Raw genomic sequence first — 144,179 nt, 5'->3', positions numbered from 1 at the left:
TCTTTTTTTAAAATTTGTCCAGTACTTTGGTTTATTACCAAATACCTGCAAAACTAATGACATTCCCATCAGCCTCGGCTGTACTTTGGGTTTACTGCTAATTAGTCAATGTTAGCATGCTAACGTGCTAAACTAATAAGACAGTTGTCATGGTAAACATTATACCTGCTAAATATCAGGATGTTAGCATAGTCATTGTGAGCATGATGCATGCTGACATTACCATTTAGCTCCAAGCCCCGCTGTGCAGCCCCACAGAGCCCACCCGCTTCGAATGTTAGCATTGGATTCTCTTGGTCTTGTTATGTTTATTGAAACAGCTTTCTTTTGCACGGTCTGCTCATTTCTCTATTAGTTTTAGAGTTCGATCAACAGAAAACTATTCAGCAATTATTCTGATAATACTATTATGTAAGTTTAAGTTTAAGTCCATTCCAACTTGTTTTACATCATAAATTGAATATTTTTGGCTTTCGGACTGTTGGATTTAATAAATTGTGATGGGTTTTCTAATCTTTTAGAGATCAACGATTTATCGTTTAATCAAAACAATTGTCAGAATAATCAACAATGAAAATAATGATCAGTTGCAGCACTAGTTAGTTTAGTGACCTCCCTTTGCTTTTTATTTCTCTCTTTGAGGTATCCTTGCTACCATTTGCCTCTTGTGTCCTTAACTCTCATTGTCTCCTTCATATCTCCTCTTTCTTCTCCTCTATCCTTTCTTCTTTTCTTTTTTCCACCATGTCCTCTCTCCCTCTGCTCTGTTGTTATCATACCTCCACCCAGGCACCTGACTGCAGATAATCACCCGTAGAAAGAAGGAAAAAAAATCTCAGTTTTTTATCTGCAGCCACAGCTGCAATTCATTGTAGAGTGGTGAATAGTTTAATAGCACCCCCCTCACTCTCTCCTTCTCTTCTTTTTTCCTTTCCCCCACTTTCTTTCAATGCTGTCTCCTACAGCTGGTGCTTTCTAAACAGTGAAAAGACACATCTCAATTTGAATGCCCCATTTTGATTTTGCAGAACAGCAGCTGTAAATTATAGGATGTTTTATGAGAAGATGATCATGTTAGAGATTAAGTTGCACACTGGATTTATAATATAATATATTTTTTTTACACAATTATGTGGTCTTAGGGAGTAAGAATTCTACTATTTCTAAAACATTAACATTAACGTGTAAAACTAGACTGTTTACAGACAAAATAAAACCGCTGCGTGTTTAAAGCCAGTTGAAGGGATGGTGAGAGAAGCGAGGTGCTATTAAAAACAACCGTTTGCTCTTGCAATTACAAAAAGGACAATTTTGACCCCAAGGCAGTGCAGCGCACAGCGTGATTTAAATGGCGCAGGGGAGCAGTAGTTTGCAGGGCTCTGTGTAAAATGGCACACTGACAGAATGAACTAAAACACTTTGCTTTGGCCCAGACAAGAAAGGGGGACAAAACTGATCCAGGCTATTATAACCTTTACTGACTCCCTGTCCTTTCCTGCAACCATCAAACAGGAAGAGTTCTATATCTGTTTGATGTTTAAAGTCATGTGTGTAAAATGCTTTGAAATAACACATGATTTGTCTGCTCTTCCATTAGCCTCATCTTGCTGGGCAGAATTATAACTTCTTTAGCTCAAGCGTTTTGTCAAATTTAGCCTTCAGCTACAGTATGTTGCATATCATTGTTGTCCTGTGAAAAAGCCATGTATGTCACAGGTCTGTGACCTCTGGATTCCCCTGTGTTTCCTGTTTGTTTCCCTGTCTGTCTTTCCCTGTGTCTCCTCCCCTGTGTGTGTGTGTGTGTGTGTGTGTGTTTTGTGTGTGTGTGTGTTGTTGTTGTGTGTGTGTGTTTTTGTGTGTGTGTGTGTGTGTGTGTTGTGTGCGCTCATCAGCAGGGGCGTGGCTCTACAGTGTCGTTACCAGGCACACCTGACTTCCATTCACCATCAAGCTCAATATAACAAACCCGGCTCTCCACTCACTCGTTGCCAGATTGTTTTCCTGCTCTCTCCGTGTGGTAACTCTTCAGGCTTAAAGCTCCAGTGAAGAATCTGATTTTGACCCGTTGTTGTGACTCTGCTGAAAATAACCTCACCTGTGTCTCTTCCGTCTCCAGCACCTGCCTAAGCTGAGCCTACCTTCCTGCTGATCCTCTACCATTACCTGCCACAAATTCCCCACCACCAGATACCATCTGCTTTCACCAGGATTGCCATCTCACCACCTTGTTTACTCTCTTCACTTGCAAGTACTGAGACAAAATAAAACTACTAACTCCAACCCATTGTGCCTGAGTCTGAATCTGCTTTTGGGGTCCAAACTAGGAGCAAATAGGTTATTTAATCCTTGAGTTTCACCAAATTTAGAGATGTATGGTTTTCACTGGACAATATGATGATAGAGTTTATTCAGATGTCCCTGCTTGAAGAATGTTTTTCATAATTTAATACCTACTTTACTGGTGTTTCAAAAATTGTAACTTATGTAGAGCAGATACCTTTCACAGAATCAGTTACAATTTTGGGTAGGTTTGGTTACTCGCCGTCCAACCAACAGCACAGCAGCTTTCAATGTGCTTAGATTACAATGTGGCTGCTCATGTCTGCGACAACAAATCACTTACTGATGTGAACTGAGTACATAAGTGTTTTCTTCTGCTCCTGACTGACTGTGTCTGATGGCTAAATTGCTAACTCATCTAGTTTATCTCTCTCCCCCCCCCCCCTTTGTTCACCTGCATCATTCAACAAAAGAACAAAAAAGTGAATGAGGTCTGTTTGTATGTGTACATACATCATATTTTTGTTTCTTTGTGTACATGCATGATATTTTATAAAATATTTTTGATAATTTGGTATTTTCAAAAAATACAAAATAGGTTCCTCCTTGACACATGCAAATGATTAAATGGACAAATAAATACACTTATTTTTTTTAAACTTGAAACATTTGCTTATTTAGTGATGTTTGCTAACTAAGTGAAAGACAACTACACAGTTATAGAGATTAAAAAATGTGTAACAATTCAAAAAACTCATTGATAAAGTTAAAAAAGAAGGAAAAAAAGTATTTCAGGTAATAAAAACACACCCAACGGATAACATGGTATCTGAGATTATCTCAGTATCTCCGCTCACAGTGTTAGTCAGTAGATCATCTGAGATCCGCTCTGTTCTCAAATTCTCTGACATTATTTCCGCCTCATGGAGTGGCATGGCTCTCCACTCCACTGTGTGAAGGGGTGTCTGGGGACGTGGACATGGGTCGCAGGCAGCGCCGCATCACGGCATCGAGCTCCAGCTGAGTGGGGATTCATGTTGATTTTCATGCTTGGCTAAGCCTGTTTTGCCAGCTGCCATTTATGCTCAGACATTCATTCTGTGTGAGTGACTGTGTGTCCTATTTTGGCCAGCATAATGTGGCATCCAGCTTAAAATAGAAACAGTGTCTTCGTAGCAAAGCATGATCACCAGATCCTCTTCGAAACAGAATAAAAGTCATTTTTTTGCTGTAAATGTAAACACAAACTGCAGCATGTTCTTATTTCTGGCACTTCAAAAGAAGAGCTGAGAGCTTTTTCTTCCCTGCCCAACATACTGTAATTCAGCTTGGCGTCTAATTCATATCATTACTGAAATTGCCTCAAATTTGTTGCCATGGTTATTTTTTTCCTCTCTTTTTAAAGCTTTGTGCCTCCTTGGTGGCCGATGATTAGAGTCGACAGTGGCTAGAAAGAGTCTGGATGTGGGGAGACTGTGTGTGTGTGTGTGTGTGTGTGTGTGTGTGTGTGTGTGTGTGTGTGTGTGTGTGTGTGTGTGTGTGTGTGTGTGTGTGTGTGTGTGTGTCAAGAGGGGGGTATGCTGCAAGGCAGTGACCTGGTAATAGTGAATTCATCCACAGGCCATATTCAAAGGTAGCTGTTAGGGTCACAATAATTGGGAGGCAGAGCTGTGAAAGAGGAGTGTGTGTGTTGTGCGTGTGTGCGTGCGTGTGAGATTGTCTCGGGTATACAGACAGACAGACAAAGAAAGAAAGAGGCAATGATTGACTTTGGGAAAAGGAGGCTTGAGGCAACACTGCAGTCTAGCAGCAGGAAGCGGTACTACATTTCTCTGGCTAAATTCCTGTTTGCTCCTCGGACGCATAAATGGCATGGAATATATAAAACGTAAAATTGAAATAATGACTGAATACCAGCCTGAGAAGCAGGGTTTTACTTCCCTCTCTGATTGAAAGTTTGAAGCCTGTTTCATCTCAGAAATGTGCTCTGTTATATCTCAATGATATCATGGGGTGGTCCACCTTTACATTACTGCAGCCAGATGAGAAATCAAACTATGGGAGGTCAGCACAGACAAGTTTGTTAAGTTGCCTTTTAATGATACGGCTCTTATAGACATCATTTTATTGGACTGCATGGATCAAATTCTGATTACACAAAGGGTCATTTTGGGGTGTTTGTTGGGCTCAGAAAAAAATGTGTTCACTGTTGTAGCTACATTTGTTGGGGACTTTTTTCAGCCACAGATTGACAGACACAGACGATACTTGTCAGCAGGATCAAGTTTTTGGTCTTTTAGTGTGATTTGTTGCCAGACTTATCCTTTAAGTTGGATAAATATAATTCTCCCCATTCTGAAATGATTCATAAGTAATCTTATATATAAAAGATACTGTGGCTGAGTTGTGTTTTCTCCCTGCATCTCACAGCACTGTAACTCTCTGTGTCTGCTGTCGGCCCTGTCGCAGGCTGTCTGAGGCTGAATGAAGCGCTGTCTCGTCTCTTTGCCACAACACAGCAGCATCATCATCATCCTCTGACACACTGAGATCACAGGGGTGTCCCGTGCCCTGACACACACACACACACACACACACACACACACACACACACACACTCTGGCGTCCCACTGTCATCATTACCACTATCCACCCACATCTCTCTCTCTCTCCCTCCCTCTCTCTCTCCTTCCCCATGCTGTGGTCAGGAGAAGCCCCCCCTGGAAGGAGTGGTGCAGCGTGCGTGTTTCTCTACACTATGCATGCTGTTCACTAAAGCAGCCGGGACAATGCAGGGATGACGTGGTGTGTCGGAGGGTGTGTGCTGAGTTTGTGGCTCTGTATTGGACGTTGGAACAACTCTGACTCTGGTGCAAAGGAGCTGTTAGACATCTGAGGGCACATCTGAAGGACAGAGCAGCATGTACAGCTATTCTTCTCTTGTCTTTTCCTCTCCTTTCTTTACTTTCCTCCACTCTTCTCCCCACCCTATACATCATTTCCTCTACTCTGCTTTCCTCTCCTTTTCTCATCTCCTCTCTTCTCTTCTCCTCTCCTTTCTTTATTTCCTCTCCTTTTTGATTTCCTTTCCTCTCCTCTCTTTTCCTACTCTTTTTTCTTTATTTCCTTTCCTCTCCTCTCTTTTCCTACTTTCCTTTCTTTATTCTTTATTTCTCCCTTCCTTCTTGTTTCCCTTCCATCCTCTTCTCTCCTCTCTTTTCTTTCTCTAATGACTTCTTTCCTTTTGTCTCCTCCTCTCTCCTGACCTTTCTTCTCTTCCTCTCTTCTTGTTTCCTCTCCTCAGATGTTGAGGACACAAAGGGTGGATAGAGGAGACAGATGAAGACGCCATGGTAACAAGCAATTCAAAGAAAACAATTGTCACCTTATATGATGGCGTACAGTATTTGGGGCAAACGGGTGTGTTTTATATGTGTGTGTAAGGTGCTGGGGGGGGCCTTAATGGCAAGTGACGCATGTGGGAGGGGGGGGGGTCCTTGATCCATGAGTCACGTAGAAGAAGGGAAGCACAGCCCTCCTCCCTCCCTCAGTGGGACTTTTGACGCTCCAGGCAAAAAGCTCTCCATTGTCACTGTGTTGTAGCGATAAGGTTTGTGCGCCACTCAGTAGCTGCTGTCAGCATGTGTACGCAGGCATGCACGCACACACATACACACACAGCACAAGCATCAGTCTGTGTTACATACAGTCAGATTTGTTCACTGTGAGACAGGCTGTCAGTCTGAAGTGTCACTGTTTGTCTCTATATGTACATGTTGGTAGTGACCCAGGGGATGGAGCGTCTGTCTGGGTCAGTGAGAAAGTGATGCCAGCGGTGTGTGTGTGTGTGTGTGTGTGTGTGTGTGTGTGTGTGTGTGTGTTGTGTTTGTGTGTGTGTGTGTGTGTGTGTGTGTGTGTGTGTGTGTGTGTGTGTGTGTATGTCACAAATATCATCAGCTGCCACAAACACAAAAGCTGCTGCAGCTGCAAACACACCAACCATTTTCAGCCACAATACGGTGCTGCTATAGATCCCTGAAACTGACTATAGACAGTAAAAGGTAAAAAGACGAGTCACAAATGAAGCTGAACGCATCAATAAATAATACAGTTAGTTAAATAATTACAATTCATTGTGAGAAGAAATATAAATATATGTTTTCTTTAACATCCAATCTGTTATTTTGAAACACTAGTTTCCATTTAACTATTTTTATGCAAATTTTTTATAACAACAACATTGCTCGATGTTTGACTGGTGCTCTTTTAATTGTATCATCTTATTCCAGCTTCCTCCTCTGCAATGGTTTAATGGCACCCAACTGGAGAATTAAATTATTAAAATTAAACCAACTAACTTTCATCATAGCTGACATTGTAAGTGTTAGCTTGCCGGTTAAACTAACTATTATTTATTGATATATTCATGTTTCTCTCTGATAATCTTTTACTCTTTTTTTGTCACTTTCAGGGCTGGTTTCCCTCATTTCCTCAACACAATATCAATTTTGTAGTAAAAATCAAAAATAGTCTATACTAAATTGAGAAATACATTGTGAATTGCTGAAATGAGCTCAAATTCCCATCTGCCTGAGTAGATCAGTTTAGGGTTATCTGCACCGGAAGCAGCCTCCTTTAAGCATATTTGTACTGATGGATATTGAAAGATAAAGACGGCCTTTTCCATGCAATCATTTTATCTTTAATTATGTGCGTTATTGTAATGGCACTTTTTATATGGAAATGTGATTATATTAACACAACATACATATTGTAGGTTTATTTAAAGCAGCTCTGCTTTTAATTTGACACTTTTCTTTTGAAAATAAAAGAACGAAGTGGCTATTTAAATATCTTTGATGTTCCTTTCAGTGTGTCTTCCTGATGCAGATTCACAATCAGCTCTCCGCCTGTCTGTCGGCTTTCTGCAGGGGAGATAGTGCTCTCTTCATTACGCGCTTCATTAATTTAAATGCTAATTGATTCTGCGAGGGCCTTTCAGACCGAGGGCCAAGTCCTGTCTTCCCACATTGATTGTGTGTGTGTGTGTGTGTGTGTGTGTGTTAGCGTGTGTTTTGTGCACCTGCTGGATCCTGGAGTGACACATCCTGACAGAACAGCCTCTCCTGCCTGTCTGCCTGCCTCAAGTGTGGCACTGATATGGTTTGAGTGCTTCAAGCCAGAGAGACAAGAACTACACTCTACTCACACACACACACACACACACACACACACACACACACACACACACACACACACACACACACACACACACACACACACACACACACGCACACCAACAACCAGGCTCAGAGGGTCGTTTCAGGGCCATAAAAGCACAGAAAATGTGAATAAAGGCAGTTGGCATATTGTATGAAACTGGGTGGATAAAACAGAGGATGCAGGGGCAGTTAAATGATCCGTGCTGCGTTGCTAGGAGACACCGGGGCTGGATGGTAGAGATAAACGTTGGGATACACCCCTGGCGGAGAGCAGAGGGTGGGAAAGAGTGAGGGGGGGAGGAGGCAGAGGGTAAGAAAGGGAGAGTCTAGATAAGAGGGGAGGGGGGTGAGTTATGTGACAAAGACAGAGGCATCCTCGTTCATGGCAGATAAGCTCTCCCGCCATCCCCCATCTTCTTTCTTGTCTTCTCGTCTGTTATTCACAAAAGTTGTTTAGTTGTTTTCTTCAGAGACCTCCATCCTTCGTACATCAGCTTTTACACATTTTAGTCATTCAGTTATTTAAAGATCCCATCCAGACATGTTTTACGACATAACATACTACATGCTTTGAATAATAATCTGTACAGTTTTTCCACAAAAACAAAATACATCTATTCCTCCTTCCTTCCTTCCTTCCTTCAAAATCCAGAATATATACTGTAAATGTGCAAAGTTTGTTCATTTCAAAAGTTTTACCTGCAGACACATGATGTTTTCTTATGCTTTCAAGTTTCCACCTCACACTGGTGTATATTGCACATTGGACCATTTCGTCAGATGAATATGTAAAACAATGTTCTATTGTCAAACTCTGCACATATGGAATTCTGCACAGTGAAGCTCAAACATCTGAGTGAAGTGACAATGAGCAAAACACGATTTTTGAGTAGAAGGGGGGAATTGAAGGAATCTCTGGTGGTTTCAAAGCCTTCACCTGTCTGGTAGCCTGACAAGCCAGACCCACATCAAGATAAAGTTGCTGCCGCTAGGGTGCGTCTAGATTTCTAGGCTACCTGTCTGGCTCCAGGCCTCTCAATTGCTGTCCATCTCAGATTTTTTTTTCCAGGTATGAATAATAGAGTATAATTAAATTGCAATTCAGTCTGATGACCAGGTTAAGGCCTTCACCCCCCCCCACACACACACACACACACACACACACTCTTTATCAATAAAGAAATGGCTCTTTGGCATAAAACTGCCCAACTACAGCTCTCCTGTGTACGGTTAAAGGCCCTGGAAACATATTTTCTCAATACAGTGAGTATTGGAGTCTATTTTCTGCCAAAGCTAAAACAGATTTGGTTATTTCACGAGAGATTTGTGTATTCCTTTTTTTCTTTCTGCTCATTTGAAGTGGGCGTAGCTCAGTTGGAAAAAGGTGATGTATGTACTCCTGTGCACCAATTAGTCCTCCTCAGCTGATTAAAGCCCCCACATTACCAGAAACTAGTATTGGTTTGAACCTGGTAATCAAGCCTGTGAGCTTTTACTTCTGGCACAAACTCTCCAGTCACTCAGACACTTATTATTCCATCAGTGATTACCTCAGAACAGTCCTGTAAATCTGTTCAAATAACACCAGAACATGGTTTTTCATCCGTTTCCTGCCTCACCCGAACACATCATTAGCAGCAGATTAGAGTCTAAATTTGGAACTTTACTTTTGTGCAAACTGTCTCATCACTGGTGGAGCCTCTATAGCTAGTGCCAGGAGGGGAACCATGGCTGCCAACATGTGAGCACCGGAAAAGTCTTCAGCTCGCACCGTCATCCCCTATCAATCCGTTCGACTCTGGTCAGCCCGGCACAAAAAGACAAAAGCAGGAGAAGAGCATTTCCTCCATCAAATGTGAGGGAGGCGGTGAGCTCTGAGTGCACATCGTGATTAGTTGTGAATGGGACGCAGCGGTCTGATTGGTGGAGAGAGCTGGGGGTCAGGCGTTCTGCCAGCAGCTCATACAAGGCTGCTGATTGCTTTTCATCCACTGATTACAGTAATTTAGATCTGCAGCAGGCCAAAGGGGCCTGCGTCTGGCAGGCTGGCTGCTGCTGCTCTGTCTGGTGGGGCTGCAGTTTGGTTTGCGTAGTGATTTTTTTTGTTTTCACAAAAGAGTGAATGAGGCTGGATCAAACATACAGTATTTACTCAGAAAAACACAACAGCCGTGTTGAAAAAAGGTGTGATTTATGTCTCCTGTGCTGAGAGAAAGTCTTGGAGGTATGATAAAGGCATAAATATCTGTGCTTTAATTGAGGGAGAACATGATAAACTATTTGAAGGATTTTCTATTCAAATTATGAATATACATTTTGAAAAAACATCTGTCAATGTTTGAAATAATGCAGATCATTACATCCGTTTTTAATTCTGATTATATTAAATCCATCATGCATTCATTTTCTAATCATCTGTTTTTAATAATAATGAACGTCTCATTTTGGATTGAAATGCTTCGTTCACAAACATTACATGGTGCATGTTCTAAAAATACAAAACACATGGCTCTAAACTCAAATTTTGGGAAAGACAAAAAACAATGAATGCTATATCACACATTAGTTTTCTTCCCTTTGTCTTTTAGGCGGACATTTGGACACGCTGAGACCTTGAATAATCAAAGTTGATGAGGCAGTTAGTTGTGAATGTTTTTTTCCAGGAGCGGTGGCGATGATTAATCAAGAAACTGAGCAGCGCTGGCCTCTTCACCTGCACACATTACAAGGTTAATCTCTCTATTGATTACAGCAGCAGAATGAAACCAATACTTTACTATAGAGATTTTCTCTGATTTCACATATATATATATATATATATATATATATATATGTGTGTGTGTGTGTATGTCTGCTTCTTTGTGAGATGCAGTTGTAGATTCACAAGAATGATGAACGATGCTTTAGTTGATACCATCTTTCTACCACACCCATTACCCCATATTGGAAAAATAAATCACGTTTAGCACATTAGATTCACATTTATTGACAAAAACATTTTTCTAAAGTTTTTCTTTCTACAGCAAATACTATTTTCACAGAAGTATTAAAAACAATGACTTGTGTAAAGGGCATAAATATACATTCTGACGTCTGCTGACTGACGTCTAAAATCTTCACCACAATAAAAGCTGGACGTTGATGAAGACAATAAGAGGTCCACAACCACACTTTGATCACAACAAACGTTCCTGTAACCGTCTATCATTTAGTCTCCCTGGGTGATCATATAGATAACACTGTTTCAGAGCTATCCAGCCCAAAGGACGCGTCTTCTTTTTCTCTCACACACAAACTCATTCATAACGTACAAACACAAACAACAGAAAAATGATGTAGTGTGTGAACTTGTGCCCCCTGTTTTGGTGACTCCACATCGTGGTGTGTGTGTGTGTTTACACAATACTTGTCCATGTGCTGGGCTCCTAGGGGTGTTTGGACTCACACTGCTTGGCCTCTGGGGGGCTGCTTCAGAGGTGACCTAGTTCTCCTGATTGTCAGCAGAAGGCAGTTTCATCGGCTCGCTCTGTGCTGAGGCACTGAACTGGGACCCTGGGACAGGCCAATTGGACTTGTGTAATGAAGCTCATCACACACATGCACGCACACACGCACACGCACACACACACGCACACGCACACACACACACACACACACACACACACACAGCTGCTGTCATCAGGTTCAGGGCAGCAGAATTTATAACAGACATTTATTACCTTCTCCTTTATGAAAGAAATGTGATTCCTCAGCGTGTTTCTGATGCATGCACCACACCGCCATTATGGTCCATTATTGGGATGTGACAGAGATGGAGCGGAGGGTGTTGATAGATGTTGGTGCCGGGCCGACTGTCATTACTCCATCTATTGAGTGGAGTGTGGGAGACACTTCCCACAAAATGGCTGCGGCGTACCAACATGGCTCCGACTGCGAGGAGTAAATGATTCACATCTAACGATCGCCGCAAAATGTTAAACACATTCATTTGCTGCTTGCGTGTGTTTGGAATACCTCGAGTAGCAACACAATCAAAACAGTCCTACTGCAGTGATTTCAGTGCCTCTTCACAGCAGAGTGTATGCATGAATATTTACACATTTATGTTACTGTACTGTTTAGGGTGTAAAGAAAATATGAAGAAATATGTACAGGAACACTACAAATTCCCACATTGAGTATGGGTGACTTAACACAATATACTGTTACACTGAGTGCAGCAACTCCACATTATCCTAAAGTCTCTCTAGCCTACATTATACTCATCAAATACAGAAGCAACAATGGCATTACATTCAGATAAATAACAACAATAATCCCAGTATACCCCAAGAGTCACTTCAGTACTTTTGGCACTTTCATGTGTTTAAAAATGAGAACTGAAGACCAGCTTCACTGTGTGTCCTTAACAATTCCCTTTAGAGGTGCAATAACTGTCCTTGAGGTTGAATCCCTTGGTATCAAAAAAAGAAAAGTCTCTTTGAGCACTGTTCTGTACAAATCAGGGGTCCTTGGAAGTCCATGGATTTTTTTTATAAGGCCCAGGAGATCGCAAGGTTTCACAGATAAGAAGATATCGGTTCATCTGGGTCTCTTTCCCTCTTTGAATGGCACAGACGAACGGAGTCGATACAGAGAAAAACCCTCCGTCTTTGTTTACTTTGTGATCAAAATGTCTGAGCTGGAAAAACGGTTAGCAGAGAGACAGATTAGAGGGATCAGCCGGTTGATTAACTGATTGATCAGTTGGTAACTGTATGCTTACAAAGAGCTGAAGTCCCGCTCCATTTCCAGGTTAGCTTCTGTTCCACTAGCTTTCAGTTTTCAATATTTTTTCTCTCCCTGGTTTTTAATCATCAGTAATTAAAAAGGCAGGACATATGTTTTTCTGTAAATATCATAAGCTAAATGGTCACTTGAGTGTCTAAGTTACAGTCGACTTTTCCAGTAAACTGATTTCATGTCATGTAAACGAGAAACTTGATTTATGCTAGGGGGCTTCCAGAAACCTGCTTTCCTCAGGTAAATCTCTCCTAGAGAATGTATGTCCATTTAGTAGCAGAATGGACCTCGTGGTGACAATGCCGTTTCCAAGTTAATTGATGAATCTCAGAATAAATGTTTTTTTTTTTTATATAAAACCAGTGCATTATAAGACACCAATTTAGCCAAGAATATTGTCATAAAGCTCCTGAATCATGTTTCAGCTTTTTGCAAAAGACTGAATGAAACCCAGGATATGAAAACACATTGTCTGGCTGGCCTGAGCAGGAGGCGGGACCTCTGCTCTCTATAACCAGAGGTGCTCTGCATCCCCATCTGCTCACTCATGGTTGGAGATGATTGCTTGAGAGAAAAGATGGCAAACCAAACTGCCAAGCTGCTCTCTCTCTCTCTCTCTCTCTCTCCTCTCTTTTCTATGCAGCAGGTTTTCTGTCTGAAGTAATGAGTCACGTCAGCGGCTTTCTACTTGCAGCATTGCATCCCCGCGGCAACGCAGGAGAGGTATGATGGAGCAAAGGGAAAAAAAGAGAAGGAAGATATAGAGAGAGTGAGAGAGAGAGAGAGAGAGAGAGGGAAAGAGAAAGAGGGCAAAGTGTGTTCATCTGACTATAGCCAGTTTTTAGGCTCTGCTCCTGGCAGATTCTCTATCTATTGGTTTCTGTTCCCTCCATCTGTCTCCTTCTCCCTTGTTGATCCAAGGATGAAAAATACAAGAAGATAGGGCTGCATGGATTTGATCCTTTTTTTTATGCTATGCCTTTGTCCTTCTCCGGCGAGCTGTTTGCCAAACTGTTCGCCCACCCTTCACAGCCCTCTGCTGGCGTTGGGTTTCAGCTTGATGACCCACTCTCCTCCAGTGTTAGTGTTGTACAAATCCAGAAGGTGTGCGTCGGGATCCAGGCAGTGTTCACCTGCAGAAAACACACAGAACAATGAACTAGAAGCCCTAGTTGTTCATTTAATATATCAATTACGGCTGCAGCTAACGATTATTTTTACATTTCTTAATGTCTCGATTAATTGTTTGACGTATTGAGTGTAAGAAAATTGTGAAAATTTGTCAGTTTCCTGGAGTCCAAAATTGACGTCTTTAAATGTCTTATTTTGTTTGACACTGATACTGAGTAGCTAAGGATTTTGGGGGGAAATTTTACTTAAAAAATTACTTAAAAATAGTTCCCGATTATTTATCTGTCGATCAACTATTATATAATGATTCTTTTCATCTCTAGTAGCAATTCAAGACTTTTGTATCAAAACAGAGATTATAAATCAATAATCTCAGTTAAGAACGTGGATATTCAGAAGTTTTACATTACAAAGCTGAACTGACACAACAAGTTTTTTTCTTTACTGTTAACTGTGCCAGGTCTTCTGTGAGCGCACAGACGTGTGTAATAAGCATTTGTCTGCTCTGATAACTGCAGATGCACCGCTTGTGTTTCTTTGGCGCTTACACAGTTCATTATGTAAGACCGTGCTACCCTCATCAGCTCAATGAGCAGAAAGACATGCAAATGTCAGCGCCACTCTGACCAGAGAAAACGCTGGTCCAACTTACCAATATTCCCTCCCACTTCATACAGGGCGCAGTCCGGATACGCCACAGAGCCGTTTCTGTTGAGAGACATATAACACCCATGTTGCTTCTTTTTTTCATAAAGGTTGATAAAGCACATAATATGTCTTTCATTAGGTAGTCTCGCTTTGCCTGACCTAGGGTCTGGCTAGTCCACACAGCATTCCGGGATGGGAGCAGGCACGGTGCCGCTACAAAATAGCTTCGGGAAGGAACTTGTTTTGGTGGAACGTGTACGTTCAAAAGTTGTTTAGTCGTGCAACAAAAAAACTAAGATTGGACAGATAGTCTAGCTAGCTGTCTGGATTTACCCTGCAGAGATCTGAGGAGCTGTTAACCATAGTCATCATAAATCCACCGGAGTATAAAATTCCAACACAAAGATACACATATGGCTCTTAGTAGTTTTGCTTATTTAAAGCTAATGAACTTGCAGTTACTACTTGTTGTCTGGAGTTTGCACCTTCAGGATTGAAAGCACTCAGCTAAATGACATGTAACGTAATGTAAAAGAAAGTGGAAGGTAACGGACATCCGGCCGAAAAGAGTGACATCCAGCGGAATTTCCGGAAGTGGAACATCGTGGATATAGACTATTCATTAGGTGACAAAAGTGACACCATTACTACTACAATAGAAAAAATCTTAACTGCTGTGCACATTATGCAACAAAATCAAAGTTAAGAGTTGTCATCAGCATGTAGTCATTTAGAATCTGCAGCATCGTACCTTCGCATTTTGCCCTTTCCATTGTCGGGGCTGCGGAGGGACTGGTGTTGAAACTGGGCGAGCAGGTCTGAGGCTCGGGAGTTGACGTTGAGCGGGAACTCCATTGTGCCGCTCACCAGATCCCCGACCTGGATCTTCACAGTACGGCACGGCTGCAGGGCAAAAAAAAAAAAGAGTAAAAGAATATTTATCACCTTATTAACTTTGGATAGTAAAACAACAAAACATTGACGTTTCTGCAACAAACAGCTTTTTACATTTGAATCACAACATGCAGCTTATACAGGAACACATTTTTCCAAGGAAAATCTGTATGTGAGGAGCTTCTTTTTAGATTTGTTTCAGTAATTTATGGCTGTAATTTACTGTATATTGTATTAGACATTGCTGTAGCCCGGGTCTACTATAAGCAGAGTGTGTGATGCAGCGTGGGAATGTGAAGCAGCTCACATCTGAGGTGTTTTTATCAGGTTTTTCACGGCTGTCTGTGTGGATCTTCCTCAGCAAGTTCTTGATGCGGCGATCGTAGAACTGGTAGCGCCGGTTACTGTTCTCATTCAGCTTACGCACCTGGCTCATCAGGAAATTAGGGATCTGAAGAGAAAGGGAACGTGACACAACATTTAATTAGAGTAATTACAGTTTTGGCTGATATTTAATTTCCAACTTGCTAGATGACAACAAGACTATAAAATTCTATGTTGTTATAATGAGTGTTGCTCATGTACTCTTTATTACTAAGAAAACTGTGTAAAGATTTCATAGAAAAATTGATTATGAGCGCATGTAGAAAAGTAAAAATGGCCTATAAATAATTACACAATTATATCTGATGTTTCTGGTTGAATATGTGGACGGTCCTACCGTCCAGAGCAGGTCCTGGTAGCGGATGAGGAGCCTCATGACGTCAGCTGCCTTCTCCGCATGCCCTTTCTCTGCCCCCTCAGTCAGTCTGCTGGGGACGGCCTTATGGAGGAAGAGGTTGGGAGCCATGATGGTTGCTACGGCCCACAGGTTCATCCTGTTTCTCTTCTCCCTGGAAACCACCTTACTGAGGAACTCGAGGAGGGCCTGAAGGGGCACACAGATGGAGACATGCTTACAGATACGTGAAATCAAATCTCAAGTCAAGTCAAGTGGGTTTTATTGTCATTTCAACCATATACACTGTATATAGTGAAAGGAAACAACGTTTCACCATGGATCAAGTGGTGTTACACATTCAAAATATATGAAAACAACATTATATAAAAACGACATTCCAGACAGGCTACATTTAGTGCACACATTATAGACTTTACATAAAGTGCAATTACTACTTAAAGTAGAGCATTTAAGACAGACAGACAGATAGACAGACAGGGACAGGACAGACAACAAAAGACAGGGCATAAGTAGACTTGTAACAGAGCATTGATTGAGGTAGGATATATAGAGTTTTAGCAGCATAAAAAAAATATATATTTTTTTTAAATAAAATTAGATCTAATGTGGAGGTTGAACATTTCAGATTTCATTTTTTTCCAGAGTTGAAACACACTCACTCACTTTTAACTGAACAATGTGTAAATGTCAGTTACTTACACTGAAGCACAAAATGGAGTAAGGGGTAATTATCACAGTGACTGAATCATCTGCAACACCTCTACTGAGAAGTATGTTAATGCACAGTTTCAGCTGCCTCCACTGGAGTCATAGTAATTAGTTCAGCTGGATTTGGTGCTCCTAAACCGAGCTGACTGCACACTTGTGTCACTGAAAGTGAGTCATGGTTGATGCAAGCCGTTATATAACAGAGCAGAGAGTTTAAAATGTGGATTAAAAGCAGAACAATAAAGTGATGCATTATGAAACTTTACTGAAACGAAGCTTTGGAATGTTGTTTCAGGAATGTGTAAATTCAGATGAATTTCTGTCAACCTTAAGAAGAACATGTAGGGTGTGGCGAATGCTGAATACAGCTTTAAAGCCAGTGGAAATCTTAGTTTGTAATGAATGTAGTGGAGTAAATAGGAAATGGAGGAAATAAAATTATTTCCCTCTGAAATGACGTGGAGTAAAAGTATAAAGTGCCACATGAAATGGAAACATTTAAGTAAAGAACCTCAAAGTTGTACTGAGTGTAAGTACAGTACTTGAGTTCATGTGTTTTTTTTTTTTTTTTTTTTTTTTTTTTTTTTTTTTTTTTTTTATTAGTTTTTTTTTTTTTTTTTTTTTTTTTTTTTTTTTTTTTTTTTTTTTTTTTTTTAGTGGGTCCGCAGGTTTAAATGTGAAGATTTTGTGTTTTGATGCTAAGGAAGAGGAAGCAAAGGTAAGACAGGTTTAACAACACACACACACACACACAAACACAAACACAAACACACACATACACACACACACACACACACACACACACACACACACACACACACACACACACACACACACCTTCATTTCCTCTGCCTTTGGCTAAGAGTAATGGGATATCTAAAGATTAATGACATTGTGACTGGTGGTCATTAGATTTGTTAGCTTATGTCTCTGTGGTCACACGTCGTTTATCACTTATCACTGCACTGATTCTCCCCACAAACTAAACACCAGTGAGTCATCAATCAGGTCATATTAATATCAATCCACTTTTTTTATTAAGGTGAGACTAATGTGAATATAGCAGATATTTTACAGCTGCTTTGTCAAAATGCAGTGATGCCTCTTAAAAGGCTATCAACTTGTTCATCTTAATGCTGGTTTCTCAGCAGAAGCAGAAAAGGGTGAGCATCATGGTGAAGAGATCCGGGTAAGTATGCTGTGAACCCTGCTGAGCTGTCTGGAAAAGTGGGCAGCAGATTGTTGAAGTTGTGTAGAGGAAGACAAAAGGAATTGTTGTGTATCCCTGATTTATACAGTTACTACGCAACTTGCCAGATAAGAAAACACATAGACAATACGGTCAGTCACTTCAAAAACACACCCATCTGCATACTGTCTGATCTGTAACAATTCTGTTCATTATGTTATTATACATAGGCGTAATTGCCCTCAATAATCAATAATATCAATAATAATAATTTTTTACTTTTTTTTAACTTTAAATAAATAAAGACATTTGTACCATAAGTTGTTGCAGAAAAGGAACAAATTGTTGCAGAAAAATCCATCAGAATGCAGGAAATGAAGAGTTTGATATGCTCAAAATTTAGTTTGCCCAAAAGTGGAGATCTCAAAGCCCCCTATGTTGAACCCAAAGTTAAGCTTACTTAGTTACTATAGAGGAGCAGTGTACTTTGTGAAGTGTCCCGAAACTGAAAGGTCTTTCATCCAAACAACAGACATTTGTTCTTTTAAAATACAATGGGTGTGTAAATATGACACTAAACTCTTTTCACTTTCAATTCAATGCTTTTGAATTTGACAAAATATTCAAAATGTTGCCCACTGACCTCTGACGGCGCTGAAGGTGTTGAGGTACTCGGCGGTGAGCAGAGGAGCGGGCAGTTCCCGGATGAACTTCTTGAGCAGCGCGGCGGCATCATTCGGACTCACCTCGTCCCAGCTGACCTGCCCTGAGTAGAAGTTGCTCTCCAAGTTCTGCTGCAGATGCTGCAGGTAGAAAACAACGAGAAGCTTTCAGAACTGCATGGGCACCTAGTTTTATACAGTCTATGATGAGCACAGATGAACCGCCTGTGTTAAGTTCCACCTCCCAGACATAAAAAAATAGCGTAATAAAAGAAATAAATTTCCAGTGTTTGTAATGTTACATTTTCAGTGACAGTTATTTTGAGTTATGGAGATATGGAGAGTTGTATGTCACTCACAGAGCTGACATGGCTCTGGAGCAGCTATTTAAAGCTCATTAGTATCAAACTAACTCTTCATGGATGTTAGAAACACAGGCATGAGGTCGCAGCTAATTACCTGGCAGTGTTATCGATCTCTATTTCCTTAGGCGTTTATAAGAGTATATAAGTGCTATCATCTCTTGAGTTACGGATTCTTATTTTACAGTCAGAGGCGAACACAGCTTTCTCACGTGTTATAAAGATACTAAAATGGTTCAGGCAATATTTTGAGCATTGGATTAAGAGCATAGACTCCCGTTGATTCCTGCCTCTATTTGTGGATCTAAAATCAGAACAAAATGGCAGAATATGCTGAGGGTGGTAGATCCTTCATGAGCTTGGGCCAGAAAGAAAATATAGTGTCACAACTGTAGTACATTAATAGTTGAACTATTATCAAATATGTAACATATTTTGAGTTAATAAATAAAATATTGGGGAATAAGAAATACAGTTATAATGGTGTAATATCTTGGTTCACTAATATAAAGTAAAGATTTAAAAAGAATTTAGTTTATTTAATTCTCTCTCTAAATGATCATTGTTTCCAAATCTATTATCTCTATTAACAGGATCTAATGTGTACTGCTGTTAAATGGCGCCCTCTTCTGTCTGCTTTTCACCATCTCCTGTGCATGTGCTGCATTAAATACTGTATCAGGAGGTGACTCTGGCAGCAGCAGCTGAAAAAAACACAATTGATTCTCCATTGGAATGTTCTAAATGTCAACTATAGCTAAACTAGTAAAGCTGTTTGATTTTCTTCACTCTGTTCAGGCACTTCTGACATTTAACTGTGTCTATAATTTTGCTGCCCTTTAGATCATGAAACATTAAAAGGGGGCATGTTGTGTGATAAAATAATTTGGTGCAGTCAGTGTCAGCTTTGTGTCACAGAAATAATGAGTGGATCCATTAATTGTACCTTGATTCTGGACTGAGATCCTGGAACCCGCAGGATCCCCTCCGAATCGACACCTTTCTTCTCCAAAAATGACAACAGCTGCAGAGAGAGAGAGAGAGAGAGAGAGAGAGAGAGAGAGGGAGAGACAGAGAGAGAGAGAGAGAGAGGGAGTGGAAGTAGAGAGAGACATTAGCAGAGAGTCAGGCATCAGTAGATAAGAATCTCTCGCTCACCTCTGCTGGTTATTCTCAGTAACTGCCGCTACATACAGGGTGTGGTCAAAGCTTTTCACATTTAGAGGACACTGAGGTTTTTTATGTGCTTCTATCTGAAGACATGGTTTGTGGGTTCAACAAAGCAAAAATGTGCCGAACACATGCTGTGCAAAATATGGTGTAAGATGTAAACTGTCATCTTGTGTCAGAGCAGAGGAAAGAGCAGATCTGATATCTTATAGGCAACACAGGCTGTTTCGATTATTGGCTAAATGAACACCTCAAGCCCACATACAGTACAGATAGCATCGAAACAATCATATAAAAAGCGTTTGGGATAATCTTCTTCATACACTTATTTTAAGGTCATATAAACGTGTGTATTACGGGTTCTCACCGCCTGCATGAAGAGAGGAGTCGAGGTGTTGGGTTTTATTTTCTGATCGTTCTCCAGCAGCGTCGCCAGCGGCACCCCGTAGAGCGTGCTCTCTGTGAAAGACACAAGATGTCATTCAATTGTTCTCTGCATTGCATTACTTGCATAAAGGAGATATTTTCCTGTGTTATGTGTGTGTGCCTACATCCAGACTTCCACATCATTGCTTCTGTGGAATTCCTTGTAAATCAGCGTGCCGACATACAGAAACTGCAGTGTGTGAAACTATGGCTAACCAAAAAATGCTAGGATTTCTTATGGCTGAATAATGTATTGCTAAAGAATGTGTCACAATAGTTTAGTCTTATTTCCAGTGCTGTTATGTATACAGAAACAGGTACAGGAGTATATTTAGATTTAAATTCCAGACAGCAGGGGAACAGAAAGAAGTATCTGCAGACATTCGAAAGCTGACAGTTTGTGCAGAACTAGAGCTGCAGACAACCATTCAAGTGCCAGTTTGAGTTATTGTTTTTCTTGGATTTGATTGGCTCACATTCAGAGACAAAAAAAACAGATGCAAGATAAACACTGCACATAGTAAAAATATTATTGTCTAGGAAAACAACAGCTGCCAGCCTATTTCCTTGTGTGTGTGTGTGTGTGTGTGTGTTTTTAAAGTGCTCCCTTTGTGTGGTTGCTGCCATACCTGGGATTTTCCTCTTGCTGGTTTTGTGCCTTTTAACCTCCAGCTCTAAGAGGTCGCACAGCGCCGTCATGTCGATGAGAGCCAGCTGACGCACCTTCTTCATGTCGCTGTGGGAGAGATCCTGAATACGAGTCACTCCCAGACGGCACTTAGGGCAGACCACCCGCTGAGAGGGTGAGAGTGAAGGCAGAGAGAAGTGAGGAGAGGGGGATTGGAGTTAAGAGATGGGAAGTGGAGGTGAAGAGGTAAAGAAAGACAAAGAAGCATACGAAGCAAAAAAAAAAGCAGAGAAAGACAAAATGGGATGAAGAAAATGGCGACAGTGTCAAATCATTTACATAATACTTATTGTAATATAATGTGCATCAGTCATTCTCTTCATTAATACTCTAAGCAGTGTAAGTTTGGCAATGGTATCCATTTAGTTATATTTAACATGTTTAAAAAACATTTTCCCTGTTGCTGAGGAAACTTATTCAGCCTGAAATAGAAAAAATAAATCTACTGGACTCTGTTACACAATAACTCTTCTTTTGTTTTGAGCTAATTCCCTCATTCTTTTATTCTGTTTAACCCTGTTATCTAACCAACAGCGGGCTGATTAGAATTGGCTTACACTAACAAGCAATTATTATGTTCTGTTTTCTGTAAATACATTTCAAATGTACTTTCACACCCATAAACATTATTGTAGGAAATGCATGCAGTGAAACTTGTCAGTACTCCCATTTATGCCCTAATTGTCTTCCCGTTTCAAGAAATCACTGGGCTGTTTACAAATTTCCCTATTAGAAATACAGTTTTATAACTTTCCACAGATTTCCTGAAGGCTTCGGGACATACAGTCATGAGTAAGAGAGGGGGGGAAGTGTTTTTGTGCTTACAGGCAGGGTGCCATCCTCTTTTCTGCGTTGGCTTTTGTTCTGTGGCAGTTTGGCCTGTTTAAGGAAGATGACAGCCTGTTCGCAGTAAGCCACGTCGGTGATGAAGACTTCCTCTTTGGGAGTGCCTCGTCGATGCTCCGCTGTCATAGCTGAGTGGTAAACACACACACACACACTCCAATCTATTAGTTCACTCAAGGATGTCCACTGTAGATAAACCACAAAAAATAGAATGTGAATGCACGCTACATGAGGGAACAAGAGGGAAGAAGAAGGACCAAAAAAGTCCACAAATATGAGGAAATTTAACCACATGCTCTCTTTATCTTTTATCACCCTACACAAAGGAACAAAACATTTGGCAGCAATTAATTCAATAAATCTGAACCAATTAGAAGATACTGTAGATGACAGTGCTGTAGCCTGACTGAGCCCAACAGATAATCCCTCATTAGAACCTCACAAATCTGCTGCTCACCTGATTTCTTCCTTATGTATGTCTTTTTAAAGACATGTCAGGCAGTTAATTCGTAGTTAAATCTGTGAGGAGTTTGTAAGATGATACAATGATCGAAGTACACGAGTGGTTACTTTGTTCAAATCAAGTCTTGTTTTGACTTATTAGATTATTAAAACAATTGCAGCCACAGCTTTTTAGGTTTTGTGCTATGAGTGTACTTTCACTTCTTATACCCTTTAGGGTAAAACTAGGGTTAGCTAGTTTTACTGTAATAGTACTACTGTACTGTATGTAGCTCTTACCTGATAGTGGTGTTTTGGCAACTGATGCCATGCTGTTTTGGGCAGGCTCTTCACTATGCTGGGACTCAGGCAGAAGTGTCTGGTGAAACGTCACAAACACAAGTCAAGTCAGGTCAAATTTATATCACAAATCTGCCTCAAGGGGCTTTGTCCTTAGAGCCTTGATGTGGAAGAGGAAAACTCCCCAAAAACGCCCCTTTAAATGGAAAAAAGGAAGAGCTACTGAGGAGGGATCCCTCTCCCAGGATAGACAGACATACAATGGATGTCTGTGTACACATATACAACACTTTCTCTAAGGAACAACTTTACTTAAAAATATCAGTCCTGTAATATCTTCTCCACCACTGGGAATAGAGGTAGTGTTTTATATTGTCCACTGAACAGATGGAGATGGACACGAAGAGTGTTTCCTTTGATAAAGGACTGATAATGATCAGTTGAACGGTGTCTCTATTCCCCTCTCAGTGCTGCTCAGACAGACAGGGAGGACAAAGCGTGGCCTTTACATGGGATTTGCCTCTATTGTCACAGGTCAGCCCCTCTGCATGGAACAAGACAGCACAACACATTGGAAGAATAGAAGATCCTTCAGTGAGACCTGAAATTCACCAGGGAGATGAGTAATTTTATATTTTACTGCATGCAGCTTTGACTCAGACTACCTCTGCTTGCTGTATTCTTGTATAACAGAATAACAGTAATCCTGAGACTGGTCTTTTTATTTTTGGATGTAAAGTCACTCTCAAATTTCCTCAATTTGTTTTGTAGATTATTTGAAGCCATGAAGAGTTAGCTTTTCCTCCTCTACCAGGGTGTCAGAGGCAGTGGTGAGTTACGGAACAACTTCCTTAGACTAACAGGAATAAAACATTTTTTAGAGGTATTTCAAAGTTCTCACCTGAGTGATGGGGGAGTGGAAGATGTCACGAACGTCACGCGGTGCGGGTTTGTTCCTCTTGCGGAGCGACAGCGTGTAGGAATCCAGTCGCCGCTGGACGGCCTCGGCCTGGGTCCGGGTCAGAGTTAACAGCAGCACCGTGTTGTCTACATCCTCGCTGTCCTCGCTGATGAGCGTCGATAAACCAGCATCGGCCAACCACTGCTCCTCCTGTTCGCCTTCTGAGACACAAACATATAACAGACAGTGAAATATCCCAACAGGCCACATTTAAATACACAGGGACGACAGCAACAACATGTAGATACAATGCATGGTAAAATGCAGGATTTTACTATATTAAATTATAATTTTGATGTAAAGTATAAAACTGTTGACTTAATGACTGGACTGGGTTTGTGCATAAAGTCCCTCCTCGGTCTGTAGGAACTACCAGCTAGTTTTAAACCAGTGATTTATTTAATTAAAACTTAAGAAATGTTAAGCTAGTTTAGACTTTAGTTAGTTAAATCAGTCTCTAGGAAACATCTGTAGCACAGTCTAATCAAAAGTGATGTAGCAGTGTAGCATCACTGGCTGTAACATAACTCCCAAATAGAACAGTTCCCAATATAACGGTTTCTTTAAGTAAAAGTGGGTATGATTTTGTTTTATTTACGATTGCACTGATGGAGAAACGTGTGTTTCAGAGTAAGTAGTATAACATTAGTGAGGTTATTAGGTAATTTAGCAAAAATCTGAATGAATGGACACAATAAAAGAGCATTCCCATCATGAATGGCAATTTGGCTTGTGCACATAAAACACTCCCTGCCACAAAGTGTTTGATCGTGTTGTCATGGTGATGAGCGCTTCTTTGCTGCATGAGCGAAACCTGATATGTTGCCATGGAGGAGGCTCTCAGTAGCAGCTGTGTTAAGCACTGATGGTTTGTAATTCTACCACATAAACTCACGATGACTTCTAGCTAAGCTCTTTCTATCCATTCTTAATCTATCAGCGCAGGATTCACAGTATTTACCTTCTGACTGTCTGGAGTCCCTCTTGGTGCTGTCAAGGTCTGTGTAGCCACTCCCCTGTCGGATGGTCTCCACCTCACTCCAGAACGAGTCCAGGCAGAGTTTGTCGGGGTGCTGCTCCTGATCCTGGGAGGATGGCGTGTGCGTGCTGTGTGCGTGCTCAGCGGCTGCCTGGTCCTGCGGGCTGGCCCAGGGCTCCACGCTCATCTCGGTGGGGCTGGGATTTCTGGTACAGACATACACACACGTAAAGAAATCGCACGCATGCATGCACACAAATGAGCAGAAACACAAAGACACGTACAAAGAAAGAAGAAATGAGGACTGAAGCGATGCAGGGAGGATGAATCAGCCGGGAGAGCCCAGAGAGATGGAGAGACAAAAGGAGCAGGATGGAGGGAGGGCCGGAGTGAGGAGAGAGATGGCGAGAGCGGACACAAAGGGGGGTCCTCTATTGTTCTTGCAAAATGTGGCCTTAAGGCATAGTACCCTGTAGATCCACTAGATGTCCCTGTAACAATGTGAGATCTGTTTCCCTATGGGTCACACCCCTTCATCTACTTAAACAGATACATACCCACTGACAATGACAGATAAAACATGCAATGAACAATTTTAAATAAATAAATCATAGACCATGTCCGATTCTTTTCCAAAAAAGAAGGAAAAATGCAGCCAGCGTTTCCTGTGTAGGACTCAAAAGAGGGTACTGTTCTCTAACAACAATGGGACACACTCAGCTGCAAACACACTTGCACCCTCAGGGCACTAAATGTGACTTGGTGGTCACAGACACAGGAAGTGGTCAGCTGAGTCACTCCATCGGTGTGCGGTCCAGTCACATTCCTCTAGTCAGCAGATCTCAAGACATAACAAACCACATTCGACAGTGTCTAAGGAATGCCATATGGCTCATCGTGGCAACATGAGCGAAGAGAGACAATGAAATGATAGTTGTCAGAGCCAAAAATAGCCATCGTAGTTTCAGCTGTTATACAATGAGCTTATTGAGAAGTTACTGATTAATGTCCAAACCAACTGCATGTCAGTTGAAGCCAGATCAAATATTTTCAAGATCAATGCTTTGGTATGTTAAACCAAATGCTTAGTTTTAGTTTAGTTTTTATTAATTTTAGTCTTAGTTTTAGTCTTTTTTGTAATACAGTTTTTGCATCTCAAGCTGCATGTCCACCTGGTATTAATTTCCGTTGTGAGTGATCCGATCACAAGTAGAAAGCTCTACAATAAGTGTGTTCCCACCTGGCAGTAGAATGTGTCTCCAAATGCATTTTGAGCTCTATATGCAAATAACCCTGTATATAATTTCCGTTTGCACTGTCTCATTTGTGTGTGTGTGTGTGTGTGTGTGTGTGTGTGTGTTTGTGTGTGTGTGTGTGTGCGTGTGTGTGTGTGTGTGTGTGCGTGTGCGTGTGTATAAATGTCAGTTGTTACTCTCACATAAATCATACATTAGAAATGTGTGATGACTGATGAAAAAGAGGCGCCAACAATCTGTCTGTGTGCCGAAATAAGGTACAGCAAAGAAATACTTTTTTTAAGATCTCTGTGTACTCTGTGTACATTTGTAGCTTCTAACTAAATCTCTGTGGTTTGAAGTTCATTTCCTATTTCTGGGTGGGCTGTGATGTCAGGAGGTGTGAGTTTAATTAGATACTAAATTCTTCAAAAGCCTCTGTGCAAAAAAACTGAAATAGAAAAAAGAGGAATAGTAATTGTCATTTCCTTGTAGGGTATTATACTATAAATTCCTAGCAAGAATACAAAGCAAGTAGCAATGCCATTGCATGAGACTGGAGAAAAATCTGGTAAGGTGAACACAACATTCCACTGTCCAGATGTCTTTCATTTCGGCTGGATGTCCGTTACCTTCCGCGTTCTTTGTGTTGGCATTTTAAAAACCAGTGGCTTTATGAGGACTATGGTTAACTGCTCCTCAGATCTCTGCAGGGTAAATCCAGACAGCTAGCTAGACTATCTGTCCAATCTGAGTTTTCAGTTGCACAACTAAAACACCTTTTGAACTTTCACGTTCCACCGAAACAAGTTCCTTCCCGAGGCTATTTTTCAGAGCCGAGATTGCTCTGTCCGGCGCGTAGCACCGCCCAAGACGATTGCGATTGATTTAAAGAAATGCTAATAAACCAGAGCACATTTATCTCCCATGCTGTGTGGACTAGCCAGACCCTCCTCCACAGCGCTGTGGAGGAAGGTCTGACAATGTGAGACTAGGTGAACAGTAGTGAAAGAAATCACTGTCTTTGAACCAATATGCAGGTGGGTCACTATCCCCAATATCCTAATTTTACATTGCATTAAAGCCTTTTCATTAATCATAAACTGTCAAATATTGTCAAGTAAAATAGATTATGCTTGTTTTACTGGTCTTTAACATTCCAACACACATCTTACTAGTAATGTGACAGTAATGTTGAGTCCAATCTTTAATTTCACTGGAAAGACTTCCAACATCCAAGAGGTCCTCTCTCAACATATCAAAACAATCAAATTACTTAACTAAACCAGACATTAAATGTTTATAGCATATTATAAAAAATGATGCGCAGATCAAACATACTGGATTGGTATCAGCAATGATACATATATTACTGAAGACAAGACACACCCGTCAGTTACTTTTCTAATTCATCAATCAAGTGTTTAGTCTATAAAAATCAGAAAAAAGTGGAAGAAAACCAATTACACCAGAGACGTTCAGTCTTCAAAATGCTGGATTGATCCGACCAGCAGACCAAAACTCAAAGATATTCTCTTTACAATGATATAAAACAGAGAAAAGCAGCTAATCCTCACAAGCGAGAAGCCGAAAACCAGCAAATGTTTGCCATGTATATGCTTGAAAAATGACATGAACAATTAATCAGTTATCCCAATTGTTGTTAACAAATTTTCTGTAAATATAACTAACTGACCAATTGTTTCAGCTCCAGGCGTATCCATTTTGAATACTGTTTTTAGTCACATTAAGATTGCAACAACACCATTTGTATAAATTGCCTATAAAATAAAATTTGGACAAACCTATATAGGATGTTGTTTTATTAATGTCTTCACTTGGAAGTGATGTGGAATTACAGACAGAGACACACAGATTTTAAGGAAACTAAATTATAAGATCTACTACCAGAGTTTAGATCTGGGAATCCGTATGGGGAGATAAAATGCAGTAACGAGCCATTCATGATGAGAAATATAAACATGTAAACATAAATGTTCTTTTCATACAGCATCTGGCTCACCACATCCCTCACACACCGCTGGCCAAAGCCATAACACGTGCTCACAACCTGCTACTCTTATGGATTAAACACATCAATAATAAGAGATCAGAGATCTGCAGACAGCTGACTCACAGCAGTGCACTCTGGATCCACTTCAACTTCAGGGAATGCAACAAGGACATGAGATTTAAAATCATGTCAAAATATCTGAGAATTATTTTGACATTACAATGAAAAAAGCTTTTTTCTATACCACAAACGAAGTCTATAAACTACTGTACAATTACCATGTGTTTTAACTGTTTGGACAGGGGTTAGCCCCCCTAACCCTAGCTGTCACAATAGAGTCACCATCTAAAAAAGTTTGGGAAACACAGACTCCAAAGTATAAACTACCCGTATTACAACTGCAGCCGTTTTGACTGACATGTTTATCACTTCACTGTCAGGTTATTTTTCAACTTTACCACACAGTGTGCCATCTAAACAACTCCCCTTAAAGCTCAGACAACACCCAAACTTTTACCAAAACATTTATGAACTCGATCCTGCTGATCCAGCCCCAGCTCATCACACATACCTGGCTTTTTTCTGTAGGGAGGATGGTTTTATGCGCCTTCTCCCCACTGGGCTTTGGGAAGGACGGAGCCTGAAACGGTTCAAACTGGTGCGTGGAAACTGCATGGTGGACCCGTTCCTGCTCACCAATACCTCCTCTCCTCCTCCCATATCCACAATGCTAAAGGAATCCAGGAATTACAATCCGCCACAAAGCTATATCCAGTCCTGTTGGTGGGACACCATGTGAGTGCGGTGTAAATCTGTTCACTGCTCTGGTTTCTCGGTTTCTCTGTGCGCTGACAGGAAGTGTTGTTGTAAAGACATCACTGAGTGGCTGTGTGGTGTGGAGCTGGAATGCAGGACGGAGTGACGACACACATCAACACATTATTCACACCTGTTCGCTCCCAAGCCACCCTGAGGTGACACGCCCTGCATGCATGCCTGATGGCCATCAAAGCTGGTTTAAACAAGAATGTTTGACATTTGTTTTAAACTAGTTCAAACACTTTGGGCTGTAACGTGACAATTAGCTTTACCTAGTCCAGGTAAAGGTCCGGGACGTAAACTTTATTGGCCTTTTAGTGAAAGCTACACAACTTCACTTGATCTTATTAATCAAGGTTTCTGTGTTGAAAAGATGAGGCATGTCATCAGCTATTTGCTTAAGTTAATCAAATGGATGAAGAGGTTTTCTTCCTTTTCAAACTCTGTGGTTGATCTTGCATTGCAAACAGGAAATCTCAAATTAAACGGCACATACAGTACTTGCGGTGTGACAGCTAATAAAGTGGAATGTTACATTAAACCATGCCTTAGCAGAAGATAGTGACTTATTGTAACATCATAGTTCAACCTCATACCTGAGCCCTCGTAACTTTTGACATAAATAGAGTGTAGATGTGATCTCATCTCTATGAGAACAAGGTAGAGCAAGAGAACGTGTCTTAAATTCCTCAAGTGCAACAGGTCTGTCAACATTGTCTGTGAGCAGCACCGTAACTCCTCACAAAATCACTGACTCGTCATCACTTTTTCATTCTTTCTTGTCATGCTGATGACAGCCAATGTATCAGCTGAATATGTAAACAGACAGAATCAGATGCCTGGTGAGATTAGGAGAAAAAGGTTCTAGTGGTTTTGACACTCGGGTCATTTTAGTGAAACCTTCTAATTTACTATTTTCACTATTTCATCTCAACAAAGATGTGTCGCCTACAAGGAAGAGCCTAACCAGCTACTTCAACCTCTACAGTTTGGCATACGAGTGTTGAGCCTGACCAATAACTAAAATGACCTAAAACAAAGTATGCCAGCAACATCTCCACAGAATACCCTCAGAGGACAAATTCTAAAGAGTAAAAGGAGAAGAAGAAATCTTCCTTGTTCGCCTTGAGAATCAAGAGGAAAAGCAGCATTGTCTTATTTTTAAACCTGGTAATAATACTCCTCACCATGCCAACAAGTTATAAAGCTTAGCCACAAAACAAAACACATTGTCCATGCTACTTCTCTAAATAGACAATTGAAAACGGGGACTACTGAAAATGTCAGGGTGTTGTGATTGTTTCTTGTTTAATGGGCCCCAAACGAATACAGAGAATCAACAGGAAACCATCCAGTCTGAGAGAAGAATGGCCAAAATGTCAAACTATTGTCTTACGTTCATACTCAGCACTGTGTAAAACAACACAAAGTAACCCCAACAAGAAACACGATAATCCACTTGAAAAAGCGGCTCGCATGAAGCAAAACTGTTAAATCCTCGTGGCTGAATTCCGTTGCAAGCCTCCTAGCTTGCAGAGAATACAACACAGTCTTGAGAAAGTGTTTCTTGTCAAACCATGTCACAGCATGTAGGGTCTGTCCTATGATACAGAAAATCCTAAACAAAAGTCCCTAAAAAAAACACAATAAAAGCATGGAAACTAAAAAAGTAAAACCAAAGTGTGGAGTGACAGAAGAAATCTGTTTTAACAACCTTGCTCAGCACCAATATCAAGATTAACCTAATAGTAGCAAAGTAGCTTAATCCATACATGAGCTTCAAGTCACAACAGCCCCCCCCGAGTCCACAGCGGCAGCAGAGTCCTGATCCTACCTGGCCTTGGCCCATGCGATGGCTCTGCCCGAGAGCAGCAGCAGGGCCGCCGAACCACTTCGCCCCCACGGCATCCTGCTGTTGTCCCCCCAAACTGCTGCAAGCTGTGGGAAACAGCAGCTGCCTGCCCCTGGCAAGCTGTTTCCTTCTAATGGCTTCAGAGCAAAACACATCAGAACAAGGACGGTCTCACTGCGCTGGTAGGCACGTCACTACATCGCATCCTGGGGCAGGAAAGGAAGTCTGCATGGGGGTGTGGGGGGCCGGGAAGGAGAGGAGCTGAGTGGTTAAATACTTAACTGGGGCTGGACAGAGGGCAGAGACTGTCTGAATGGCTGGTTGGATCGACAGTGCTGGAGCTGAATGTATTGGGCGCAGGACACAACAGCTGCATGCTTGACTCAGTGGCAGGCTGGCTGGCTGGCTGGCATGACTGTTTGGATAAAGTTATTCTGGGGCTTCATCATTTCCACCAGTGGGACAAAGAAAAGTGGAAAACATCCTTTGTTAGTGGCAACATGCTAACTTATTCATTTACTGATTTACTCAAATGCAGGAATCTGCTTGACCTGTCTTTATGGTTGTCATCCGTTACTGGAGGCCAGGATCCAATTTACTGTCACTTATTTACAGCAGGGTTGAATATCAGTAAATAGCAGGCAGGTCTCAGCTTGTCCACAGACACTTAAAAATGGGAATGAAATGACAGTGGCTCTTGAACTTTGGATCAGGCCTATTAAAGGAAAGAACACAAAGCAGAGTAGGGCCACAAAGAACTCACAATACAACCTGTGTCCTGATACATCTTTTGGACATAACATGGTCTGACATGGTTTAAGACCAAAATTGAAATCCAACTTGCTCTTATGTTAGGAACCCTCAACACAGGTCAGTTGGGACCAGTCTGCAAACGGTTTAAAAAGCTAAAACATGGTAAAGTCATTATACTGTGCATAGATTGGAACAAACTACCAAAAGATCTTTTTGCATGAAATGTGCTCTACAAAGAAATTAGTCTTGCCTTTTTTTTTTAGAGAGAGCTGTGAGAGCTCAGCACGTAGGATTGGACTTTGTACCACAACAGTGTTGGGTAATCTTAAGATTATAAGAAATGTATACAGTGTTTCTAGGAACATATGTGAGCTACTAGCTACAATGGTGTAGCTGACTTTGTTCACAGCAAAAAAATAACCCTGGGACATTGAGAAAATGTGCTACCCTTACACACTGCACTTAATACCCACTAAGGAAAAAACATTTTTTAATTTCTTTCATATCAAAGAAAATATCGTCACAGTCAATCTAATCAGCTCCTGGATGAGATTTTCTGCACAAATTTGTATGTGTATAAAAAAAAAAATGCTGCCACATCAAAACAATAATTACTCTGTAGATAAACTCAATACAAAATCAATTGGCATTTGGTGTGGCTAAAATCAATTCTGGCACTTCTCTGTTGTACAGTGAGAGATATCTGGTGGGATCAGTTTGGTCTGTTTCAGCTCTCTGGCAGTTTGCCCAGTCACACCTTACACACAGTTTTTGTCCCTTACCAGATCAACACAGATTAGGGAGACCACAGGGATCCCTCTTGGCATTTGGCCTTTCTCACCTGCTCTCGGTCTACTCACGGTAACTCCTCTCAGAGTCTTATCTCCATAGTCTAAACAATAAACAATGGAGAAGTCTCTGTGGTCCCCAGTGTTATGTCTCTTATCTCTCTAACCTTGATTTCAGTTCAGTAAAACCACCATATCTGCTCTCCTGTAACTTCCCTAATGCCATCCTTTGTTAAAATGTTTCTTTCCTTTCTCTTGAATCATCTCTGACTGTTGTACCCGGTAAGTCAAGCCCTTTCTCGCCTTCATTGACACTGTGACCTTAGCTCACCGATATGCCTTGAGAGAAAGGAGAGTGGAGAACATGATGGCATGTCACAGTGTGACCCTACGGATGGCATGTGACAGCCAGCTCAGCCTCATGGCCTGCTCATCCACCTCTTGGCAAGTAAAGCACAGAGAGTGAATGGGATGGGAGGGGATGGCGCAGGAAAGTGGAGCAGAGTAGAATACAGGAGAGAGAAAAATTACAAATAAGAGAAAAGAGGGCAAATTCTGATGGAGGAGAATAATACAGGAGAGGAGGAAGATGTAGAAAGAGTGTAGGAACAAGGACAAAAAAAACAACAACATGTTTCATTACATCAGTACTGTTGGCCTTTGCCAAATGTTTAAAATGTGAATATGAATCAAGGACAAAAGGAGAAAATGTGTCCCAGGCTGAGGCGGACTCACTGACACTTCCAGATGGCTTGACTAACAAGCAAATGGTGACACAGAGCCAGAGTAATGCTTCCTGTCACTCATACCAATAACTCAACACACACAGTTAAAAACGTGGTTGCATGACAGCATGCTGTATACGCTCACACATACAGAAACAGAAACAGAAGAGGCCAATGAACTGTGATGAACTGTGTCATCAAATGTTGAAGTTCATTCGATGCAGCTGATGAAGGATCATTTTCGATCCAATGACCACAACACTATCCTACACAAACCAACGAACAGCTTTGTCACCAAGACCACAGATTTTTATGGGATGAAAAAATAGGTCATGCTCGTGTGATTTTCCTCTTATACCTACACATAGGCAGAACTGCGCTGTAGCAATGGAATTCCTGCAATGCACCCACAGAGATGTAGGTGTTTCTGCTCATCATTATTTATGGCTGCAAAGTTTGGAATTTGTCTGGGCGATGTAGCTGAACTTGTTCTGAAAGCACAGATGGGAAACGGGTTGGAGAAAGCTTTAATTATCTGGTCATATATACATACTGAAGCATCATTCAAAATAAAATAACTTTACAGTGGCCATATCATAACTCTGTGCATCACTGAGGTTTTCTTTCTCTCAAAAATGTTCTTATGTCACGATTTCACCTGAAGCAGGGGTCCTGAAATAGTTTTCAGTGAGCTGAATTATTACCAAATGAGTTCATTAGTTTACTAGGGCTGGCCAGCTGGACATTGTTAAAAAATGTTCAATACAGATAGCTACCCGTGAATTCGATACAGGTACTACCATTTTTATTCAAAATAAAAATAGTACAACATAAACATTACGATACAAATCGTTTTTTTATTCTTCATCTCCTTGACACCAATGTGATGCACACTGTAATTAAAGCCTCTCAAAATACAACACACACACGTGAGCCCCGTCTCTGTGAGTAAAGTAGTGTTTTCCTGCATATGACCTGCATGGCTCTACGACGTATAACGTTACACAGCCAATCACATTAGCACAAGCATTATTAGATCTTGTAGCATATAAGATATATATATAGCTATATATATTGTTCTATATATTTGTTTTTGTTCTTCCTGCATGTGTTCAGCACAGCATTGTCTGCTGCACGATAACACAAATGTAGTATTACGTTTCTTTATTAATCGTTAATATATATATATATATACACACACACATATATATACATATATATGTGTATATATATATATACACACACACACATATATATATATATATATATATTAATGATTAATAAAGAAACGTAACGAATACTACATTTGTGTTATCGTGCAGCAGACAATGCTGTGCTGAACACATGCAGGAAGAACAAAAAACGCCCATAGCAACAGGTCCTGATACCCTAGCAACCAGAAACGCTTCCCGACTGGAGAACAGGAACACAAAGCCAAACAGCAGAACACATTTACAACCACATATAGTTAGGTCTAATGGTCTAATACACACGACCTCTTGTGCAAGATAACATCAGTGTTTTTCATCAGAGAATTTTTTTTTTTTTTTTACAAATTGTAAAAGGTTAGCCAGCTAGCTAACGGGGAACAAAGAGGTCCACTAACGTAGCTAATCTGAACCAGTTTACTGATAACGTTACCTGAGGAAACACCGGCGACACCACCGGCGATTTTTTTCATGTAGCACGTAGTGATGAGTCTGGCTGTGAAGGGTGACAACAAACAGATGGAGGGGGAGAAGCTCGCCCTGCCTTCACAGATGAGATAATAATACATTCATGGATGAGAGAGGCAGCTCTCCTCCACTAACCGTCCACGTCGTCCTTCACATGTTGCGGCTGACGTCACTACACCGCAAGATCAACAACAACAAAAGTGCCATATGATGTACCTGTATACCCGCTACGTACTATTTATGTTTACGAACTGAGGTGCCATTTGACCAACTCTGGTTTCCGCAGGAAATAATGCTTCAATGAAAATCCCCGGCTCCACCTGCATGCAAATCTTGTTATCTCTTGTCATTCCTAGAAATTTGAGAGAAAAAAAAAATATTGGATTAAGAGGATCCTCAGTTAAACTCAACCCATAATCTTTTTTTTTTTTTTAAGTCTGTCATCTGTCAATTTTAAAGACAGATGAAAGATTATTCTGGCCATAAAGATAAGAACCAGGAAATACAACTTTCTGTCAAGGATTTAATTTTTAAATTTGTAACATTTATAAGTCTACAAGTCACTCCCATCTTTTGCATTATTCATCACTGAATTTAGAAATGACATTCAGTCTCTTATCAATCAAAAGAAATGTCTTTTTAAATTTGAAATTTGTAATTTGTACCCTTTATTTATTTATTTATGGATTTTAATGGCATCATCCAAACTGACCTGACACCTTCAGCATGGACTAATCAAATAAAATGAGATTTTATATGGCTGTATTTTGAAGTTGGATGATTTATAAATTGCTTTTATGGCTAAGGGAAAAGACAACCTTTTTAATACCTCCACTCTGACTGCTAGGCTAAAGCATGTAACTGTAAAATAAAACGATTTGAATAACCCTTGCTCTTCAACAACTTTGCATAAAACTCTGGGATACAAAGTAAACCACAAATAAGGAATACAGGATGTATTAATGACATTATTTTACTGTAACACAGCAAGGATGTGTAAATATGAAAACTCTGATTTCCATTTAAATGGGTCAGTATACAAAAAATCTTCACTTATCCCTGTGTAAAGCCATGCAGAGCCTGTCGTTGTTAAAAAGAATAGTTCTCAGGAGACTCAGAATTTGTTGAACATCAAATTGTGACGTATTCCACTATATACCTGTGGTGTCGTGGACAGTGAGTGTAAATATGAAGACCTGTCCAAACATGAAGCAGGACAGGATAGATTACTCATCGGACCATCTGACCCTCTTGGCGCCTGTCAGTCGGGGTGAGGCCCCTGGACACAGGAGCAAATGTCACAAATTTGAAACATGAATAGCACTTGAATCTTGAGCGAGTCACAAAAAGTGACAAAATTCATGGCCCAAGGTCTACTTATTGAAGTAGGGCACAATGTGCATCTAAAAGTCAGATCATTTCCAGTAAGTAAGCTTTTTTGTCAGACTGTTTTTTCCAAGGTTGATAAAGAATCCTCAAGCTCACAATCAACAATGTATCAACTATGAAAAACCCCAGCTGACTCAAGTTTAGACCGCAGCATCCTTAAACACATTCACAGCTGTGTAAACATGCAACATTATTGGTTATGTTTAACCATACTAGCAGCACAGCTCCAGGGATGGCAATGTCAGCCGGTCAGTTGGTCCACCGATTTGGTCCGGACTAAAATATCTCAACACCTGCTGAACGAATTGAGATTACATTTTGTACAGACATTCATGGTCCCCAGAGGATGAATCCTAGTGCCGTTGGTGATCCTGCAAATACCTGCAGGATCTCAACAATTGGCAAATACCTGCAATACTAATGCCATTCCAATAAGCCTCAGCTGTACTTTGTGTTTAGTACTAATTAGCAAGTGTTCGCATGCTAACACTCTCACCAAAGATGTGTTAGCATTTAGCTCAGATCACCTCTGTACAGAGCTGCAAGCATGGTCTTAGTCTTATTTTATTATCGTTGGTGTGTGGGTGAAAAGTTCATATTGGTAATGGATTTGGCTTTGAATGGGATTAGTAAATTGAAAAAAATACACTTCAAACAACTAGTGGAGGGTGCCCAGATAGCTCAGTTGGTAGAGCTGGCGCCCATGTATAGAGAATTACTCCTCGGCGCAGTGGGCCCAGGTTTGACTCCAACCTGCGGCCCTTTGCTGCATGTCATTCCCCCTCTCTCTCCCCTTTCATGTCTTCAGCTGTCCTGTCAATTAAAGGCCTAACATGCCCAAAAAAATAATCTTAAAAAAAAAAAAAAACTGTAGAAGTGTGCCTATAATCGACATGTATTTATCAACCTATCGCGTTCTCACATCACTCGAGGAATAAATCACTCACACTGTCAATACAGTACTGCAGCTGGAGTTATTTATTTGTAGATATCCCATTTCTAACATACTGTAAACGCAGCCTGACTCATGCATTCCATCCCTGCAGAGTGTCTAGTTGCAGCTTTTAGGTGGAAAGATCATTCCTCCTGGACAGATAACTTCTCACTGGCATCCTGTTTTTGTTTTCATTGTCTTCTCTGCTTTCTTGCAGACAGTCCATTTCATTACTGGTGTATGTGTGTGTGTGTGTGTGTGTGTGTGTGTGTGTGTGTGTGTGCGTGTGTGTGTGTGCGAGAATGTGAGGAGGAAACACACACAGACAGAAAGAGACAGAAAAAAAGAGAGAGAAACACGGCGATAGAGAGCACAGAGGGCCTGTAAACAGCCCACTCTCTTCCTGCCATTGTTTCATCTCAGGGACCCACATGAGGCACGACTAGGCTACGCCTCCTGGACATCAGCTTTCTCCTCCTCCTCATTGGCCCACTCCTGCGGCTGCTCTGCGTTTCCATGGAGACAGATAATATGCCTGCAGATGATTGCATCCCCTGCTGAAAGGCATTCATGGAGGCAATAATACAGAACAACCTGGAATTCTGACTGTTGAAAGAGCAACATAGATATAAAAACAATTCATGTGTGTCATCACCTAAGAAACATTTGGTAAACTTTTCATGAAATAAGAAATTGAAACTTTTATCCTCTGACATTTCATTTAGTGCCATCATCAGGTCAGAATTTCAGTTTGTCAGCTTAATACTTTGGTTTATGACTAAATATCTAAAAAAACGGATAACATTCCCATCAGCCACAGCTGCACTTTGTGTTTAGTGCTAATTTCTAAATATTAGCATGCTAACTTCCTTCAGTTCATCTGAAAACCTTAAAATGACCAATTATGGAAATACATGGTTTTCAATAGACAGCAACTTAAAAAACCTGTTTGGTGTGTGAGCTCCTTTTATGTGAATGTGTGTTTGAATGTCTATGGCACTTGCATGCATATTTCCACAAGGGAGTATCTGTGCACATTTTTGCATAACCTCACAACAAGCTTGACAAATGATTGATTGAAACCCTATCTGTATTGTGGAACCTTATCTGTGCTAATGATCAAAGCTTCCTTTAACACGAGCCACTGAGCTCCACTGAGCCATTTCACACACATGAACTCTTTCTGTCAATACCTACTGTAGGATAGAGAGAAACTTATTTGCATTGATGCCCCATGTTTTTTAAACTTTTTTTTTTTACAGCGTTTACTTAAAATAGCAACGACTCATTGGCTTTTCCTGGCCTTGTGCTGTGTAGTGTGTTGTGTGTTTTTAAGGTCTGTTGCTGTTCTGTATGTTTCTTTACTTGTTTCTTTTTACTTTTATGTTCTCATGTTTTTTAATAATTTTTACTCTCGTGAAGCACTTTGTTGCCTTGCTTTTAGAAATGGTATTACATAAACTTTACTTACTAACTTACTTACTTACTGACACTGACATGAATTAAGTTTGATTGCTAAATTCTTCCCCTCAGCTGCTTTGGGAGGGGGCCAGGCATCTGCTGTCTTGTGAAACCTGCCCTGCTTATGTGGTCCAGTGGATTATGTCGTGAATAAAAGCTTGTGTTTGGTTCTGTGAAAAGACTGAGTCAACAGTGTGCTGCATTTCATCTCAAGTTTATCATTATATGAGCTTGCAGTGTTTCACACATTAATATTGCACATAATTAGGTATGAAGAAGGCAAATTGTGTCTTTTCTGAATAACATTTTTGGTTGCAAGAACAGGACAAGAAAATGTCACAAAGCAGCAAAAATGACTCTTGTTTAAAACACAAAGAAATCTCACGCAGTAAAAAAAGAAAATAACTTGTTAAATATTCTTATCACTGCCTCTTTGTATTGACGCCAAGGTTAATGATGATGTTCATGAAAGTTTGTCATTTAATTCATTCAGATGTATTCTGTCCTCACAGCCTACCACAGCTACTTAGAATTATGGATTTCTTTCTGATGTTGGTTTACAGAGAAGGGTTTTAACATGAGTGGGGCGATTACATACATTCACAGACAATGGACGTTATTCAAGCAGGGCTAAAATCGCTTGCTATATTTAACCACTTTCATTCATACAAATATCCTGCTTTGGGATTAAGCCTGATTTAAACTGAGCAACAAAGTATTTGTGGTGGGATGTGAGCTCAGCAGCACGAGTTGTGATGATGTTTGATTAGGGAATTAGATGGCGAGAAAGGGGGAAAGAAAGAGAAAGAAAAAGACAATGAGCTAATGTAATAATGTAAATAAAAATTACTCTAATTTTAAGACTGGGATCAGAATGATAACTCACTTCTCATAACTCAGAATGAACTCTCTGGACACAGGAGCAACTCACTTCCTGCCAAATATTCTGCTGTCATATCAAAATGATACAACTTATATTTATATAATATATAAAATGTGATAGTCCACCAGTGGTCGCTCTTTTTTTAATTAACTTTCTCTTTCATGTTCTTCTTTGTGATTCATATGCAGTAGATTTATTTAAGGGGGATTAGTGTACTGAATGATCAGAGAAAGTGCACCTGGCATTTTGCATGTTCAGTTTATCTTGCGCATTAATATGAATAAGTCAGCATGGTGCAGTGGAAGGCAGTGCTTATTCAGCAGCCTATAATAGCTGTTGCTCAGTTGCTTAGGTAAGTAAAAACTGAGAGAGCATTATTACCCTCACTGTCACTTTGTTGTTCATGAGTAGAGGGACTGTAGTATAACACCACACCAGCGACCCTCTGTGTCATAATGTGGGTACTACAGAAGAGTCATCATTTGTAGTCCTTAGGAAAAAATGAAAAATAAAAATAATCCAGAAGGACATGAAGGCACAAAGACAGTGATGGTAAGTGCAAGCCATGCCACGCAGCATGATATTGGCAACATGCCAGTGTTACTGTCTGCAGCAATATTTTTTGTCATTGTTTCAAATATTTTACATGTAATTTACCAATGAGGCCACTAGAGAGAGCTCTTATCTTTCTGTACGCAAAGCTAAGAGGGAGAATGAGGGTGAATGGCATCCTTTTGTTATTGCAATTAACTAATAGGGGGGACTATTTCCTGCAAAAACGTGTTTCTGCACGATCAATCACCATCCAATCTAAATAGATGTATGGATGATTTTCAGTGCATTTATTTCAAACCGGGTGGTTTCTCTTGATCTATTCTGGAGAGAGATAAGCGTTCTTAACTGCTTTTGATAAAATGTTTGCTCATTACTTGTTCCAAGTGCAGCTATTAACACTCTAGAGGCAGTGATTCAAAAAAGACCACACATCTCATTTGTATACTGGTTGATTATTATCTTGAAGGCACTTGGCTCCAAACACATGTTTAAGGTGCAGCTGACTGGCAGGAATAGCTGTGGAGGGAATGATGAGTGTTGCACCAGATGGAGTTTTTTGCCTTGCATGGGGGAACATACAGAGGTGGTTGGTATAGGTGGGGATTTTTTTGTTCTTCTCACTTATCCTTACTTAGCAATTGTATATGGTCTAGAATGATTCATTCCCCTTTCAGTGGTCTATCAGATTTAAAAGAAAGTTTTCAAAGCTTCACTAAAACTGCACTGTCAATGTCTGCACTCCATCTTAAACCTCGGTGGAGCTCCCGCAGAAGCTTTGCTGCAGAGACAGACCACAGCATGCCTCCAGCAGAGAGCGAATTACCCCTTTGCTGTTATTGTTGGTGGATGTTTTAAGATTTGGAAACCTGCTGTGTCATTTTTGCACACACTGAAATAGAAACAGCAACTTCCGTACACTAACTGCCAGAACAGTTTAGACTTCTTGGTCATGATCTATACATAGATTTACATTTTAGGCATTCACACTCACTGGCCCAAAATATGACAGAGATACAATGCCTAGAAGAGAAAGAGGCAAGATGAGAAATCATTTCTATATTGTTGCCAGTTTAGATGAAAGAGAACAGTATGTTGCCAAAGACGAGTCACAGTATAATCTGGTTTACTGTCAAATCCTCCAAAAGAACACACAGACCTGCAGGTCTTACATCAAAGCTGCATTATTGTTCCTCTCACCATGACGTGTGGTAATCATTGGCTGCTATGACAGGATGCATAAGAGCTCAATACTCTGTTTGAGTGGCAGAATCTTACTAACGCAGATTGAATATCCTGTCTGCAGTGATGGAAAGTTCTTCCAATTCCAAATTCTTACAATTTGTATGCCACTTTATACTTCTACTCGACTACATTTGAGAGGGAAATACCAACCTTTTTTAGGTCACTATTTGACAACTGTAGTTACTTTACAGATAAAGATTTTACATGAAAAGACATATATATGTGTGTGTGTGTGTGTGTGTGTGTGTGTGTGTGTGTGTGTGTGTGTGTGTGTGTGTGTGTGTGTGTGTGTGTGTGTGTGTGTGTGTGTGTAATAACTGTCAAAGCTTAGGGAAACGTGAATTTCCCCTTGCAGGATAAATAAAGGCATATCTTCTATATATGCTTATAAAATACAATGTATTGCTAATGATTAAACCAGTGGTTCCCAATATTTTTGGCTTGTGACCGCTTACAAAAAAGCAACATCACGTCGTTCTTGTCACATTTGAGATGTCTATTGGTTATCAGTTCCACCAAAGAGATGTTTCCCCTCTAAACTTCACACATGGTTTCATTCAAATATATGTTTGAACTCCAAAGAGGTAAAACTGTTTTTTGTTTTTTTCATACCTCATTAATCAATTTATGACCCCCCAGATTTATTTTGTGACCTTTTGGAGGGGCCCAGCCCCTATTGTGAGTTGGGAACCACTTAACTACAGAACTGTATAGTTTAAACTAGCTTAAACTCTTAACATTTAACAACTTAAACATTTCTGTGTTTTTATGGCTTTGATCCAGCTGCTAAATTCATTATTCCTCCCTTCAGCTGAGACATCAGCAATATGCAAATGCTCCCAGGAAACACACTTATTTGTGGATTATCTTTCCTTGGGCCATAATGATGACACCATCCTTTCAGTTCTCAGACGAATCGCTTGCACAGCAGAAGTTTTTACAAAAAAAAAAAAAAAATCTTCCACATTTGGATCTTTTGAGACTGCAAAAAATGTCATTTGTGGGTGTTCAGGTTTGTAGGTCAATGGCTGATGTCATTTTTTCTTTGGGAGTGTTAGTAGAAAAAATGTGTAAAATGAAATGTCTTTCCACTTTACTGCACTTTACAGAAGAGGTAGAGCAGTCTGGATGAAGTGAATGTGGTGATTTATTTTCATACACATAGAAATTCTCTACATCCTGCAAAGCCATTTTGACCATAAATAAAAACATATTTTCTATTACTGGGCATTGCAGATAGTATGTGAGAGTAACCAGAAACGAGAGATCAGTTGCAAACAATTATCTCCTCTTTCAATCATCTCCCTCCACCCTCCATACTGTTGCTGTCACAGTTAATTCAAATCTCTTGAGTCTGCTTGCTATTGAAAAATGCTGCTGTCCCCAGGAGATACAACCCCCCCAAGGAGCCCTTACAGGCAATTCAACAGCAGACACTATTTCAATTTTCCATGCCTGCAAAGTATTCTTATTTTCTAGTTGAATAAACAACTAGAAAATAATTTGCAACGGTTACATTTGCATCTCTATGACGCATACATGCTCATGTGCTCTCTGAGTGCATTGCTCTGAGGGTCAATGCACACATTAAAGTCCCTCTTTACTCAAAAAATGTTGCTTGTTGTTCACTTGGATGTTCAATTGGACCTTCACTGTGAGGAATGATGTATGTGCAAAGTTTAACACAGGATCTTTTCAGACAGACAGAAAGAGAGTCATGACAACTGTGATGAATGTCTGTAAGGATACAAAAGCCCAGAAGATTTCATTATTCTAAAGGACAATCAGCCCGAATGTCACATTTGGACCTAGATCTGTTTTCGGAAGCTTACTTTCTAACAGTTTTGGAATCAGATAATTTTCTTAAAGTTACTACATGTAACTTTTTAAATGTTTCTGAAACTTTGTAATGTTCCATTTGATGATCATAGATGACCTGTAACAGCAAACAAGACTATTTTTATATAGATTTTATTAAAGGTAAATTTTCACTTTATGAGGTTTTTTAAAGGGGTGATAGAATCATTATATAGGGTATTTTACCCTGTTCCTTAAGGTCTCCTAATGGGGTATGTAACATTGGTTGGGCTGAAAATTGCCCGAATGCTATTTTATTAGGCCCTTAACTACCCTGTGAATATGGCTCTATTTGGAACAAGAGCTTTTCTTCCAAATATGGTATGCTAATGAATATTCAGAATGAGCTACGCGCTGATTGGTTTGAGCAAACTACATAGAAACACATGGGAGACTCGCGCGGCCTCATATTTCAGACACTGCAAAGTTATACATTGTTTGTTGGGCTATTTCGTTATTAAATTCACTTCTGAGACTTTTTTAAGCGAGAAATCAACTATATAAAGCTCAAATATGGGCCGTTTTACAAAATTGATGGCTAATTGCAAATTTGGTAAGACTGTGTGTCGGAGTTCAGCCGCTGGTGCTGCCTTGCGGCCCGCCGGTGCTGCCTCGCCGCCCGGCCTGCCTTCCTTCACAGACCCCGGCCTGCTATGAGGTACTTGGAGCTCCGTCACGGCTGGCAGCCCACAGCAGGGACTACCAAACGCTGCTGCCCTGACAGAGCTCCAGGGCCTTCAACTCCCCTCTTCCTGCTAGCTAAATGGCCCGTTGTGTGAGAGTGAGAGCGCGGTCAGCAAGCTTGTTACACCAGCAATCTGTTACCACATGTTACACACATGTCACGCCACTTATACAAAATCTAACTAAAGGTCTTATAAAGCTAACAACGGTGTCCGATTTCAAGTTAATGAATATTTGTAAAGACAAAGTGTTTCGTTAGCTGCGACTGTCCCTTCAATCTTAGCTACAAATCACGGATAATTAGCTTCCTTTTCGCCTTAATTTGAGTATATTTACAGTTTGAATTTCGTCACGCCACTTACACAACATCTAACTAAATGTCTTATAAACCTAACAACGGTGACCGATTTCAAGTTAATGAATATTTATGAAGACTAGGTGTTTCGTTAGCTGTGACTGTCCCTTCAATCCTAGCTACAAATCACGGATAGTTAGCTTCCTTTTCGGTGTAATTCGAGTATATTTACAGTGTGAATTTCGTCACGCCACGTATACAACATCTAACTAAATGTCTTATAAAGCTAACAACGGTGTCCGATTTCAAGTAAATGAATATTTGTGAATTTCAGAGGAATTCTAAGAGGAGGCTAGCTAGCTCTCATTGATAGAGCTCCATCCACCCGCAGGCTCTATCAATGAGACTCGCGGACAAGCGGCGTTTATTTCCCCAATCGTTTGTTTAAATAACTCAACACATTATAATTACACCCATTAAAAGATTAACTGGAACCTGTGGTAACAGATTGCTGGCGTAACAAGCTCGCTGACCGCGCTCTCTCTCACATACACCGGGCATTTAGCTAGCAGGAAGAGGGTAACTGCAGGCCCTGAAGCTCTGTCAGAGCAGCGGCGTTTAGTAGTCCATTAGCGGTGTTACCGGTGACTCTGCGCGGGTATGAAGTGCTGTGGGCTGCCAGTCGTGACGGAGCTCCAACTACCTCACAGCAGGCCGGGGTCTGTGAAGGAAGGCAGGCCGGGCGGTGAGGCAACAACACAGGCAGCACCGGCCGCTTAATTCCGACCCACAGTCGGACAAAATTTGCAATTAGCCATCCATTTTCGTAAAACGGCCCATATTTGAGCTTTACATAGTTGATTTCTCGCATAAAAAAGTTTCAGAAGTGAATTTTGTAATGGAATAGCAGAGATCTGCGTGACCTAGATTCAGAAGACTACCTGATCTCAGGTCAGTTGTTTAGCCTATGTAAATGTTGGGGCGTGACCATTCTCTTAATACACCCATGGCCGTGACAAAGGTTCTGGATTTTGAGATGCTTACGCAAGCAACTAGCTTTGTTGAGATTCGCCCGTTTTCAGTGGCAATTTCAAAATATGAGATTTTCATAGTAAAGGGGTGTCAATGGGATTTTGAGCTTCTATGTATGTCCTATTTACCCACCGAACTGTCGTTATTCAACTATGACAGGGTAAAATCGGTTTTGCATTCTATCACCCCTTTAACATTAATATGCATTCCCCCAGCCTGCCTATGGTCCCCCAGTGGCTAGAAATGGTGATAGGTGTAAACCGAGCCCTGGGTATCCTGCTCTGCCTTTGAGAAAATGAAAGCTCAGATGAGCCGATCTGGAATCTTGCTCCTTATGAGGGCATAAGGAGCAAGGTTACCTCCCCTTTCTCTGCTTTGCCCGCCCAGAGAATTTGGCCCACCCATGAGAGAGAGACATCATGGCTTTCAAACGAGCAAAGTGGCAGCTGGTCAAGGCCCATAATGGCACATACTAAGGAAAGCTCATTGTGGGACTGGCTCTAGTGGCTGTAATTCAGCACCAAGGCTGAATTTCGGGAAAGAGACTACAGATCTATATATATCTTCAGGTCTATATAAAAGCATCCAAAGAGCACCATGTCATGGGACCTTTAATGCCTTCGCGAGTCCAATTTTTCCCGCAAAGTCACAAAATGATTTACGGCAGGTAGATGGCACTAAAGAACACACATTCTGATGAGTCGCAGATTTCGCCTGTTATTGTATCCAGCCAGATAAAAGGAAGCAGGAGATTTCTTTATATTGACCTAATTGAAGTTTAATGTTATTTTAGAAGTTATCTGATGTAGTTATAGCTGATACTGGGACAGGGCCATCACAGGAAAAGGAAATTAAACAAAGAACAACTAGAAGCTAAAAGGGAAAGTAAAAGACGACATGTGAAAACCCAAATCAAAGCTCGGTCTGGCTTTCAACAGATGGAGATAATTACGGGATAGTTAATGATTCAAAACCGACCCCAAATTGGCCTTCAGGTATGTAATATGTCTATTTCATCCATAAAATAACTTTAGATTGCACAATATGGTTGTGCGTCAGTAGCCTACAATAAATCACGTCCCCCTTCCATTTAGTGCCCGTTTTTTATTCCTTTTGCTCCGTGTTTGTGTTTGCCTACTATTTTCTTTTCCCTTGTCCCCCTGGACTTGTGTAAAGCGTCCTTGGGTTTCATGAAATGTGCTATATTAATCTAAGTTATTATTACGTGCTTTGCTACAACAAACTCTTAATGCTTTGGCTCGTGACACAGAGACAGTGATACCCAGTATAGCTCAGGATACATCCAGAGTAGGCTAAGTTACCATATGCAACACTTGAAATGTAACAATGCATCTGTAAAGTATTCTCTTAGTGTAAATGAATGATTTTCTGTCTGAGCAAAACATTCATCGCAACTACGTGACCTCCCGGTAACGCTAACTCAGTAATCTACTGTGGGTAATACAGCAGGTGAAGACAAAAAAGAAAAGATCTTTACGACAGCAGGTGTGGTAAAAACACTAACGCTTTTGTCCAAAGTGGCCGCTAGAATCAACACAAACTGAAAGTTACAAATAGTCACTTTAAGCAGTAACACTAATGTAAAAATACAATAAAGTTTTACTGTTACAATTAAAGCTACAAGTAAAAGTCATGCATTCAAAATCTTACTTACAGTAAAGGGACAGTTCACCCCAAAATATACTCCATGAGTACGCTACATTCTGTGCGTTGCTACGGTTGGCGGGTGTAGTTCGGTAGAAAAAGTTCCTTAATGAAACTGCTCACAAACAGGTCTGTGGATTATTTTGAGCAACTGGGTCATGATTTCCAGAAAGAGACATTGATGTTCAGTTTTTCAAATGCACTTTTTTGTGGCGCTATGAGAACCACAAGCCGAGGCCTTCTAGTTCCATTATATTTGAGAGCAGGCATACATCTCTATGGCCAATATCTCTGACACTCGGCAACTCACCAAAACAATCAAGATTAATAAATAGCACTACAGGTAAGAACTGACCTTTTAAAGGAACACGCCGACTTATTGGGAATTTAGCTTATTCACCGTAACCCAAGTCGATACATACCCTTCTCATCTCCGTGCGTGCTGTAACGCTGTCTGACGGCTCCAGCATTAGCTTAGCCCAGCACAGATCCTGCAGGTAACTGGTTCCAACTAGCCTACTGCTCCGAATTGTGACAAAAGTGACAAAATAACGTCAACATGTTCCTATTTACATGTTGTGATTTGTAGAGTCACAGTGTGTAGCCTACAAAAAACAACGTAACATGAGACACAGCCATCTTCTATCCGTGAACAAACCGGGAACTATATTCTCAGACAGGCTTGCTGCGAGCATATCACTCTGCCCAAGTACTATATTCTTCCGCCTGAGAATATAGTTCCCGGTTTGTTTACGGTTAGAAGATGGCTGTGTCTCATGTTACGTTGTTTTTTGTACACGCTGTGACTCTATAAAATCACATGTAAATAGGAACATGTTGGCGTTATTTTGTCACTTATTGGGAGCAGTAGGATTACTGGAACCATTCACCTGCATGTTCTGTGATGGGCTGATGCCACTGGAGCCGTCGGACAGCTTTACAGCACGCACTGAGATGAGAAGGGTATGTATCGACTTGTCTAACTCTGGGGGTTACGGTGAATAAGCTAAATTCCCAATAAGTCGGCGTGTTCCTTTAAGAAAAAAAAGAAAAGAAAGAATCAACAGCAAAATGTACCCGAGATATCAAAAGTGAACTCATTATGCAGCAGAAGGGTGTTATATTGTTGGAGTATTGCTACTGATGGATTACTATGTAAGGATTTTCATAGTGTAGCTGGTGGAGGTGAATCCACTATTAACTACTTTATATTCAATAAGGTATTTTTACGTAACCTGACTCTACAGCTGTCAAATGAATGTAGTAAAAAGTACAATATTTCCCTTTGAAATATAGTGGAGTATAGAGTAGCATCTATTCATGTATATCTGAGGTTATATACAGGACGCATGTCAATAATATAGGCTGCAGCGCACTTTATAAAAGGACAATGCATTAATACTTAAATTACATTGTGTTAAATGACAAAAGAGCAGTTGATAATAAGAGCATACTCCATCTGGGTTGATGTGTGAATATCTTAATGCAGGGACTTGACAACTTGGACTCATTGCTTGCAGGGCAGCTACTTGGCACTAATCCAGTCTTCACCACAGAGAGAAGAGAAAGATAAAGGAGAGGGGTGGATCAATGCAGGGCAGAAAGACATGCTGCGTATTGTTGGAGCAGATTTATAATAAAGTTTTTAATAGCATCACACAAAGAAAGATTATCTTTCCTGCAATTCTTCTTCATAAAGAGTGAAGAGCTGCAACAGAATTGGATATTGTCTGTGTTCTTGTTCTCATTAGTCACCAACATTGTGTCTTTTTGTCTGCCTACTAACCATAAAAACTGATGATGGAAAATGTTTGACTTGAAAACTCACTTTCAAATTCAGCACTTAGTGATCAGATTAATCAGAAGATTAATGCTCTCATATCTGTCCATGGGATATAAAGCTGAAGCCAGAAGATGGTCAGCACTGGAAACAGGGAGAAACAGCTAGCCTGGCTCTTACAAAACCCACCTACCAGCACCTCTAAAGTGTACTCATTAGCATGCTAAATCTTTACATGCGGGTTGTGGGGCAGACTATTTCCTGGCAGTGACTTCCTGGGCTTCCAAGCAAGCTGTTTCCCCTTGTTTTACCTATTTTTATGCTTAGCTAACTAACCACCTGCAGGCTGTATAGCTTCATATCAAGCATGCAAATATGGGTGGTATCAATCTTCTCATCTAATTCTTGGCAAGAATTTTTCCAAAAATGTTGGACTATTCTTTTTAATGGCTCCATAATAAACTTGAGGGACTTTAGGGACACTGCAAAGACCTAATCCTCATTACTGTTACTTTGTGGTCTTTGTTTAGTTGTGCCACTCCCAACTAAAAACAACCAGCCCTTTCTGCTCCTTGGGAGAAGTGGGGCAAGTGCAAATCTATAAAATATGTAAAGGGTGAAGTCTTAAGCCTGCCCACCATTTCCAGCTGCCATGGGACCAGGAAGATTAGGAGGTTAAGAGGAGAAAAGGGAGTGTATGAACAAATAGCCTACTTTACTCCCTCAACCATTCCTGCTGACCCAGATTCTCAGATCACAGTGTTTCCAATGCTAAAACTTTTATATCCCCATTTTATCTGTGTGTCTTTGTCGACATGTGCATAGATTGACAGTGCATACTGTAGGCTACATCTTAAGGCACACATGCAGTGATACAATTTTATGATCATTATCTTTACCATAAGTGTTGCAGATTGACTTCCTTACCTGTCATCTTTCAAAAGCTTGGTGACGTCTTCATATTGAGATCTTTGGCGTATGGTGCATTGAAAGTGAACACTGTGATGATCAATGTGGCGGGAAAATAAAATTCTTCCATCCCTGAGCCTACAGGGCAGACAGTGTTTTTCTTTACTGGACAATAATAGTTATTAAATCATTAAATGATTAATAATTGAAAAGAGAAAACTATACCACCTCAGACAGCTTAAGATATTCATAGTCTCTCTGGGGCTCCTAAGCACCTTCTACTGGAAAGCACCCTCGGGGGGCATCATGAACAGGTCTGGGAACTGCTCCTGTGGCATTATACTTCTTTCAAAACATATTTGCTGTTACTAATTAGTAGTATATGTCATTTTTAGGAGACAGGGTTAAGCACAGTGTCCTCTGAATCATTTGCAGAATGTATCAGGTTTTATTGTGTAGTTTGTCTTACATCCGTGACCCATCTATATATCTCTTTAAATTCCTATTTCATGTATTATTCTTTATTGCACACTAGCGTTTTTAGCACAGCCTGAAAAGTATGCCATCAAGCATTGCACTTTGCATATTGCATGAGCATGAGACAAATAAAACATTTAAATCTGAACTGTCAATATTCTTTCTTTCAAAACATGAAATAACAAAGAGTCATAAATGTTTCATTTGCAGCATGCATTTATATTTTTCAATAAAAATAAAAATGCACAGGCATGATAAATGATCTCACTTTGTGCATGTGCATTTTCATGCAATTGTCTAGAAAAGAGCACCACTCTCTTGTGCAAAGAGGAAGATCTCTGCACTAGAATCAAGATAATGATACTTCATGTGGTGGGTGGGTGATTGCTCGAGGTACGACCATAGAAAGAGACCTGGGATTAAAGGCAAAAAGAAGAAGAAAAAACTAGAAAGGAAAGGAGACACAAGCAGGCAAAGACAGAGAAAGGAAAAGAATGGGAGAGAAATCCCAAAGAGTGGGAGAGATATCCGAGAGACTCAGAGAGACGCTCTCTTTCAAGTCTCACCAGAGAGGCTGTGCAGACATAGCACTGATTTTAGTTTCAGCTTTAGTGTATTTGACACCTCATGAGCATTAAGACAAGTAAAAATACTGCTAAATAATACATTAAATAGAAAGTCTTTCGGACAATATTGTTTTATCAGGATGAATGTTCTGAATATTCAGTTAACTGTTGAGAGCTGCAAAACAAGACTTAGAGTTATTGAATGATTCACCACTGACTTCAGATATATGCATCATTCTTTTAGTGTCCTAAAACCTAAACTTTTAGAGGTAAATGATAAAAATAGATTCAACGTTATTGGCCAAGTATGTTGACATATACAAGTTCTCAGTATAATAATTTAATAAACAAGGCTGAAAAAATTATTTACAGGATGATACAAATATAGATAGGGAAAGAAGTGATAACAAAGATAAGCAAACATAAAGCTATAGCAACAATTTATAGGCGAATTAATGTGCTATAAAAGTATTGCGCTATTTTCTAGACCTTACCTAACCTGGTGCCTGAATCAGGCTGGTCAAAAGTATATATTCAGTTCTGTTGTCGGGTCTCGGGTAATCTCATGATGTATCATAATCATCGCAAAGATAATCTTTTTTAAATCAAAGCAGAGAGTGTGAACTGTGAAGTTCAAGTTTTTCTATTTTGACCAAAAAATTGGACACATGAAGACCTCTACTTTGAAGTGCAAATAATTTGGAATACATTTTATATGCATAATCAAATCCAGTAAAGAGGTGATCATAACTAATAACAGCATAGTTTGATATTTGGGGAAACACATGTTTTTTGCCTTACAATTTAGCCGATACTCCAACACCACTGACGGATATCCAACTTCAACAACTTAATATTTCAAAAAACCATTGCAACAACAAGCTTGTCCCAGCTGTGTGCAACTGGAAAGTTTCCGCTGGCGTCTGTGCTACTTGCAACATTTCTGTATTTAGTTGTGTTTTGTCTATTTGCAGTGTTGTCTCCTTTATTTGCTTGTGTTTTGTCTATTTCCATGTTTTCTTAAGTTGCAGTGTGTTGAGCTCTCAGGGTCACCATGTATGATTCTGACTTTCAGTCTTGCAGAGAAAGTGCCTAAACTGAGCATATTTCCCATAGTCTTGAACTGTTCCTTTAAATAAATAAATGAATAAATATCATAACAATTAAATCCCATCCAATAAAAAACAACACATAGGCCTATCTTTGCTGAGGTGGGGGCCCCTGGTGGTCTCGGGGGCCCCACTGTGCACCCCTGCCGTACACAGTGCGCTTCAGTCTCCTCCTCCTGCCTCTCAGCCCCGCCCTCCAGGAGTGACGGATAGAGAGGAGAGAGAGAGGGACTCTGCAGACGCACACACACATACACACACACATTTTGCACAGAGTCACACACACTGAGCTTTTCTCCTCCGCTGTGTCTTTACTAACGGGACAAGTTCAGATCTCCAGGATATTTCTGCCTGCTCTCCGCTTTTCTCTCGCCTCCATGTGAACATCTCGACCCGGAGTGAGGTGAGTGCACACATTTAGTTGCCAGTTTTTGGGGGGTGAGCCGTTAACTGGTTGAAACTAAACGAGGGGGAAGAAGAAGAAGAAGGGGATTTGCTCAGTAGAGGAGGAAGCGGCAGGCAGGAGGAGAGGCATGCCCGACTCCTGCTCTTGTTGGAGCAGTTTTAGCTAGCTCACTTTACCGCCTTTCGGTTGTCACTAAACGCCTCAATAACGTGTAATTAACCCGGAGAAAACCGTCGTTTCCGCTGCCGTGAATTGAGCTACGCGGTTTGAGATTAGCAGAGCGCCTTCAACATCCTCCCGGGGATGTTACCATTACACCGCTGTAATGTAACGTTACACACATGGCTTTTCTTACAACCGCTACTGCATTTCTGCAGCTGATACTTTGGCCACTTGGACACAGTTTGAAACTGTTGAAGGCTGCAGAGATTTACTTTGTTTGTTACTTATAAGCCACGCTACAGAAGTGAGGAGAGCTCACCAAGGCTGCGAATGTTAACGTAAGCTAAGGTAACGGTGTCTAAACTTTTGAATGGAAAATATGTGCACACTTCATATAAATATGTGCACACTGCCTGACAAGTAAAAAAAAAAAAAATTGTTAGGGGCTGCTAACGTTTATTATTAATCTCGATGATAGTTGATTATTTGATTAACCGCTTAATGATTTGCTCTATAAAATATCAGAAAATAGTAAACATTTGCTTATTTTGTTCGACTAACAGTCCAAAACTCTCTATATACAGTAGGCTATGTGAAACCGAGAGAAAAGCAGCAAATTGTCACACATGAGATGCTTAAAACGGCATATTTTTGGCATTTGTGATTGATTATGACGATGATTTTGTAACTGTCTGTCAATCATGAATTTGATAATTATAAATGTAATAGTTTATAATGATAAAAAACACAAGTCCTCATTTCAGAAGCTTGAACCAGCAATTAGCTTGAAGGGCTGCAACTAACACAAAAAATGGATTATCGATGGCGATAACGATCTGATAATTATTTTCTCGATTAATCGTTTTGTCAATAAAATGGTAGAAAACTGTGAAAAATGTCCAAAGGTAACATTCAAACGTCTTGTTTTGTCCAACCAACAGTGCAAAACCCCAAAATGTTCAGTTTACAATGATAGAAAACAGAGAAGAGCATGAACTCCTCACATGTAAATGATTAAGACAAATAATTATTAAAATGGTTGTTTTATTTTCTGACAACCAATCACATCAGCACCACAATACAGACTACACCACATTAAACATCTATGGTATCCTTTTGTACCATGAAGACATCAGAACTGAACCATTAGGCTCTGTCTCTCTCTGTCACTACCTCATGTTCACTCAAAAGACTGAAAACATCATCACTTTGTTAGTGCCTGGCTGTGTTGTGCATTTGTATGCATTTAAATGTTTGATGCATGGAGATGACCTGAGAGCATTCTCCTGCTGTTCTCTCAGCATCTGCAGCTCATGTTAGAAATGGGCTGAGAGAGAGAGAGAGAGAGAGAGAGAGAGCAAGCAATCTGTTTTCATGCAGACATGCTTACTGTACACAACGTGTATCTGCATGCAAACATGTAGCTGAAAAAGACCCTCTGGTCTGCATCACAAACATGCATCCGGACTGTAATGTTTGATTACATAAACCTTGTGCCGTATGCACAAGGCTCAGGGCTGAAATGTACTGTGTATAGTTTTCTTTCAGCTGTGACATGTGAGGCTCACAAGTCACATTCTGACACGTAAAAAAGCTAGTTACTCCATCTTAAATCTCTCATGCTCTTTACACATAATGATGGTAAGATGACAGGAAGCAATTGACAAAGGGATGCAATAAAGGTTGACTAGACTCGAACCACAGACATTGCTGTTCATAGTTGGCATCGTAACCTCTAAGCTGCCCTGGTTTGATCAGCAGCAGTAAGAGCTGTGCTCACTGGAAGATGGAGCAGCAGGGCAAAGACGCAAAGTGTAGTGTAGGTTTACATTACCATGGTAGGTAGCAGGAAAGCCCAGAAAAAAAAAAAAACCTAGCAAAGATTGTTTTGGAAATGAAGCAATTGACCTCTTCTTCAGAGAGGAAAAACATGAATAAGAAGACAGTCCAGAAAGGTTTGGGTTAGAAGTCTGCACACTAATTATGTTACTGCATCAGCCTTATCTTTCTTTCCAGCAATAATCATCTGTTACTTTTTAAATAAAAGGTAACATCTTTTGCACATTGTCATCCTGATCATTGATAGAATGATACAATCATAATCATCATAAACAACAAATATTGCTATGATTTCTTGCCATTATTGTTACAAAGCCCATGACCACATTAGCAATGCACTCCTCCACATTACAGCCAACAGTTCCTTTGGTATTTCGGGCAATAAATCATTAGGCTGTATATAGTGTAATGGCAAAATTAGATTCCTCTGAGTGTCTGTTCCACTCCGTCTCTGATCTCTGAGGAGCCCCACCGCTCTCCTTCAGTACGTCCTCTCCACTGATGAGATGCCTCCATAATATATTCTCTGTAGTTTTGTACCCTAACTGATGTTTAATTATTCCGACACGGTGATTTGGCTGTTGCTCATAAAATATTGAAACAGAAGCGGCCCTGGAGGCACACTGAAAGACACTGGCTTCACTCAATCCTTAATACGACTCGGCGTGGAGCTGGGCGCCGTCTGCGACTCACATCAAAGTCAACACAGACGCACAACCACCGTATAAGTTGTTTAGTGAAATTTTTGTTTGAATAAAATACAATTTTCTTTTCTTCCCCCAGTCCTCGCAGGAAGTTTCATGTTTTAATGTGAATCTGTTCTTGACCTCCTGCTGCTTAAGACGTCTTCTCTGAGCCGTGCCTGAAACCAGTGTGCGTGATTACTATCGAAAAGCGAGTATACTAGATCAGCGTTTCTGATTACAGCTACTAACCAGGCACTGTCTGCTAATCTACTGAGACAGGCAAATCTCAGGGCAGCTATCAAGGCTACTTAGGGGCCCTTAAATTCCACCACCCCGTCTCTTGACCATTTTGTAATCAACTTTCTTGTAAATACACACGTCACCTGTTGAGTTGGTCCCTCCCTGGATGTTGATTTGATGTTTGACCTGAACACTGAAAAAAATATATAAAGTTAAGAATAAAAAAAAATTTACTTAGACATTTTAAGCATTCTGATGGTTTTTCCAATGACCATCTTATGATTTTTTTTCCCCCTCCGTGTCACTCTTTTTTCAGTGTTTTATTTTTTGAAACACATTTTTTAAAAGTTAAGTTTGCGTCTCTCTGCCGATGTTGTTTTTTCACATAGAACCACCATTGGCAGGGCTCAATCCGAGGGGCGGGATAAACTGTTGTCTTTCAAATTCCCTCTGCACATAATAGGATAGCAGAGCAACGAAGAAGGTAGCAGAGCTAGTTGATAGATTAAACTTTTGCCGTATCCGGCCGGCAAAACTCCGAACACATCTTCCTTTTTTAAGAATGATTTCTGTGCCGTTCTTTGTTCTTTTCTCAAAGAAAAGCTTAACTCCAAGTCTTCCAGAAGACCGCTGTTCCCAGCAGCAGCAGCCATAAGCCCGCACACCGACTCTATACACGATGTGATTGGCCTGACCAGAGTTTGGTTTTTCCAGCTTGCAAGTCAACGGAGAGTGCCTAGACCCCCCTGGCTGCAAAATAAATTTGCTGCCGCTAGGGTGCGTCTAGATTTCTAGGCTAGAGGTCCGCTGTAACAAGCACTAACCTTAGCTAATGTCAGTCTCTAACTCTGGGAATTCCAGGTGAACCTGTGAAACTGCAGTCAAGCAGGTCCGAATCTCACAAACCCAGAGCCAATCAATGCGCTTTGGGCAGCTCTACAATAAAATAAGATTTTACCCATTTTAAATATAATAAAAAAATAGAAAAATCAATATGTGGCAGTCAACGCTGATATTGTGGTGGGCCACCACAAATAAATCAATGTATGGGAAACACTGTCCCTGGTTGTGAGTTATTAAAATGTGCAGCAGTGGTATGTCACCATTTGTTTCTAGTGTGAAACAAAAGGATACCAAATGAAAACCAGCGGGCATGCAAATTATACTAGTATTGTTCAGATTGTGTTTTTGGCTTTTGTAAATACTTAAGGGATCAGTGGACTTAATGGTGGACCCCTTGCTGATGTATGCTGGGATATTGTGTGACCACTCACTGAGAGGATAAAACCACAAACATTGTTTTGTAGAGAAGAGCTTTCGCATCATGTCATCCCAATTGATCAACTGTGTGTGTGTGTGTGTGTGTGTGTGTGTGTGTGTGTGTGTGTGTGTGTGTGTGTGTGTGTGTGTGTGTGTGTGTGTGTGTGTGTGTGTGTGTGTGTGTGTGTGTGTGTGTGTGTGTGTGTGTGTCAGTTTGTTTTTTTGGTCTTAATTAGGGCTGGGCGATATGGAGAAAATCAAATATCACGATATTTTTTACCAAATACCGCGACGATATTGTAGTGTTGACTATTGGTGCTTTCACAAAATATTTACACAATGACATTTTTTGATAAATAATCATCAGTAATGTGGATATAATGACTAAGTGGGTAAAGGCAAATAATAGAACAGTTACAGCCTGGTAAATTCAGAAAATAACATAACTTTACTTTAAAGCAGCCTTTAAAACCAGGAAAAGACAACACTTATGCCATATTACGATATTACGATATCCAAAATCTAAGACGATATCTAGTCTCTTATCACAATATCGATATATTGCCCAGCTCTACTCTTAATTTGAAGTTTGTCACTGTCCAGTTCAAACTGTTTATATCCACATTTGGTGATTTTCAAGCTTTTGCATAAAGTTTAACCAGATTTCTCTGGGTTTTGGGCTGTTGGTTGGACAAAACAATACATTTGCAGAAGTTCTCTTGGGTTTCCGGAGTATCGTATATGCATTTTCCACAGTTTTCTTACATTGTATAGGCTATACCAAATGATTAATCAGTAATGAAAGTAATGTATTGCCCTAATCAAATCTCTGGTGTGACCTGGCACAGAGGCTTGTACAGTCCTTATATCCTATTACGTTAACTCAAAAATGCAATGTCAACTATCCTAAAACAAGGCTGTTTTCTTAGTTTATTTAAAGTTTATACAGTATTTTGGAGCAACCTGATGTTCACTCATACAGTAAATCTGTGTTTCTGCATACTAACGCACAGTGCAGTTAAAGCAAAAGTAAAACGCATGGCTTTTATGGGCTTTTCATGCTTACAGTGTCCTTTATAACTCATATTGTTTTCACATCCTTTTTTTTTTTTTTTTTTTTAACCTTGTGCTGTATTTGTAGCTCATTGCATGTTTCTGTGTCAAAGCCAAACATGTAATGCAGACTCACTGTGTCTTTAGCAGACCCACCAATCAGAGTCAGAGAAGTGTTGTGGGCAGGAAGTGAGCTCATAGAAATTGTGGCCTGCGCTCTGTGTTCAGGAAGGCGTTTGACCCAGGGGGGCATTGTTAAGGTTTTTTCCCCTCACATTGTTGTGGAAAGCACACAAGCAAGCCTCTCTGGTCTAGTTTGGTTACATGGTTACTTGTACGTACATGGAATTCTTGGATTCTATTAAAATTGTCTTCATAATGTTTAGAAATCAACACATGATTTCTCAGCACAACTTTCCAACAGTTCTTCATACAGTCTATAGCCTCTAAAAATATTCACTATCCATAAAGATCCATGCTTCATTCTGCTCTCCTGACGAGCAAAATGCCTCCTTAGATTAGACGAACACAGCTGTTGAACTTCAAAGACAAAATTCAGCCAACGTTGAAAGTGTTGTTGAAAGTGTGTGTGTGTGTGTGTTTGTTGTTTGTGTGAGTGTGTGCATGCTTTTTGAAGGCTGTTTTTAATGAATTTTTGAGATGGAGCCTTTTAATGTCTGGTTTGCTCCGTCTTCCATCTCTGTCTACGCTCTACAACCATTGGTCTAAAATTGACTGCACACTCTGGTGCTTGGTTGTGCCTGGTAGTACCAAGGCTACAGTTGAGGGGTGTGGGTGTGTGTGTGTGTGTGTGTGTATATATGTGTGTCAATAATTTGTGGTTTGTTTGTGCCCTTGTTGTATGTCGTTTATTGTGTGTGTGTGTGTGTGTGTGTGTGTGTGTGTGTGTGTGTGTGTGTGTGTGTGTGTGTGTGTGTGTGTGTGTGTGTGTGTGTGTGTGTGTGTGTGTGTGTGTGTGTATGTGTGTGTGTGTGTTTGTACATAGATGTGTCTGCAAGTGTAATGTTTTGCCCTTTTTTGACGATGGCTCACTGTGCTTGAAAACCCTTGACACACACACACACACACATTTCTGCTCACACACACACACACCACACTCTGTTAACCACTAATGTTTTTCCCATTAAGGTTTTATCAACTTGTGAGAACTGAAGCTCCTTCAGCTTTCAGATTTCTTAAGTGCAGGATTCCTTCAACGTGTTAACAGCTGTATCTGTTTAAAAAGCAATGAGTGAACACAAGTTTGTCTGAAAGCTTACTTTTAGGAATCCTCAGAAAAAGACGAATGTTTTAAGTTTATTCGTGTCTAGACATGATGCTGGTGTCTGAACTGTCCAGCACCAGTTGCAGCATTGATTAAAAGAAGCAGCAAGTGGCTCAGATCTGGCAGAGATAGTGTATATGGCCTTCTGTTGCACCGGTTCTGATACAAAGTCATGCTCCGTATTCTACTGCTGTGGGTCAACATCCCTGCTAGCTTTCTGCTAGCTTTCGGTCCAGCTATCTAATTATCTGCACTGAGGAAGTTATGTTTTTCTGTCCTGTTTGTTTGTGAACAGGAAAAATTATGTTGACAGCTTTCAAAGAAATTTTGTATAAAGGAACATGTGTCCACTGTGAAATATATATTCCCAATTTTATCAAGAACTACTGCCATAACTTTAATGAAATACATCTGATATATGTGTGTGTGTGTGTGTGTATGTATGCATATGTGTATGTATTTATATATATATATATATATATATATATATATATATATATATATATATATATATATATATATAATTCAAATATTAAAAGTAATAACGAATGAAATTTTAAATGGTATTATAGAGGAAGATTGACAGCTCTAGTCTTCACACCTGAATATGATTATCTGATTGTCCCACCTCCCTCTAATCCTGCTATTCTGCCTTTGCACTTATTTACTGTTGTTTCAATCTGTGTTACCTTTGTATTATTCTTGGAAAATTGACAATAGTGTATTGGTTAATGGAGCGATGTGAGAATGACTGAAGAGAGCATGGAACTAAAACAAGAAAAAAGAATACTACTTTCACTACCCTATTTGGAAGACAATATTGTGTGGCATCGAGATGGGCCTGCATGTTATTCTGCGCTCAGTGAAGCATTTTCTTGCCAACAGTGCTATAGCTAATCATGTTATCATAATATGCACAGGATTTTTCCACTGGGAGTACAGATTGCATTCTGCTTGCACAGTAACCATACCACAATTTACCGGAAATGATCTCTGACCACGTTCAGGTGTACAGTTTCTCAGTCCCCACATGAGATTGGAAAAGAAGTGTTCATATATTAAAGGGGTGATAGAATGAATGATTATATAGGGTATTTCACACAGTTCCTTATGGTCTCCTAATGGGGTATGTAACATTGGTTGGGCTGAAAATGGTCTGGTTGATATTTTATTGGCCCTTATGCATCCCTGTGTTTTGGCCCTATTTGTAACAAGAGCTTTTCTTCCAAATATGGTATGCTCATGAATATTTAGATGAGCTGCGCACTGATTGGTTGAGCGAATCCCGATACACACACATTAGAGACACGCGCTGATTGGTTGAGTGAATCCCCATACACACACATTAGAGAAGCGACAGAATCTCATATTCCAGACACTGCAATGTTTCATTACCAAATTCACTTCTGAGACTTTTTTATATAAAGCTCAAATATGGACCGTTTTATGAAAATGTATGGCTAATTGCAAATTTGGTAAGACGTGTCGGACTTTAGGAGCTCCGCACAGTCTGACGAGAAAGCGACAGCCTGCTTGGCTCCATACCCAGGGCAAAGTCACCCTTTGTGGATTACTGCACTACCAGGGCTCCGCGGCCGGCTGCCGGCATAACTATAATATATTTACAGTTTGAATTTTGTCACGGCACTTATATCACAGCTACCCCAAGGTCTTACAAAGCAAACAAAAGCTAACAGTCCGATTTTAATTTAAGGCATTTTTATGAACGTGAGGGGTCTTGTTAGGAGGAGCTAGCTATGTGTCCCATTCAATACAATGGGAAAATATCGCTGCTAGCTAGCTACACTTTGGGCATAACTATAGTATATTTACAGTTTGAATTTCGTCGAGCCACTTATATAACCTCTACCCCAAGGTCTTATAAAGCTAACAATAGTGTCCGTTTCAATTTTATAAATCTTTGTGAATTTCAGAGGAATTCTAAGAGGAGGCTAGCTAGCTCTCATTGATAGAGCTACATCCAGCCGCAGGCTCTATCAATGAGACTCGCGGACATATTTCCCCGATCTTTTGTTTAAATAACTCAACACATTATAATTATACACTGGTGTAACAAGCTCGTTGACCGCGCTCTCACTCACACACACCGGCCATTTAGCAGGAAGAGGGGAGCTGTAGGCCCTGGAGCTCTGTCCAGGCAGCAGCGTTTGGTAGTCCATTAACCCAAAAAACGGTGACTATGCGCGGGTATGGAGTGCCGCGGGCTGCCAACTAGGGATGGGCGATATAGACGATATGCAATATAAAAGATACAAAATTGGCCTACGATAGAGATTTTAATTATGTTGCCCTATCGCGATAAATCATGTTGATGACGCAACCACGAGCTGCAACGCGTCATTGTCATCTTGAGTAAATATGACTAAAAGTGAAACAAGGAGCTGGTGAAAAAGACCGGTGCAACATCCATTATTTGGACTTGGTTTTGATTTAAGCCGCTAAAACGGAGCTGTGGTCGAGCCGTACCATGGAGCCTTTCACCAGCCTGACCATTCGCTATATAACGGACGATTGGAATCTTGGCAGCCGGTGTTTGCAGACGTTGTACTTCCCTGCTGAACATACAGCCGTGAGTGCGTGTGCGCGTGTGTGCAGCGGCGGAGTGGGACCAAAAAATGTACCGGGACGTTTACGGCCCCTGCTGTACGGGTTGAGCAGAGGCTGCACAGTTTGACCAGGCAGCGCGCGTCAGGCCACCGGATGGTGTGCTTAACAACTTGCAATGTATAACTATTATCAGACCGGCCCACCGAAACGTCCCAGCGTGCGCGTGCGTGGGCGGCGCGTACGGCGCGGCGTCGCGTAGGTGCGGCGTGCGTCGCGTCGTCGGTCGCTGTATGTGTGTTGTGCGTGTGTACTCTCAAATCTCAAATGCGTTACATTAGGCTGCAGGTAAGAAACTTTGTTTGAAATTAACATTTGAAAGTATCTGTGCATCTTTGCCTAATACTGAAAGTATTTCCAGTACAGTGTCTGTTCCTTAACTAAACAGACACCAGTTTTTCCTGTTCTCTGCATCTTGGGTGGCATTTAAGAACCAAGGACTGAAACTTACTAAGTGTAGTGCCTTTTAGAATGGTTTGCACTAAAGAGAAGACACCCAATACTTTAAGCTTTTTCTTTGTCAAAGTCTCTGCAACTAGTGTACTTGAATTTTATTCATCTGCAACATTATGTCATATAATTACAGTTTTGAACAATAAATGTTCTCAAAACTACATACTATGTTTCTTTCTCTTTTAAAAAAAATAAAAATACATTTAGCAGTTTGGTTTTCCTTAGGGTCTATGTAACCTGGTCTGAAATGGTTCTATTATAATTTATATATCGCAATATATATCGTTCTCGCTAGAGGCCGCAATGTATATCGCAATATGGATTTTAGGCCATATCTCCCATCCCTACTGCCAACCGTGACGGAGATCCATCTACCTCACAGCAGGCCGGGGTCTGTGAAGGAAGGCAGGCCAGGCGGCGAGGCAGCAACACAGGCAGCACTGGCCGCTGAACTCCGACACACAGTGGGACAAAATTTGCAATTAGACATCAATTTTCGTAAAACGGCCCATATTTGACCTCTACATAGTTGATTTCTCGCATAAAAAAGTCTCAGAAGTGAATTTAATGGTAAAATAGCAGATGAAAAATGTATACAATTTCTGAGATCTGCACGACCTAGATTCAGAAGACTAACTGATCTCAGGTCAGTTGTGTAGCCTATGTAAATGTTGGGGCGTGACAAAGCGAGAGACTAAAGCCAAATGAGGAGGAGCCGCCGAGTTGACGTCAACTAGGCAGCTCGTTGAGATTTCAGAGGCAGTTTAAAATTGTGAGATTTGCAGAGGAAAGGGGTGTCAATGGGATTTTGAGGTTCTATGTATGTCCTAGTTACTCACTAAACTGTCATTATTCAACTATGACAAGGTAAAATCGGTTTTGCATTCTATCACCCCTTTAAGCTCAACTGTCCCAGATTCAAACTAAACTAGCGGTGTGAAAGTTATAACTGCATTAGATCAGAATTTCATGAACCTGAAAAAGGTTTTTTGATCCAATATAAGTTATAAATGTATTTGTTGCGTGGCTGCCACTTTTTTATTTGACCTTCCTTTTTTTTATGTTAACGCTGGCAGGAGGAACAGATTGTGGAGATGAACTGTACTCTCGTATGTTTTGTCTGCCCTGGCCTTTCTGAAACTAACAAGTACAGACACATATTTGTTCTGTAGTGTAAAATGATAAATCAGCATATATGCTAGCTCCTACTCCGTACGCTGTTACTGTGACAGTGCAGGCTCACTGCGCACCCATCTTGGTTTAGTGGTGGATTAGAAGTGACACTTACTGCAGGCTGGCTGAGTCTGAGCCTTGTTTACTCTGGCCTGGTCTTAGCCGTGGATTCAAACCATCATTAGGTAGCGAAATTACTCAACAGTGGGACCGAGCTACAGACAGGGAGTGAGAGAGGAGACTAAAGTGGGACAAAGAGAAGGAGGAACAATTCAGAAAAGACATATAAAAACAGAGGAATTTGCGTGACATAGAGTGAACCGAATGACTTCAGCAGGGGGGTAGCTAGAACCTGGAGGCCAGGGCGTGCTCTGGTCAAACCCTTTCATAAATAAACAGACAGATTGGTCTAAAATAAACATGAATCGCTCATGTCAGTGTGAAGCAGATGGACGAATAACCCCACCCAGGACTGAGACAGGACAGCAGGCCCTAAACATGGGCTGCTGCTGTAGTGCAGAGAGGCACTGGGGGTGAGGCCTTTTGTGAAACCACCCATGCAAGGAAATTGCAGAAAACAACCAGTTGAGATATTTGTCCAATTTTAAAAAAATTGACTTGCAGAAAGATCAGGGATCAGTGTCTTGTCAGGGGAGATTGGGAACCCTGACTGGAGGGTCTGGATCTCTTTTTGAAAGCTGTAAACCTGGTCTTCCCGCTGCCACTTCAGACATGGACGTTGTTCTGCTGATGTAACAGAAAGCAATAGGCTCATGGTGGGCAGGTGAAATAAAAGCCTTCCATTAATTAAAAAAAACATCTCAAGGAATGAAAGGAGCAGTCATACAATAACGGAGAAAATAAGCAAATGGAGACTACAGACTTGCATAATAACAAAGGAGAATAGGAAGAATACAGTAGTATATTTTGGACATGGCAGGCCATGAATCTTTACTACAAAGTGCCTGCTGGTGAGAAGCTGCTGGTGAATTATATTCCTTCTATGTTAGCCTAATGGACTGTAAGACAGGAATACAGATGACCGAGTCTAGATGAGAAGACTTAAGTTGCTTACACACAGTGAATCTGCAACATTTCTGGTTAAATTATTTAGAAATGGTTCACAATAATTCAGTTCAGTTCACACGTTCGTCTTCTACTGTATATGGAAAAAGTCTGTGTCATGTCTTAATGTCTGCGTTGCATAGATTATGCAACACGTGTGCAAGAGATGGTATGTGGCTAGTGAGATAAGGTAATGCAAGATGTTAATGGGAAAATTCTCCACCTTTTTTAATGCGGATGTCTTATCTGTACTGTTGGTATATGTAGTCTACTTAAGAAATAAATGACCCAGTGTGTACTATATTGATTGAGAAAGCGAGTTCTTGGGATCTTGGAGCCGTAGCATCTGTGTCTACACGTATCAGGATGCGTTTCGTGCGAGTGGCAACTTCGCTTGGCTCTCTTAGCTTTTTAGTTAACAAAAAAACCTCACAAAATGTCAAGAAAGGAAACATTCTTACACCTAAACAGAAGAACTGTACACCTTCTTAAATCAAGTTTGTCTCACGGACCAAGACTAGATTAACTACCTGTTAACTCCTACTCTCTCTGATGGAAACATAGCTAGATTACAATACAAGAGAAGAGAACAGGGAAGTTTACCAGCGCTGAAGTAGCTTGTAGTTCTTGACTGGAGGACGGAAGAACTACAAGCTGCTAGTAGAGTGGAGAGGAGATTTTGCAGCTGTGGTCGGATGAGCCCCAGAGACACAGAGAACATTAGAAAGAACAGCAGGCTTTTTTCACACCATATCCCTCATTTAGATAGAGATAAGGTTGAAAACTGCTGACATTTCACTTTTAAGGTACCCTGTGAAGTGTTTGACCACTAATAGTACCATGAAGCATTGTTTTATGATCAAAGAAGTGCAGCAGTGCACGTGCAAAGAAGATGAAAAAGAAGACTACAAGCTAGTAAACATGGATGTAACCAATGCATTGAAGATATAAAAAAATGTTTGCGAATGTTTTATGATTTAGGAAATGTTTTTGGAGCTGTAATGAGTAGTCGATAAATTGTAAAAAAGTGGATTGGCAGAAATGTGCAACTTTTTTGATAATTGTGTTGAAAACACCAACCATTCTCTGGTTCCAGCTTCTCAAATGTGTATATTTCCGGTTTTCCTTAGTCTTCTATGATATAGAGGATTGCAAAAAAAAAACTCCTCAGGGAATCATTTATTTTTCTTTTGATTGACTTGCTTGTTCTCCATCAAACCATCATGCAAGGAAAGCGTCACATTGTGCGGGCTTTGCCTGGGAATGTTGCTGCTTTGCTCTCACCAGGCAGAAGATTGCTGGTATTCTCACTGAGTCTTGCTACAGCGCCTTTCATAAAAAAATACATCTCCTGTTTCCACATGAAGCAAACCTGGCAATAGGTTAAGGTGCAAGAGGGAAATCGGCTGAGAATAACCAACACGTCACAACACTTGACAGGATTGCTTCTAGAAATGGTAATAGGGATGCCATAATGTTTTTGTAATGAGGTTCAATCCAATGAGTTTATTGAACTGATTGTGACCCCTAGGGATGTCACGAGAACCGATACTTGCAATAACTTCCGGTCCCGGGATTTGTTACGTCTCTGGTCACGCAACTGTTAGAATCACTGTTTTGTTTTGTTGTTATTTTTGCACAGTACCTTTTTGAAAAGATGTCTGGAATGTGTCTGGGGACACTAATTGTTGCACTATGACCAATATTTGCACTCTATTATGTTGTTCTATGCTCTATTGCACATGTTTTGTATGTCTTATTATGACATTTTGATATTTTTCAAATATTTAATAAAGAAGTTCATTTTTCAAGTTAATGTACATGGAATCTTAGATTTTATTTTTTGCCGTGGTATCGAAATCGGCATCGTGTTATTTTACTGGTATTGGCACCGACTACTGAATTTTTGGTATCGTGACACACCTAGTGACCCCATGTTCTATTCGAGGTATGTCTCCTGTTGATACATTGCATGATAAAATACAAGCGCCACTTAAAATACAAGTTGATTTTAAAGGCTTTTACAACAAACCTCAGTCTACACTAGCAAAGATAAACAAGAAGCTTACAGGGCATACAGAAAGAGTGCTCTAAATCCTTCAGTTTACACACTGTCTGCTGGGTAATCTAAGGCTTCAGCCTCCCTCTGACCTGCTGCTGACACTGTGACGGGCTTGTGCAGGGATGGAAAATGTTTATGTTGTGTCAGTTGACATATAGATTTGTGTATTTGCTACAAATATAAGCTCTAGAGGTAAAATGACTAATGATTATTTATATCTACTGTATACTAAACAAAATAAAACATGCAAATCTTAACCCTTTTGTTAAAGAATTGTGCCTTGATTGTTGCAGTTTTGGATGCCTGTTGTCGAACGTGTGTTGCTGCACTTTGCTAACATGTCATGTGATTGGTTGTGCTTTTAATGTGTGGCTATTTGGGTGCGTGTTTTTTTTTTATTTCCATCTGCAACAAATAGACTTGTGAGTCGAATATGAATCAGTTTCAAGTAAGAATTGCATCCTCTGAATCCAATATGAATGCACAAGAATCTACAGAGAGCATACAAAGTGTTTTAGTTGTTTTATTCTTCCACATTGTACAGCTACATTTGTATTCACACGACACCAACAACATTCAGCAGATTGATGGCGTATCTCAGTATGTCTCAATATTTGAGACGGAGCAGGTCGTTTATCCATGTAGATGATGTTGCACATTTTATATATTTCATTTTAGTTTTTTCTACTGCACATTTTCATTATATTCCAATTCACTAATTTGACTCCCTTTTTGAATTGATCCCACTAAAACAGTGTTTTGTTCCAGAGCTGCAAAGATGAATCGATTCATTGATTAGCTGTCAACTATTAAATGAATGGCCAACTATTTTGATAATCGATTAATTGGTTTGAGTAAAATTCTCTGATTCCAGCTTCTTAAATGTGACTTTCTTTGTAGTTTCTTTTAGAGATGGCCAGATACAATTTGTTGCTTCCCGATACCGATTCCGATACCTGAACTTGCGTATCGGCCGATACCGAGTACCGATCCGATACCAGTGTGTCATATATTTTATTATGTTTTAACAACTGTATACTACTATTCCTGTATGGATGTGATATTATTTCTATCTTTGTCTGTCTGGTTCAGGTTAAACTCTTTGTGAAACATGAACAAACCCAAACAATGAATGCCGTAGAACATTCTTTTATTATCCAGTCAGACAGTCAGTTATAACAGAAAAAGAACATAAGTGAACTACTTTATTAAGTGGTATCGGATCGGTGCATAAACTCCAGTACTTCCCGATACCGATACCAGCGTTTTAGGCAGTATCGGAGCCGATACTGATACTGGTATCAGAACATCTCTAGTTTCTTTACTCCTCTGTGACAGTAAACTGAATATCTTTGCGTTGTGGACAAACCCACACATTTGAGGACGTCATCTTGGGCTTTGGGAAACACTGATCGACATTTTTTTTTTTTTACCATTTTCTGACATTTTATAGACCAAACAACTGACAATGAAAATAATCATTAGTTGCAGCTAGGGCTGGGCAATATATCGATATTATATCGATATTGTGATATGAGACTAGATATCGTCTTAGACTTTGGATATGGTAATATCGTGATATGACATGAGTGCTGTCTTTTACTGGTTTCAAAGGCTGCATTACAGTAAAGTGATTTTCTGAACTTACCAGACTGTTCAAGCTGTTCTATTATTTGTCTTTTCCCCACTTAGACATTAAATCCACATTACTGATGATTATTTATCTAAAGTGTGAAGATATTTTGTTAGAGCACCAATTGTCAACCCTAGAATATCGCCGCAATATCGATATTGAGGTATTTGGTCAAGAATATCGTGATATCTGATTTTCTCCATATCGCCCAGCCCTAGTGCCAGCGCGGTTTTGTTCCTCTATGGACGCTTTCACACCTGCATCGTTAACTTCGGTTGAATCGCACTAGAGTTCGTTTTCCCCCTTGGTGCGGTTCGTTTTTGGCAGGTGAGAACGCAGCAATCACACTCGGATGCGCAACAAAAGCGGACCAAACAAGCGTACCGCAACCTCTGGAGCGGTTCATTTGTGGTGAGAACGTGATCCGACCTCGAACCGCACCAACTACTTTATGTGCACTCTACAAGTCTGAGCTATACGGCTCCTGGTCACGTGTGCTTTGCAGTCTGTGATGTGGCAGAGCAGCGGACTGTGGCGGCTCAGTTTCTTTTACAGAAATAGACAGCAGTCAAGCTCGCCGTCCGTCACTCGCATTTCCGTGGTCAAACCAGCTGCACAGCCGGTGTGAAACAAAACCGAATCGCTCCAAGTTTACAAACTCATCCACTGATTCGGACCAAAGCAAACAAACTACAGGCGTGAAAGCCCTATGATTCAGCTGCTGTTGAGTGATGGTGTCGTTTAGGTGCAGTATTGGATGTCCTTTTTTATAGAAATGAACTTCAAACAAGTAACATATTCTGTTTGTTCTAGTGTCATAGCAGATTCTTTAAATAATGAAGTATTATTATTGGAACTGGCCGAATAAGTGGAATGTAAGAACACAAAAGACAAACTGCTGCTACTTGGTGATAATATACTGCAATAAAATGTGAGAACATTACACTTCTTTTTTTTACAATTTTTTTCAAATGATAGTATGACTTTGTTCCTGCAGTTTAAAAAAGAACCCGACAAGTCTGGCCCTCTCAGCCCCCCCCCCAGATTCATCTGTTATTGACCCCCACGTCTTACACCTTTCCTTTTTAGGTGATTTGAGGTGAGTTCCTGTTTCTGGTTTTTGTCCAGCTTTGCTAAATACTGGATTGAAGACGGTACAATGGTGGGACTGTTGGCCCTAGTGCGGCGTTGACCTGGCTGTGTCAGCCAGGACGAAGTACCACCATGAATTAGGTTAACAGGAATTATAATCTGGATTTTGCAGGGTTGTGTAGCAGTGATTACTGATGACTTGGTTACTTACGTGTTTGTCAGTAGGCCGTGCAGGATCAGTCCTGGCAGAGAAATTTAAATTCACTACAAGATTGGTGTCTCAGTATTTACAAGTATCAAATAAACCGCTTACGTGGACATAAGCTAATGTAGTTTGGTTGCTTCTGAGTTGAGTTAAGCTTATTCATGTGGATGCACTGTTGAATATTGAATTATTGTTTTGGCACAAAAACTAAAGCCACCTGATCTAAATGCAGCTGGCCAGTCGTTGCATCCTGTGGCACCGCAACACCTTGCTTTTGTCGTCATGCACTCTGCTGTCTACCTCTGCCCTGCTTTATTACGACAGGGGAGACAATGACCCAGAATCCATTTGACCTAAGTGCTTTAAATCAAGGCTCAATCGGAGGAAAAAAATTCTCTCCCCACCAGCACGCCCAGCGCCAACTAGGACAAGTAATCCAGACAGAATAAAAACGTCCTCTTAGAGGACACAGGGGGAGAGAGGGATGGAGGAATGAAGACATGACAGACGGAAAGAAAGGAGAGGAGGTGCTGGATTACGTACATACGTTATATTAAAAGATTCTTTTTATTTTTACAACATCCTGTTTATAAATCTGAACAGATTCTCTGCTGGGTTCGTCAACCAGACAATTTGAATGATCCGACTATTTAGAGATGGGTATTTAACATTTATAATATACAGTATAAAGTATCGGTATCTTTAAAAAGTACCAAAGGTGGCATTGAATTTCTGGCCACACCTGTAGTCTTGTTTACTCATTCTTTAATCAGATACTTTCTGATTAAAACCACAGTTTTAAATTTATTAGCGTTTTTCTGCCTTTTGCTTATTATAATATTTGAATCATGCAGTCACAATGACGGATTGCAGAGTTCTTAGACTGTAGCCCCAGTCATGTGCATCACTTTTTAGTGTCCCCTGTTGTGCTTTGAGCTTCTCTATTTGCAGCACTTTTTCTAAATGCTGCGCATGTCATCAATTCTGTTCAAATTGGTAAACATGTTTCTTAATTTGCTTGTGTTGTGTCTATTTGCGTGTTTTCTTAATTTGCGGTGCGTTGTGCTCCCAGTGCCACCATATTTCCTTTTCCAGTCTTTTTGATAAGCTAAGCTAACAGCTGCTGGCTGTAGCTTCATATTTTATTGCATAGACATGAGAGTAGTACAAACTCTCGTCAAGAAAGCGAGAGTTTATCCTAAATGTTTGTTCAACATTTAAGAACTTTGGCTTTTTTTGTTTAAAAAAAAAAATAAATAAAAATAAAAATTTAAAAAAGGTATCTAAAAAATTAACCATTTTAATACTGGCATTGTATCGCCAATGGTATAGAACAATTTCAAATGCTACACAGAACTGTTGATATGAAATTTGTTGCGCGCGCTCCATGGCTCACTGAAGCCTGCCCTGTTTATCTGTTTACATACAGCAGCAGCTGCTAATCTGCTTTTTCTTCCCACTCCTCTTTACACTGAATAAAAAATTCAGAACCTAACAGAAAACAGAAAAAAATCTAATAAAAGAACATATCAAAAAAATCCGAAAATGTCCAAATAGTTATCTCATTCCAACTAAATGCATACCCTGTTGTTTAAAACTAAATGCTGATAGAGATGGATGCAAAAATAATGGATTTGGCATTTTGAAACCCCCTGTTCTTCCATTACAGAACTGAAGAAAAATGGCTTTAAACTAGAGAGGGAGAAATTAATAAAAAAAAAAAAAATGTAGGTGATTATTTTAAGCAAAGCAACCCAAAGCCTAATTAAAAGATTAACATATAGAATACATAATAATAGTAATAACAATAATAATTATAATAATAATAATAATAATAATAATAATAATAATAATATGTATCAAGACATTATGTAACTTGTGGTTTTACATGACAGATGTAAGAGGACACAGACCTTTATAATACTGGAATCTGAGCACATAATTCAAAAGACGAGATTAAACAAAAGCATTGAAAAGAATAAAAGAAACTGTTTAACTGACTGAGGGGACCTGCTGCAGTATTTCAAGCTCTGTGCAGGGTGTGTGTACAGTATACCACTATGTTTCAGGTGTAATGTAGTGTGTGTGTCTCCAAACACAGACCTGCGTTCAGTCAGTTTGACTTGCAGTGACATGGCCAGGGGTCGTGTTTCGGCTAATGGCTTTACGGTTGTCAGAAAGGTCAGACGTCAAATCTCAGTGCAGTAGTCAAAACCAACTGCTTCCTGTTTTAATGGCCATGTGCTGTGTCATTAGCCTTTTGTCCAGTGTTTCCTCAACACTGACTCTGGGCCCAAATTAATTGCTAGTGTATGATAATGAGGACCTTTGGGTTAAACTGCATTTCTGAAATTTGGGTCTGCAGTGAAATAAGTTCCTAAATAATAATTTCCTAAACGGCATGCCATAATATATATATATATATATATATATATATATATATATATATATGGCATACCGTTTAGGAAATATATGTAAAGTTTGAATATATTGAATGAAAGTCTGAATATTTTGAATGAACTTTGAATATACTGAATGAACATTGAATATATTGAATGAATGTCTGAATATATTGAATGAATGTCTGAATATATTGAATGAAAGTCTGAATATATTGACTGAATGTCTGAATATATTGAATGAATTTCTGAATATATTGAATGGAAGTCTGAATATATTGAATGAATTTCTGAATATATTGAATGGAAGTCTGAATATATTGAATGAATGTCTGAATATATTGAATGAATTTCTGAATATATTGAATGAAAGTTGAAATGGAATCTGACGTCATTGTCTGCCACCATCTTGTGTTTTCGTTGTGATTAATCCTAACCGAAGTGTGACACTATGAGCAAATCAGCAAGAAATCTAGTGTCAGCAATTTTGAGCAATGAAGAGATTATTAACACACTGGCGAATGCATGTACGGGCCAAAACACTGGTAACGATAACTGTATCCAGTACCGTTCTACCAATGAAAAAGTTTATTCACTTTTTCATCATGGAAGACTAAATGAAAGGAACCTCTTTGGTCAGGCAGGTCCCTTTCATCAGGCTCACTCAACACGCCTTTCATTCAATATATTCAGACTTTCATTCAATATATTCAGACTTTTATTCAATATATTCAGACTTTCATTCAATATATTCAGACATTCATTCAATATATTCAGATTTTCATTCAATATATTCAGACATTCATTCAATATATTCAGACTTTCATTCAATATATTCAAGGTTCATTCAATATATTCAGACTTTCATTCAATATATTCAGACTTTTATTCAATATATTCAGACTTTTATTCAATATATTCAGACTTTTATTCAATATATATTCAGACTTTTATTCAATATATTCAGACATTCATTCAATATATTCAGACTTTTATTCAATATATTCAGACTTTCATTCAATATATTCAGATTTTCATTCAATATATTCAGACATTCATTCAATATATTCATACTTTCATTCAATATATTCAAGGTTCATTCAATATATTCAGACTTTCATTCAATATATTCAGATTTTCATTCAATATATTCAGACGTTCATTCAATATATTCAGATTTTCATTCAATATATTCAGACTTTCATTCAATATATTCAGACTTTCATTCAATATATTCAGAATAAGATTCATTCAATATATTCAAACTTCACATATATATAATAATTTCCTTAACAGCATGCCATATGTATGTGTGTGTGTATATGTATGTGTGTGTGTATATATATATATGTGTATATATATGTATGTATGTGTATATATATGTATGTATGTGTATATATATGTATGTATGTGTATGTATATGTATATATGTGTATATATATGTATGTATGTATATATATGTATGTATATGTATATATATATGTGTATGTATATGTATATATATATGTATATGTATATATATATGTGTATGTATATGTATATATATTGTATATATATATATATATATGTATATATATATATATATATATATATATATATATATATATATATATATATATATATATATATATATATATATATATATATATATATTAGTATGTATATATATATGTGTATATATATATATATGTATGTATGTGGCAACTAGGTCGTATGTATGTATATGTGCAACCATGCTCATACTTAGACTCTACTTTTATACATCCTTCATTGTCCCTTTTTTTTTTTTTTAATTACTATTATTTATTTTTTTGAAAATTGTTGTTCTTGAAAAAATGCTAATAACACATTGAACATTAAGATATTTCTGCGTGCTACATGCTTTAAGCACCTATTAGCATGTGATAAATGCCACACATTGCCGAGCCTTTTCTTGTATGCAAAGAGTGGGCTCATGCATTGATTTCTGAGTCTAATATGTCAGCTGAGGCTGTCATTTTCTCCAGTGACAGACACGGCGTGCTGAAAATGAACTCACAGTCTGATGTTATGGATTTGGTTTTGTCTCTGATGACCTTAACACTTTGGTAAAGCTCAATTATGAAATAAGAACAGGCTGTCATTTTGCAAAAGCCTTTTATAGTTCAGCTAAACCATGAAATGAGAAGAAGTCATTTCATTCCAAGAGGCTGGCTGGATTGCTCATTTTAAACATGCAATTGGATCAAGCTCTTTCATTGCAAATGTCTTAACAAAAAAATCCTGTTCCAGAAGTCGTGTAAAAAAATTGACTGATTGAAAGAGAAGCTTTGCTCACAAGACTCAATCTTTCATTTCACACCGGGGCCTTTAAGAAATCCTGTAATGAATTTCCAATTCTTTTAAACTCTAGTTAACTACTTAGTGAATAGTCTTATATACTCCATGACCCTGAAACTTTTGGAGGGATACAAGGTTTTAGGAAGTGAATTGCTTGTATCTGAGCAGTGAATGATGATTGTGCGTGTCACTTGTACAACAGCTGTAACTCCTGCTGCTATCTGGCTTGTTTCGGTGGTGCTTTTTCAATCAGCTTGGCCCACCCTTGGTATTAGTAGGTGATTAAATGAATTAGTGGGAGCTGGAGACACAAGTGTTGGCCTGTAGCACAGGGTCTCAGGGACTCTGGGGTTGAGATTGTGATCTGAGGGGTCACAGAGGAGGGACAGAGTTTTTATGTCCGTCTGCTGAGGCCACAGTTTCACAAGCAGGCACGCAGGCAAACACAGGGTACACACTCTCTCTCATGACATAGGGGGTTTGTACAGCACACATGTAGATTAAATGCAGATACACACACACACACACACACACACACACACACACACACACACACACACACACACAAACTCTGTCACACACACTGGCCCATTGTGTGTGACACTGCCGCCACTGTGTCTCCTTGCGGCGCGTCCTGTCACAGCACACGCCTCCTCACTGCTAAATGTCATGAATGTTACTGACATTATTGGTTAAGCAAAGTGCAGTGTGTGTATTTGTTTGTTTGTTTGTTTGTGTGTCATGTTCTTGTGTATTACTTGTTGTTATTGTTGTGTATGCAGTAGAAGCAATGAATCGGTTAGTCAATCAATAGAAAATTCAGCATTTTGGCAACACTTTGATAATCAGTTTTTTGTTTGAGTCACTTTTCTAGCAAAAACCGCCAGATATGTGATAACTTGAGTATATTTAGGTTTTCTCTGTTTTATATCATTGTGAACAGAATTTCTTTGGAGTTTTGCTAGTTGTTGTTGTAGTTGTTAGTAGGACAAAACATGAAATTCATACATCGTCCTGGTTAATTAGCTTGGTTAATTGATTAATCAAAAAGAACAATCAGCAGACTATTCTATGATAGAAAATAATCATTAGTTGTGCAGCACGAACCCTTTCAGGGCCTTCTTTTTTGCTTTTAATCGTTTTGCTTGATAAATACTAACTTAAATGAATTCTTAAAATAGCAATTAATTAACTTAACTTATCTATTAATCTGTTTCAGCATGATGTCTTTTCATTCTGAAATCTGTTCAAACTGAAATTTGAATGATTGATGATGAATCCTAGTCCATTTAATGTCAGAAAAAAGCGGAAAATGCCCACCACAGAGCCCAAAATGATGTCTTAAAAAAGTTACTTCTTAAATTCGAGCAACACACCAAAAATATTTACCATCATATAAAACAAATTGATACTTTCACGCTTTTTTGCTTGAAAAATTATTCTAATTTGTGGCTGACTTAAATTTTCTGTTGCTCGACTTATCATTTCAGCTCTGTTCTGTTTTACTCTAGACGTTCTCTTTTCCCAGACGTGTTTACCTCATTCTCCCTGGCTGTGTGTCTTTTGTCTTTGCGTTTGCTTGTGCCGCAGAGACTGATAACGGCATTAGCTTGTTTCCTCATACCAGCAGATGATGAACTGTGAGGAGGAGAGGGGCCTGTGAAAGTACAGCAGGATTCACCAGCAGCACAAGAACACAACACAAACACATGGGGCCCTATCTTGCACCCGGCGCAGCGCAAAGCCCAACGCAAGTGTCTTTGCTAGTTTAAGAGCGTTGCAGTTTTCAATTTCCCGTCCAGCGCCCACGGCGTTTAAATAGCAAATGCACCTGCGCCCATCTTTGCGCCCATGGGCGTGCTGGTCTTACAGGGAGGTGTGTTCAGGTGCATTCTTGGCGTATAAAATGCGCCTAGGCTCGTGCACAGCGCGCGCACACTATGCAAGCGCCAACATGCAAAAGATTACAAATAAAAATATTACGGTTTAAATCCGCCATCATAATAGCAATGCGCCAATTGACAAACGTGCCAAAACACACCTATGAATTAATAAAGACACTAAGTGCAACCCTTTTGAACCATGCGCCCGGCACACGGACACTTTTTTTCCGCCGTCAAACTAGCAGAAGTGGATTTGGACACGCCCTAAACGCACCTGCGCAATGCGCTTCACGCTGTGCGCTTAGATCGTTAAAATAGGGCCCATGCACTCTTTTGTGGTACAGTGCTCGGCCTCCTTCTTCTTCTTCTTCTTCTTCCTTCTTCTTCTTGCTGATTGACGGGGTCAGCCTCAGTGGGTGGAGTATTCTTATTTTGGCAACTTAACTATAGCTATAACTATAACTGTCTGTTATAGCTCAGAGGGCAGCTGTGAAACTTTGCACCTTCAAGTCCTCGTCTTTGTCACAGTCAGAAGTTAAAGTGAAGTAATTGGCTGTCAAGATGGTCTATTCAGCACCCGAGGAAGATTACCATTGTTGTTATGAAAAGCATATCTGTAATAGTTTATAGTTTCTAATTTATTTTTTTAAAGACAGACATTCAAAATGGGATGAGAATGAGGGAATGGCAAGTCTTTTAAAAGATAGGGTTTTCATTGAAAGTATTATTAAAATCTTTTGTCAGCTACTGAATAGAGAGGTGCCTCTGTTCAGCATTAGAACAAAACTTTTCACTGGAAATATTTTTGGTTTATTAGCATTTCTTTAAACCAATTACAATCGTCTTGGGCGGCGTGAAGCACCGGACAGAGCCACGGTGCCGCTGCAAAATAGCCTCGGGAAGGAACTTGTTTTAGTGGAACGTGTATGTTCAAAAGTTGTTCTAATCGTGTAACAGAAAACTCAGATTGGACAGATAGTCTAGCTACCTGTCTGGATTTACCCTGCAGAGATCTGAGGAGCTGTATTGTGCTGCCTTTTATCTATACTGTCTATTGGCCTCCATGCCAAATCAACTTCGTAATGATGATTGAAGGTCCAGAATGACCTCAATCCAGCTGCTTTGTGGAGATATTAGTGTATTAAAGCTGATGTCAGCACAGGTCCCCCCCCACCCCCCCCCACACACACACACACACACACACACACACACACACACACACACACTGTTGTGATGCTAAAATGTTTAGGTCTTCATTGAAAAGCACAAATTTCCTGAATTTTTAACACATTTTCAGCTCGTTTTATCAAGCAAGGACTTTTAAAACGTTCATAGTTGAGTTTGGTTTCTGTCCTTGAGAGGACATTTGGGTCTCATAAGTGTGGAAACTCATGAACACTCACAGCTGTGTTAAAGTTGTCAATGATGAAAAGGAGATAATGGACTTGAATGCTCAGTGACAGAGCCTTTGTACTGAACCGTCAGGCGGCCATGACAGGCGAAATGTTCTCAGTGCAGTTGGCCCAGTGAGATACAATAAATGGCTCCAAGCTTGTAACAATTCATTATTAAGATGTTTACCTTGGACACTGTGGGCAGTTTTTTTTATAGGGTTAGAGTAGTTATGTCTCTTTATATTGCTTTCATAATATACATTTTTATTAATGTTCTGGTCTGGCAGCAGATACAGTTTTTACAAGTGTGTCAACTATGGTTTGAGGCTGGAGGATAAAGTCTGCTTCTGAAAGATGCATGTTGTCTTTTTAGGCAAAGAAAAAGCATTTTCTTAAGTCCAGACCACTTATATTTAATTTAGGAGTGTGAGTGGTGTGGTTTGCATATTTGTGATCTTGTAATCACAACAAAGCAGGGGCTTTTGTGATGCGTAGGCAGCTGGCAATTTATGAAAACAACAACCTGAATTAAATCAAAAGACAAAACTGGTAGAATTGTTAGTAATTGTTACTCTGTTGGTGGTTTACTTTGGGCATAAATATTGTTTAGCAGCAGCTGCTTGCTGTGCTTCGTCTGGCCTTATTTTTCATTTTTCAGAATTGGTGTAAAGGTTCGGCTGTGCCTTTACCATAAAAATGTGAAACACAGTGTGAGTGCAGTGAACATTCTTATCTGCAGCCTGGGAGCTGATTGAGGTCAATCTGTGATTTGCTGCATTGGCCCCGGGGACCGGCTGTGATATCACCAGAGGGCTTACAGTTGCCCACAGCTCCCCGAGTTTTACATATCTTCAAACAGTTTGTCTTTGCCTCCTGCTAGGGCATGTTGTCAGCTACACAGAGTGTTTGCAGTGTCTGTTTTTCATGCACTGCTGAAACTCTTAATGTGCAAGCTAATCTCCCTTTGGGACAGCAAATGAGTTATTCTCTTCTATCTTCAGCTGTTTAAAAAATGCTATTGTAAATGTTATAGAAACGAGACTACAGATCAGCATGAGGGGGTCTTACATTTCAGAATTTGTCTTAACTGTGAGAGCTGTCAGTTGATATGTCGAATGGAAACATCTTTGTAAATATCCCCCACCGAATAATGCATGAGAAAAGCTAACGCTGGCAACATGTGATGAGCAGTAAAACCGCTGCCTGCTTGTTCAGGCACTGGTTTCCTACCAAGAGAGCGACGTTGCTCAGCAGCTCGTCGTCCCTTTCACTCATGTGGTTTCGGGCTGTTTGGGTGCTTGTGAGAGAGTAGGAAAATGCTTATCAGTCTAAAAATCTGTGGTATTTTTTGGAAAAAATCATGCTAGTTTGCCAACATCCTCTCCACCCAGTGGTTTTTATTTTCCATGAGTGGGCAATAATCAAGTACTTAATCAGAGTGTTGAAATAAGGACGGCAAACAATGGACTGATACTGCTCTAGGTACATGACAACAATATTATTATCAAGGGCGTAGGTTTGGTTTCAGAAGTTGGGAAACGCAATGAAGTCAAGGGTGCTTTTACAAACAAGTTTGGTTATCCAAAATCATGTCCATCCACCAAAAATGCTATGTAAATTCCTGGATCAGCTCTCATTTTCATTGAGATGATTCACAGAGACATTGACATCTTTGGCTGTAACTTACTAACAATTATTTCATTATTGATTCATCACATTTTTGAAATTATTTATTTGGTCTATGAAACATCAGAAAACTATGAAAATGTGCCCAACGCAATATCCTAGTTTAGTCTTATTTTAACAGACCCACAGTCCAAAATCCATAACAATATTACATTCGCTATATTGTAAGATAAGAAAAATGTTAATTCTTACATTTGAGAACCTCAAATCATTAAAATTGTAATTTTTGCTTGAAAAAATTTGCTTTTTATCGATTAATCGACTGACTGTTAGTGCTCTATTTGCATACCAAAGATAGTTTTAGCATTTAAACATCCTCCAATATGCTCCATCCTAGCACAGCCTATAAACAGCCTGACAGACAAAAACCCAAGACAAAAATATCCATAAGTCTACTTGTGCTGCTTGTAAAGTTTATTACTATTAACACTCAGCAACATACGGTATGAAGGCAACCCAGATGAGCGTATCAACATCTTCATCAGGATTACGACAGCTTGAAAGTCGGCGGACACTGTTAGAGAGACTTTAGTGAGTAAATCCAACTGAAACGGTAAAGGTTGGGGACAAAAGTAGGATTTTGAAGTGTGTGTGTGCGTGTGCGTGTGCGTAATATCATTACCTCTGCTCTGATTCCCCTGATTTGATCAACAGTAGCTCCTGGGTTTCATATTCCCATCACTAATGCCATTGACCATCAAAGACAGCTAAAGAAAACACTGGATGTTCCTTGTTTGTCACACATCCTGTCTGAAGTTAATTCACTTTGCCCACTGCACTCACATCTCAGAGAGAGAGAGAGAGAGAGAGAGAGAGAGAGAGAGAGAGAGAGAGAGAGAGAGAGAGAGAGAGAGAGAGAGAGAGAGAGAGAGAGAGAGAGAGAGAGAGAGAGAGAGAGAGAGAGAGAGAGAGAGAGAGAGAGAGAGAGAGAGAGAGAGAGAGAGAGAGAGAGAGAGAGAGAGAGAGAGAGAGAAAAAAAAAAAGAGAGAGAGAGAGAGAGAAAAAGAGAAAAAAAAAAAAAAAAAAAAAAAAAGAGAGAGAGAGAGAGAGAGAGAGAGAGAGAGAGAGAGAGAGAGAAAAAAAAAAAAAAAAAAAAAAAAAAAAAAAAAAAAAAAAAAAAAAAAAAAAAAAAAGACACTGTGCCTGAAAGCATTGATGAGGCATTAGAGGAAACTTTTACCTTGTAAAACTCAGCATGTTGTAAAATAAAGCATTTCATGTAAAATGTTTTATAATGTCAGCAGTTTAGGGTCATAGTTGTTCTTTGACCCAGTTTGCTCATGGGCTCATTGACTGTGTGTGCCTGTTATTGTGATATTGGTTAAAACTTTAATCATCCCAGGGGAAAATGTGATGGTATTTGGATTGATGTTGTTGATAGGGCTGCACAATATAGATTAATTATCATCGCAATGTCAACTTGTGCCATAAACATTGCAAAAGACTGCAATATTGCACTTTTGAGTTAGTTGATAGTAGTAGAAAACTGCACTTTAAAATGTAGCCTAACTTTCATACATTTTATTGGTGCCTTTTATGTTCTGTTGAATTTGAGAATGTTGGAAAAAATTTCATTTTCTTTTTATTAATTCAACAAGCAATTTAATGTATTTAAGCAGTACTGAAAGCAGTGGAAAAGCAGAACTAAGTACACTTTAATGTATGTTATGTTATCTTATCCTCATATCGTGCGGGCCTAGTTGTTGTACAATTATTCTCTAACTTCCCCACAATGTATACTGTAGACTAGAGGACACCTTAGAGTGTATTCTCGCACCATATGCACCATGGATACTTACAAAATGTAGACTTCTCTTTGTTTGAGTTGTTGTTTGGTGTCCTTTTTCAACAATGAAAAACCTTTTTTCTATGACCGTGTTTGTTTTTTAATTTTGTAACTCTGGAGGTGTGTGTGTGTGTGTGTGTGTGTGTGTGTGTGTGTGTGTGTGTGTGTGTGTGTGTGTGTGTGTGTGTGTGTGTGTGTGTGTGTGTGTGTGTGTGTGTGTGTGTGTGTGTGTGTGTGTGTGTGTGTGTGTGTGTGTGTGTGTGTGTGTGTGTGTGTGTGTGTGTGTGTGGATTCTGTGAAGCATTTATTATTTCATCAGTTTCTACTCTGAACTCAGCTCCTATAAACCAAAGAAGGGTGGCTGACTTTTTGGCTGCAGTTCAGCCGAGTAAACCTTAATTTCACAAAAAAACCAAGGCAATAAAAACATTACAACTAAGCAAACATATAAAGGTAAAAGTATAATATGAGTAAAACAATTAGAATTGCAGTTTGTTTAAAATGTCTAAGTTTAAAAATGAAAGACATGAGTGGTGTTGCTCATTACCTTCATCTTTATTTTACTCCTCATCCAAACTGCTTTTGACCCAGCATGGTGTGTGTCCTGTTTTAGCACTGGCAATTGTTCCATGTCATTACTTGAATGGATGTGCTTCTATCAGTAGGAACATTGTGTCAGGAACAGATGACAGAACAAAGAATATTTCAATATTTATGACCTCAGTTGATAATATCACACTATTCTGGGGATAACTAACAGTGCTTCAGAGTATGCAAGACATTTGAGAAGAATTGTTATTATTATTACCTTGGGTATGATGACCATATATTAATACTTGTATTGCTCCTTTAAACCATTGTACTGTTTACTTTGAGTGTTACATTGGAGCTACATAGTCCTTACAGTGTAATTGTGTTCTGGTTGTTCCTTATTCACAGAAACTGCTGTAAAATTGAATTTTTGTTTTATAAATGTAATATCTTCTTTTACTGCAATTCTTTTAATTAAGAGTGTATTGAGACACTGTGATTTACACTCAAAATAAACTTACTGTAATAAAAAAAAACTTTATTTAGATTAGTGAATCATTTTAACAAATACAGTACATAGATTCCAAATAACTTTACCAATAAGGTAATCTGGTTGCCACTTTGGATGAACACAATGAAGTCAAATACACACAAAAAGCTGATTTATAAATAACATCTGTTAAAATTAAGAACAGAAATGTATGTTAAGTATGTCGAACTCCAGTGTCAAGCAAGCTATGTTGATGATAGATCTTTTAAATATTTATATAATGACCAGAATTTGGAAAGGTCTTAAAAAATACAAAGTCTCAATTGTGTGTTTGGATGCCTTTTTTGAGGTTATTAACTAATGTTCACTTACACACAGAAACACACACAAACATACTTAGCTGGTAAACTGAGGACTGAAAGTGATGCTGCTGTAGGAAGTGATGCTGCTTGTTTCCTGCCCATGTTTTAGCAGTTAGGTAGAGGAGCTGCAAAGGAAACGTAGTATAATATCGGTGACATGCTGACTAGATGGACAATGCATTGTGTAGCTTTTCATCAGGCGATGCTGCTGGTTTCATCAGGCAAGGGCTGCAGACATGAGGGACATATTTATTAGCATTTGTAAAAGAGTAAGTAATAACATGTAAAACACGCATATTTTGTTTTTAAAGCTTTGAAAATCAAGTGTCATTTATTTTGGTATGTGTGTTGGAGGGTTTTCCGGCTGCGGTAATAAGATTTCTGTACATTTTTAAGGAGTGTGATTCAACGGAAATGCTCAATCACTGTGGATTTTCTACCTACTAAATGTTTTTTTGTTTTTGAACTTTATTAAGGTTAATTTTAAAGGTTTATGGTTCTGCTTTTGACCTGTTATGTTGATAAAGTTGTTTTTTCCCCTCTAGACGATCATTTTGTAAAGAAATCCATACATACAGTGTGTTCCTTTCTTGGTAGATCTCTAAAAGATGATAAGAATCTAAAGCTGGTTTTTGTTGGTTCACTGACAAGCATAACTTTTAATTGTCAGAGAGAAAACATGTTAAAAGGCCGCCAGGTAATGATGACATGAAAAATCCCCGCTTCAGCTCACTGCTCTAGTACTTTTCTCTTTATCAGTTTCTCATCATACTGGCGTCTGCATGTAGCATTCAGGAAGTGGTTAACCTTGATGGAGGTTGGTAGAGAGGTCTATAACAGCTGAAAAAGCAAATGGAAAATTGAGACGGCAACCAATGCTCAGTCATTTAGATAGAAATTGAGAAATTCATAGAGATACAGTACATTTGTCCCATTTCCTGAACCCTTAAAGGCATCATCTTGATGCAGTGTATATCATCCAGGTAAATGGAAGAAAATGGAGTGATTAAGAAAATGAAATATTGCTTTCGTTTTCGGTTTCACCGGGATGTTAACCAGACAGTGTTTGGTAAAACAGAAATAGGGTTGTATTTACATCTGACAGAGAATGGGAATGTGTGACAAGAAAACGGTTATTTAGAATTGAAGGAGTTTTTCAGTGCTAGGTTGCATGGTACTTTGAACTTGGGCCTCTTTACAGTAACTAGGCCACAAAATGCATCTCTGTGCACTTTGGTGTGGTGCATTAGACCAATGCTCTTTTTTGAATGTCAGTGTTTCCTCAGTGCATCTTTTTCAAAGATGGACGAGAAGTGTTACTGTGCATCAAACTACTTCCACATTTAATTCGCTGATGTACTTAAAGTTTCAAGTACTTAAAGTGTGTGGGTGATATCTTTATGAACAGTCCTCTCTCTCTCTCTCTCTCTCTCTCCCTCTCTCTCTCTCTCCCTCTCTCTCTCTGTCCCCTCACTCAGGACATTTACTGCTGCTAAAAGGAGGATGATGATGATGGGAGGAGGCCACGGCCGAAGGTGCAGCCCTCGCTAGAATCATACTTTCTCCCCCAACTTCACCCCTCCACAATCCATCCACTACTGCCGTCCCTCCTCCCAGCGCCATGGCCAACCATCTGGAGCTGATCCAGGAGCTGCAGCAGCTGGACAAGGTACCCAGTCTGGAGAGGCTGCGGGCGGCCCAGAAGAGGCGTACCCAGCAGCTGAAAAGATGGGCTGTGTACGAGAAGGAGATGCAAAACAAGAAGCGAAAGGCCGACAAGAAGGGACGCAATGCCAACAACCTCCATCAAGCAGAGTCCAAGAGGCATGTGTCGTTTGCCGCCAGCGTGGCACTTCTGGAGGCATCGGCCAGGAATGATCCAGATGAAGGTAGGGGCAGTAAAGAATATTTATGATATGTACAAATTGGAAAATAGAAGTGTAGATTTATGGAGAAATGTGCTCAATGTAGTGAAAACAATAAATTACACAGTGCTCTAAACACATGTGACCATTGGACACACAAAATCGAACCACGGTAGATTTATTCTCATCGTAACGAGGCAACACACTGAAAATATGTGCTGGGGTTTCGTTCATAGGCTCAGAGTCAAACCCAGCACAAAGCTCAGTGATGCCACGTTTGAATAATTACTCTAATTTCAGCCTCACCTCACTACTTCAGCTGGATATCAAAATGCCAAGGTCAGGAAAACGATTAGCTGGGCCTGTCCATTTAAACTGCCAGTGGTACTCGTTCTGTTCAAGAATTTGTTCTGCTAGGAGCCTGTTTTATCATTGCAAAATAATGAAGTTGTCACACTGAGATGAAACTCTGCCAGTCTTTTAATTAAAATTTCTACGGATGGTGCCCGCCTATTTGGAGATAATCATTGTTTTCCTCCAGAACAAACACTCCCAGGTCACTGTGGCAGTGCTAACAGTGTGTCTGTGATGCAGGAATGATAACAGGCTGCTTTTCATTTGGATACAACATCTAACTTCACTCTTAACTTGAAATTAGATTGAACTCTTTTTATCATAACTAATACAGCCCATGGCTGTGCTACTGTACATTATTTACTTGTGCAAGCTGTGGTTACAGATATGGAAACAGCCACAAGACTCCTGTACAATGATTCTCACAGAGCAGACGCAGCCCTGCACTTACATGTACACACATACACATACATACACACACATGCACATGGACTGTGAACTTGCACATATAATTCCCAGCTGGAGAAAGAGTCGGTGGAAGGTTTTGTGTTCTCTTGATGGCCTGTTAGATTTTATCATGTGTAACCTAAATAAAGATATGATAAAACCAGCAAGCAATAAAAAGATATCACCTAATTGGGTGAAAAGGAGAAGCTCTTTCAATACAAAAAAAGTTATGTTGCTTAGGGCTGGGACGATTCGTCGACGCAATCGATTGATTACGAACGTTAGTCCGTTGATTTTGTTTAGCATCATCATGAGTGATCCAATCGATTACAGACTGTTATATTAGACACTCTGCAACTTGCCTTATATTCGATTTATTTGATCCATCTGATTTCATATGTTGCTAAAATTGCACTTTTTTACTGTAAGATTAAAGGCAGAAGAGCTTGGATGTTAAATAAGAGCTTATTCATTACATACTACTGTTAAAAAAAGCAGATACTGATAGCCTACATCTGGCTTCAAGTTGCACTACAAATTAATTTTACTTGAACAGTGCTAAACAATTTTAATAAATAGAGACTTGAACCTTATTGAAATTTGTTTTGTAAATTCTTAATAATTGAGCAATGGGAAAATAATCGCTTTAATCGTTTGATTAATCAAAAAAATAATCGCTAGATTAGTCATTTAAAAATTAATCGTTTGGGACAGCCCTATTGTTGCTGTTGTTGCCTCATCAAACATAGAGAGAGGTGATACTTTAGCAATGGTTTGAAAAGCATTAAAAGGTTTTTTGTTGTACGCTGCTGTGCTGAATGTAGTTCCCAGTCTGCTGAGCCAATTAGTGTAGACTTTGAACCAGGATGTTGTGGCTGTTGGTGTTCATGTCTGTCTTTACTTTGAAAAACCACACAAGGTGGAACATGCAACCATGCATACAACATACTCATTTACTCATTTGTCAGTTCCAGGAGATATGTATGAACCAATACTTCCAAGAATTATGTATGTATTCAAGGTCAGATTTATACACAGTCATTCTGTGCATTCATTCAGTGCAAATTAAATGTCAACGGGTAGCTTTTGTTTGCTGTTTTTTTCAGTCTTGAGAGGACAGACAAAACACAGGAAGTGATGGGTTGCACACGCTTTTTCAGCAAAACAAAAATCCCTTGTACAACTTTTGAAGGCCATCCTGCCCCTGAGTGTACATATTTGGTGACTTCTAAAAAATGAAAATGATTTTCATGATTTAAGGGAGTATCTCGACTAGTCTTTGTTTAGTCTGTAGCCTTGGCCAATCAATATCGGAAATTATAGTTTAGTGTGAGGGCACGGGTTTGCATATTGACAGTAGACTGAATACATTAACAATAATTTAATACATTACAATTAACACTTTACTGTCCATGACTGCTGTAGATGTGCATTTATTTACATTTTTCAGTAAACTTGCCTGCCATTTACGACGTTGTTATTTGTAGTTTTGACTGAAATATCTCAAAACTTTTGGATGGATTGTCATGAACCTTCATACACACATTTGTGTTCCCTCAGGATGAATTGTAACAACTTTGGTGATCCTGAGTTTTCCTTTAGCGCCATCACCAGTTAAATTTTTAAAGTTGATGACCTCAGACCTGCTCAACTAATGCCTTTTCCATCAGTATCGGCTGTACTTTGTGGTTAGTGCTTATTAGCAAAATATTAGTATGCTAACATGCTCAAACTAAGATGGTGAACATGCTAAACAGTATTCCTGTCTACAAAAACATGTTAGCATTGTCGTTGCGAGCAAGTACAGCCTCACAAAGCTGCCTGCATGGCTGTAGACTCTGTCTTGTTTTTATGTAGCTAAATTCATGAAATAATGATAACATAATGACAGTCCATTATCAATACGTCTCTGATGCTCAAAGATGGCATCAGTTATCAGTAAGGTTCAACCCCCATATCTGTAAAGCCCAGCAATTACAGTAATGTAAATAATAAATGTATTGTTATGTTAGTTTTCAGCTGTGTTGACATTGTATGTAATTTTCACACATCTGAATAAATATACCAGCCAGTGTCTCTTAGTGTGCAGCACTGGACACATTGAGAGCAGATTTATTTGCTCTGGTTTGAGCATCACTGATAACTGCAGAAGCTTTGCCAGTTCTCCTGACTGCTGATGGTGCCTGGGCATAGAAACATTTGCTATCGTTGCTGTTTAATGAGGGTGACCATGAAAGAGGCAGAGAGATGAAAAGCCAGGGAGACAGGTTGTAGTGTTGCCCACACAGCTCCAGTGGCAGCTGGCTAGCTCAGGAGCCTTATAATCTCCTCTCTCATTCCCTCTGGTCCCCACGTGTCCAAATAAGCATCAAGACTCTACATGCTATGCTGCTCAAAGCACACTGCTAACAGGCTGTGGGCTTCCTTAAAAAAAATATTATCTGACCGTGTCATTTATTCTCTCGCAATCATTTAAAAAAAGGTTATGTAAAAATAGAAAAGAAAAATTTGAATGTAGAACATGATGGAAATGAGTTTGAGCATCTTAGAAAAAAAGGACCTCAACACTAACTTTCACATTAATATTATTTTTCATAAATTACAAGTAAAATTTAGACCCCTAACCTGCAAGAACAATGACTAGCAAACCCAATATCAGCGGTGAAAAGTTACAGACAAAGAGAGAAATAAAAGGAGCCACCCATCACCTCTTTATCATGAAAGAGAAAGGGAGGGCGTGAAAAGTAAAAACAACAGAGAGAGGGACTGGGATTGATTTTGACCCGAGGCTGACTCCACCAGCCTCGAAGCCATAATAAGATGAGAGGCTGGATTGGCTGGACTGACGTCTGCTTAATCCATGATTGGTTGGATCGAGTGAGATGTTTCCTGTGATTCTTTCACTGCTTGCTCTTCTGTGTGGTTGCAGTCAAAGTGTGTGTGTGTGTGTGTGTGTGTGTGTGTGTGTGTGTGTGTGTGTTTTATGGATGGAACATTGACTGTTGTGTACTTTGTAAGCTTAACTGTATCTTAAACAGTAGATAGTGTTATTGAAACTAGGATGTGTGAAGAAGGCAGGTTTGCATACTGTATTTATATGCTTGTGTTCAAATGGTATGTGTGTTTGTGTGTGCATCTGTGAGTGTGTGTGTGTTCTGTTTCCTCTCTGAACTACAACGTCCCTATCATTATAACTTCCTCACTGGAAGCTGTGGGAGCAGACTCACCAGGCCGTGAGGAGATGCAGATATAGTAAAGCAGCAGAGGACACAATGTGTACTCGAGTTGCAGATGTGTTGTGGTCGTGAGATGGAGAAAGGAAAAGCTGAGAAAGTGTTTGTGTGAATATTTGAGATGTCATTAATTTAAATAAACTTTTCAGTGTGTGCATGTTTCCATAGAAAAATGTGTCTGTATGTGTGTTGGTTCGCTAGCCAGAAGAGGCTTTGATCTGAGGGGATAAGAAAGGAGGGAACAGTAGGCAGGAGAGGATTCTATGGAAATGGATGCATCCTGAGTCTGAGCCCATTTCTTTGCCCTCTGGCTGCCACCGTCCTGAACCCTCTGCCCCCTCACTGTGATGAGGTTTGATAGCTGTGAATTATTGTGAAGCACCTTCGTGTCTCTCTGTGCAGCTCCCTGGCTATTGAGACTGATAGGTTTTCTCCTCTCCAGAGAGTAGCTATCCTGCAGAGGAGGAGCCATCAGGGTCAGAAAGGACAATCAATACACACACACACACAGAGTATGAACTGACCTGACATTTCTTCTTAAAACCGCAGTGTTATCTGAGGAAGTTGTCAAACAACTCAAGTTGGATTCCACGAATTCTAAAAAACATGCACGACACAGAAAATTACAAAAATCGACATTTATGTTTACATTCATGTTCAATTCTTATCCAGATTGACTTGCAAAGCTGCTCAGTATTAATAATTAAGACAGCACCATCAGGTCAAGTCAATGTAAATATTTGTTGAATCAAATCATCCCACTGATTAGCTGATTGCAGGTGGGTGAAAAGTGGCATGGATGAAAAGGTTGTTTATAATAAATAATATTTTTTTAAAGTGTCCTTGAGCAATGCACTGAACTAGAGTCCAGATTGGGCCAAATTTTTCTGTCCGAGTCCTACCCGCGTCCGACAGAGACGTGACTGAACCCGGCCTGAGCCCGACAGGCATTAAGAAATTTGTGTCCGAGCCCGACACAGTTAAAATCTCATTTTTTTTCTCATACTAATGACACATGTACCGTAGGCTACGTTTTTGTGTGGAAAGCCCGCTTTAGGCATTCGGAAATGTCAACAGATGAGGCATCAGCGCACACGGGGCAACAAGCGCACAAAAACAAAACTTTGAGTCATTTTATTATATTGATGTTTCGGTGCGACGTTCTTCATCAGACATTTAATTTAGAAAATTACAATAAGCAAATTTTATAGTATACATAAATATTTAACAACCAATCCTAATCTTTCCTGCCTAGTCATGGGCAGGTTGTGTTAGGTTGGATACAATTATGTTTTTTCCTGCAGCAGCTATTTCTTATACGCATAACAGTTTGTTTATATTGCGGGATCAACCTAAATGATTATAAACGTATCGTGGAAAGTGTAAAATGCAAGGGCATCAGTGCAAAACAAATCTTTTAGTTTAACTTCTGAACCTGAAACAGACTGCTTTGGAGATGTACAGATCTGTGACTCTAGTTTTATTTACTAAGAAATCATTTATGGTTGGGTTCTTGAAGATTTCACTAGAAGTGTGTTACAAAAAATGTGATAATGTGACTGGCGGCGATGACAAAGTCAGCCAGTCTGTGTTTTACAGCTCTGTGTGTTTCCCACCCCTGGACTCTATTTATTCACCCACTCTCATGGCAACACCCAGCTCACTAATTACTACTTATCCCCCACTTAAAATCATAACTTATTACTTGATGTTTGAGAAGCCACGCTTAAAATCCATATTCCATTTTTAGCCATGTGGCTTACTTTTGGTTCACCGCCTTTTTTTTCCTGCCATATCATCACCATGTAAATACAGAGGAGAAATGACTCTTAACTTTCAGGAAGGAAAAATACTCCAGCAGAGAGTATCGCCTCTCGGAAGCAGAATTCGCAAGTAGTTTTATCTGTTTTTTTCTCTTTCTAGTTTGTGTGCAAATTAGGCCTCGGAGGAGCTTTTGTCTTCTCCTGCTGTCTTATTAGAGTGGTGAGGCCTTTTCCTCAGAGGCACTAGATGGGCTAAGCTGCTCCCAGGCATATAGCAGCAACCGTGTGGCATTAAAAAGAAAAGAAGAGGAGTGCAACACAAACAAAAGTACATCACATCAGATGCAACTGATTGTCAAGAAAATTTGGTAGTGATGTCCACTGTCTCTTTCTGTCACACTCCTCAATTCATTCTGACTCCAGCTTTTTATATATATAGGAGGTCGGGCTGCACGATATTTGAAAAAACTAACATCACACAATATATATTTCGTTCTGCAATTTTTGCCCTCTTGGGGGGCATGCTCCCCAGAGGAAAATTGTGTATCCTACATTTTAAAGATACATGCTTTAATATGGTGCAGATTGAGAGCGAAATTAAAAGGATATAGATGTATATATGTATGTGATGATGTAGTTTGCTCTGCAACAAGATCGGTATTACTGCTCTCTGTGTTCGATTGCGACGATAATGTCTGACCAAGACAAAAGGGAATTGGTAAACTTCAGTTTTCACCAGCAGACAAAAAAAGATGGACTTTTGAACCAGATTTCCCAGCTAATGAAAGCCGCCAGAAGCTTGTTATCCACCGTTTCTTTGAAATGCCTTCAAATACTCTAAAACTTTTGTCCTGATTATAAAGTGATTCAGCGGCTCGTTTCTATCATCCAGAACCTAATGTGAACTATGTCTACTTGTCCTTTTTCTTCTTTTCTTTTTCTTCTATTTTATTCATATTGATTATGAGGCCTTAAATATCTTCTGAGAATTATTGTTTGATTAGTATGTGACCAATCCTTGACCTATTTTAAAACTGTGTATCTAAACACAAATATGATCAATATATACCTTGGTTATGCCAAAGGCCTTTTTAAAAAGCCTCCGATTTCTAAAGCATCCTTACTAATAGATGTTTTTGCTCAGCCCTAACTAGCTATCCGTATCAGGAGGTTGTTTACTCACATGCTCAGCTAAGCTGATGTGACCTCCGACCTTTGACAACTGTAGTGCAAGCTGGCCAGTCTCTCTTGTTCATCATGCGTCACAACCATGTCGAGCAGTGTGTTAGGACAAAGGTGTGTGTGTGTGTGTGTGTGTGAGGAGCTCTAGAAATGAAGAATTATAGCTCTGTCAATGCAACTGCAGCTTAAGACAACACACGCACAGCATTTAGAAACAACACAACCAACTACAGAAATGTTGCAGGTCACACAGAACTCAACAGAAATGAGTTACAAGATTTTTAGAAGCACTAAACATGGCGGCCATGTTTATCACTTTTAAGTGTGCCCTGGAAACTTAACTAAGAGACTTGCAGAGTTTCTTTGTTTTTTTTCCCTTCATGTGCGTTTCTTCTGTCTATTTACATTTTCTTAAGTTGCAGTGTGTTGAGCTTTGGTAGTCTATCATCTCTCATTTAACGGATATCACAGTTTGAGATGATGCACTTTTTTGATGTTAAACTATGTTTTTGTGATTTCTGTTGTCTTGTGCATGTAAGATAAACTGGAGCTGAAACAATTAGTTGATTAACCAATTATGTATTTGATTGATATAATTAAGCAAAAATGCCTAAGATTTATTGGGTCCAGCTTCCTGAATGAATGTCTTCTGGTTTTCTTAGTCTTTTATTATAGTAACTGAATATCTTTGTGCTGTTGGTTGAACAGAACTAGCATACATGTCATATTGGCTTACTGTTTTTTCTGATATTTTATAGACTAAATTGCAAAAATATAATGCAGATTAATCAATAATAAAAAATAGTTAGTTGCTGCCCTAGATTATACCACCGATGTGATACTTGCATATGACCACTGACCAAAGGATTTTAATAATAGATATATACTATAACACGGAGGCTTTCGAACCGTTTTCTGTGCTGTGAGCTCAGATGTGCACTGAGATCTGAGACCTAAAAATTCTTCACTTAATGTACTGACATCATATAGTACCATATGGCTTTTCCGGATGTTTTATTCATTCAATCATGAGACTGAGGATGAGTGCAACAATTTTTACTTTCCCTTCCTGGTGACACAATTAAGCTGCTTCTCTTGAGGCCAGATTAACGCTCCTTCACCACAAGCTCTTTGCATTTTTGCTTTTTCCTCTTGTGCCATCAGCATTGATTTGATATGACATTTTCAAGCAGTTGATTACTTAAGTGGGATTTGGCACTTCATGCCCCGAGCAGGGCCGCGGCAATGACAAGGCTGAGAACCACAGATAACGTGTATCCTTGTGTAGGTAGTGTCTGTTGAATGCTTCTGTAATTAGGAGGACTAGTCTTATTCTCCTGGCATCAGTGGATTTTAGAATCTGTGTTTCTCTCTGGCTGTCAACCTTATCATTGCTGCTGTTACTATTGATATTCTTCTGTCTTTTCTTTCCTGTCATTAGGGCAGTTTTGAGGCAACCCTTCAGGTCAACAAAACTCTTTTTCTCTCCTCTCTGCCAGTCTCTTTCCCCTCCCTCTCTTGCTCTGTGTGTCTACGGGCTTTACTTTCCTGCCTGCCAACATGCTAGTTTGCGTGCCTCAGCCTGTGCAGAGGGGGCTGACTCATCCTGGTTGATTCATTCATTCATTTGGGATTAAAAATAATAAAAAAGTAAAAATGCAAAAGTGGAAGCAGTGTGATTGGTTGAACTAAGTATGAACAATGTTGTGTGGAGTGTAAATGTTTGTGATATTGTGTCAGGGGTTGTTGAAAAAGCAGGATGCACTGGACCGTGGACTTCAGGAAATCAGGATTTTGGCTTATTTAGCTTCATAATTGAACATGTTTCTTGGCCGTGTAACTGTCACACAACAACAAAGGGTCATTTATTGAACTTCAGCACTTTACTATCTCTGTTCTCTAGTTTCAGTACTGTTCTCTAGTTTCAGTACAGTTTCAGGATTCATTTCATTCTTTTCATCTGCATGTATTTCTGGTGCATTACCCTCTTTTCAAACTGCTCACTTAAAGACATACTATTATTAGGGCCCGAGCGCCGACAGCGGCGACGGCCCTATTGAAACTGAAGGAATTATTGTTTCTATTCTATTCTTTTTCCCGTCAAATGAATTGCCTTTTTGAGGGGCTTAACATATTCAAAAACTCACCAAATTTGGCGGTCGCATCACGTCTGGTGAAAATGTACGTATTTTAAGGGTTTCGGGAATAGGCGCACAAAAATGGCTCGCTAGCGCCCCCTAGAAAGTAAAAAAAATGTAGCCCCTGCAGTGCGTTTAACGTAGACTCACGAAACTTGGTACTCATGTGTAATATGTCAAGATGTACAAAAAACTTCATTAGAGCCATACCCTAAACCCAACAGGAAGTCCGCCATTTTGATTTCAAAGTTCGAAATTGCGATTTTGGCCATTTCCACATGTCATACTTTAACGAACTCCTCCTAGAGATTTCATCCGATCAACTTCAACCTCAGTCTGTGCCATCTTAAGATGTTAAAGATGAAAAGTTGTTAAAAGAAAAACTTTTCGTCATAGGGCGTGGCCGTGGCGGGGCGGCCATTTTGTGCGTTTCGCCGCCGAAACAGGAAGTGGGTGTAACTCGAGTGTACAACTGGCTCGAAACTTTTCAGGATTCATAACCCTGAGTCCAACCCTGAGGACAAATAAAGGCCGATATTTACTTAAAGTCATAGCGCCTTCTAGTGGCAACAGGAAGTTGGCCTAAAAGTCAAGGTGCTATACTTTAACGAACTCCTCCTAGAGATTTCATCCTGCGGACTTCAAACTTGGACTGTACCATCCCAACAACTTAACGATGAAAAGTTATTAAAAGAAAAACTTTTCGTCAGACGGTGTGGGCGTGGTGTGGCGGCCATTTTGAGTGTTTAGCGATGAACAAAGAAGTTGTTGTAACTTGAGTGTACGTTGTCGTATCTGCCCGAAATTTCTCACGATTGACAAGGGTCCAGGCCTGAGGAGACCTACAGGCCAAAATTCACATTTGGTCATAGCACCCCCTACTGGCAACAGGAAATTCGCCTTATATGACACACATAATCCGATTTACATGAAACTTATAATGTGTGGTCTATACGTGATACTGAGCCGCCCCCTATAATATGACCACGCCTACTTAGTCAGGCCACGCCCCCTTTTATAACTAATGACCCGTTTAAGGTAGAGTCTTGTGTGAGGTATCATTGAACTCAGCACAGACTTCCTTCTTCATTGGTGATGGTTTGACCCACCCCCTATGTTTAAGCCACGCCCCCTTTCATAAATGCTGACCCATCTAAGGTAGAGTCTTGTGTGAGGTATCATTGAACTCGGCAGATACTTCCTTCTTCATTGGTGATTGTTTGGCCCGCCCCTCTATGCTTAGCCACGCTCCCTTATATAAATGGTGACCCATTTAAGGTAGAGTCTTATGTGAGGTATCAATGAACTCAGCAGAGACTTCCATTTTTATTGGTAAAGTTTTGGCCCACCCCCTATACTTTGGCCACGCCCCCTTTCACAGCTAATGAACCGTATGACGTACAGTCTTGTGTGAGGTATCACTGAACTCAGCGGGGAGTTCCCTTTTCATTGTTGACGATTTGCGGTGTCTGACTGCCGCGCAAATGCACGGTCGCAGGGAGCGGCATCCACCGGTAACCCCGACGCGCACAGAGGCGCGAGGGCCCGTCCATCGCTGCTCGCAGCTTTAATTGTTATTAATATTATTCACTGTGGTCTTTAGTGAACTGTGCTACACTAAGCGGTAGTCTGCCAACGAGCTCTGTGATATCTCCTCCCTCTTCTCCCCTCTTCCACCTCAGTCAAATCTACTGGGAGAGCCCCGACTCTCAAGTTAACTCCTATTTCCATGGTAACTGAGGCAGACACGGAGAGGTCCAGGCAGCCATGGCCACGAGCTACTCAGCCAAAAAGGCCCAAATTGTGCATCATCATTGCTGCTGCTGCACGGCATAGTATGTGGGAGACCGTTGGATGTCTGCTGGGTTAACTCACCTTCAAGTAAAACTGTCATGGGTGGAAGTAAATGCCGTGATCCAAACAGATGTAAGGAAAGTTCTATGAGAATTTCATATAATCATTGTGTACATGTGGAAGATAATACCACACATTGAACAATTTAAGGATACAGAGGTTTCTTTATTATTTATTATTTTTTATCTCAGCTGAGGTGAAAAGTAAGTTACATAGATGTCAGATATGTTGAAAGGAATCATTTGATGTCGATCACTTATACTTTATTGGAGTGTCAGGAATGGGAAAGAGTATTTCAAGTGCTGTGTGTTTAAAATATTACTATTTGTAGTGGTCATTTGTCAGTAAAATCAAACTTAAATCAAACACAGAATCAAAGGTCCACTGACGCACCATGGGCTTGTGGCAGGGGTGTAGGCAAGACCAGCCTTAATCGAGTTCAAGTCAAGTCCAAGTCAAAACCAAGTCCTAAAGCAGTTGAGAGAGACCAAGTCAACACCGAGTCCAGAGCAAATCATATCCCGTTCAAGACTATAATAGGCAATAGTGTCTTTCCATTGCTAATATAGTGTAATTTAGCAGTAATATAGTGATTAAGGAGTTAAGATCTTCTAACATCAAACTAATCCAATCCACTTTATTTTTATAGCACATTTTACAAACACAAAGTTTCCAAAGTGCTGCACAGAAGACTCAACAAGACAAGACAAACAATTAATATAAAATTATTTAAACAAAAATAAAAACATCAAGTTTAAAAATATATAAAATATATAAAGAATAGAAGAAAGAATAAACACCACAGTGGACCACATAACTCACACAGAATTAAAAGCCAATGAATAAAAGTGTGTCTTTAGATGTGCCTTAAAACACTCAACTGTAGGGGCAGTTCGGACATGGAGAGGCAGGGCATTCCAGAGTTTAGGTCCAACCACAGAAAAGGCCCTGTCCCCCTGAGTCTTACTCGAAACTAATCAATGGATAGAATATAGGCAACGTTCTGTACAACTGATCCTGAATCAGCAGCCAAGAAAAACTTGAGCAGTTCTCAATAGCCGAGCCCAAGACAGTTCCGAAGCAAACAAAGACACAAGACCAATAAAAACTCCAAAAAGTGGACTCAAGTCCGGCACCATGCCCTAGTTTGTGGTGGATGCAGGCAAAAGAAGTCCATTGTGCGTGCAATGTTTCAGAGTTTTTTATGATTTATTTCTCCAAAAAAACAAGCAAGCAAACAAAGAAACATATACATAAATTTACGGTTTATTTTATCTGCGATATTTTTGTTTAAAAAAAAAAAAAGTATATAAAAAGAACTGAGCTGCAGATAACTCCGACTGTATGAATGGGGAGAATCATTTTTCATCAGTCTCCATCTTTTATCTGATGAAGTTCACACTAGCAAATGCTCAGTGCTCACTTTATTATGCAGACAGGGGAACAACTCACACGTCCACTACGACCTTATTAGTGAGGGTGTTAGAAGCCCGCGTGGCTGTATGCTGGTCTGCCGACGGCGTTTAAGCAGCAGTCGGGCTTGATCCACTGCTGCCAACCCCCTGGTTGCCTGTAGTGTTCAGCACCCTGCTGCTCCCCCACCTCAACATCTTCCAATGTCTCTCCACCTGCCCACCTACCTACCCCCCCCCCCCTCATAGTGAATGAAAAGCCCTCAAAAATACGGTAAATCCTGCAATAGGATTCTGGATTATCCAACGAGGATTAGGTCTCAGCAAACCTAACCACAGCAACGTGTTTCATTAACAACACTTAGATTGATCATGTTAAACCCTAGAGGCCCAGTGAGTGACCTTTTTATTGTATGTGTTGAAAGACCTGTGGCCTGGAAGGATGAATTTAAGGCCCTGATGCAAAAGTGCCAAAATTACAGCTTTCCGATCTTTGAATTGAACCGTTAGTTAAGTGTATATTTGACAAATATGATAGTGATGAATGAAAATATGTATTGCTTTTTTTACATATACATCTTGAAAACTAAAACTACTGTATATAGATTTAATAAGGGATTTAAAAGAACACAGGGTCAGAAAGCAGATTATGTACTAGATTCAGATTTGATAAAATACCCATAATAACCTCAATCCTACTCTCTGCCATTATATCAGTTATTACTGGAGCTGTAAAATCTAAATGGGGGCAGTGGAGTCGAGCCGAGCTGGGATGGCAACCGCTGCAGCTGGTTATAGCCTGAGGAGCTGTCAATCAAGGCACACAACAGGCCAAAAATACACCTCTAGATTTTTAAGCCTCTGAAACCCCTAAAGGAACAACACTTTTCAAAATGCCACCAAGACACATAAGAAGTAGTTAAATTAGCCCTTGACAATTGTTTGATTTTGTTTTTCTGGAGACAAGTTGGCAGTTTCTACATTGACTTCAGTACAGTCAGTTTTTGGGAACCAACATCTAGTGGCTATTAAAGGAAATGCATCTGAAGACACTCTAAAGGACTCTACTTTTATAACATGGCCAAACTCACGATGACGGGTAAAAGAAAAGCTCAAAATCTATGCAAAAGAACCAGAGATTTGAACTTTTTTATTCCATGCATTCTTTTTCCATGTCAATACCTTCCGCCACAATGCAATTCGACATTCAACGTCGACAGTAAAGGCGGAGATTTAGGTCTGTTAATGCTACAGTAGTAACAGCTAATGTATCCTTGAGCAGAGATAACGAGCGGGTGTCAGAGGCCTGGTAGGATCACTTCTTTCTAACTCCACACCCCCAGATTTAAATTTTTTAAATTTTTTTTAAACTTGTTGTCTTTAGCCCCAACTGACAGTGCCTCCAGTGACACATGAGTCAATTTATCAGATTTCACACAGCTGCCTCTGGAGCCACAAATGTCTTTATCCAACTTTTTTCCGCATACGCACTAGTACTCATGTGACATGTGACTCAATGAGCTCTGTGTTAAAGAGAGGGGGAAGAAATGCAGGAAATCGTCACAGGTCGGACTTGAAACCTGGACCAAGGCATAAGCCTCTCAGTATATGTGCGCCTGCTCTACCCACTGAGCCAACCCGGCCACCTCTGTTTAATTTGACGTTAAAAATGACCTCCCTTTATCTCACAGTTACTCACTGGCAGTTTGTCTTACTTTTTATTGCTCCTTCTCTTTCACTATAATCAGTAAAGATCTGCTATCATAATTCCTTTTTAGTAAGCATACTGGAGGTAATTGGATAGAGCACTGCTGCATAATTCAGAGTATCACTGAGACCAGCAATACTGATGCTCATCTCCGAAATTTATGTAGAACTCTTTCTTTCTTTTTACTCCTGTAAATCATATGCTTGTACAGACTTGAAAATTACTTTTGAATTGTATTTTAGTTTACACATTGGGCATACAGTTAATTAAATAAATAAAACCTGCAAGAAGCAGTTGGAACTCAATTATAAGAGCTAATGTTGTATTTGAGGGCAGCATGGCTTCAGGTTTGGAAGATTGCTCAAGAAGGGATGAGTTTTAATTGAAATGTTTGGTAAAATGGAGTTTTTTTTAAATAGGCATTGCCTCCCTCCATCTGTTTATCTACCTGATGTGATGTGACTCTGCACTGATATGACTGATTATGAAGCCTGAATTGGTTCCTGGTCTCCGCTTCTCATATTAGGTCCGCTACAATAAATGCTCAGTAAACATTGTCTCCTTTATTTTGTTTTATATATTTTTTTTAAGCCACACTAGCGGCATATCTTTAGGGATAACAATGTTGGTTTGCCAAACATTATTATGTTAGCATTGTCAGTGTGAGCATGTTAGCTTGCTGACTGTAGCATTTAGCTCAAAGAAAAACTCTTATGGCTGTAGACTTTTAGCCTTTTGTACATACATGCAATCACAATGTATCTCAAGAATATGGGGAATACATTTACAAAAAAACAGCTATTTATGAATGCGTTCATTGTGATCTTTGACCCTAATTAGTTTGAATATAGATTAACAGCTCTGCCTTAGAGCTTAAACGGAACCCATTATTACCATTATTTCCTCATATTTCTTGATAGTGCCAGCCAAGGTTTGTGAACCACAAAACATCTGGGATTTGTTAATGTGTCCACAATGTCAGATTTGTCAGTTAATTACATTAATAAGAGTGCTTTAACTCTGTCTTGCTTTGAGAGCGAGTTCCAATCATCTTTTCAAATTTATACCTGCGATCATTGGAGTATGTTTCCTCTGCTGCATCCCAATCCACAGTTTGTTGTATCTTCCAATTGCCTTTCCTGCTATGCCATCTAACTACATCTGTTAAAGCCTGCTTTACATACAATTCAATTCCCTTAATAGCTCATCATGTGGAGGATAATTATAACACACAGTGGAATGCTAATTATATCAGTGATCTTCTCTCCTAACGTCCTACTAAAACCAATGTCATTTAGCTGCTACTTATGGATGTGCCAAGTGGCCTACTTTCTGCGCAGCCAACAGAAAGGCAGAGAAGGCTACCTTGCAATGTAATTATGTTATTTTCTGCAAACTGCTGCACTGTTTGATATGTTTAGGGCCATTTCACTGTTTGAAGAGTAAAGTATCTATTTTGTGGGAACTGATGCACACTGACATGTTTTACATCAGCTTTTTACCTTTAGCAGTGAATCTGTGAATAATTGAAATGGGGTCGTGGCAAAACCTTAAGATTACAAAAATGAATAATAGCAATATTTCGATCAATTACCTCTAGAGTGGCCTCTAGATCATTTCAACTATCAAAATGCAAAAAAAAAGCCCAATTTTAACGGTGTAATCACGCTATAAATCATCAAACTTAAATATAAGTACTGTATTTAAGTGTTATTCATTTTTAAGCCAATTTGAAAATTTCAGACCTACTTCAGAACTTGCATATAATCATGTTTCTTCTGATTTGGAGTCTCATGACAAAAAATCTCTGAGTAAATTTCCTGCTGAGTGAGTGTTCACAAAAGTCATTGAATTAAGTTTCTTAACAAACACGGTTAGCATTTAAGAATACTTCTCTGCGTGTATTGTATTTGGGTTAAAAGCCTCCAGAAAATCCTCTTTCTCCTAGCTTGAGGAAAAGTAATATAATGGAAAATTTTAGTTAGGGTTTATTTTGATTTGATAACAATTAAAAACAGTAGTTAGTGAAGGTTAAGGTGTGTTGGTATCAGACACAGAGTGGATTGACAAAGCGGCGGTATTGGGAATTAGAACGGGCTGAACACCCTGCACACCCACGTGGGGCCCGAAGGCTCTTTGCTGACACTTATAAACGCCTGACTCACTTCTAGTGAGTCATACGTGATGATTGAGAGGAATTACTTTGGTATTAGTCTACACATTGTTTTTTTTAGTAAACTACTATATATTATAGTATCTTTTAAGAACCTGAAGGGTCCAAATGTTGAATGTTGTTGGGACAGAAGACTTAAATTGCTAGCGGTTGATAGTTAATGCTGGTTTGAAGCAAACCACAAATATTGACAGGGCTTCCTTCCACTTGCTCTTAGTTAACTCAATGATGCCATAAGAAATGCTTTTTTCCAAAACTTCCTCCAAAAATGCCTTTATCCTCTTTTGAAAAATACATTACATTAAAGTGAGGAGAATTCAAATTTCAGTTCAACATTTAATTGAACAAAGTTAGGGAGCAGCCTGGAGTGTCATCACCCTTGTCTCTGTAATTAATTTTACCCATCTTGAAATGTTTTATAGTGCACAAAAGACATATCACTGTTGCCTCCAGTGCATTATTATCTGACCTCTCGTCAGCATATCACTGTTTCAGAGGGATCAAAACCACAATTGAGATGAGATGTAAGGGATTATGTGGCAGATGTTATTGCTGTACAACAAATATTTGCCTCTTCAATACAGCAAAGAGAGATACTTTGGAGAGAAAATCAATTCTCCACTTGGACTAACTGTGTCACAGCCGCCCTTATATCACAACCTTTACTTAATCCTCACTTCACCGGTCGTTCTCCCTTTTCAGTGATCACTGGCTGTGAGATATGAGCCTACAGGGGGATCGGTATGAGTCAGCATCCTGCGCTAAACCCTGACAATAAGAACATCCATGCTATTAACTGTACACTCACTAACCAAAGGGGTTCTTTTCCATGACAAGAGACATGCATGAATTATGTACCGTGTTAAAATTCTCAACATCCGTGCATGTAAAATGCTGTGATGTGAGGCTCCCTCATCAATTATTTGCCAGTAGGCTCATAAAAACCTAAAAATCCTTAAAATGAACTCTGAAAGATTATCTGTGTAGCTGCAAAGATTGAAGGTTTGTATAAATGACTCAATTTCCCAATATGAGCTGATATGATTTATGAGAACTCTTTCTATATGGTGTGATAGATGACAGCACAAAGTAGGCTTTTTGAAAAGGACAATTATTTAACATTCAATCTCTGAAGTTCACACAGTGATTCAATTTATTTTGTTTACTGTGTAAACTCAACTTTGTTGAGATAATCTGAATAATATGACCCTTCTCTGTCAATAAACATAAAAGACAACATTACAGCCACGTTAGATATTGTTTGTTAAACAAATTAGCCTACGTTGTGTGATGCTGATCCATAACCACAGATGATGTAGTGTACAGTTCTCATATTGGTTTGGTCAGATACACTTTAGGTGCAGTGGTGAACTTTCTGTTCAATTAAAGAATCCTGATTACAAGGCAATAACTGTGTAACCGTATGTTGATAAAAACAAATCATGGCCCTTTGAAATGAATGTTTAATAATTACAGGTTTGTGTGAAACCGAGCCTCCTGCAAAATTGCACTTCAACTTGAAAAATAAGTTTTGATTCATCATGTATACTTTCCTACATTTAAATGACATAACCCCTGGGTGATTGCATGAACGGGTCATGTTTTGAACTTTGATTTAATGGTGCTGATGTGGAAGCAGACAAACAAACAAATCACTTGAGATTAGGTTAAGTAGTAAGTATAATATTGATTTACCATAGTAGCAGATGTGATTGCAATATGTGCTGTAATCCCATAGGTTGGTGTCTTGGGAGGAGAACCAATCTTGTAAAGAGGTGTGTGAGCTTTGAAAAGCACATCTAGTGACTTCTGTAATTTTCAGGAAGTGTGGTCAAATATTTCCCTGACTTCTGTAAGGGGGTAAGTCATCTCTCTCCAAGATATCATTTTAGTTGCTCCATCAAATGCTTTGTGTGTTTTCATTTTTGAGTGCTGATAGGTGATTTTCCACAACAAACTTCAGTTATATTTTTGCTGTGTTCTAACCTGAGGGCAGACATACCATCACACCTGGCTTGTCTAACACATGTTAAATGCAGGGTCTCATGCAGAAACTGTATATTTTACAGATGTGTAAAAGCACAGATATAATAAACTAGTGACCCTTAAGATCTTTTTTTAGTGACAAGAAGCTGTGTGATATCATCTGGGGAAATCTCAATCTTAAGTGTATGTATGTATGTAAGAGGATGTACAGTTTTAATAAGAGCAGACATAGAAAACTAGAATCCTTAACAGTATATCAGTATTCATGATATTCATGAACCTGGCTTCACTTCGGAGCACACATTACATAATACAATACATTTGTGAATAACCACTTATCCGTAATCAGAGTTCAGGAAACGTATGGCCTAAATAATATAACCGTATAGTCAAAGTTCATTCACTCGGGATTTGTTTCCATCTCTGACACACTATCAAACACACTCACGTACAGTATTGTCGAGGCACAGTAAGATAACAGGAAGGAAGGGTGGGTTTCTTTTCCTGTGCTGTTGTTTGTTTATGTATCTTTTATCTTTTGGGGAAGCATCTCGCCCAGCTCCGTCCCCTCCCTCAATGGGAATTTATGGGATCTGCCCAGGAAGACATGCATGAGATTTCTGCAGCGTTGTATTCATGTCTTTTTGTGGTGGTAGATTATCACCATGGTGACCCTTCGATGTAATGGATAGCTTTTTAAAGATTTTTGTGTTTGTGTGTTTGCTCAGCCCCATACGATGGTGGTACAGATAGATAAGAATCACATTCACGGTTTGTGTCGCCAGCTCCAACTCTGTTTTACTTTCTCTCCCCTCTTTCTCTGCATCTCTTAGTACCAATGGATCTGTCTGTGTGATGCATGACAGCATTTTATCCCTGGCTCTTCCCTGTGAGGGTTTGTACGATATATTCTCTATGATTCCTTTTCCTTTTATCATTCCTTTTATTTATATGCTCGTATGCCACGGGTGAGATAAAATTAAAGAAGCTGCGCATTTTCAAGTGCCATCGGTCATTAAGTGTGAGTCTACATGCTGCTAATGAGACCTGCTGGATGAAAAATAACCCGATCTGTTCACGTAAAAAGTCTTTAACTTTGAAGTAACTAAATCACCACTGCAAATACAGCTGCAGAAGTGGGTGTTTTTGACCAATTTACACAACTTCTCAATCGATTAGTAAATCAACCGAAAATACTCTACAAACTTGAGGTTTGATTCATTGTTTAATTCATTTATCAACTAAAAATGTTTTGTTCCAGCTTATCAAATGTTGGGATTTGCTAATTTTCTTCATTTTTAGCCATTCTAGTGTCGTGACTCTAGGGATGGCAGTGTCGGTCTTTCTGTCCAGACTAAAATATCTTTAGTTTGTTTTGTTTTTTTTGGTTATTTTTTTAAACTTACACAACTCTTATACACATAAAACAATAATTAATAAAAATAATAATTAAAAAAATAATTAATAAACAATTCTTCATTGTCATTACATTTTAAGTAGTGACTGACAAAACAAGGCAAGTTTACGCTGACTGAAAAATGTGTAGTCTATCTACCATTTTTACATTCATTATTTTGTACAGTCCAAACAACTCATGGAAATTTGGTTCAGACATTCGTGTTTTCCTCACATTGAATTGTATTGTTTTTAATGATCCCCAGCCTTTTTATCTAGTGCCATTATCAGGTCAATTGGCCAATATTTTATGATGAAATATTTGCAAAACTACTGACATACTCCTCAGCTTCAGCTGTACTTTGTGTTCAGTGCTAACTAGCAAATGCTTGTCAGCATGCGACCTGGTTTATTACTATGGAGCTCTTTTAGCTGTTTTCTAAACCCGCATATGGAAGTGCTAATGCCAGACCTCTTTTATAGCTGATAAATCAATCCGCTAATTGACATTTTAACAGTGTTTTATAAAAATTGTAATAACAGAGTAAATGTCCCATTTGTGAGGTTTTGTCATTGTTTTGTCTCTCCCCTGTGTAAGTTAATGTGTCCAAAAGGTTATCTGGTAATTACAGTATGTTAATTAGTTAATTAGGAATTGAATTGTATGTAAAACTGCTTTAACAGATGTAGTTAGATGGCATTACTTTTTTTGTTGTTGTTGTTTGTTGTTTTGGTGTTAATTAGTGCTCCTATTTTTAAAGACAGAATGTTTTAGCTATCGATCTATTAGCAGGCAGGGATTGAGATTGAACTGTCTCATTAGTGTGTGTGTGTGTGTGTGTGTGTGTGTGTGTGTGTGTGTGTGTGTGTGTGTGTGTGTGTGTGTGTGTGTGTGTGTGTGTGTGTGTGTGTGTGTGTGTGTGTGTGTGTGTGTGTGTGTGTGTAAAATCATTACCTTTTTTATGATAGATAGTGATGTGTTAGAGGAGTTATGTCACATATAAATATACATGATACATAACATGATAAATTCAAACAAAATTCCAGTTTGAGCATCACTGTACATAACAAAGTGATTCAGATCAAACATTCTGTTAAAAGCGTCCGCTAAATGAAATGTAATGTAATTCTGTTATTTGAAATTTGAAATGGAATAGAATAAATCTTTATTGTCCACCAGGGTGAAAATTTTCCTTTGGCTCACCAGACATACAAGAAATAAACATACAGACAACATATCAGACATATCAGACACAAAAAAAAAAAGATATCAAGATAAAAACAAAATAAATATGCTTAAATTCATTAAGACAGCAGCTCATATTGATGTTGTCACTTGGTTTGGTTAAGGATACAGATGGCATTTCGAATAAAGGATTTTTTTAAAACACTTTTTTACAACAACAAAATACAACCTGAAAATGCATTTTACATTTTCCCTAACATAAAACTGACTGCATTAACCGAGAGATACTGTATCATCAAAAGTGTGCAGAAATGTCGTTGGTTAGAGCTTCTAAGAAAATGTGGTTTGTTCCTGTTTGTCATAATGTCTGTTTGCTCTTTTTCCATTTTAAGCAATGAGCAAAAAATAAATATTTGCTGTTTTTCAGCAGAGAGAAATTGATTCTGAATTTGCCTCAGCGTTGATGCATTTGAATGCGTCACTGCGTGCACCGCTGTATGACATGATAAAGGAGGACATCATCATGCACAGACACTCTTCACACTGTCATATACACACCTTATACCTGTAAGCACATTCACACACCACCTAACTGCAGTATGTTGTGTGAAAGGTAGATAATTTGATAATTTGTATATGATATACAAATTGATTCAGACGGACCAAAGATTGAAAACAAAAAACAAATATTTCAACCAGACAAGAAAAAAAATCAAACGACAAAACACAACATAAAAAATGCATTCAAAGAAACAAAACAGAGCAACAGAAACATGTATAAATGTGAAACGAGTCATCTCTCTGTCTTACTCCTCTAGTAAGACTCTTACTTACTCACTCTCGCGTGCACGCTCTTTCCTTCACATCACTCTCACCTTTCAGATGCATCACACATCACATCTCAAATCTATTTCATCTCAACTAATGCATCAGCGCCCACCGTCTCTCACAGAGAAAGCAATTCAGCACCAATGTATATATTTTTGTTGCATGCCTGCCTAAAAACCAAATCAAATATCAGGCTGTTTTGGTGGTGGCGAGTGTGTCTGTGCTGCCTGCATGTTCATCCGTCTCACTCTGCTTTTCAGCACATCATTTTTTTTAAATGTATAATTTCCAGCCTGAAGAGCAGGCAGAGCTATCTGACTTCTGCCTCCGACAGACTATAAGACAAAACTGTCACCTTCTGATTACTTTTCCAGACTCATATGTGAATATAGAAAAAGTTTACATACAGAAGCTGTATATGTTGAATCTATGCACACAAACGCAAACACACAAGGGGCTCCCACGTGAATGAGAACGTGAAAACAATTCTCAATTTCTTAATAATAATAACTGTGGCAGAGCTTTGTGTACAGTATGTACCACCAGTCAGTATATAGTGTAATGGAGATTAATAGCTGGGTGTTCCAGCAGGGGAAGTGAACAGTGACAGGCTAGTGTTTATCTAGTGCTGCTGTTGTCACTCATCCTGATTTTTTTTTTTTTTCTTTCACACCACTTTATTGTTTATCATGGAGCTAGATTGTTTAAGTCATGCTGAAATAAAGTTTTGTTCATGCTGAATGCAACAGAAATTAGATCTCTGTTATCGGATCAGAGCTTTTGGAAGACAAAATAGAATTTTTGCTTTATTCCCAGTAATGTTTTCAAGGCCAGGATGTGAGATTATTTTGTGGTTAGTTTTGTATAAATTACACTTCTTTAACGATAGGATTTAGAGCAATGGTTGGATGCATCATGCAGCGTGTTCCCACTTTGTTATCAAATGTGGTCTTTTGCACATGCATGTATGTGTTTTTGGGGTTACAGAAGTGGGGTCCAGGGACCCACCAGGTCCGTGGTTGGGTTCCAGGGGGTTCCCAACAAAAAGGAGAATACTTTAATTTCACTATAATTTCATCCATAAGTAACACAATGACCGATTGTATGACTATTTTGCTCATGGGTTTCATTCACTTTATGTAATAAAACATCTAAAAGCAAAAATTCTATCAGGTATGGCACCCTGGGACAAAGTCTTATTAGATAGGGGTTCGTGGTCTAATTTGTGTCAGTTTAGGGGTCCTTGATGTGAAAAAGTTTGAGAACCACTGTAGTATAGGGCTTTGATCCAGTGTCTGTGTCTGCAGCTGTAGTGCTATTTAACAGGCAGGAGGCTGATGGCATGACTGTTATAAATCACCTACTCACACTTAATATGGCCACATTTATTTTCATCTGGTTGTATTTCATCAGCAATGTAAAAACTAAGCTTCAAATTTTCAGTATCCACAGTATATGCAAACTGAAAACATTAGAATATGTGGTTTAATTAATCAGGTGTTGAACCAGAAGACTTTGTTTAAGCTCCTCTTATACAGTAGCAAGTATCTTATTGTAGTATCCTTTTACAAAACACTGAATCCCCACCGGCTGACGTGTTGCCCCACTGTACCTGAACTCTGACATCTCTGCGTGTGCTGGCAAGAAAAAGATTAATGTCTGCTCTGAAAAAATCATTAAAGAATCCTTTCATGACCTCCTGAAATCCTCTCATTACAACTCTGGTGCACCCAGACTGTGACTCATTGGTGTGGTAATTCATTTGCTACGATAAATTAAGAATCAGGAAAGAAAAGGAAAGTGCAAATAAGTAATGGTGTCAGGAAGCGAAGAGGTCTTGCATTCTGAATGCATTTGCATCTGGATTTATCAAGTTTCAAAGGGTTCTCCGTCTATCACCATCTCTTACATGCTGCTGATGAAACTGACCTTTCTTTGTCACGCAGCCAATATCAGCATTTCAACTTTACATTTTTGTTATCTTACATATATCAGGTTTTGGGCATTGACTATATTAAATAACATTGTGTTAGTCTTTCTTTGGCTCACATTTTTCTCCATTAGAACAGACATATACTGCACGTTTTGCTTCTTAGCTTGTATTTCTTGGTGCTTTTTTTAGTTATTTAATTGCTTATGTGTAACATTCTGATATACATTTTTTTTTGTAATAAATCAGACAATATGGTGCTTTCAGAAAGTAGAAGACTCAAAACTGTAATCGCTGTTAAAGGATCTTACGCACAGTTTTCTAAATGAGAGCCCAGGTGAAGACAAATATCACTGTTAGATGTTGACAGCAATGCTTATCAGAAGCCTAATCGAGGTCTAATAGCTGCAGGATTCAGGAAGTGGGATAATGGAGTTAGGCCGGACTTCCATCAATCTACTTTACTGTAGAAAAAGCACTCCCTCTGCCACATTTTGTGTTTCAATAATGACCGGCTGCCATTATCGTCAAACAGCACTAACATCTAACTCCTACACCACAGCAACTGTGCATAAATACTGACCTGTCAACTGGTCAATTTTCATTTATCTTTTCAATCATTTATTTCATCTTGTTTTCATGACCTGCCTGTTTTAGAGAATTTCCCTCCTTTGTCTTTATTTGCTGCCACATTATATAGATAGATAGATAGATAGATAGATAGATAGATAGATAGATAGATAGATAGATAGATAGATAGATATGAACATGCATGGACCAGCACCCATTTCTGCATTTTATACAAGGGCCTACAAGGGCTAAGTTTTATTTACTCACTAAAGTCAGCTGTCTCCAGTGTGTATGACGTTACAGATGTGCTCCTATTGCAACCTATCCATCTACTTACAGGCTGCATAACCACTGGTGTTTCTGTCAGGCTTTAGGCCTGTAACTGCAACCTCACGCATATTTTCTTATGTTTTGTGGGTGTCAAAACACAGGTGGCCTGTGTAGATACAAGCATGGGACTGAAGCTGCTGCTCTGCTAACGTTCTGCTTTCGCTACACAGTAGGGCACTGATTGTTCACTGACTGTTTTTATAGTTTGTTAATCTGTTGATTATATTCTTGATTGATTGGTTAATCATTTGTTCTATATAATGTCAGAAAATAGTTTTTAAAAAAAAGGACTATCTCAATACTCAGAAGACCAACGTGACAACACCCTCCCTTTTCATAAACTATACCTACGCCCACATTCATGTGTGTTCTGTACTGCATTTTATTGCATGTTTCTCCAGCCTCTACGGTGTGTATAACCCTCTGGCCTTCTGTTTTATGTGCACATGCATGTATCTACTTCATGTGTATGTGACTGTTTGTCTGGCAGTCTAAGGGACAGATGTGATAATTATCATCCCAAATCTCTCTCATCTCTTTTTCAGCGTCATAACCTGATTAATGCACTCGCTGTTTTACCTTTTTTTGTTTTCTGTGAAATAAAGGCACATGGCAGCACTGCCAAAAAGAGGGGATAATATTGACGTGTAGAGGAGCCCTGTTTGTGCCAGTGTCGCTTCCTGCTCAGGCCAGCAGTGTTAGTAGTCATGCATCTGTCCAGTGTGCAGACTGTAATAGCTGATATTTTGTGAATTAGGGTCTGGGCAGAGGGTTTATCTGTTGGGACTATGAGGCAGACAAACGGTGTAATCCCAAGCATCATTACATCATCCTCCATCACCAACCCTTGCCTCGCCCTCACCAATCATTCATCCATATTTCCAAGGTCAGTTGGGTAACATCCTGGCAGGGCTGATAATTTAATTTGAGAGATTAAACTTCCTGCACGGATGCATCACAATGATGCGCTGATATTAATGGATTGCAGATTGATTGGTGATGTCACTGGGTAACAAAAGGTTAAGTAAGGGTGCACCTGCAGGCTGTGTGAGCAATCAAGAGGAATCTCATCATGCTTTTATCCTGCATCCATCATTTTGTTTTTTCAGCAGCCACCACATTGTATTCTCTAGGAAATATTGATTATAACTGCTGTATCACCATGCAACACGTGCCGCTTAACATGCAACTTGTGGCAGCAAACTGAGTATTTTTCAATTCTCAACTACAAAATAGTGTTTCATTAGTGCAAGTGAGGCATGCACTGAAGTGAGGCCTCTAAATGGGGTTAGATTTGTAAAAGGAAATGCAGTTATTTAAGCCAACTAAAGGAAATCATGTATTCTATGGAAGTTATTTTAAACTTCTACCTTAATTTATGTGTTTTTCCATCTCTTGTCCACCAGTGCGCTACCTGCTGAAGAACAATGTGAGTCCAGACCTCTGCAATGAAGACGGCCTCACCGCCCTGCATCAGGTAAGAACCGGGTCCCTGTGGGTCCTTAAAAAGTCTTGAAACGTCTTAAATAAAATTTTCGATTTTTAAATATTCAGTTTGCAGATACCCTGAAGACTCTGTCTCTACCTGTTTGTCTCTCTCCACCTTTGGTCTTTCTCTCTGTTTGATTTCTCTGAAACTGTGGCACTGATGGCATCTTATCTCAAATTTAAAAATGACAAAATTATGTAAAGTATTTAGATAGATTGTTACTTTAATGGTAGGTAGCTGTCTACTTATCACAGGTTTATGGGTTAGATCCTTCTTCTGTCCTTATGCCAACACAAATTGACTGAAAACATGACACATCTTGGGATACCTTCTAGTACCCAACTTATACAGTATTTATTAAATCAGGCTTTCATGTACTTACAATATAGACATATCAATATACCACAGCCACTTGTTGAGAGTCACAAAGTGACTGGAGTGTATGCTAGCTTCCCATGGGCAAAAAGAACTAAAAGTAATGCAGTCTGATATAGAAATAAAATGGAACTTATTTTTAATATCATTTTGATGCACAATGGGTAAAATACACTTTTCTTCTTCAAGACACTGCTCGATTTCAACATTACATTTGATATAAAATACTGAAGACTAAACAAAATATAATTTTGTAAAATCTATTCAACCTGCGCTTTCAAGCTGTGTGAAAATATTCTTGAGTTTGTTCTGTTGTTGTCAAACATTCCACGTAAAACATTATGACTCAGACTTTTATTAATCAAATCCAACTTTACCATTACGATCTCAGTCTCTGTTAAAATATAATTAAATCATTTCCTGGTGTTTATAAATGTGTAGCAGTATGATTTATAAGAGCCATGTGCAGAATACAGTGTTGAAGTTTTCTGACAATGAAGAAATTATTTTTAATAGTGAGGAAATGAGTTCAGTATTGGGGAAATTAGTCCATTTTGATGCAGGAAATTGATAGCAGGGATCTGGCCCATTTCCACTTGCTAATTAGAGCCATTACTGGCGTGTTAATTAAAGCTTCCACCGCATCCAAATAAATGCACCGGATCACTTCTCACTCAAAACTGCTCAGTCTGTGTAAATAATGGACCATTAGATGACTCATCTAATCAGAAATCAGCCTTTCAGTCTTTTGTTTTGAAAGGTTTTCCTTCATTCCTTATAGACTTATAGCCAGTTCCTGTCACCACAGTTCAAACATGTACAAACATTTATTAGACTCCAGGTAGTGTGAAACAACACAGTCACCAAGTACAACCATCAAACCAAATCCTGGGACCAGTTTCACAAAGGCCTGGTCTTAGCTCAAGCTAATAGTCAGACTTCAAATGGACGTCTAAATACATCCGCTGCACAAAGCTGTCTAGATCTTGACATACATACTTAATCTTATTGCAATGAACTCTGGATAAAAAAATATCTTTTTCAAAACATGTCTGAAGAGCAAATGCACCAAATCACACTGCACTAATCGGATCTTTGAGTTGAACTTAAGAACATGTTGTTCTAAACAAACTGGCCAGAAAGGATGGATTACTCAAACAGAGGGATTTCCACAAAGCCGCTGCAATTGCTAACTGTGCTGGTTCACGAGCTACAGGATGGAGACGCTGAGGTAAAAAGCCCAACCTGTATACACAAACAAGCATGAAACCATTTTGTTTGCGCCTTGTACACTGAAATGTCAATCGCTGGTAAACTCAAAATCTTATTTTTGTAAAAATAAACCCACATTGAGGTGTGGACAACGTCTTTATGGGCAGAGAAGGAGATGGCATGGAAGGATGGCACCTTAATGAATTTCAGAAGGATGTGATGCTCATTTATTACCTCAGTTTCTCCTTTGCTTTTCACCCTTCCCTGGCCCCTCTCATTTCTCTCTCTTCAAAGTTGTGCTATACACCTCTGACAGTTTATGTCCCCTCTTTTCGCTCTGCCTCAGCTAACACAGCCGTCTCTCTTTCCTTCTCGGTTGTTTAAAGCCTAGTACTCTGGAACCTGCTGGGAGGCAGCAAAATGAACAAGGGGAAGAGAAAATTGAAGTCCATCAGTCACCACCGGTGTGGCTGGTGTTTTAAAAGCTGTGGGCCATTGGCTGCCGAGAGATCAGATTGACCTTTTGGCTTTCACTGTGTGTGTGTGTACCAGATAATCTTCTATTTGGGCTATTTGGATGGGTCAGCCTGCACACTGTCTTCAAGATGAGACCTTTTCACTCCTGCTACAACATGAAAAATACCACCATTCACACCTAGGCAAATGGGGACACATTACAGAAAGACACACACACACACACACACACACACACACACATACACACACACACACACCCCATGTGGCAGAGGGTGAGATAAATAAAGTGGTTGTGATTTTTCTCTAAATGAGATGTCATGCCTACCTAGGGTTGGTCTCACCTCACTGATATAAGACATTAATCAATAGATGGCTTTCAGGGGAACTGATTGTGACAGAACACACACACACACACATATGCATGCACATACACAAGCACGCATGCACACACTTCAATATTTACTCTGTTTCGTGAAAGCACCTTGACAGCTTCAGTTCTGATAGAGAACGTATCATTTTCTACAGTTAGCTGGCTGAATTACATTGGGATGATGTGAAGGATAAATGGAGACCTTTTGTTCAGTGACAAGGTTATGCATGTGTGTGTTTGTATGAATGTGTGTAACGCCATGTTCAGGCCATCATTAGTAGGCTACTGCATCAAAAACACATCCTCCATTCATTTCAATGAAACCACTGTGTTGGAAACATGGGGGTCCCAAACAATGAAAAGCAAAAGGGCATATTTCAACTGTATATTTTAAAATGCGGCAGAAAACCTCCGTCTTGTCTTTGTATTTAATTTGATCACATTTAGCCCAAAAATACAGAGATATGATTTTTGGTCCATATCGCCCAGCCCTACTTCTGTGTGTGCCCCCTTGACTTCAGACGTTTGCTTGCTTTCCTTACTTCTGTTTTAATATTTGCTGATAGAGGCCAACTACTGCCAACAAAAACTAGGGTGACGGACAATTGCCGGGTTGGTTTGTCAGCACCTTAACACAGCTCGGATGCAGCTGAAAGCGATCAGTATAAAGTAAAACATGGCTGATATCTGAAAGTATGCACAGTGAAACATATCTGCAAAGCACAGATATCCAGTTACAAGCTACAACATATTGACTTTTACAACCAGCACTTCCTCTCTACCTGCCAGCCCAGACACATCTTGGGAGTCAATCAGTTTAGGGCAACACATGACTTTGGTTTGAGGGAGATTGTTCGGTGTTGGCACTGGTTGGCTTTCCTATCAGGCATGGCCACAACAGCATGGGTTGGCATGGCTATCCTCTGCTGTGAGGCCCAATGCAAACCGATTCATGACTCGGGGAGATTTAACATCTAGGAGAGTATAGATTCCTTGACCATCTTTCTTTTTCCTTACCTGTATCGGTAGTAACACTCCCACACCAACAAGGACCTATTTGTTTTTTTAAACACAGTGCTGTTCTTTTGGTCTGAACACTGAAGGTGGAGGGAGATGTTATCATCGCTAAACACACTCGCCTCATGTTGTCATATCTTTGGTTGAGTCATCGGTTACCGGTCACTGCTTATCTGGCTCTGCGTTCTTGTGTTTTGCTTCAGAACCTCGGTGTGGCTGAGTGGGCACGATGACCCAGAACATCAACAGACAGCTGGAGTCACATTTAAAAACATCTTACTTCAGTGATTTTACCCCTCAAATATTTATGCAGTGATGACCGTGATGGGTATAGAGATGAGGGAGACGGGCTTTTAACTTGTGCTGTAATGATCATCTGCAGGATTTGAGATGAGAAGACTGCAACCCTTGTGGTCCCAGACTGTTCATTAGTCATTCAGCTCTTCATTACTGCAGCCTTTGAGGAACTTTAACTCCGACTGCTAGCCTTTCAGTACCATGTTCTTACACTCAGCCCCCCAAATTCAGTAATTAACCCTGAAACTGTCACTCTAGTCTCCTGTACTTTTGTGTTATTATTGTGTTTTCAATAATTTTTCATTTGGCCATTTAGGTCTAATTCTCAACATTGCCAGTTTCTGCACACTTTGACCCCCTTTCCTCGTCATGATTTGCATTAGCCCTATCATCGCTGGCAAAATGTTAAGCCCTTTTATCCTTTAGCGTCCTGCAGTCTCAGCCACCTGGTCCTGGTCTTGCTCACTTAGCCGCTCACTATTTCAGTTTCATTGCCAGCTCTGTCAACCATGGCCCTCGTGGTGCTAGCCCTGACAGAATGTCAGTCACAGTCTCAGCCTTATTTCCTCGGCATTTTGCTCCTCAACACAGACCGCAGTCCTCTCCGCCCACTGACGGATCCCAGCAAGACTGTTGCTGTTGTTTTCCAGCCACATAATCTGAGCCTTTATCCGAGCCACACTCTCATCCTTGTGTGAATAGTTTTTATGAAAGGCACATTATTTCCTTACTTGCCTCATTGTCTTGTAGCCAAAACAAGAAGAGTGGAGGCTGGTGGGGTCTACAGGGTTGGCTAGGCATTGGTGGAGTGACTAGTTCCTAGAGTAAAAAGCTAAGAGATTAGTTTAGTCAGCTAGCAGGTGGGCTGAAGTATGGGGGTTTATTCAGAAGGAGGTTAGGAGATTAGCCTAGTTGTTGGCTGGTGTGTAGGTTGATATCTCTTGTTTTTTTGATGACATCTGTCATGCCACTGCTGCAGGCTAGAGCTTTAAATGCAAGGTAATCCATCAGTTTATCAGATGTCTTTGACAAGCTTGTATGTCTCTTAAGTCTTATGAGGGTGTTCATTCCCCCTGAATTATATCCTCAAGCTTGCCAATAAAAAGAGGAAGAAAATGCTCTCATACATGCATGCGCACACGTGTCTTTGCTGCCCCTTTAACGTCACTGAAGCCGGAAGTAGTTGACACAAATAAAACAGTACCACTTCTGCTTTTGGGAGCTCAGAAGAAGGTCTCGTAAACGGTTCATGCTCATTCTGTCTCTCACACTAAGTTCAACTGAATTTAAAGCTGTGATTGCTTTGCACAGGAACCTTTCACACCATTCTGCAGATTGCTATGGAAAAGATTCAGAAAAAAGAGAACCCTCAAAGTGACCTCATCCTGTGCTCTGTGACTGGGACCAGGATGTTCATACTGTACTGCTTCATGTCTTTCTTCTTTTTCTTTTCATGCTGCCTGATTGCTTTTAGTATCCTGTAGCTCTTTGTCCTTCTCATATACAGTAATGCCAGTTAGTATCTAAGTTTCCTAATATTAGCCACCAAAAGGAACTGGTGATACCAGACCAAGTAAGGCTGTAGCAGCAGAAACCCCAGAGTGAGGGTGAATTTTACTGCTTTTTTCTAACAGCAAGATTGTGTTATTTCTTCTTTAAAAGGGTTACCTTTTAATGTCAATTATAGAAATATTCAGATTTTCTTATTCATTTAAGTTGATATTAAATAAGCGTTTGATCTCATCCACGCTTGTCACCAATTGTTTGGTCATTTTTCTGACTCTGGCACAGAAATATAACGTCCACATTCCTAATCCTGCCTTGAAAGGTCTGATTTGGTTGTTTTTTTCCAAACAGGGACGCATCTGTCAATGAGAACAACACTAGAATTATTAGAATTGTGGAAAAACATATATAAGGGTGTGTAACCAGGCCACATATTGCCAGGTGCATTTCTGCGCAGCTCAGACTTTCCACTTCTTCAGGAAACATCACGTAAACAGTGTCTCTGTAGCTAAATATGGATTGGCTTTTAGTGGTCAGTTAGAGTTAAATAATTAAACTGTCTCAGGATTAAAATGCAGAAATAATTCTCATGTTAACCCTTTGGACTGTCTGTGAAAAAGCGGTAATCTTACTACATACTTTTCCCTGTGACTGAAGTGTAACGCACAGGATGTTTGCCAGCCAATAGTGTTTCCAATCAGTCAGCCTTTGTGTTTTCTATGCATCTATTTCACCTTATCTGCTTTCCTGCTATCTGTCCTCTGCATCTGTGAAGTAATTTCATTTCCTCTCTTGTGTTGTATTTAATTTATGTGTACTTCCCCCACACTCCTGTCAGAGCTGCCTTATCTGAGTAGACTTGGCAGTTTAAACTACAAAACTCCAGAGAATGCACACAACTCATTTTCTCCTTATGTGGTCTTTTTTATTGTTGTTCAACAATTCAGATAAAGATATTTTTTAGATGGTAGGCAGGCAGAGACAGAGATGGAGTACAGGTGACTGAGAAGACAAATTGAGGTTTTGTTTTAAGGCAGGGAAGTATATGCAGGGGTGTCAGACTGGGGGGAAAGAGGGGACTGAGTACCCAGGGCCCTCATGTGAGGAGGGCCCAAAAAGATACTAGAATGAATAGCTGTGGATGCGGGGAGGGGCCCATAGAAAATGCCTTTCTACAGGGCCCGGAATTTTGTGCCCCTGAGTATGTGGTACTAAAGGTGGCGCTCTCAACCATTAAATCAACTCACAGTCACATCTGGTCGCCTCGTCACGAAACAACAGCTTCTGTGTTCAATTCTTGTTGGCTGGATTACATCACACTCGATACTCTACTACAAGGATATTTATTGTCAGGAAAGCAACATTTACTATTTGCTAGTAAAGTTAATTGTTGTGTAATGTTCTGTTGTCTTGAAAATATGTTTAGTCATTTTTTGACCCATTAATTTTTTATATATTGGTCTGTTGCTGGTGCCTTTAGCCCATTGTCTAAATGATGCCAATAGGATGCTTAAGAAGAGAGTCTGCTGTTGCATTTTCCAAAGTGAATTTAGACTGTTTTCTAATCTCCCCTTCTCTTTCATAACATTTCCACCCTGTTGCTTTATATTCATGTTTGTACCTCCTCTCTGTATTACTGTGACTTGCTCTCTCGCTCCTAATCTCAGACACCAGAAACCTCTCGAGATTGCACTTCCACTCATCCTCTATATAAACCCATGAAAAAGTAAAAACTGTCTGTTTTGCACACCTCAACTTCTCAAGATTTCTTTGGTGAGTATTGTGCAGTGTGGTGGAATATTGAAAGACTGAGGGCTAGATTTATCAAGCCGTTTGCGCCTGTTTCCAGGCGCTAATTGGTCGCAAAAACGGACGTAACCGATGCGGGCTATTTACAAACAAGGCGCACTTGGGTAAAATCGCAGATTGTCTGCCACATGAGCGAGAAGAGACAAGTTGCGCTTTCAATATGCGTTCGTGGGAGGGTCGTGGGGAAAGTGGGAGTTCCACCCAAAAGGTGGGAGGATAAGCAAAGTGCACCTAATTATATATTCCGTGGTATTTACAAAGACTGTCAGTAAAGCGCGCCTCTATTCTGCGGGTTGGCTATTATAAACCAGCCCGATCGAGTTTCCTCGTAACCCTTTATGCCGCTGGTGAAATGGCAACAGCAATTTGAGCAAGACGAAGACATAGGCGCGAGGCTGAAAATATTTTTAACACAAGAATCACACTTTGTCAGTGAACACAACATCATTTAGCGTTACAGATCAAGCAGCCATGCAATATTAGAGTTACTGGAAGAAATCAAAGATGAAATTGAATCTCCCACTCAGCGTTCACATCCCATTCCAGCAGTTGTTAAACTCCTCGCTACATTACAAATATTGGCATCAGGATCATTTCAAACAGTCATAGCATCAGCAGTGGGAATATCGCAGTCTGCACTCAGCCATATCATAGCACCAGTACCGCTTTGCTACAGCGCAATTTACGGTCTAGTGGGCGGAGAAAGACGCTGATTGCCTGATGGGTGTCAGGGTTGATAAATACTACGCAAACTGTGGAAGCATAGCGTGCGCTATTACCAAACTCGCATAAACAGACGCAGCGCAAACTGCGCTAGTGTTAGTAAATCAGGCCCTGAGTGTAAAAGGTGAAAAGTTATTTTTAGGGAAATAAGTTTATCAGATGTGTAACAGCATCTCTAAATTAATTGGGTCTTCAAAGTGAATGCAGCCGGCTACCTAGCAGGAATGAAAACAGTCAGAAGCTCCTTTCAAGCATTGAATGCCTAACACAAATTTGACATGTTGGTGCCAAGTCAGGATAAGCACTTGTGTCACCTTAAAGCTGTTTCATGCTTCTTGCGTTCAGTGTGGTCAGGGCGCTGCGGATGGCGTGCATGGTTGAAGCGAACCGTCTGGTCTTTCATACTGAGGGCTAGATTTAGTATCTGTATCTGTTTCCCACCTTGTTAAGTCATTGTTGATAATTATTGTGAGAAATCATTAACATGATCAGTGTCTTCTCATAGATGAGTATCATTAATCATTAATAATCATATATAACTAAAGGCAAACTGAGCAAATTAGTTATTTCAGAAGAGTGTATCAAACTGGTAGCCCTTCGTATGACTCGGTACCCATGAAGTAGCTCTGTTTCAAAAAGGTTGATGACCCCTGTAGGATAATTGGTTTACACGATGGATGGATTTATTCGGTTCTTTTCTTTTTGCTATCTCCATTTTGTTTCTGTTTATTACCAACAGTTCCCCCCAACCCCGTTTTTCTGTCTTTGTTTAAATATTTCAGTGGGTAGAATTAGGGATTAATAGCACTCTGCAGATTTAACATTTCATCATGACAGATGTCTCGTTTTCATTTCATGTCTTCTCACAAAAGAGAAAGTGCTCTTTGGTAAAAAACAAACAAAAAAAAAAAAAAAAACATGCAGCTGTTCCTGGGAACAGAAAATGATTTTTATGACTTTTGTTCTTCTCTGGGTTCCAACATAAGATTTGATAGATCAGATTCAAACCCACAACTTTACCAGCACAAATAAGAACATTGGCTCCTGCTGAGATGCCTCTCTCAGACTTTGGAAACAACACTTGCTCTGAATCCTTCAGTTTTCTGATTATAACTGACCCTCCTGCTGTGATAAAGTAATCCCATTATTTGACTTCATGTCTGCTCCTTGCAGTGTCTTCCTCTCTCTGTTGTCTTGTCTTTGTCTTTGTTCAGTGGCGTAGCACTGCCACACGCACACACACACCAATTAGCTCTGATGGAGAAAACTGCTGTTACTGACATAAGCTATGTATATTGGAGGATGGTTTACATGGAAAAATTCTCTTTCCTCCCCACCCTAAAATCCCACCCAAGTTAACAAGGAAAATACGTTCTGTCCCTTTCTGTCTTTGTCTCTCTGTGGATGGGTGTGAGTTATGGGTGCATTTCCAGCTTTGTCACAGATCCAGGGAACAACCCACACAATGGGTGAGATGTCACAATGACTGTGTCCAAATTGGCTTAATGTGTTTTCAGTTTTTTCACTCTGCAATATGCAATTAAATGACTTTTGTAGAGATGCTGTTTGACTTGCTCGTCTGTGCTCTGGTGACAAATGAGTCTCTTTTTGTTCCTTTTCTGCGATGATTAAGGTGCTGAAGCATCAATGCAGCACTGCTGAGTACTTACTGTTTGAATTATATGCTATATCAGAAATGTAGAGCTTCTTTTCAGCCAGCATTTCATTTACCTCTGTTCTGCCTTCTTGCTTCTTGCTCACTGAATATTATTTCTCTCCTCTTTATTGATTTCTTTTTTACTCCCTTTTTTCCCACCGGTTTACATTTATTCCCTCATCTAACTCAATCTAGGGTACTAGCAAGTAATACAGTATCAACAATTAAACACATGTCTTCTTTTCCCCATCTCCTTCCCCCTCTCCTTGACTACAGTGTTGTATAGATAACTATGAGGAGATGGTGAAGATCCTGCTGGACCGAGGAGCCAGTGTCAACGCTCAGGACAACGAGCTGTGGACGCCTCTGCACGCCGCTGCTACCTGTGGCCACGCAGGACTGGTCAGGATACTCATTTCACAGTAAGACATGCAGATACACTACACCATGGTTTCCTGCAGCACTTTATAGTGGAGGTGAAATAAAGAGCACCCATGCTGGAGTCTAGTAACTACATCTGGGTTTGTGTTGAGAAAAGTCAAATAACCCACTCAGTCACAATCAGGTGCTGATGTGTAGGAATAAGTTCCTATTGACCAGCTGGACTTGTATTATCAATGGCTGTCATCAGACAGAATGAGGGTACCACTCACCTGTATATGCACGCACGCACGCACACACAAACACACACACACACACACACACACACACACACACACACACACACACACACACGTCAAAATATAGTATGTCGAAAAAAGTCATAGTATAATATGTCAAAAAGTGATAATAAAAAGTCAGAATAGCATATCCAAAATTGTCATAGTATAGTATGATGAAAAAATTGTTACAAAAAGTCATAGTATAGCATTTTGAAAAAAGCCATTAAAAAGTGGTATGGTATGTTGAACAAAGTCATAGTATAATGTCTAATAAAATAGTCATAGTATGTCAAAAAAAGTCATGAAAAAGTCATAGTATAGTATGTGGAAAAAAGTGATGAAGTCATGGTATAGTATGATGAAAAAAGTCATAGTATAGCATGTGAAAAAAGTCATAGAATGCAGTGTTTCCCCTACCATTTTTTTGTGGGGGCGGCCCTAAATGATATTTAGCAATTCTCCACATTTGGATCACAGATGATGCCCTAAAATGTAATGCATCAAACCCCTTTTCCTCATATAGTCCTCATGTTAGCCATGGATATTTTACATTTAGAATATTTATTAGCCTACAAAAATTAATATTCCAAAGGTGTTAATCATTTAGCTTTGTCTACCACAGCGGTGCAGATTTGCTGGCGGTCAACTCTGATGGGAACATGCCATACGACCTGTGTGAAGACGACCCAACACTGGACATCATCGAGACGGCTATGGCCAACAGAGGTAGAGTGTAAATGTTTGAGGAGATGGCACGACCACAGACATCAGGGTTCGTGGACAAAATCTTTAGGCTGTAGCTCTTGGTTAATAAGCACAGTTTTTGTGCTTTCTTAAACAACTTTGGGAATCGGTCTCACAATGTCTGTAGACTGAATCGATTGAATAAATTAGAAATTGTAGCTTCTCCATGTACAGTAATGATGCCACTGGAGGGAGTGTGCTGTGTCTACTTTCTTTAACATTATGCCAGTTAGATCTAACTTGTACCAACTACTAAAAAAGGTGTCTTAAATTGCATATCATGCATTACATACATGATAATGTGCGACTGAGGCTCAAGCTGGCCAGGTCATCACCCTCACCATTTGGTGATCCTTGTGAAAGTAAATAAAGAAACAGCATTGTTCTTGTATTGCAGTGTAGAGCGAGTTAGTCCTTAAATTATTTATATAAATGTAAGATTAGACTGTTATTTCAAGAGAAAAGGCTTTTTAGATGAGGATAACGTTGCCCGGGCTTGCTGGAGTGTAAACTTCCCCAAAATCCAATAAGTGCAGACCAGAGCTGGTAAACTGTGATAGCATCCAGGACCGGCTTCTACACAATGGATTTAAACTGGGCTTTTTATTAAATGTAACTGGTAACCCTACATACTAATACTGTTGGTTATTGATGTGCTCCTTGGCTTTAAAAGGAATGCTTGATTACTACTGTAGCTACTTAGCTTGGCTTGCTACAACTGCAGCTTACCTTAGAGCAGATAAACGCACGGTTTAATCCAGTCCTTACACTTCTAACATCCTCCAAACTCTTAAAGTGTTAAGTATTGTTCTTACTATAGCCCCATACGCACAGTTTTGCTTGTCAGACCTACCATGCCAAGTTATGTTTGCTAAGCTATGTTTGGACAGTTGCTGTTCGGGGGAGGGGTTTAGCTAATGTTCAATATTGTTCAGTTATGTGTATTTGATAGTTGTAACTAAAAGTATATTTTTTCCTTAACCGTAGCAGCAGGCTGAGAGTATTTTTTAGCTTCTAGCAGTGTTAAATTATGTCAACCCCAGAAATAGATCGTTGAGGAAGATGGCAGCGGGGTTGTGACCTCATCAAGCACTAAGTGCCCCGCACCGCTTCACGATTGACACTTCGAGAAGCTCTGAGATATTCACAGTTCTCTCACCCCCGACGGGATGCAGATTGGAATACTGTATATTCATGCTCTATCGCTGTAAACAAACAGTGTGCAAAGTTTGACGTAACTGAGAGAGAGCTCAAGATCAGCACCAACATGCAGTGAGGGATGCATCATTGAGGGAAGAGGGGGAAACTCACGCTGTGATTTACGTGTTTGCATTTCTGTCTGTGTTTGTGTGATACGAAGGAAGACTGACACAAAGAGATTCAAGGTGAAGGGCAGCTTTATTTACACCGGAGTTAAATCACACTCAACCTTCTTGACATAAGCTCTTCTCGTCAATGTTTTGTTTTCTAGTAAACAGTTACATCTACAGGCAGACGTGTGAACGCACAGTCGGACACAAAGCAGCAAAATCTGTGGCTGCGGGGGCTTTGAGTGTAGAGACATGCTGTAGTGTGAATGCACAGGTTGGCTGCTGAAATGTAGTTGGCTTAAAGGAGTAGTTCAGGTTTTTTTTTTGGTAAATCTTCGCTTTCTGGTGGCGAGTGTAGATTACTGAAATGTCTGAACTAACTGATGCCCTCTGCACGCCTATGCACTGGCCTCTTTCGTTGAGCAGTGACATTTAGCACACAAACGTCTGTGGCTTATGGGTAATGCTGTTTCGTTAAATGCCTCTTAAACCAGAAATATCCTTCCTTATCTAGACATATGAAGTGAGCCACACAACATACTGCTGAGAAAGCCACTGTTCCATGGCTGTATTTTGGTTTTTGTTATTAGCATTGTTAAAAATGTCAGTTGGATTTTTAATGAGGTTTTCTTTCTTCTGGAACAGGGCCTGGAAGTTTTGGTTTCACTTTGGCTCTCTGTAGGGATCTGCTTTCGGGGCACCTATTCATCTTGTTTGTTTACTGTACATGTGTGCATGTACTGTACTGTTGTTTGCCGTCGATTTAGCATGTGTACATGCTAGAGAAGTAGTAGCAAATGAGAAGGTTGAAAAATAATGGAATTTTCCTTGGTCAAGGTGCTCTTCAGCATCAAAGTAAATCCCAAATGCTTTAGCGGAGCTGCTCGGTGGTAAACCTGTAAGTAAAACCAGTAAAACCTAACCTGTGTGGAAGCAGGGTGCTGCTGAAGAGCATCATGAGTGCTCAGTCATATTTCCCTGGACAATTAAAGGTCGGAAAAAGCCCTGTTATGTTAAGTACTATATTGTAAACAAGTGCAGGGTTAATGAGTTGATAGTTGATTGATAGTTTTAATGGTGCAGATAGGACACGTGACCCCACATCGTGTGGGTTGTATCCTCAGTGAAACAATATTGGAAAGACAGAGGGAGAAGCTGGGGGCTTGGACAGGGAAAACATAGACCGCCGAAAATGAGGTTCTCAGTTTACAGTGGGATATCTTGAGCCGCAGAATGTAGATAGAGGTACAGTAGGTAAGAATAATGATTATTAAGCCGATCAAAGGGAGTGCGATGCTGCTAATTGCTCCCGTAATGTTGTCAGTAGAGCCCGACCGATAAAGGATTTTTAAGGCCGATATCGATATAAATATTTGGTGATTTAAAAATCCAATATTCCGATATATCGGCCGATTATATATATTTTTTTTTAAATCCAGAAACGCGTAACAACATATAAACAGATTTCCCTAACATTAGTTATTTGTAGTTATTTGTGAGTCCTCACAAAAATATGATAATGCAGTTTAAAAATAAACTTGTTTGTTTTATTGTCACAATAGAACAGAGGAACACCAAAATATATTAAAGTTCTGATAAATAAAATGTATAAAAATACAAACTTAAGATATGAAACTTAAAGGGTTAAACACGAGTTTTGCCAACAGGGACGTTGTAGAGCGCCCTCTGGTGGACAAGCTATGCAATGCCAACACTGGTTGAAGGGTGTTTTGTCCGTTTTTATAAAAAAAATAATGTAATATTCATTTATCGGCCATTATAAATGCCGATAATATCGGCCCGCCGATATATCAGTCGGGCTCTAGTTCTCAGCACTGTACTGCTGGATTAGACTTCTCTCTCCAGAGACGCTACAGGGATGGACACACCGGCACTCTCTCTCTCTCTCACTCACACACACACACACGCACACACACACACACACACACACACACACACACGCACACACAACACTGACTCTTTCATGATCCATGTTCATCCGTGGGCCGCAGTGATAATGGTGAAAAGTCTACCAGGAACAGAACCGGTGAAAAAGATTGGGGGATGTAGAGCAGTCAAACCACACAGTTAATGTTATTTTGTACCACCAATCAAATTCAAACCTGAAGAATAAGATTATAGACTGTTGATAAACATGGCCGTAGCATTGATGATATTACCCATTATCAATGCCAACCTATATTATCATATAGGTTGGCTGCTTTTCTCTGTTTTTATATTATTGTAAATTAAATATTGTTCAATTTGTGACTGGTTGGACAAAACAAGACATTTGCAGACATCACATCGGGCTCAAGGTAGATAAAGATTAAATCATCAACAGATCAATCAGTTATCAAAATAATCCTTAGTTGCAGGCCTAATTCGATTCAGATTTATTTCTCTGCCATGTTAGACTTTTATGGAGCTTCAATCTTATAATCTAACATGGGATGAGTGAGTTCCAAATAGCAATGCTCACTCTTATAGGCTGAGACAAGTGTCAATCAAGCAAACTCCCCCCCCAAACATACCTCATTTAAGAGAAAATCTTAACAGACTTTTGTTTGGCCTCTTTTCTTGTCAAAATAGATACAGAGGGGAGTTTTGACATTAAGTGTAGTGTATCCAGTTGTGCTTTTAGCCACAACTATGCAGCCATTAGTGAATTAGTCTTAAAAATGTCAAGAATTGTTATTGCAGGACACAGCTAAACTTGAAGTTTAGCTCAGAAAAACAGGTCCTGGGAACAGTTAGATGTCCATGTGATTTTATGTGATTATATATTGTCAGTTTTTCTTTAAACGACATTTGTTCTAGTATGACAATGAGGAATGTTTGCTGTATTATACATTTTTAAATCCTTTGTGGCAGGCTAAGCTGTGGGGCATCAGTGTAGCTAAGAGACGGATGCTTACTAGCAGAAAGAAGAAAATAGTAGCTGGAGGATTGCATTTCATTCAAGTCGACAAAAGGGACTGTCATCGCCCTGATTCCTGCACCTTTAAAAACCCTAGGGCTGTGACTCGGATTGTGAATTCAGAGAGAAATACTGGTTTACCTCCTCACCATTTTTCAGAATCACTGACCATCACATGTTGGTATGGGCTATGGCTGAAAGAAGAGACACTGGAACAGGAGCTTGACTTTAAAATGGTGGGGATATAGATTTGCCTTCAACTTCACTCGCCCAGGTTAAATTCATAACTCTGTGTCACAGGAAAGGGCTGAAATACTGACAATAACATTTGCACAGTCACGCGATTCCTGCCTACTTCTACTTTTTATTTCAAGTAAAATGCTCCACAAAAAGGTGTATCTTTAAATTACTAATCCCATAGAAAAGATTCCAGCTGTGAGCTTTAATGTCCAGCTGCTGTCACTTGAAGGACATTTTCATCTGACAAATAAATTGTTTCTTTTTTAATGAAGGAATCAATCAGTTGATTTATTGTAGTTTTAGTAATTCACATATCCAGTCACTGCAGGAAAAACAGGCTTTTTTCATCATTGTTAATCTTTCCTTAAATTTGCTGGACAGCACGGTACATTACTGCTGAGCTGTGGGGGAAGAAGTCAAGTGTGGTGGTCACAGAATTGAGTCCTACCTGGCAGTAAAGCGATGGATTAAAGGAGGAATTTAGAGTGGCTGTGACAGACAGAATCACCTGAGCTTCAACTGGGCCAAAGACAACAAAACTCTTTGCCAAAGGATGGTAGGAAAGCCAGCATGAAAGTAATCTAGTGTATGCCACTTCGACAAAACAGTCATTTCATTTCATTTTTCTGATATTTAAGATCCAAATACTGTATTGTAGGCAGCTCTGTGTCGATCCTACAAATGATGTGCCCAGGTTGAAAACGTTGAAATAAGTATCTGAAAATGAATTTATTTCCTTTAATCATTAACATTTGTTTGTGCCCATTGTAAACTGCAACACAACAAAAATCAGTGTCTGCTGCTATCCCATTTAAACTTCCCTCGAAACCTTACATTTCAACAGAAAAATCAATACTTGCTGAGAAGCATTTATCATGGATCCCATTAACCATTGTTTGTAGAAAATCTCCAGTGTAATTTAAAAAAAGATGTTGCTGTCAATCCAGGAAATGAATTTTTCTCTACAACGTTCACTTTTTGAAGTTATATTTTTTTATGTACAAGCATTATGAAGTGTTCCTGATCCCTCCTCTCTGTCCCTCCATGTGGCTCAGATCAGTGAAGTGGGGAAAACTGTCTGCCCTTGTGATTAACGCTGTGGTTCTGCTTGTGCATTTGATTGACAGGCATCACCCAGGAGATGATCAACGAGACACGAGCGTCAACAGAGAGAAGGATGCTGGGAGACATTCAGGAACTGCTGACACGGGGAGAGGAGGTCAACCAACAGGATTCTCAGGGAGCCACGCTGGTGAGACTTTTTGCTCCATTATTTTTGACTTTTCAGTACCAATATCAATTTTAAACAAGCTGACTAAATGTTTTTTTGTCATTTCAACAATAAAAAAATATGGCTGAATCAAAATATCTCTTCTCTTAGGACCAGGGTATTAAGAAATGTCAAAACACCAGACAAAATATTAAAACGGTACAATAAGTTTGTTTTTAAAACACATACAAGGTAAAAATGAAGTAGCACAATACATTGTTAAGTAGCAGATAAAATGTAACAAGATGACTAGCATGGGTGTGTATTTGTTTTATTGATTCATTTTAGTACGAAGGGGCCATGTAAAATAATTATACATGACCGTTACTACTTTTTGGAATGTGCCAACAATACCAATAATAACCAACAATGCTGTTGGTCTTGAGGCAGAACGTGGTTTTTTCCTATGGAAAATGATCTGAAAGGTTTCATTTGAAAAAGGTTTAAAAAGGAAGCAGGGGACACAACTGAGTGTGGCATTTAAAGCTGCTGCAGCAGCAGCCTGTATTGACACCAGACAGGGTGCATCCATAGATTCATGCAGTTTATGTGGACTGACACCATTGTTATGTTGCCACAGAAACTGGGATTTATTAGACCAGCCAACATTTGAATATGAATGATATGGCAATAAGACAGGACATGATCCTAAAGCTGTTTGGGCATATAATTGGGTAGACATGATTGATCATTAGCTTGCAGCTAAAAAATTACAGAGCTATAAATAAGGCTAAGTAACTCTTTCACAACTGCCACCAAGCCTGCAGACTCTGTCAAGAGTCTAAGATGTCATGGTGTGACTTCTGTGACAAAAGTGCTGTAGAAACACACATGACTCTTATAAAATTATCAAACATTACAGATCTGCACTAAGAGGAAAAAGGAAAGGGTGTGTAAATATTCAGAGGACCGTCTTCATTATAGATTCCCCTTTTAATGGTTATGCGCTCTGCAACACTGGCTCATAAGGCTATAAAACCGTTGAAGCTAATCAGGCATTTAGAGACTCATTATAATCTTCTTAAAGGCATATCAGCTGTAGGATTTCAAAATGCTCTGAATACACCTGCGGTCATAATTTAAAAATGATGCAATGTTAGATTAGAATAAACCTTTAATGATAAATATGTATGCATGAAGGAAAACAATAATACATTGAGAATTGACTGACAATCATAAAAGCAAAATGATCACAGCGGTATAAATAATAAAAATGATAATTTACTTAAAATTTAAACAATCCACCATTGGCCTAATAAATGAGCACAAAAGCTTGAAAAAAGATTGGCATTAATTAGAAATGCATTGAAACAAAAGATAATTTCAAACGGGATGATACATTAATTAATAAATATGGCAAAAATAAACAAATAATCAAAAAAAGAAGATGTCTGTGTTATTATGAGCAATAACAAAAGCCTGGCTGAGGTGAAGTGGCACATTTAGCCAAAATAAATTAACGATACACATAGGTGCTATAGGTTTGCATTGGTAAGGTAATCAAATTTTTAAAGCAGCCATTACGCCATTGTGGTATAAATATGCTTTCTTTCTTGCACGTTATGTCAAACGCATTAGAGAGGACCCAAGCATGCATGGGAATGATATAAAGACACTTTCTTTTGCTTTAAATAGTGAGTCACAGCCACATGCTCCTGTGTGGAGAATTCATTTGTTTTAGTTTTATTGGTGAGGTGTGCCTACTAAAGTGGTCACTGAGTTTGTTTTGGAAGTTCGGTGCACTGATGCATGAAAAAGTCAAGTAAGGCACAAAAATATCGTTGGAATATAATTTCCTGAGTGGGTCATATAATGTCCCATGCCTTAATGAAGCCTTTATTAAATATGAGGGATTTATCTACGCTGGGGAAACAACGTGACAGATCACTGGATGAAAATAGCCAGGAGACATTACATGGTAGTAGTCCAAAATAACCCTGTTAAGCTTTAAAGTCTAACCACAGATTGTCTGATTGAGCAGCTCGTCCCTTGCTTTTGTGCATCCTGTTAATCTTCATTCGAGCATGATGAAGCAAACTAGAGCATGCCTTATTAAAATCTCTGGCAGAGAAGAGAGGAAGATTTTTGTATCCTTGTTTTGATTGGCTGCCAGGAACAATGATTTTCATCTCTTGTGGTTGCAAATGGTTTGATCAAATGGGAGACGATTCATTTAATTCACACAGATATCTCAGTTTAATTTAACCGATGCAAACAAATGGTACATCACTCAAAGGGAGAGAGGAAGTACAACCTCCAGTATATTGGTGTGACCCACTCTCGAGTTCTGGCAACACAGATAAAGTAACATCAACTAACGTTCGCGGACGCCCTAACAAAACCCATTTTTGTAATGCTAATACTGTATGTGTAAATATCTAATGTTAGCAAGATTATTTTATAAAAAAAGATCAGCAACATTTTTCACACAGCATTCACTATCCTTTTTAACAAGGCTACACACATTTGGGAGACAGTTTCATACCATATCATTTGCGCAGTGTAATTCTCTATAACTTTAGTTATATAGAATTTTAGTTCCCCATAGCAACCAAATTAAGCTAGCTTCATATTATATTTGTGTACATTTCTCAGACAGATTCACAAGTATTTGCAAAATCGAAAACCCCCCCAAAAACACACTAATTGTTAATCTTATGATTAAAGCCTGAACATACCTAAACATGTCTAATGACCTAAAAGGAATCCTCGCATTCAAGAAATTCACTTTTAAAGTTGACCTTGTACAGTTTTCCCTTTTTGTTTCCTCTCAAATCATCTTATACCACACTCTTTGATATGATCACATACATATTTCATATCAGCTCCTCATCAAACATATGATGTAGAGCTGAAACAATTAGTTGTTCAATCACTTAGTCACAAAAAATATCTTTGGGTTTTGGACTGCTAGTCAAGATGTCACCTATGGCTCTGGAAACTTGTGATTGGCATCTTTCTATTTATAATTTGTAATTCACCCCTATGTATTTGTTATCTTTTGGAAACTGGATCAGTTTGTATCTCTATCTCACAAACTGCAGAAGAGCTGTTTCACCTGGACCCAGCACCCCATCAGCCTAAAATGATGGCAGAGCCTTTTTACAATGTTGTGTACTTAATCTGACAAAACATTAGTGATTGAAGGTGCCCAGTGATGCACTCACATCCCCAAATTTGGACCCAAGTGAATATCTGATCTAGAGTTTTGCAGGTGTAGTGCGATGTCTTATATGGTCAGCATTTTTGAGTTAGTATTACTTTATTATTTGGCATCTAAATTGTGTCTTTAGTGTGGAATCCACGCTGGATTTTATGCACAGAGCATATCTAAAGCAAATCCTGTGCCACTGGAACAAATCTAATCATTGTTCCTCCTCTGCCCTTGCAGCTCCACATCACAGCAGCAAGTGGCTACGTGCAGGCTGCAGAGCTGCTGCTGGAGGGGGGGGCTCGCATGGACCTGAGAGACTCGGATGGATGGCAGCCTCTTCATGCTGCAGCGTGTTGGGGTCAGGTAAGGTAAACATAACAGGAAACAGATAAGCGCATATACAAAGGTTTCTGAAACCATTAACGGAATTTTCTGCTGCTGTTTCAGATGCATGTGGCAGAGCTGTTGGTGTCTCATGGAGCCAGTCTCAATGCCAAGACCTTCCTAGATGAGACCCCCATCGGTATATTTACACCTCAACACGCTTTATCAATGCACCTGGTGGGGGGTTAAAAAAAAAATCTCTTACCTCAGCAGGGTCGCATTTACAGATTTTTCAGTCAATGCAAGTGTTAACATGAGTTTGTTCTGTTGTTCTTGTTAAGGCAAATCTAAACCTTTTTTTGTGCTGTTTTCAGCACAATTCAGCTTTTATCTTAGTGGTTGGTAAATTATAGTTTTACAACTTCAGTATATGTTAACAGTCAGTGTAAGAAACTACCGTATTAGCACCAATAAGGAAAATAAGTATCTAAACAAATTCATTTTATAAACCTGGTTTTGTTAATATCTGTAAGAGTAGCAAAACACAACAGTTTTATTTGAAAGGAGCTGACATTTCCTGTCCTTCATCCTTTTCATTTGAAGATCTGTGTGAGGATGAGGAGTTCAGAGCCATCCTGTTGGACCTGAAACACAAACATGACATTATCATGAAGTCACAGCTCAAACACAAGACCTCACTGTGTAGGCGAACGTCTAGTGCAGGGAGTCGTGGGTAAGTGCTGACATCTGCTGGTGTTACTACTGCTACTACAAATGGTATTTAGCATTGTTTATTTACTTGTTGTTTTACCCCCAAAGAGACCTTCTTGTCCTTGCCAATGAAGGGTGCTGTTAGTACAGTGTGCAGATTTTTTTTTTTGTCTGAGTTCTGCCTTCTGTTTCTGTAAATGTTTAGACTGTTTTTAGATGAGCAGAGCAGCCTCCCTTAATCTTCAAATGTAAAAAGTATAAGCTTTTCCAGAAAGGATAATCTAGAAATGAGTATTGTATGAATTGTGATTGCGCTTAGAAATGCTTTATTCATATTTGTTGGCATGTTTCTTTCATTCTTGGACTTTCTCACTGGAAACTCTTGTGTCCACAGGAAAGTGGTGCGGCGAGCCAGCCTGTCGGACAGACATAACTTGTGTCGGAAAGAGTACGAGACGGAGGCCATCGTGTGGAGGGGAGGGAGGGAGGAGCAGGATGAGAAAGAGAAAGAATCTGATCAGGAGAATAACCAGGTGGTTAATGTGAGTCTTCGGGTTATTCATGTTTTGTTCTTGTTGCTTTTTATTATTATTATTATTATTTAAACCGAAGCATAGTTATACATTTGTTAAAGTTTTAAAAGTGGCATTTGAGAATTGATCCTCTGTGTTTTAGTCAATTTTGTTGTTTTAATGTTTTAACTTCCTGCACCAAACTTGGCAGATATATATGACATGACTTAATCATCTACCCCACACATCTGAGTCTAAATGTCAGATTTCAGTGTAGGTGTGTCAGAGTTATGGAGGCTTCCTTCAAAACTCTCTTGATGATCAAACAGTCACACAGGAAGAAACCCACAATGGAAAAAAAAAAAACTGCAAGACAATCCTCCACCAACAGTGTACTCAATAGATATGAATGCAACATAGTCACATACCATTTGAGTGCTACAGTTGCTTTTCCTCTACTGGAAACACATTTGTGTTTTGCTCCAACTATGATCACTATCGTAAGCACTATTAAGCTTCCACACACTGACCGCAACAAATTAAGGCACGTTATCAACAGATAGCTAATCAAAAGGGTTTAAGAGAAACATAGGAATGATGATCTGAAATGGAAGTACAGCTTCTTGCACTCTTTCCATCCATTTGTCTTGTAGATAGACTCCATTTAAGACACTTTTTTAAGTACACTGGTGGAAGAAAAGTACATTTTAACCTTTTATCACAAAAGAAACCCCTGGCAAACATCGAGCAACAACTTCCGAGGGGAGACTTTCTCTATAAACGAATACAGTAAATGGGCTTTACATCTCATTTTATTTGAGCTTAAGCTCCAGATCAAAGATATCAATCCCCCCCTTACAGAGTCAGGCCGGCGTGTATTTAATCGTCTAAAAGAGAAGACTTATAGAGGGATTAAAGTTATCTCTATGTTCTTGATGTCCCACAGGTCAATCCAGTCATAGCTGTGGAGCTGCCAGAAACACCCAAGCTGCCCACCATCCTCAAAGATGGCAGCAGCAAACCGAACGGGCTCATCTCCACGATGACGTCCACGCCACCGCAAGCGCCATCTAACGGAAACACGGCATCGCTTGATTCCTCCACTCAGGGGGAAGCCTGTCTGAGAGAGCGCGCTCAGACTCTGTCTGAGCTCAAGAAACAGAGGTCTGCCGCCAAATTGTTGAATCACCCCTTATTTAACGGTCACCTAGGTAACGGCTCCACGGACTCCTTCACTGATGCCAAAAACAACTCCGAGGACCCCCGCATGCCGCTGGTCTCCTCCAATGGGAATGCGGTTTACTACACGCCAGCCAGTGGCGACCCACCCCTCCTCAAACTGAAACAGCCAATAGAGGAAGAGCAGCCGAAGGCACAAACCTGCTGCTGCGTGTCATAGCACAGCACCCTGGTCACTTGACCGGTGACGGAACAGTGTTTGCACAGAGAAGAAAGGAATGTGCTGTAAGAGTGAGGAGAGGAGAGGAAGGAAGGAAGGAAGGAAAGAAAGAAAGTGTGTTCCTGTCTTTTAACATCCTTTTCCTCCACGCCTTTAAACTTCTCTGAGAGAATATGGCTGGCCTGAAGAAAAGTTTAGAAACTTGTCCTTGTACCTGCCTACCATTAGACTCCTGCTACAATAGGAGACACATTCCCCAAACGCAGACGTGTTTCAAGCGTAGCAGAGCAGAAAGAAGGAACTGGGCAGTGTCACTTGGATTAAAATTCCTTTTCTTAAATGGAGTCTATCTACAAGACAAATGGATGGAAAGAGTGCAAGAAGCTGTGACTCTGGCCCTGCTGTCCCCATTTTAAGAATCAAAGTGTGGACAGCTTTTTACAGGGAAAGGGTCGAAAAGTTTGAATCAGGAAAGTAGAGAAGATCTCAAGGTACAAGGTGCATGTTCTGCCCTCAGAGATGAGTTTTTTTTTTTTTCTACCTTACATGTGGATGGTTATCATGTAATTAAACATTTTCTTCAAGACAAACTGACATTATTGTCAAACCACAATATTTTTGTTGTTTTCCAATGTGCAGGAAGGCCATCAAAGAATGCATCACGTTGTACTACAACATATCAGAAACAGTGAAACGTAGCAAAAAGAGATCTGTGACGTCTCTTATGAAGTATCTGTCATGTTAAAATGCCGCCTGCGTAAGTGAAGGAATGCCATGAATCAGTGGTAAGGCAGTCAGCGAGTGTACTTCTACAGCGAGAGATAACAGGAAAGAGTATAGGTCTGCACTAGTGTTTGAAACTGTCACTATATTCTGTCAACTATAGTTCACCTCACCGTCCTCTCATATCCAGCCTGAACTGACAGGTCATGCTCTGTTTTATGCATAACCTTCTTTGTGCTCTCTCGTTTAGGTAATTTAAGCAAACATGGTTTAAAAATGACTGTACATTTCTTTATTTATGAAATGAATGCAATGTGTAAAAAAAAAACAAAAAAAAAAAAACATTATGGTTCCTAAAGTTGAGTGTATTTATTATTTGGATGGTGTGTGGAAAGCGTGAATGCAATAAAAGATGAGCTGGGGAGTCTTCCAGCAAAGCACCTTCTGACATGGAACTGATAAAGTGAAGTAAGGGTTACTGTCTGCTAAGTGTACATGTTATTAAAATCACACAAACAAGCCATTCTATATTGGATATTTGTTTCACTACAAATGACAGTGTTATTTGTTCATGTTTTGGGTTGTTTTTTTCTTCTGGTGGCCATTGTGTGGCTTTGTCTTCTCCCAGTCACTGTATATGTTTCATTAACAGAAATTGTAAATGTCATGTAATGTGTTCTTGTAAGTATAGTATGATTTGTATGCTTGCCTCAGTAAAAAAACAAAAACATTTATCCACACATGGATTTGTCTCTGAAGCAAGCCCACACCATTGTATCAGGTGCACTTAAATGCATCATGGCTTCAACATAAAATATAAAAAAAACTACTAGAAATTTTTTTTTACTAGAAGTAGCTTCTCTGCTTAATTAAATAGTTGACAGGTTAGTTGAGAAGATCGATAGCACTCATTTATGTATGCTAAAAGTTGTAGCTGGAGCTAGCAGCTGGTTAGCTTAGCGCTACCTACCAGCACCAAACTATTTTTTTTTGGCTATACTATTTTATTAAGTAACTTCCTGGTTCGATACCAGTCTGGCACATAACCTGTTGAAAAACCACAACGTTTTTAGTTTTAGTACAGACTAAACAAACGAGATGTAAGGTGTTAACTGACCTTTTACACGGCACATACAGTATTTTGACTCATCATAGCAGGAAAAGCACAGATGAAACTACTAACACTAACAATGGCTTCGTTCCATTAAGTGTACCAGTGAGCCAGGGTGTAAAATACCAAACCTGGCTCACCTAAATCTTAATGGAATACATCCATCATTGTTATTAATTACACGTGTGCCTTTTCTGCTTTGACATGTCAAAATGCCTGCTGTGAAAAAGTGAGCTTTTACACATGCTGGTAGGCAGATTTTTGTTGTGCGGAGCCGGGCTAGCTGTTTCCCCCGATTCCAGTTTTTCCAGCTTCATATATTTAACGCACAGATATGGGTGTGGTATCAATCTCCTCATGTAATTCTCAGCAAGAAAGTGGATAAACATATTTCCCAAAATATTTAACTTCTCCTTGTGAGTGCCAAAGAGTCATCCATGAATAAAACAATTTATAAGGACATTTTAAACCGTGGGAGAAGACTTTCTTTGCCGTTATGGTGATTTGTTTGTTTCTCATGTCCAACCCCTTTAAACGTTTGATTACCCACAATGCCCCTACCACTTTATCCCCACAACTTCAACTGTACAGCGTCAAATATTTGTACAGATGCGTTTGTAAATATGGTTGTATAAGTATGTCCTTATCTGTTCCCATGAACTGCATTTAAATGTCTGTGTTGTAACTGTTGAAGAAAAATACAATTACCCACATTGATGAACAGTGTTAGTAGAGATTTGGTTGTCGAGGGGGAAACCGAGTCTATTTAGACCCCCTCAGTAGTCCAGCAGTCTAAAATCGATCTGGAAAGTCGAGTGCACCGAGGTGTCATCATCATACTGAGTAGGTTTCTTCCTGCTGTTGCGGTGACCAGCGTCTGCGGTCTTTTTCTGCAAATGTCAGTTTTTTTTTTTATGTTAAGTTCTCATAGGAAGAAGTTAGTTTTTTAACTCAATTTGAGGAAGTACAAACTAAGTCACATTCAAAGAGATTGCTATATCCCCTATTTTTGGTTCCTTCTTTTTTTTTTTTTAAGAAGTGTCTAAGGCAGTGACATCATCTTGTTATGAGTCAGCTTAAACTCTCTGGAGTTCCTCCAGTTTGCATTTATCCAAGCTGCTGCACTCAGTGCAATTTAAATGTCAGTTCTGCTTCCTTATTAATTAATGAAATCCAGATCACATCCAATTGTAATTTTGAGCTACGACCTGGTCAGTATTACCCACGACAGTCAGCTGTTAAAAAGTGTCCATTTTATATATATATATATATATATATATCTCAAAGCTTGTGTTTGTCTGCAAGCCTTGTTGCCTATAACAATAAGATTATAAAGATGGAAAAACTACTGATTTTGTAATTACTGGAATATTGATGGTTGCATTAACATATTTTGAATAAATTGTATATTTTGAGAATTTTACATGCTATCTTCTGAATTAGTAAAGCTCTTGGTGTCAGGTACGTTGGATTTCTTACACTTGTATTAAGAATATGCGCTGCAGGCCTGGACACCAGCAGAAGTGCTAAACCTCAGGGTGCCCGGGCAGCGTGCCCGGTTGTGCCCCATGTACAAAGGCACAGTCCTTGCCACAGCGTCCGTCGGTTCGAATCCAACCTGCCCTTTGCTGCGTGTTGTTCCCCTTCTCTCACCCCTTTCCTGTCTTAATCTGTCTTGTCAAATACAGGCCTAAAAAAATGCCCAAAAAATAATCTTCAAAAAAGAAAGTAGTAGTAAACCTCTCCGTTGGATAAAACAAGACATTTGAACACGTCACCATAGGCATTTCATAGGTCAAATTATCGAGAAAATAATCAGATTAAGCGATAATGAAAATAATAATTAGCTGGCAGTATGCATAGTTGTCAGCCTCAAAGGTAGATACATCACTCTCATATTGAGCAACACTAACTACTCTTACTGTTGCTCATCTTTTAAAAGCATCATTATTTTCTACAAACTGTATTCAGACACTTTATTGCTGAAGTCAGATGAATATACTGTGTGCAGCTCACGTTTGGCACGCCATATGAAGGTTACGAACAATTTGTCTCACTCCGACACGTCTGCTTACTCTGCCCTACTTCAACAGCTCTTTTCTGTTCTGAAACTGCCAGAGGCTGGAGCGTCCTTCACCACACAGCTGTTAGGGTCTTGGCCCAGCATCAACTGCTTCCTTCAATGATGTTCTGTGTTGTCTTTTTTCCCCCTCTGTCTTTCTGAACTTCCTCTCATTCACTGGCTGTGGGGTCAGCAGGGTCAGTATTTCTACAGGCTGCACCCAGCAGCTAGTTTCAGACACATAACAGAGAGACAAGTAAAGAAGATTAAAAAAAATTGAATAGTAATATTTAGTTAGTTTTTTTAAATAGCCACATTTTGGAGATTTCTGAACATTTCTGCCATTAAACATGTACACTGTACTTCCTCCACTTTCAGATTCTCCTGTTGCAGTTCGACTGGAAAACGACAGCCACTGGCTACCACTGTAGCTTATTTATCCCTTTCTTCACTTTCACTGCTGTTGATTTTAGGGGAGTGCCCTTTTGGCACTGATAAGTTTTTCTTATCAATATTGACAGTGCCTACTGGCTAATGTACTGGTCTTATTGTAAAGTGTCTGAGTATTTTTGAAAAGCGCTGAATATGTTAAGTGTCAGCTCAGGGATTTGAAAACATAACAAACTAATTTGTCAAACATCTCCATCAAGTTATAGTTCTCGATGTGTCTAGAGCAAATGTTAGGAGAATCACCCTTTCATCCGAAGCTCCCTCAGTATGTCTAAGGCATATAGACAGAGAGGAGGACAATGGTGCTGAAAGCACATGATCCAGGCTGCATTAACCTCCTCTGCGTGGCCTGGCTTTTGCTATTGTGCCTGAGCTACACTGAGTCCGGGCCAGCTGGCTCAGGTCCCAGTCCTTTATTCCTTTAGTCCTCTTCACTGAAGGGAAAAGTGGATCAGTGCCAGAATGAGCATACAGACGCATACTGACCACTCTGCTGGACACATAAATCGAGGGATGATGATGAACGGCACTGAGGAGCATCCAGCAGTGCGGAGGATAAAGTAGGAACATGAACAGATGCCAGGAGTTGCTTAGACACTGACCACCATGATGTAGGGATGGGTGGAAAGAAGAGACGTTTCCACTGATGAAATAAAGACAGCAGGCAAATGAAGGGTGGAAGGAAGGCCTGAAAGAGGGCGTACACTGGGAGGAGGCCACAACCATTGACCATCCTGCCAGCTTGTTAGAAGACAAGAGGAGCTGCACAAAAAGAATGCATGGATGGCTCAGTGGGTCAGAACTTCTGCCCGGTTCCCAGGATCTGTTGGACTTAACTGGACTTCAGTGTCTAGAGCGAGTCGATGTCTGTCTGTCTGTCTGTCCTACCGCTGTTTAAAGCTTATTGATCGAGGGGATTTACACTCAAGAGATTGAAGTTACTTACTCATTCTAGGCATGAGACACGTTGTCAGTGCAACAGCTACTGACACTAATGCTGACTGATATGGTTGAAATAATTATCACAATCTTAATTATTTTAAGCTATACACTAGCAGCGTGGTCCAGCACAACTGAAGTATCTCAACAACTATTGGATGGAGAGGGGATTTATGTTCCCCTTAGGATTAATTATAATAACTCTGGTGATCCCCTGACTTGTCAGACAACCATTCCAACAAAGATAGAAATTCTCTTTACACCCTCTGCCATTTCACCGCTCAATTCTGTAAAGCATGCCTGTTTCTCGCTCCTTTTCACTGATATTGTAACTATTGTACTCCATGTGTTCACCTTTTACTATTGTGTTTATGGGTTATCTTGTGTGTCTTGCACTGTGTTGTTGTTTTTATTGCTACTGCGGCAGAACCAATTGCCCCTCGGGACCAAATGAAGGTCTTCTAGCGCAATAACAGTAAAAAGCATGCTAACACACTAAAACTGAGATGGTGAACACGGTAAAGATTATACCTGCCAAACATCAGCATGTTAGCATTGTCGTTGTGAGCATATTAGCAAAAACAACTTGAATTTTAACTAAAGAACAAAATGTTTCAGTTCACAAACAGTTAGGCTTGTTTCAATACACCGGATTAACTGGTTTGCTGAGTGCGTCACCAGAGCTGCAACACTTCCTTCCTTCAACCGCATATATGTCCACCTTTAAGTGTCCCAAATGAATAACTAACTGTGGGTGCAGTTCTTAGTATGTACACCTCTCTCTGCATCAGTTAGGTGCCAGGTCAGGGTGGCCTAGATACTCCCAACAAACGATCACAAGCAATACTCCAGAAGAATGATTTGGAATTAGAGGAAGGATGGGTGAGCAAGTAACTGTGTGTGTTTGCCGTGGCTTCACTTATATTGGTTTGTAACCCAACAGGATTTCAGTGTTTTTTTTTAGTTTTTTTAACTACACTACACTACACATTGAATTTACTGATATTGCTGTTGAAACCATGATAATACTATATAACTCACTTTTCAATCTAATTCACAACGGCTTATGGCCTGAAAACCCAATCAATGCTGACTGAGCAGAGAAGGTTATATGGATGATGTTCATCCAAGAGCCGCTCAGGACAAAACATGGGAGATTCATTTCTGTAAACCCTAGTCTGACCCTTTACACCCACGTGACCTTCATTAGGGTGCAACAATATTAATTCTGACCTAAAATATTCCTAGGGGAATATTGCAGTCATCTTTTTCATTTCATTCTCCATGACTGTACTGTCTTAGGATGTCATCGCAGATAAGGAACAAGGGCAAATGCCTTCCCCTTCCTTCTGGCTGTGGGAGTAACCATACATATGACTGATACTCGGATATGTTAATGTCACTCAGTGATGTGTAAATGGCAAATCATGTTTCATTCTTTACCCTAATAAAATGATATTTTACCCAACCACAAATATGAAGCTATTTTAAACTCAGCCCACATGTTGATCTTGTGGCTTTGCTGAGAAAAGGCCCGAGGCTCTGTTGCTGCACTAACCGTGGGCTGTTTTCTGTGGCTTCGTGCCAAACATCCCACCCTCTTCTTTATCTCACCTCCGACTCACTCACTGCTCTCTCTGCCTTTTACTTTCTCTGTGTTGATGCATTTCTAACTGCAAAGTGTGTTTAAGGAAACGTTGCAGGAAAGAACGACTCTTTTACAACTGAAAGCAGGTCACGTTTATCACACAATGCAACGATTACAACAGACATGAAACACTAAAAATATTTCACTTAACTTTTTGACATTGAGGAAAACGTACAGTTATTTATGATCTTGTACTTTCCCACCACTTCCTTTTTGGTTGGGTTTTTGTAAACACATCTGTCTGGTTTTGTAAAGGCATGCACATTTACATGAGAAACATAAAGGGAAAGTAATACATTTAACCAAAGACTACAATTTTGAGGTAGGCTACTTTACTTGACTTTTCCCATGTTATGCTTCTTTATTCTTCTACTTCACTACATTTTAGAGGGAAATGTACTTTTTAACTCCATTACATTTATTTGACAGCTACAGTTACTTTGAAGATCAAGATTTTACATACAAAACAGATGATCACCTTATAAATGATGATGCATTTTTATAGATTAAACTACTCAACAGTAAATAAAGGTATTTAAATGAGTTCCACCTCAACCAGTTTAACAATTAAAATGCTGCAGTAATGCCTCATTGATAACCAAATAATACAACACTGACAGTGCATTATATCTTACTTTTTTCATGTGAGATCTGTACAGCTACAAGACATGCTAACTTTTGATATCTTTTCTTTCTGCCCGTTGAACAGCCTTATCTCCCGATAACACTGTATGCAACACCTAAAAAAGCGCGGATAATGCCAACAACAATGAAAAGTATTTTGTTTAAAATAACCATTTATTTTGCGGATGTCTTTGTTGTACCTGAATTCAGCATGCTCATAAATTTATTTATTTTCTCTTTTTTTAATGGACTGTTTGTGATTGTTTAAAAAAAATAATTGTTTGTTTATATTTTATGTCATTTTATGCCTTGCACCTTTGACCTCCTTCCTCCTCACCAGATCTTTACTGTAAGCAGCATGTGCGAATATTACCTGGTTAGAATAAGTTAATGAATAGTTGCTTGGATTGTAGAGCTTAAATCAGCTCATCTCCTTTGCTCCTACAGAGGACAACAACTGGAGCAATATTCAAGACTCAATCTCTCTACCTGGCATATGAAGGATGATTATAGAGAAAGCATGTGGGATGGAATATAACAAATAGATCAAATTGGTAGCCTACTGAACTTTACAGATTTTAACTAGTGAGTCAACAGCCTGAACCTGCAGAGAATTTTAATTATTGAAATTGTACTTAAAACAGAGCTGCCTGGTTTAAAAAAAAGATATGCATTAGTGCCAGTTAGTAGTTACATACTCCACCGACAAACATCATGACACAGCCGAATAGTAAGAATTAACACGGTTACACCTTTAAATACCCCCTCCCTCCGCGTGAAGCTTTACAATCTGCGATTGCGCGTCAGCTCTCATTGGCTGTTGGGGATAATCGGTCACCAAGAGGACCGGAGGGCACAGGGCAGCATGGTAACAGCTACTTACAGTCATAATTAGTTGTTCAAAACGATTTACTCGCTTTATTAGATTTTTTTTTTTCCGGAGACAATAAGCTCGTTTCAGGGCGGCCGTCGACAATGTTTTTGTGCCGCACGGGGAAGCTGTCTGCAGCGGCTCTGGATCAGGCTTTCAAGTCATCGGGCTCGTTTCTAGTGCAAGTCAAAGCAAACAGACTGAGGGACGTCACTTTGACATTACGCAAAGGTTACACGTTGCAACGTTACCGGTGTTTCTGTGTATCCGTCGGGGGGTTCGATGCAACTCCTGTGCACCTGGGGAAACGACTACAACCGGGCCGGCAACCTGTCCGGAACCGGGACTTATCGTGTGCTTTTGACTGGGGACACTTGGACCGGGTGGCTACAATAGCTGTGAATCTCTCCAAACGCGGGCAAAGTGAAGGCGGTAATGTAAATATTATCACGCAGCCGCTCGTGCGTGCAAACAGACGCCACGGCAGTAGAGGGGAGCCGGTGGGTAATGGTTTGTTTCCAGGTAACTGGGGGGTTTCCAGTCGACTGTGCTCTACAGGGACCATGCAGACCAGAGCCTTATCCACGAAGAAGAGCGACGCTGGCGAGGAGCAGAAAGCTAACAACAAAGGGGTAATTTAAACTATTCAGCTCAAGTGTTTGTGTAACCCCAGTGACCAGTTAATAAGAGCGCACAGGTCCCAGTCTATGTCTACATAGTGTTCAACTGGTGGGGTGGGGGGAAACCCCCATGTCCCAGTGGTGCCCGGATTGAACTCCAAACCATGAAATATGCAAAAAGCTGCCCGCCTGCCTGGGCCTCTGAAGTAACCGCCAGACAGGCTTGTTATACAACAACACTGTATGACGGCGTCATGCACGCGCACGGCTATGTGGGCTGTCTATTTGCAGGCAATTCGCAGTTAGTCCATGCATATTTAAACTGTCTTCACATATTAATCTGAAGTAGCAGAAGTGTTACAGAGTTGAGAGAGAGCACACGTTCAACAGGCTCACAGACACCTGACTCTGAAACTAATTCCTTTTATAGGGAGTCATAGTAAGAATGAGTCACTTATCCAAACCCATTCAATTTGAATTAGATGAAAATTAAGTAAGCACTTTGGCATTTGCTCTTTTAGTGGCGAGTCGTCAACAACAGAAATGTGAAAGAGTAATAGAATACAAAATGTGGGTGATCTTGACCTGCAATAGGCAATTCTTGGGGCAAAGACACTACTAAACTGCATACTGCTTAGTGTTATGCAGGGTTTGAGTTTAAAGGCGTATTCTGACTTATATAATGAATGATTAGGTTCGATAATTACACAAGACTAAGAGCCTACACCCATGCGAGGAAGAGGCTGTCCTCAGGCACAGTATTGCTTAAGCTAAATGCTAACATCGGTATGCTAACATGCTATGTTGTGTAACATGAATTACAAAACTCTGCACCAAAATTATTAATTATTTTTATTCAGTAATTCAACTGTATGTAATGTCTGCGCTTTAACATCAGCAACATCCAGTCCAATCACTCCTTCTGGTGGCTGCCTGCACTTAACATGAATTTCAAAACTCTGCACCAAAATGATTTATTATTTTTATTCAGAAACTCAACTGTCTGTCTTGTAAACCCGAAAATAGAAATAAAAAAGATCATGAACTCAAGTGATGACGGGAGCTGGCTGCAGGATGACTCAATCACCATGAACAGTTTTTAATGTTCAATCAGACTAGAACTACTTTGGTCTAATTTTCGGGACAATTAGGGCAGTATTCGGGATTCGGAACAACTGCTTGAATTCTTCGGGATGTCTGGTCACCCTAAACCAAAGTATTAGAAACATAAAAATGTTGACCTGATGGTGGCGCTAGAGGAAAAGACAGGGAATTACCAAAAGATCAAATTACCAAAGTCATTTGAATTAATCATCTTCATCTCATGGCACCATAAACATCTGTACCAAATTTCACAGCAGTGTATCCAATAGTTGCTGAGACATTTCAGTATGGATCAAAGTCGTGGTCCAACTAACATTGCTACCTTGACTAACATTTGGTCAAAACCCCAAAGATAAAAAAAAAAAAAACCCTCTCTTTTCTTGCAAATAGTGAACATTTTATTTCGGACTAGACCGATGTACAGTATATTGGCCGAGATCCGCTTATTGTAGACCTATTGATGCTGATGTTGGCTGACAAGTAACAAGAAATTGCAGTAAAGAAATGCTAAGATGTATTTGAGATAGGGTTCGGCAGTGTGAAAAATCTTGATTGTGAGTTTAGGGACAATTCATGATTTTAATCTAAACTTTTTTTTTTCCTCAGGAGAACCAACACATAATGAACAGAAAGGTTTGAAGGGAAGGAAGCATAAATCTAGCTGTAATCTAAAGATACATTGCAATTTTCTTGGCCAATTCGTATTTACGTTTTTTTTTGTTTTTTTTGTCTGACCTGCCGATTCCGATTTTGGCGATTACTTGTCAGAAATTCTTTCATTAGGAATAACCCTTGAGATGTAGCATCTCATTTTCAAAGGGGGTCCCTTATACTTCTTGACTTTCATGTGTGCAATCGGTGGAGTTCCCCTTTAATGACACAATAAATTAGACCGTTCTGTAGCAGTAGGTGACTGTTTTGTTCAGTTTGACTTTTGTGTCTTATCAAGACCGAACACTCAGCAGTCACGGTTTAGCTTCAGCTTGAGCCTCTGACAGGAGGGATTCACCACTCTACCATATTCCTCCCACTCTGTCTATATGTGAGTGTGTCTTTGTCTGTGTTTGCATGCCACTGTGACTTTGCATGTGTTTTCATGCATCTGAAAAGCTGTTATCAGACACAGCAGTCCCACTGTTCCCCTCCTATACGTGCCCTCCTTGGCACAACTCCCTTTGGCCGCTCACTCACATGACCCTCCCACACTGCTGTCTGCCTTTACTTTTAGCTTGGCCTGACTTGCCTCTGAAAAGCAAAGGCCTGCTCCCTCTCCCACTCTGGCCTTTCTATTGTCCATTGTTGGCAGGCCAGTGAATACGTCACCAAGACCGGTTTTATCCAGGGGTCTTGGGACAAAATTTAGCAAGACAAATTGCTGCAAAGAGAAAAGATCTGCTTGTTTTTTCTCCTCTTCCCTTCTTCTTCATTGTATCTGCCCTCTTGATTAGTTGTCTGACTCAGGCCAACAAAGGAAGACAGTCTGAAGCAAGCAGAATGTCAGTGCAGCATAAAAGGCGTAAAAGGATATGAATGAAAGTTACTGTATGTTAGGCCAAATGTGACTCATGGCAGTGAATGGACAGCATCTGCCGTTCAGTCCTATTTAAAAAAAATAAAATGAAATAAAATAAAATAAAAAAAGACTAATACACCAGTGGGATGCTTCCATGTTCAAAGCAGATATAAAAAGGACAGAGTTACTGTAAAAATGCAGTTTGATGGCCCTGCAGCACTTTGTTAAACATGTAGAAGTTACATATCAAGTTCCATCAACAATAAATACGCCTTTATACATATTTTAGCTATGAAACTTGGTGCTTTACCCCTTGTGTGCTAAATCTACTGTATTACATACATATCCAAAACTCCTATTTGTTGTATATTTTCAGTTGCATGCTTGTAATGTATCCAGTTGATTATTATATTTTCCAAGACGTTATTCTTTTAACCCTTGTGTTGTCCTTCGGGTCCCAGTGACCCGAAGGACAACACAAGGATTATGTACTTCCGTTTACTTTGTTGAGAATTGCTCTCTAAACAAGGGTTAATACAGCACCTTAGTTCTTGTTTGTACAGCATTTTGGTTAGCTTAAACTGTGTTTAAATGTGTTCTAGAAATAAACTTTACTTACTTACTTTACAAGAAACAGGGTTTAGAGAGCAATTCTCAACAAAGTAAACGGAAGTACATCATCCTTGTGTGGTCCTTCGGGTCACTGGGACCCGAAGGACCACACAAGGGTTAATGCATATTATCAGCATAGTTATGATTTCT

At 39.7% G+C, this 144,179-nt stretch overlaps 3 protein-coding genes across 4 annotated transcripts in view; 2 read left to right on the top strand and 1 right to left on the bottom strand.

The window, feature by feature from the left end:
- Nucleotides 1–10,463: 10,463 nt before the first annotated feature.
- LOC120556778 (rho GTPase-activating protein 40) lies at nucleotides 10,464–30,298 on the bottom strand. The gene is made up of 14 exons (XM_039796502.1): nucleotides 28,252–30,298; nucleotides 24,414–24,637; nucleotides 23,393–23,613; nucleotides 22,492–22,570; nucleotides 21,730–21,878; nucleotides 20,846–21,011; nucleotides 20,158–20,249; nucleotides 19,567–19,644; nucleotides 18,247–18,399; nucleotides 15,679–15,885; nucleotides 15,265–15,408; nucleotides 14,815–14,966; nucleotides 14,068–14,123; nucleotides 10,464–13,417 (listed from the first exon to the last, which is right to left on the bottom strand). Exons 1-14 carry the CDS (start codon nucleotides 28,398–28,400, stop codon nucleotides 13,311–13,313), a joined length of 1,977 nt encoding a protein of 658 aa, XP_039652436.1. The 5' UTR covers nucleotides 28,401–30,298; the 3' UTR covers nucleotides 10,464–13,310.
- Nucleotides 30,299–51,365: 21,067 nt separating this feature from the next.
- Nucleotides 51,366–135,009, top strand: ppp1r16b (protein phosphatase 1, regulatory subunit 16B). 2 transcript variants are annotated; one of them, XM_039796550.1, is made up of 11 exons: nucleotides 51,366–51,534; nucleotides 82,699–83,109; nucleotides 108,981–109,051; nucleotides 118,783–118,928; nucleotides 119,791–119,894; nucleotides 125,510–125,634; nucleotides 129,044–129,169; nucleotides 129,254–129,329; nucleotides 129,734–129,863; nucleotides 130,236–130,383; nucleotides 131,300–135,009. In XM_039796550.1, exons 2-11 carry the CDS (start codon nucleotides 82,842–82,844, stop codon nucleotides 131,750–131,752), a joined length of 1,647 nt encoding a protein of 548 aa, XP_039652484.1. In that variant the 5' UTR covers nucleotides 51,366–51,534; nucleotides 82,699–82,841; the 3' UTR covers nucleotides 131,753–135,009. The 2 variants fall into 2 exon arrangements, with proteins under 2 accessions (XP_039652484.1, XP_039652485.1); XM_039796551.1 differs by lacking the exon at nucleotides 51,366–51,534 and adding an exon at nucleotides 81,358–81,489.
- Nucleotides 135,010–140,109: 5,100 nt separating this feature from the next.
- Nucleotides 140,110–144,179, top strand: part of fam210b (family with sequence similarity 210 member B) — a 12,659-nt gene continuing 8,589 nt past the window's right edge. Inside the window, exon 1 of the mRNA XM_039796549.1 lies at nucleotides 140,110–140,812. Within this exon, the coding sequence (XP_039652483.1) occupies nucleotides 140,285–140,812 (528 nt within the window). The 5' untranslated portion in view covers nucleotides 140,110–140,284. The remainder of the gene's footprint in view (nucleotides 140,813–144,179) is intronic.

Source organism: Perca fluviatilis, chromosome 4 (assembly GCF_010015445.1).
Source record: "Perca fluviatilis chromosome 4, GENO_Pfluv_1.0, whole genome shotgun sequence".
Taxonomy (NCBI): Eukaryota; Metazoa; Chordata; class Actinopteri; order Perciformes; family Percidae; genus Perca; species Perca fluviatilis.
The sequence above is the reverse complement of the archived record's forward strand: the minus strand, read 5'-3'. Positions and strand labels throughout refer to the sequence as shown.

Bases quoted from the DNA above. Each gene is read 5' to 3' on its own strand.
- LOC120556778 (XM_039796502.1), bottom strand. From the start codon at position 28,400: ATGGGAGGAGGAGAGGAGGTATTGGTGAGCAGGAACGGGTCCACCATG. The intron at 24,638-28,251 runs GTATGTGTGATG...TGTCTGTACCAG, and splicing joins TCCCTACAGAAAAAAGCCAG to AAATCCCAGCCCCACCGAGA. The intron at 15,886-18,246 runs GTCAGAGGTCAG...GTGCCCCTTCAG, and splicing joins ACCTCAACACCTTCAGCGCC to GCCCTCCTCGAGTTCCTCAG.
- ppp1r16b (XM_039796550.1), top strand. From the start codon at position 82,842: ATGGCCAACCATCTGGAGCTGATCCAGGAGCTGCAGCAGCTGGACAAG. The intron at 83,110-108,980 runs GTAGGGGCAGTA...CTTGTCCACCAG, and splicing joins CAGGAATGATCCAGATGAAG to TGCGCTACCTGCTGAAGAAC. The intron at 129,170-129,253 runs GTAAGGTAAACA...CTGCTGTTTCAG, and splicing joins CTGCAGCGTGTTGGGGTCAG to ATGCATGTGGCAGAGCTGTT.